Here is a 134,714-nt window from a genome sequence, read left to right on the forward strand (position 1 = left end):
AACAATGGGCCTATACGTAAGGTTGCTAAGCCATATGTCACTCATTCAAGGACCCACTTTACATACTCTGGAATGGAACAGGAGATAATCGACCAAGCCTTTGGCTGTTAAGTGTCTTACCTGCAATAAACATGGGACCAGAAATTTTCATGTCCTATAGCTGTTCTTAAGGGTCCATCGACTTGCCTTTTCCCCATTGCTTTAAGTCTTCCTGTCTTGCCCACTCTGGGCTCTGACCCATCAACGAGGTCTTTCTATCTACCCAGAGTCCATGTATTTCCTTGCTTCCCCACAAGGACTCTCTCCTGCTTGCTGCTCACCCATTGGATGATGTCCTGTCACTATTGTCCTCTGGTTCCATCTCAAGCATGGTCACCCTTCGAGTCAACTAATCTCTAACCCAGGATGTGTTGCTTTTGTTCACCCCCCCCCCCCCGCAAAGAATTATGTACTCTCCATTCCCATCCATATTCCTCAGCATGGGGCTATGAAGTGAGATACTTGGGAAGCAGCAGTAGGTGACATGAGAATCAGGGTCATCTGCCTCTTGCTCTACAGTGCCTTCTGGTCCTGCTCTAACTTAACCCATGTACCCCACTCCGTCATGCACTGCATGTCTCCTGCAGTCAGTTAATCTGAGGATTTGGCGAGTCTGGCCACCAATGGCATGGTTTTACTTGAGGGTTCCAGTGGTCTACACTATAGCTTACCCACTGGGCTTGTATAAACCACCTCCCTACATCCTTGTCCATCCAAATCTCTGGGGTACAGAACTGAAGAAGCTTGCACTGTGGACAGACTGCACAGCCCACAGCTCTGTGCTCCACATGAAATTGGTAGCCTTGCATGTCACTCAGTAAGTAGACTAGCACAGTTCCACCAAGCACAGGAGACAGTTAAATTCCAAAAAGAACAGCATAGCTTTTTACCTTCCTTTCGTGGCAGGTGTGAGGCTTGGCCGTTTGTCAGCAGAGGGAGGTCTCAACCTGTGAGTAATGACTTCTAAAAAAACTCTTTCACGGGGTCACCTAAGACCATCAGAAATATCAGATATTTGCATTATAATTCATAACATTAGCAAAATTACAGTTATGAAGTAGTAATGAAAATAATTTTATGATTGGGGTTACCACAACAGAAAGAACTATTGAGGTGTCATCTTAGCACTGGGAAGATTGAGTGTCACTGAACTACACCATCAAATCCCTAAACTCTCCATCAGTGTGGCAGATGCCTGGGTCCTTGTCTTTGTCTTCCACTGCCCAGCACAAATGTGACTTCTGCAGGATCTATAACAGTTTCTGTAGTCCCTCTTCAGGGGGAATAATGTTGCAACACTGATGGAGAGGAGTAATGTGTCATCTAGTGAGGTCTCAGAATGATCAAAGTCCTCACTTATTTATTGTGACAGAGTGCATGTGGTTGAATGAGAATGGTCACCATGGGCTTCTATGTTTGAACACTAAGTCTTCAGTTACTGGAACTGTTTCAGAATAATTAGGAAATGTGGCCTTGTTGAAGGAACAGTATCAGTGGTGGTGGGCTTTGAGGCTTTAAAAGCCAACAGCAGGTTCAGTGTCTCTCTCTCTGCTTGTTGCCTGTCAATCAGAATGGAAAGCTCTGAGCTACTTCTCTAGCACCATGCCTGCCTGCATGCTAGAACACTCCTGTCATGATGATCACGGAATAATTCTCTAAAACTGTAAGCAAGTCCTCAGCTAAATGATTTCTTTTATAAGAGTTACTTCAGTCACGGTGTCTTCTCATAGCATCAAAACAGTGATTAAGACAGTGCAGGAGAGGTAATACATCCCCAGGATAAGACACAATGTCTGTGGGGAACACACGACTCTATGCATTTATCGAAAATCCATAGAAACAGGTGACTTGAAGAGTGAATTTTAAAAGATAAGCCACGGTTGGGCACAATGGTGCAAGCCAACAATCCCTGATACTCAGGAGGCTGAGGCAGAAGGATCATTTGAGCTCAGGAATTACCTTAAGCCAACATAATGAGAACCCCCTTATCAGAAGCTTAATTAATTAAAATCAGAAACAGTACTTGAGGACCCAAAATAAAATAGCAAATGTACCTGGTTTTCTTATAAATAATAGCAGAATGACACTAAAGAGAATGGGGACAAAAATCAATGAAAGTCACTTTGTAAAGTTGTTTTGCAACTAAAGACACATGCCATGCTGTATTCCAGGCAGTAAGTGTATTTCTCAGTGGGTTCACAATTCTGGATCTATTTTATGCATCTACTATGTCACAAATATGCAATTATAACTTAGAAAAAGAGAGCCAGTGTCTCATTACAAATAAGAAAAGAAATGGGTGGAGCCATCTCTAGACTGCTCTATTCACATTGGAGACAGTGTACATTTTAATAGATAAAGAAATGTAGATGATGATAAATGGAAAAACATATACCTGGATCATATTGATAGATGGTCCAAAGAGAGACAGACAGACAGACAGACAGATAGATAGATATTTAGCAATAGGTATTACGGATATATTTTAGATATAGATATCTAAATAGTAATAGATATATTTTAGAAAATTGATAGATGATACATAGATGATAGTTAATTGACTTATAGATGTAAGTAGATGCTAGTGCATATATTGATGATGGATACATAGACAATAGATGATACATAGATTGGCAGATGGGAGAAAGAGAGAGATTAAAAACACACTCACGTATGTTTTAACTCTGCATTTTCTAACTTTGCCTGCTATGGAACTGAAAGCAGAGTACAGCATCCCATTGACAATGGGCACATATAGCACCTAGGTTCTAAATGCCATTCTACAAATCAGTGAGACAGACCGCCTCCCCGACTTGGGGGAATTGATGGATGCCAGGAATGGGTCAAGGGCCGAACTAGATAGATGAGCATGGAGTATTTTGTTATAGCAGAAGACAAAAGTGTGTTAAAAAAAAAAAAAGGATACGGGTTTATGCAAATGTCTGGGGGCCAGCGTGGGGGAGTTTCAAGGGCCAAAAGTGAAACAATGTAAGTATATACTAAAGACTGGTAACTACTGTTCCCGTTGTGTGGGCTACCTGTTCACTTGCTGTTGTTTCCTTCAGTGTACAAAAGTTCTCCGTTTCATGAGATTCTATTTGTTGGCTACTGGTCTTATTTTCCATGCTATGGGAGTCTTCAGAAAGTCCTTACCTGTGCCTGAAGTTAAAGTGTACTCCCTACTTTTTCCTAATTTCCATGAGTCGGCATGAGCTGGTACCATAGTTGGGATGATAAAACATTAGAAATGTATACATCCGCACACAGACATACACTGTCCTCTCATAGGATGGGTGAGCTCAGTGGGAACTTTCACATAATTTAGCTCCCGTGACACTGAGTTACTTCCAAGTCAGTGGACAAGGAGAGACAAGAGTGTTGAGGAAATGTTCTATATTCTCAATAAGAGAGCCTGATGCACCACAGGCAAGCCTAGCTCTAAAAATAGCTACCTAGAAAATGAGTCACAATTTTCGATAGTGTAGGGGAAATGGGCAAACATTTCTTGCAAGAAAAGGAGTCTAAAGACGCTTTTTCTACATGTTCAGCTTTCTCGGGCTCATTGCTTAGGACAGGCAGGATGCAGCCATGCAGGAGCATACTGACAGGCTGGGACCCGTGACTGTAGAAGCACATGAATAGGTAAATTTGGTACTGAAGAGTAATCCTTTAGTTTTCTGCAGGGAAAGGTGGAGTGAATATGGGTGATGCCTCCAGCTTGGTGCCTCTTGTCCTTGTCCATCTTCACAAGGGCTGTGCAGGCCAGGCTTACTCATAGTAGCCAAGGGCCTTGGCAGAACACCCTGTGATCCTACCAGAACATGAGCGTGGGAGGCTGGTGAGGAGCCGTTAACAGGCATTTCCCCAGTCAGAAAGCAGTTTCTCACCACCTCCCAGCTTCTGGAGATGTCTCCAGCTCTCTGCCCTATTCCATCCCCATCCCCCACTGCTGGGGTTAGTGGCAGCTTCCTCTAAAGCTGCTTTCTCACTTCAAGAAATAAGTCCTCTGAGATATTGTGACTCTTCATATTGCATTGGTCTCTCTTGCTCTGAGATCCTCTGGGGAGACAAGAGCTGGGAGAGGAGGTATCTCCACACTCTTACTTCGGTTGTCTGTGTGAGTATTAGGGGATTAGACAAGAAGCCCAAACCTTGCCTAGATCAGGCTGAACTTGCCAGTGGGGACATTTTTACAAGATTCAGAATTTAGTGTTCTAGCTTGCACAGCTGGGATGGCTTTACTAGCTGGCATTGTCCATCCACTGGGCTTGGTTTTAGTGGTGACCTACATCCAATGAGGTCAAAATGTCAGAACTTCTGTAGCACCTTGGAGAACAGAAACCAAATGCTTTAAAGGATGCAAATGGAGAAGTGAGTCTTTTCCTCTGCAACCAGCTCCTCAGACATGGCTAAGTGGCACTTAGTAAGGATCTATCATCAAATTCCTTTGAAACTTCTGCAACGACCTCCTCTGGCACTGCAGTCTGGAGAAGAGATCTATCACCAGCACAGTCTCTCTGATCTTGTCCAATAAGAATGAAGGACTCCCAGATGACTGGGAGCAGATATCAGCATAAACCATCAAGATAAAGGAAAGAATCGGCATGGGAGTTCATACCTGTAATACCAGCATTAAGGATGTTGAGAATTGTGAGTTTGAGGCCAGCCTAGGCTCCACAGAAAATTCCAAGCCAGTCCCGCCTGTCAGTATTCAGTCTCTGCTAAGTTCCAGCAGCAGGTCAAAATTTCTCAAAAGGAAAGTGGTTACCCCTGGGGCATAGCGGGCTTTGTTCCAGTATCCTGAGGCCAGGACATTTCACCTGTAGCAGCCACAGGCTCCAAGCAGCCACTGTCACTGCAGCACAGTTAGCTTTGCTGGAATCCATAGCCCAAGCAAGCAGCTCACAGTACAGCCTGTGTCAGTCAGAGAGCCTTCTTCTGTCCTGGATTTCATTCAGATGTCAGCTCTCCGGGTCACTTGGTAAATGACAGTAACACCCAAGTAAGGAATGTGTTGCTTCCAAAGTCCAAAGAGGCCAACCAGGTACCATTTCTCTCTTTAATTTAGCCATTGAAAGGTCCATATGCAATAGTTCGTCTTCACCTTAGATGTTTTGGCATATCTGAAGTGACTGGGACATTTGAATCTCCCCCACAGAATGCTCCTAAATTGTGGTCATATTCATTTCCCAGTCTTGACACACAAATCTTGCCAATAAATATAGAATGATTGGGGCTTCTCCCTCAGCAGTTTCAATCAGCACAATGCCGTTGACCCAGTGGATAGAGGTGATATCTTGTGGAAGGAGAGGTCAAGGTTACCTAAGACTGAATAATGACCCAGAGCTGGGGGTTAACGTGCCTCTGAGCTAAGACTGTGAAAGCACACGACTGGCCTTGCCAGTTGAAACAAACAGTTGAGTTCTTGGAACACCAAACACTAAATGAAGCCTGATTCAGCTTAATGATGAGATGGCTCAGCAGGTAAAGGAGCTTGCTGCCAAACCTGATGACCCGAGTTCGATACTCAGGACCCACATGATGGAAGGAGGGAATTGACTCCTGCAAGCTGTCCTCTGACTTACACGGGCATGTGATACACATGAGCCCCCTTCCACAATAAAAATGTATATAATTAATTATTATGATTGAAATTTTCAGAGTCAAAACTAAAGAATAGTAAAATAGCCTCTGGGTGCCAGGAGAGGAGAGAAAAAACGAGCCGGTAAGGCATGAGGTTCATAGCATAATGTAGTTCTGCTTTATAGTGTTCATTTTCACAGCATTGTGCATTTGTAAAAGTCCAGGTAAATTCAGTATTTATCTACAGCATATATATTGATATGTGTGCCAGCATCCATATGTTTCTCTGCTCTGTAGGAGGAGAGGGCCATCCCCAGTATCAACAAGTGTGCCTGGCATTCAAGTCTTAGCAGATGGTTTCACGCTGTGATTGAAGGAACTGGAGGTCAGACAGCAATGGCTGACTCCAGTGGTATGGGAAAGAAATATCCAAGAAAAACCTGGGGCATTTTATAGTGCCAGCAATAACAAAACTCAAACATAGGTAAAACTCTACATTTTCAAGGCCATGTAAAAATAAAAAAGCATGGGACCAAGTTCAAGAGCTCCTAGTAGCTAGGACTAGAACAATTCAAGTGACAAAATGAATGAATGGTATTAGGTCATAATCCAAAGCATAAAAAACAAGCCACAATTCAAACTCATATGAAGTGGATTAATCAAAAGGTGGGGGGAAGAAAGGCATATTTCCATGCCAAAAAAAAAAATCTAAGTAATGAAATGTGGATGTTTCAGCCCAGAGGAGGTTAGACATGCCTCTTGCTTAGTGTGGGCTGCACAGGAGATAGAGAAAGTCTTGACAGTGGGTGGGGAGGTTTGATCTATGGCTCAGACAGATGACCAGACTCAACAGCTCCTGCGGACTGCTTGATGGCTTGATGGCTCATGCATCTCATTCCTTGCTGGGGAAATGCTGTGACTTCCAGTTCTCATGGATGGCAGGTTCACCAGAACAAAACTATCCAATCCCAGTAGTGTGGAATCTAAAATAGCAGATTAGCGCACCCCAAAGCTTTATGGCTTCCCAGACAGCAACCTCCTCCATTCCTCAGATCAGTCAATGCCAAGTCATCTGTGCACTGCAAGGGAGAGGTCTGTGCTTTCCCTGCTGCCCGCAATGCAGAGGCTTGCCTCAATAAAGGGCCAGACAGAAAACAGAGGGGACCCACAACGTGGCAACCTGTGAGAGTTTGAGGCAGGTGGCATAGGACGCCAATATCACACGCACACACGCATGCATGCACACCAGCTCTCTGGGTCACTGGGACACTCACATGTCAAGGTCAAGGAGAAGGCACAGAGAGCAAAGTGTCAGACAACAAAGCAGAAGACCGTGTCTACAGTGAAGACGCCACTTTCTCTGTTCTTAGAAAAGAGGAAACACCTAAGGTGCCCCGTGGCGTCCCTCTGTCTGTGTCTGTCTGTCTGTCTCTGTCTCTCTCTCTGTGTCTCTCTGTATCTATCTCTTCCCTCCTGCTCCTTTTAAACCAAGGATCAGGCACTCGCGTATCTTACATGCAAAGGTGACCCCGGAATGCCATGTCAACCAAAGCAAAGAGAGTTGTACTGACACATTGTCATTGTCATATGCTGTTTAAACTTCCTGAGAAGTGCCTCTGAAAGGAGGGCCCACCCCCCCTCACCACCAGCAGAAATGTTGATCTCCCGTCACACAGGAATCCTTGTAAGGTGATGGCCTACCCTGCCCCCCCACCCACCCCAGCTCTGGCTCTGTGACAGGTCAGGCAAAAACAATAAACAGCTATTGGTACTAACAAAATGTTAAGTCCTTGGGGTAGATGAGAAATGCACGTGGGAGGTGAGGGAGAGTGGGCAGAGAGACAAACAGCTCTTCTAAGCAAAGGACTTGAGATAAGGCCACCCACACAAACCCATCCATGCTCCTCTCTCTCTCTCTCTCTCTCTCTCTCTCTCTCTCTCTCTCTCTCTCTCTCTCTCTCTCTCTCTCCTTCCTTCTACCTCTGTAAAATGGGTCTCCAAGATCATCACTTTCATGGACTGAGAATCTTACAATTGATCCAAGAAAACACTATGTCCCAGCAAGGTGACTGCTCCCCTGATCCTGACATCCTGCCTGGCTGGGCCCCATCTCCAGCTTGCCCCCAGCGACCCCTCCTGTCCATCCATCCATTTCCAGCTATTCACTGCTATGCAACCATTTGGCTGTGATCTGCATCAAGGCCATGCTAGCTCAGACCTGGCCCACAGGATCTCTTTCTCTCTCTAATCTCTTCTCTTACTCATTCCAAAAGTCTGTTCAAGCCCACACCCTTGGGTATGCGCCTTATTTCCTGTCCCCAATCCTGCCAACCGAACCCTGGGTGGAGGAGTGACTATTTCAGAGTTGACTTCCAAGTAGGTGCTCAAAACTGCGGCTGGACTGCTTCACTTGTGAAGTGTTTCCTTCAAGGAAAAAGTGACCCTGGCAGTAACGGGAAGTCACACATGATTCTATCAGGGTGGGGCTGTACGTGACTGGAAGCTTTTAAAAAGAAAAAATGAAGGAGGCCACAAATACAAGCAAGAGCTGTCCCCATTCAGAATGGCTATTTTCAAGTTCTGCACAGAGCCAGATGTGAATCTCAGCATTGTCAACAAAAGGAAATGTCCGTCTTAGGGACTGCGGATACAATTCTGAACTGAGTATATGTGTGGTTTACAAGGGTCTGAAGAAGGTAAACAGTTTAATACACCCAGAAAGCAAGACTGTTGGGCAATGAAACATAATCCACCTGGGAAAGGTGGAGTCCTGTCTGCAGGCAGCTGGCCTGCTCCATGGAGCTAGCTAGGCTCTGCACGCCCCATCCATCTTTGCTGAACCTTGTCACTCAACCCAGAACAAGTCTCCTCTGTGCCCCCCCCATGTCCCCAGGACTCGGTCTCTCATCGGTCTCTCCCATTACCATGTGAGCTCCATGGGGGCCTAGCCCAGAGCCTGATAGTATATGAGTGAATTAAGTACACAAAATGTAAAAGAAAAATGAACTCTTTCTACAGCATCCATTTCTCCAGGCGTTCTTAGTAGACGCCACAAATTCTTCCTTCTGTGTTATGCCTCTTACACTTTTGAATTCTGAAATTCTCCCCAGGGAAGAAGCCAGTGTTGTGAAGGACAGAGAGTAAAGAACACATTCTGGGGTCACCCATCAGAGGTCAGATTCTCAGCTTGACCACTGCTTTCTAGACATGTACTCTTGGCTGAGTGGCCAGCTTCCCTATTTGTGTATTAGGCACAGGTTTACAAAGGTCATGAGTCCCAAACTGTGTCTTGCTTGTGTTTCTGCTGGTCAGAGACACAGCACAGCTTTCCAGAGCTTCCGGCTGCCATCTGGAAAGCTGGTCAGTGCAGTTTTGGGAACCAACGCCTCAGTCTGTGGCATCTGATGTCATTGCCAGGTACAGTGTCAGGAGTGGGCAGCATTGGAGAACCCCAGCCTAGGTCTGCCGAGGGTGTGGCTATCTGATGATTGGCTGAGAGAAAGCCCTCCCATATGGGGGAATACAGAAGTCTTTAATGACCGGTTTTCTTTTGTGGGTGTATGTGTGTGTGGTATGCCTGTGTGCATGTGCCTGTGAGCTCACATGTGCACATCTGTGTAGAGGCCAGAGGTTGAAATCTACAGTCTTCATTCAGAGAAGCAGCGTCTCTCAGTTACGCTCGGAACTCACAATGGAGCCAGTTGAGCTAACCAGCTCATCCTGGATTTCCCTTCTCTGCCTTCAGAATGCTTAGATTGCAGGTTGGCCTTCTAAATCTTCCAGGCATTTATGTGCATTCCACAGATCTGAACTCTGGTCATCAGGATTGTGTGTCAAATACTTTACCCGCAGGGCCATTTCCCCAGACTCCACTATTTTTTTTTTTTTTTTCCTGAAGAAAGGGCCTCTCATTCAGGATGGCCCTCAACTTACGGTGTAGCTGGATGATTTGAACTTTGGATCCCTCACCTCCACTCCCCAAGGGTTGGGGTCACAGGCTTGCACGTCCATGCAGTTTATCCAGTGCTGGGGATTGAACCCAGAGATTTGGGCATGCCAAGAAAGTACTCGGTCAACCCATAGTCTTGTAGTGTCATAGGAGAGGACGCATACTGCATCATAGGTGGTGACACCATGGTTGACATGCTAAGAGAATACTCTGTCAACTGGGCCATGCCCATAGTCTTGTAGTGTGAAGGCAGAGGATGCATACTGTATCATAGGTGGTGATGACTTGGTGACACCATGCCTGACGAACTTGCCGCATGTTCAGCACCCACAATGCCAGTTCCAGGCGTTTTTACCCACTTTCATCATGGGCTCTACGATGCATGCAAGTTTGCACTTAAATAGGGAACAAACTAACTGGGTCTAGTACCACAAACTAATAATAGCACTCAGGAGGTAGAGGCAAAAGGAAGAGAAATTCAAGGCCAGACTTGGCTACACAGCAAGTTTGAGACAAGCTTGGGCTTTGAGAGACCTTGTCTTAGTAATAAATGATAATAAGAGTAATTTAAAGGTATCCATATTAGTAATAGTGAGCAAAGCAAAACTTAAGCAGAAGAGTTATAGATAATAATAACTGGTGTCCTCCAAATTATCTTCTGGGTATGACGGGACCATCATACTCATCACCTGTGGTTGTCTCCACAAGAGCAAGCAGTCACTGTTCTAAAATGGAGAAGAGGGGATTAAGGGCCATGCCCATGACTGGGGAATTACTGGGACTTGATAGCTGCTGAGGAAGGGAGGGAGTGAGGGAAGGAGGGAGTGAGGGAGGGAAGGACTGATGGAGGGAGGGATGGAGGGATGGAGGGACGGAGGGAGGATCAGTTTTCTTTAAGCATTAAGGATGTGGTCCTTGGTAGTGTGACCATGCTTCAATGGGAGTCCCCACACCCAGAAGTACATGGACACTATAAGTTGGACTAAGTAAGCTATTGAAAAAAATAGGGAATGAAGTTAGGGATGTGAGGTGTGGTGTATACGTGGAAGGAGTTAAGGGGAGGAGCAGGAGTGTTTGATCAAAGAGTTTTGTATACATGTATGAAATTCCCAAAGAACTAATACAAATACTCTATGAAAACCCATATGGGAATAGAAAGTGCTAGAACTCTCCAGGGTGTTCCTTACAGGAAGCTTATGCCTCAGACGTGTCCCCTGGGCATTTGGAGATGGACCAGTCCTGGGCTGCAGCTCTGGATGCTCTCCTGAAACAGCAGTGGAGGCCATTGGGGCGTACACTTTCTGCAGCAACCATTAAACTGTGTCTCCAAGTTAGCCAACAAGGTCAAGTGTTCTGCCTCTTAGAGCGGAACCTACAAGAAACAATTTATCTGTTATATTTAGTCTGTTTTTCCAATGAACCTCTTGCCTTTGCTTTTTGTTTGTTTCCAAGGTATCCGCCGTTACAGTCATGACTTTTTATAAACCCACCAAGCCAGGCCTGACGTGGCCACCGATGAATAATGTATACATGTTGTGTGTTTGCAAGGGAGTTGCTAGGTCATTTTTCACAGAAAGTTCCCTAGGAATCACTGAGGCCAGGAAAGAGCTGTGGATTCAAAGGCTCAAAGAACAGATGGGGCACATCCAAAACCTTCTCCCAAAGAGACTTCAAGCCAACTGCATATTTGGATCCGTTCTGTATGGAAAGTGACTCATATATTCAATTATCCCAAAGTCCTAAAAACAGTCAGAGCCGCAACCCCAACCCTCAACAACCTCACACAGGAGGACAGTGGTGGCCTCTGGTTCTTACAGGACGGTGGTGAGTCACTCTGGTACCTGTCTGTGTGATCCATTTTTCTCAACTATGCAAGACTGGCTTTTCTGTCTACATCCAAGTCTATTTATCGCACCAGGAGCACTTGAATATGCTCCTGAATATGAGAATAAAGACCTTCAATTTGGTCTGAATCTAAAAATATCAACTATTCAGGTGCATGACAAGTCTTCATTAGCTCTAACAGCAAGTTAGGTGAGTGTCAAAACTTTTCCAGCTTTATGAAACCCCTGACTCCTCCTTGTAATGGTGGCTTTTCAGGAAAGTGTACACAGAGCTGGGGGATGGTTCAGCAGGAGGAGGACTTACAGAACAGGCATGAGGGCATGAGTTCAGATCCTTGGTACCCACATCGTAAAGCCAGGCGGGGTAGTACATGTATGTTACCCCACTGCTGGGGAATGGAGACAGGTAGACCCCTGGAGACTTTCTGGTCAACCATTCTAGCCAAAATTACAAGATTACAGTGAGAAACCCTGCCTCAAAACCTAAAGTGAAGAAGCAATTAAAAAAATACATACTGACACCAATCTCTAGTTTCAATACCAACAACATGTATATTCTCTCTCTTTCTCTCTCTCGTGTGTGTCTCCCTCCCTTCCTCTTTCCCTCCCTGCCTTCCTCCATCCCTCCCTCTCCTTCCCCCTCTATCTCCCTCCCTCCCTCCCATCCTCCCTCCCTCTCTTTCTCCTTCCCTCCCTCTCTCCCTCCCTCCCCCCCTCTCTCTCTCTCACACACAAGCTCATACAGTGACATCGTGGTGGGGAATGTTCCACCATCGTCCCATGCTGAGTTTTAGTCCAAGAGCCAGTTCTAAGTCTTTAGTCTTTGAAAAGTCTTTAAAATTGAATGTGTCACTCACTGAACTTGGTCTTTGCTTTGTGCCTTGTGCCCCCAGAATAGAGGGCTAGTAAAGGGTGGTATTGCATCCCATTTTCTTGCTGCTATGTCCCTGAATGTGGTATCATTCCATCTACAGCAGATGTTCAATACACAGCAGTTAGATTGATAACTGCATTCAGGATTTGCTACATCCCACAAAATGGGTTTGGAGCAACCAGTCTTGTAGTTTCTGTCTCCTTTAATCCTAAAGACGGTATAAACCCATCCCCTTTACAAACCCCAGCATCCCAAGGCTCTGACATGGAGCCAGCAGCCAAATGAGAAGACTGTGGTGGACCAGGTCATCCTTGCTGGATTAGGTAGAGTTCACGAGAGGAACGTGTGTGTGTGTGTGTGTGTGTGTGTGTGTGTGTGTGTGTGTGTGTGTGTGTTGAAACAGAGAGATATAAAAGAGAATGTACTTGACTGGCTTTTTAATGCAATAAAAACTATGTAATCCTGAAATAACCATCTGAACTGTGGAGAACTAACACACACACACACACACACACACACACACACACACACACACACACATCTCCAAGTGCCACTGGATTTTCTTATGTCTTTATAAATCTAGCTAAGTAAATATTATCTGGATTGCCTTTTTGTTGAAGAGATCTTTGTTTATTCTTGGGAAACAGATATTGAGTTTCTTTCTGGGACTGAACTGGCCTTGCCGCCTTCAACACTTAGACAAGGAAAAACTCCAAAGGATGAAAGGCCAAAAGACCCTCCCAGAAACCAAAATCAGGCAGCTGTGCCTAACCTGGCTGCCCTGGAGCAGGAATATCCTGGGCTGGTTCTGACATTTGGGTGGAGCTGGCCGATAGCAGCTCTGAAGTGATTTCCCAGCTCTACATCCTGGCCAGCTGCAGGGGATTCTCTTAACTATCATTCCATTAAGCAATTAGAAGGCCATTTTCTTTGAAGTCTTGATAGATCTTTTTTTTTCTTTTCAGATTACAGTTTGAGGTCAGAGAAGAACCAGGAGGAGTCTACAGGCGTGCACGCATCCTATCTGGAAGCCTTCCACTCCTCCCAGACCCATCTTGGGCCATCCTGAACCCAGCTGGTTTACAGCTTGGTCAAGCTCAGGCTGGGAACATTGCCTTTTCCCAATGGGCAGTTATTTCATGCATGGAGTTTATCACTGGTAGGGAAGAGAAAGCATCCTGACTGCCTTAGGATCAAAGTCAATGAAGCTATTTCTCAAGTAAGAACAGAACGAAAGATGTATGGGAACCAAGTGCATAAAGCAGTCAGGAAAAAGTCTATCCGGGTGCATGAATACAAGCAGTGATTCTTATCAACTTCTAAGATGTGTTTTTCCCATAAGATTATAGTCTTGTATCCGTTAAAATATTACCAGGAGGCAGAAGCCACACAGTCATTTAAACAGGGTCAGCGGGGTGTAAAAATTTCTCAGAAACACAAAGGGGCTGGGTGGTGAGAAGTAAAAGCTAGCAAAGTTGGGAGCAGCATGTGTAAGGAACAGCCACTCTTCCTGGGGCTGAGACAATGCTTAGGGAGAGCCCACTCCCCCTCACACCCTCCACAAGGGTTTAGAATATTCTGGCCTGCTGGAGAAGACACCGATTCGTCTCACTATGTGGCACAGAATGGCTATGTGACAGTATCCATGGAGCTCACTGAATTATCAGCCTCTAAACCTTGTTGAACTCTGTTCTTTGGGACTCCAGGCAATGCTGTTCATGAGGAGGCATCTTGACAAAAGGACTGTCACAAAGTCATCCACCTGAAGACACCGTGGGGCATGTGTGGTCGCCACGTGTCACCTGCGCCTGCCATTGGCACAGCTTTTCCTTCTGCAGAAACACCAGTGGAGAAAACACCAGTGCTGTAGAAGGTTGTGTGCCCAGGAAGCGCCAAGCTACGGGAGCTTGGCGGAATGCCCTGCAGCAAAGAAGGGAACACCTCTTCAATCACAACATTCTAGAGACTTCTACTGTCAAACATTGTGTTCATAGGCAGGGGAAAATAGTGAAAGAACTCTTTTTTCCCCCTGATCAGGCAGTGAAGGGTAAATCTGGAGCTGAAAAACAAGCCAGTAACTGACCTAATATGTCCCTTTGACTACTAAGTCACCATGTGCATCCTTTTATGCATATCCAAACTTCCCTAACACCAAAGGATGCAGTGACTTGGCTTCTATGAAGAAGTTGTCACCTTCTCCCCAAAATGGCAAGACAATTAATTAGTCCCAACAGTAGTCATGTTGATCATTGCTATATTAGCTCTCCTCGTATATTTTAGCATAATCTCGTTGGGTTTTTTTTTTTTTCTTAAATCACAAAGTTCCCTTCCAATAACTTGTGCATAAAATAACAAATACAAAAATTCTGTACATTATCGTATGTAAATAGAATATAGGCAAAACATCTACTACCTTGTTCTTGTAGCACTGTGAGAAGCTGTGCTACCGCCATCTATGGATTACTTCCTTCTACACTGTTCATATTTCCTTCTCTTGGGAGGACAGCTGCTGTTCTGGGTCTTTACATGGTTGAGGATCTTTAGTCTTCACTCACGAAGAGTTTAAGTCCTTGCCCGTCTTCTTTTTCTTTGTTTTCTGCCTTTTCATTGTCTTCACTACTCTGCCCTATTTACTTTGTCACTAGTTGGTTTTTACTAATGAAGGTACTAAGAGGCTCTGGGGTCTGCATTGCTCTGGGCATGCTCCTCCTTGTCCCCATTATGTAGTACCAAGGAGGTCTCCTTGATGATCAGGATCAATGGCTCCACACAGCAGACTGACTCCTTTAATGGTCTGCCCTGAGGCTGGCATCAGGCCACACATGGCCACCTGTGGGTATTGTCGAGCTCAGTAGACATAATTATACCCTAGATGAAAGCACTCTTGCCAAGAGGTCCAAACTCTCCAAGCCTGCAAACCTCTAAGCTGCAGAGAGGCAGCCTGAGCCTTGGAGGCATGTGCTCTGGCCATATTTGTCTCTGATTGGATTAACATGGGCATCCTACAAGACAGCCTTCTAAGAAATAGTTTGTAAAGCAATCTTAGGAATGTGATGAGAACAAAAGACACAGCAGAAACAAAAGAATAAATCAATTATGAAAATTTTAAACCACAAATATAGGAGCAGAACATTTATTCAATATTTTTCATTTGAAATTCTCATAAATTTCATCCCTTAAAACAGTAGTATTTGACTGCTTTTTTCCTTCTTTACAGAAGGAAAACTGAAGAATCCTGTTGTAGAATATTAGGAAAAGATGTGTTACATTTTCTTATGCTGCAGAATATTACTTCAACTATGTAAAGCCGTGTTATATTTGTTTATGTTGTATTTGTTTAATTGTGTAAAGCTGTGCTGCATCTGTTTCTCCTTGCCTGCCTAAGGCACCTGATTGGTCTAATAAAGAGCTGAATGTCCAATAGCAAGGCAGAGAAAGGATAGGAGGGGCTGCCAGGCAGAGAGGCTGAACAGAAGGAGAAATCTAAGCTTCAGAAGAGAAAAGGAGCAGGAGAAGAGAGGGGAGAATGAGGGGCTCACCTGGGTCCAGAAGCCAGAAACCTGCCAGGCAGACGTGAGAAGCAGTGAATGTCAGACACGCAGACGTAAGGAAGGTAGTAAGCCCTGAGACAAAAGGTAGATAAAGAGAAACAGGTTAACTTAATAGAGCTAGCCAGAAACGGGCCTAAGCTAAGACTGAACGTTCTAAACTAATAATAAGTCTCTGTGTCATGATTTGGGAGCAGATTGGTGGTCCCCCAGGAGCCACATGGCAGACATGGCCTTAGCATTATGTTTACTATTTTGTCACCAAAGTCCCACCTGACAGGTAGCTGTTAAATTACACATACTGTAAACTAAAAGACTCTAGGCTATATTAGTGTTTCTGTATGATAAATTATAAAAAAGGAATAAAATAAGAAATGAGGCCAACTTTAATCTATACTTAACAACTCCAGACTGGTGGAATTTTTTATGACCTAGTTGGGTATTCCTGACAATTTTGTTTCAGACATTCCTTGAGTAGGAGTAGTATTTGATCATTTTTCTCAGTTTTTCTGAGACAGTTCTCCCATAGCCCAGGTTGACCTCAAACTCACGGTATAACTAAGCAAGATTTTAAACTCCTGATCTACCTTCCCCCAAGTTCTGGAATTACACGTGTGTGCACCACACCCATCAAGAGCGATTTTCATTTGATCACATTAGCAGGGATTTTGAAATGTTATCCTATGGATTTAAACAGCTGTTTTGGTACTTTATTAGAGTTAGAGGCTTTCCAACAGCACGTACAGTAGTGACCTTACACACCCAACTGCGTGGTCCCTGTGCAGAGAGCCTGGGGACTCAGAGCAGGACTATGTCAGATTCACTGACCTTTTCATGCCTGTGTTCCCTTTTTAGCGCCGCTGTGACTAGCCAAAGCCCTCTGTGCTAGCAGCAGCACTGTGGCTTGGTTTGAGCCTCTTGGAGTGGGTTAGGGGTGCCCAACTGAGGCCCTGTGTGTTCATTCGGACTCATCTATATTCACCATTATGATTTTTTTTTCTCCGCTTTGAAAAGCTAGGTGATGTCTCAAACACCTGGGATGTCCTGCACTGCAGACTGCTCTGCGTCTTTCCCGGTCGATAAGGATCTGCGCTGCCACTGAGTAGCCAATCCCCTAACGCTGCCCTCCTTATACTTGAAGCAAACCAAACACACTGCCAATGCATGTGTGCAGAACTCGCAGTTTCTAGGGTACCGGAGAGACATTCTGATAAATTTGACCTCTTATCTGGATGGCTACTTTCACTTTTACTGTGTAGGCTTTTTTATTTTTATTTTTTAATTTAATTTTATTTTTTGAGTTACCAGTTGCTGAATGAACTTAACTGAAAAGCTGTGTTTGTGTGGTTTGAATGTGGAACGTACGTCCTCCACTGGTTTAAATACTTGAATACTTGCTCCCCAGCCCTCGGCCATGGTGGACAAGGTTGGGGACCCCTAAGGAGGTGGAGCCTCAGTGGAGGGTGTGGACCACAGGGCATGGGCTTGGAGGTTGTATAGCTCAGCTCCACGTACACTTCCTCTCTGCTTCTTGAGTGTTGATGCCGTGTGACTAGCGAGCTCCTGCCCTTGCCGCCACGCCTTGCTTGAATGCTGCCATGTCTTGCCTCTATGACGGACTGTGTCCCTCTGGAACCATGAGCCAAAATGAACCTTCTCCCTTAAGATGCTGTCGGGTATTTTGTTTTGTTTTGTTTTTTAGCGCAGCAACCGAAAGTGACTAAGGCAGATCCATTGCAATCACCTGGTTGTTTTACAATGTGTTAAATTTTTCGCTAGGCTTCTCGTTGCTCATAAATGTTACTATTGTTCTAGTTGGAGGTTTTCTGTGTACAAACAATTTGGAAAGAAGTAAACATGGGAAATCATTTCACTTTCACACACCAATTGGTTTGGTTTTTATACATCCACTCGGTTTTTCTTCTTGCAAACCATAGTGTTCTTTCTTTTAAAAGTTTTGTGTCTTTACAGGGCATTGAGGAGAACTTGAGAAAAGTTCAGTTCCTCTCTTGACTACAATAAAATCAGTATGAATGATACCAGAGGTCAGCGGGGTGGGTCCCTGTGCTGGGTTGCAGGAAATGGTCATGAGGACTGGAGGAATAAGAACTCACAATGTGGCTGAGCTTGAGTGTGGCTGGGGAGTTGGAGAACTTTGTCCGTTTAAAGAAACTCACAAGGGTGATGGGTGCACACAGCTCAGTGGCAAAGCACTTGCCTACCACTCCACAGACAACAAAACACAAAGAGAAAGTGCAGAACCAGATTCTAATTAAGTTCTCAATAAAGCAAAGGCTCCTGTCCTCCCATCACAGAACACATAGAGCTGTGTGTGGCTATTGTGGCCAACACACCCTGACCTTGAGGACTGTGCCTAGCAGAATGATTCTAGAACTTCACCAGCACTGAGTAGGGATGGGGAGGGGAGTGTCCCAGCAGACCAGGTGAGTCACCCAATGTCTTTCAATAGCACTCTGAGCAGGCTCTCACTCCAGGTCATGCAGCTTCTGGTTTTGGCCACTGATTCAACACTGACTCATGGAGGGATGAACCATCAGCCCCCACAGCCTCTATCCACTGCTGAGATCACCCATCCCACCTATGTGGACTCTCAGAGCCAACATCCTGGGTCTTTTGAGCCTAAGGGAACCAAGATACCTTCACACCCTTCCACTGGCTGTTGTAGATCAGCAGATGCATCCAGTAAAAGGCTAGGGCAGCTTGTTAGAGGTGAGGTGGATGTCCAATCCACTCCAGAGCTGGTCCTGGTTCCCTACTGTCCCCTCAGCAAATTTCCTATGTACAGCATCTCCTTGGATCCCCAAGTACATCTTCCATAGCTTAAGCCAACACCAGTTCTATGTCTCTGAAATGTATTTGTTCCCACGTAAACAAAAAGGAGAGGAATAAGAAGCTCAAAAAAACAGAGGGGTAAAGCAGGCTACCAGGGATGCCTAACAAGCTCTAACTTCATGCTAGACCTACAAATTATGGCTTTATTTCTTTAATTTCAGATGTGTTAAACTATAGTGCATTACAATAAAAAGATAAGTTACTATGGAGGAGTTGGCTGACTACCATTTCTGAGGGTTGAAAATCTAAGCAACTGCATTAGTTTCATTTCCTGTTGCTGTGGTAAAATGCCAAATAAAAGCCTCTTTTAAAAAAGAGGGTTTATTTCACCTCACAGTTCCAGGTGACTTGAGCTCGTAACAGGAGCTTGAAGGGGTTAGTCACACCACATCCGTAATCAGGAAGAGAGCAATGAGTGCACACTGAATTTTTTCAGCTTGCTTTCAGCTTTCTCTGCTCCTATATATTCCAGGATCCCCTGCCCAGGGAATAATGCGGCCCACAGTAGGCAGCTCTTTGCACCTCAATGTAATCAAAATGATCCCCCCCACATATGCTCGCAGGCCAAACTAGACAACCCCTCATTGAAACTGCCCCCCTAGGTGATTCTGGACTGTCAAGTTGACAATTAAAACTGGCCACCACCGTAACCCAGACAAAAATCCCCATAAAAATCATCTGCAGTTTGTCAGGCAGGCAGAGCTGGGAATGAGTATCCTCATGGTGCAAGCAGCCAAAGGAGCCAGCACTTTTGATTGCACTTGAAGAAAGGAGGTAAAGTGATGGGTGACAAGGATGTGCTTTGAGATGTGTGGCTTGCTGAATTCTAGTTTACTTCACTACAATTCAGCATGAAAAGACCAGCAGGGCAGCAGAACCTGATGGCACACTCTGAGACCCAGTCACTTGACATCAGTCACCAGCAAAGTGAGAAAGTAACTAGAGATGTCAGCAAAGCCCGCCTCTGGCCTTCTTTAGCACTGCGCGGTTCACAGACATGCAGGTAGAAAAATCTATGCACATTATATAAAAAATAAATGCATCTCAAAAAATATCTTAAAGCCAGCATGCTCAGATTTTCATAGAAATCAAAAGAGAAAAAGAGACTTGAGAAGTGGGAAATTCTGTGGTCAGTGATTGGCAGCAATTTCTTTTCTATAATTACTTTTTTTGTTTGTTTGTTTGGATAAAGATCAAAATACAGTGAACCCATCTTTCCTTCGTGAACCTAAGTCAGAAAAGCAGCAAGATGATTAAGGGCATAGCGTGGATAAATAAGAATCTGGAAAAAACGAATAGGCTGATGGATGTTTATTCAGGGAGAAATCACTCACACGAGAAACAGATGACTGTCAGAAGTTTCCTGTCCCAAGGATGCCTCTGGATGCCCTCTGTCTCTGACCAGGAAGCAAGAGAGAGTGCTGGGACCCAGGACCCCAGACCTAGTTCCTTTAGGTCATGCCTGCACCTGTCCCAATGCAACAGGTGTGGGCGGGGTGGATATCTCACAACAAGGGTATGCAAAAGAGAGGGATGGAGTGAATAAAGACATAACAAGTGTTGTGCTTAACTTATCATACCAATTGGAATTTAAAGTAATTAGGATCATCATTACAAAATGCCTGGTTAAAAAAGAAAACCAATGAATCCTTCTTGTTGAAAAAGTTACAGAGAGAAAGATAATGCATATGCTAGGAAAGGCAATTCGGTTTAATCTCTGAAAAGAGGGATTTGTCCCATGTATTCCAGCCTAGTCAAAGGGCTCCTAGAAAATTATTCTAAAAGACTGTCAATCACATGGATGAAGCTGTTCATCAACATATAATAGAGTGAAAACTTGAGAGAAATGAATATGATCGTAAATAAGTGAACTAGACTCCTACGAGTTGTCCTTGACCTCCACAAGAGAGTCTCCGCACAGCCTACATCTCCCCACACATGGAATAAATAAGTCTAATAAAAGTTAATAAATAAATAACCCACCAAGGAGACAGTCCAGCTGCTGTGATACAAACCATGCGACATGACAGCATCTCTAGGCTGGAGAAAATCTTTCCATCTAACTTTGGGTAAAGATGAAATACACTTCCATGTCCATCTACATACGGATATAAAGAAAACTCTGATCTATGATAGGTAAAGAGCTGTATCCAAACTCATAAAAAGATAGGACTAAGCACAGGTCATGTGACAAAGAGCACACAAATTTTTTAGTGTTATGATATAATGTATTAAGCCATTTTATGCTACTATAATATATCTGAGGCCCTTAAACTTGATATTTAAGAAAGAGATTTATTTAGCTCATAGTTATGAAGGTTCGGGATACAGTTCCTGGTTGAAAGTGACTCTAGTGATTGCTTCAGGACAGACGGCATCATAGTGATGGGCTTGTGTGGATTCGTAAACAAGAGTGCAACAGGCAGGAAGCAGGGCTTCTCTTACAACAACTAGAGCAATAGAGAACGGGACAGGACCCCACAAAAACCACATTAAGCCCTTCTGACAGCAGCTTCCCCATGATCTAAAGTCCAGGGGCCACCACCTGCCAACACTGACACCCTGGGGTCTTCTAGGAGATAAACTCTCAGGGACAAGTTTCATCAAAACCATTCCAGATGGGGTGGAAAGAGCGCTCAGTGGTTAACAGCACCTTCTGCTATCATAGGAGACCTGGGTTCAGGTCCCAGCATCCACACTGGGTGGCTCACAGGGATTCCGGGTCCAGATGATCCTTAGGCACTGCACTCACGTAGCAAGCAGGCACACACACACACACACACACACACACACACACACGCACACACACACACACACACACACACACACACAGAGACATACACATAAACACACACAAAGAGAGAGAGAGAGAGAAATGTTTAAGTTAATATTAATTAAAAATTTAAAAAGCCAAGCTGGGCGTTGGTGGCACACGCCTTTAATTCCAGCATTTGGGAAGCAGAGGCAGGCGGCGGATCTCTGAGTTCGAGACCAGCCTGGTCTATAGAGCTAGTTCCAGGACAGGCTCCAAAGCAATCTTGAAAAAATAAATAAATATCAAACAAACAAATAAATAAGCCATGGCATACTATAACATTTCATTTTACCAAGAGATCATAAACTAAAAATAATAGAAATATTCAATCATAAGAAAGAGAGCAGAAAAATTACTATGGTTTTACTTAAGAAAAGAATGAGAAGTTAAAAGAAAGACATTGAGGTCTCCAGCCAGCCATGGATTGTGGAAACTGAACCAACATCATCACTCTGTTGTTTTGTCTTCTCCCAGTGTCTCTTAAGTCACATTTATTTGCTTTGTGGTAAGCATACTGTTAAAGACAGTTTTGTCTCTTTTCCTCTGAAACATGTAAGAAATAGTTCAGAAAAGATGCGAGGACTGTTTTGCAATCATATGAAAACAAAATTTCACTGTCAAAAGCTTAGGGCTCCTTCTCATCAAATCCTGGTTCCCACCTTCGCTGATACTCCATGCTTGTATTCCCTCTGTGATCAGATGGCTCGCAACTTGCTTTGAGCTTACCTGGGTACACGGATGGTAAGACTTTGTGTAATTTACCTGTATATATAAAATCAACCCCGGCCGGTGAGATAGCCGGTGTAAACCTGATGACCTGAGGTGCTGGAACCCATGATGAAAGCAGAGAACGTTCCTTTGTAGAGAGCTTGACTCTCTGAAGTAATCCTCAGGCCTCCACATATGGGCAAGGTTGTACACGTCCTTATGTACTTGCGCTCTTGTACGTGTGCACACGCATGTGCGCGCATGCGCGCACACACACACACATAAATAAATAAATAAATAATTTTTAAATTTAAATTTTTAAAAAGAAACAAACCTTTACTTTAAAAAAAAATAACTGACAGAATTATTGAAAAGTCATTTTATTCTGGAACAAGTAATATAAAGCAGTTGTGTTTCTGTCCCAAGTGACCTCATGTGGTTTCCATGGTGACAGGTCTATTTCTGTGGAAACAGCTTTTGCATGGATCGCTGGCAGCCTGGGTTCAATACCACTTCTATACTTGGTGCCCTGTTTGAATTGTCAGGAATGAATGATGGGGAGTTTGGATCAACTACCAAGTGCGGTTTGCCAAAGAAAATAGCTCAGAAGCCATCGTGTTGGGTAAGGCATTTGACTTCTGGAAGTTTCCAGACCTCATCTCTAATATATCAAGAACAACTCTAGAAATAGTTTCACTTCTGGCAAAATGGGTCCACTTTGGCCCCGTCATCCGTTAAAATGTGTAGGGGCTTGTGTAGCCTCTTCACAGAGCTCGGCTGACCCCAAGGGAATGGCACAGTGACTTCAGCCCCTCGGCCATCTCCTTTCCCCCAGGTGTCTTCAATGGAGACTGTTTCCTCCCACATTTGCCTTCCTTCTCGCCCTCTCTGTTGTCCTGGACACCCTGTGGCCTCCCCTACAGCCTCTTCTTTGTTGTTATAGGGTGCAGTCTTGATAGCCTCTTCCTTTGCTGTCCTGAAGAAACAAAGACTCAACTCTGGGATCTTCCACACTGCGTGAGTTCAAAACCCAGCTTAGCTTCTTTCTGGCCATGGGATTCAGGGGAAATCATGTCTTTCTCTGTAACTGGAGTCATGGGGGGTCCAGCTCCACTGGGAGCACAACTGCAGAGCACAGAGTCTGCCCACACTTGATCTGTTGTTAGATAACAGGAAGGGGCAGCCCCGTGCTGAACGCTTGCGTGCAAACAACCACTGTGCATCCTTAACCTTACCAAGACCCTGCCAACATCTGTCCCGTGACTGACAGCATCATACACCAGCTTGCTCCAGAACCACTCTCTTCTCTCTGATCATCTCCATCACTCATCCTAACAGTGAAGGTGACTTCATAAGCACAGACCACCCCAGCAACCCTCTGAAGTCTACATAAAGGAAATGGCCATCAATTAGGCGGAAGTGGCACCTGGGTTCAGGTGCTCCGAGCTGTAAAATTATTCACTTGGCTCAGGAACAATCACAACTATGTAAAAAACGATCCAATTAGTGCATATGCAAATGAAGCCACCAGGGAAATGCTGCCTGGTGTGGGCTTGAAAGGATTAAATAAATGCCAGGATTTCTGCCTGTGAATATAGGCAGGCAGGCTCCTAAGGTCTTATGATTTTCCATTGCTCGACCATTAGCAGAAGGCTGGCTGCAAAACTCCAGGCAGAAGTTTGAAAGTTTTTTCCATACTGGGCCACTCCCTGCCAAGTGGGGAAAGGAATGAACGGTCAGCCTCTGTTCCCGTGCCTGCTGGCAGAGTCCCTGGAGGTTGCGGCATCCTGTCTGGGATGACCAGGGACAGCTGCTCACCCTCTACTCTCAGAAGAAGCATGGCTCTGTCTTCTCCTTGCTTCTGGAAAGAGGCAGGCTCTTGCCTACAAGCCTGTTCTGAGGCTAGGGCCCCAGGCCTGCCCCTGTCCCAGGAGCAGGCTCCAACTACCCTGACTTCCCAACTGGTCCTCCCCCCTAGCCTCTCTTCATCTCAGGATGCACCTGAGAAGTAGCTACTGCTGCAAGATACTTATAGATTATTCTGTTCAACAGAGGGGTTTGCGGGGGGGGGCTAGGGGGGCAGGTGTGCTCCAAAGAAATTAAAACATTGTTTCCAGGTGCGAACCAGCATTTCCCACCCAGCCAGCTGCCTGACACCTCTAATACTAGAACGCAAGTGTGACTGCCATCTGCAGCTGTCAGGGATGTCTTGCTAGCTGCTGGGACAGGGTGTGTGTGGGGGGGGTCCACACATGGTCCCCGCTTGTCCCCCTGCTCTCTAGCTGTACTATATTATCTGGCTAGCAGAACATCCACTTATCCCTGGGTAGACTGTAAGGGAGCCTTGAAGCTTGCCTTCAGCAGACAGCAAGTGGCAGAAAGGACAGGGGTCGCTCCCTCTGTCCAGGCCCCTGGATGGAGAATAACTACTATATAATAGCCCATGCTTGAGCAAAGCAGTTGGGCAGATCTGGGGGAAATGGGGCATCTTTGTCATTAAAACGCCTCTTAGCAGCTTGCATCAGCAACAGTGGGGGTAAGTGCTGGATTCATCACCTGATTCATCCATTCCAGACCTGCCAGCCTGCTATGCTGGCCAGGCTATCAATACCATGGAGATTCAGGACACATCACTTGCTCCAGCCCCGCCCCCATCTCCTTACAAACCTCAGCATGGGGGTTAGGGGGGATGGAGGGGTGTACCTGTTGTGACATGTCTCCTGATATCCAAGCAGTCTCTCTGATTTCCAGTAGCCTTTGTGCACTCTGTGTGAAGGCCACACAACTTTCACCTTATCTCAGAACTTCATGGCAAGTAAGACCAGCTGGGGGATGAGACTCCAAGCTTGAAGTTCTCATTTTTCAAACTGCTAACTCTGACAACTTCAGGGCAAACCAGACAGCTAGTAGGCACAGAGGAAGTCTTCCTCCAGGCGGTGGTCCGTGGGCCTAAAGTTAGAGGATGGTAACAGGAGGAGAGGGCATCTGCAGAGGGGCAGTTTGAAGAACCCCAATGGTGAGGGGCCAGGGCAGGTCAGCAGACATGAGAGGAGCAACAGGGACAAACACTGTGTGGAGACATCCTCTGGGAACTGGCAGCTGACAGAGAAGCATCCTGGGATGGCTCTGTTGTCTGGGAGCAAGTAGAAAGCAATCACCATGCTGTGACCAGTGACAGCCAGGCCTGGCCATGTGCACCTCAGACATGTGGCCTGGATGACCCCAGGTCACTTGTTATCTGTTACTCTATGTTCCATCTATTAAAAGAAAAATGGAAAGAGAGAAATCTCAAGGATGGACAGTGACCTTGGAGAAACCCTCATCTGGCTGGCAGTTGCTAAGCCCACCCCCCATCTCTTCCCACCACTTCGGTTCGGTTCTACGTTCTTTTCCAACCCTTTTGGGGCTTTGAAGAACACTGGTTACAAAGGCAGTCTGCTAAATACTAGTGAAGAGAGGAAAATAAAGTTCTGGAGGGTGGTGGTGAAATCAGCAGCACTGGGTATGTCTTTCTTAGGATGTTCACAGTGGCCAGATCCCATTCATTGCTCCTCCATTTTCTGTCCATCTCCATCTATCCAACTATCCATCATTCTCCATCATCTCTCTGGGTCTCCTGATCATCACCTATCACACTTTGCACTTCCATAGAGGATTCTGAGTTGTACTCAGCAAGTAGAATCCCACACTTGGGGACCTATAACTTAAAGCTCTTAATAGCTGCCATCAGAGTTGTGACCTAGGCCATTAAAACCTCAGTTCACCCATGAAGGTGAACACTGTCCCTTCTAGAGGAAGCTTTGTACTCAAACTTAACAGGAAACTCTATTTACTTAGAAGACAGAGCTACACACAAGCTGCCATTCCCAAATTATAGAGCAGAGTTCAAATAGTTAGCTCTGGTCTCGGGAACTTACATTTGAACACGAGAATGTTCAAAAAGATCCATTAGGCAAGACAGATATTTAAGTATTCACCATTGGAGACAGTTTTTACTTCCCAACTCCTATGTGAGTGCACAATGTAAGGCACTCTTGCTCCGTACTTTAGCCATTGTCATTGCTGATAAATCTAGAACATCCTTTCTGTAGGCTGATAATGAGTGGAATATTTTTAATATGAAGTGTCCTATCAACAGAGCTTCTTAATTGTGTATGCAATCTCAAGTGGTCAGCCCTGAAACCATGTGCATGCAGGCAATACTAAATGGATTCTGGAGTATTACTATATGTGTGCAAGTGTATGTGTATGTGTGTGTGTGTGTGTAACAATAACAAGAAAAGAAAAAGGGCCATCAGTTTGAAAGAGAGTAAGAGGGGTATGAGGGACTGCAGTGGAGGAACATGGGAGGGGTTGATGGAGGAAACAAAAGGAAATAAAGGATATAATACTATTTTAATTAAAATTAAAAATAGGGGAGAAACAGGGATCACTTTTCTCCAGGTGGGCTACCTAAATCATAAGCCTCGCCTTGGTGTACCTTCTCTTCGTCTCATCCTGACAGCTCTTACTTGCTTTTTGGGGTAACATTCTGACTTACAAATGAAGAGCACTAACCAGGTCCCATGTACTGCTCCTGCAGATAGGACAGTGCAAGCCCCTGAGCTAAGACTTCGAAGTAGGCGTTCAGGACACTTCATGTTCAGGGACAGCAGCTGGAGAAACCAGAGGAGAACAGAGTCCAGGCAGCTGAGAGAGGTGAGGTCCTCAGAGAGATTGGAGGTGTGAAAAGCCACAAATCACCTCCGGTAGACGGGGACAACATCACAGCCGTGTTTGTGTTTGGTGGCATGTTGGGTAGTTAGGGTCTTGGCCAGCAGCACTGCCGTGGAGTTAGCATCTAAAGGTTCTAGGAGCAGCTTGGCTGTGACACTGAGCTGAGCAGTAAAGAAAACTGTGAGTTAGAAGCATTGGCAGATATTGCCTGTGTATCCTTGTTTGCTTTAGATCAGAAAACACGAGGGCATTCGGTACTGATGGATGAAGTGGAAGAAAGATGCTGAAGGAGCAGAGAAAGAGATGCTTGGAAGTACATTCCTTACAAAAGAGAGAGCCAGAGACAGAGGCTCTGAGTGTGCGGTTGGGGGATGCTTTAAAGTTGCTGGCAATGGTAACCAAGACCACACGAAAGGTAAGATCAGGAGTTCAGGGATCTCCAGGTAGTGTGGGTTGACAAGACAGTTGGGGGGGGTGCTGAGTCGTAAGCAGCACCATGGGATGGTGGATCATCAGGTATGACAGATTTGGCTTCTGCTTGAGGGCAGCCATCTCGCACTCCCCTGTTCTGAAGAGGAATATTATAGTTTCTGTCCCCATACACTACAGCTCCGACGGCCACCTGGCTGGACCCCCTCTGTCACATGCATTGACGTGGCAGGATCCTAGCAAAGCAGCTTTACAGAAGTTAGAACTGAGAAAGGTTTGAGCTGTCCACCCTAACCCAACCCTTGCAGAAGGAAAGTAGGAGCGGGAGCCAGAACTAACTAGATGGAATTTTTAAAGGATGGCTGTAAATCTCTGCGCTGCAGTTTAACGGGACCACGGAGTTCTGAGCTTATTTGGCATGAAGAGAACCCTGACAAATGGTACTGTGCGTGTGGGAGCCGACACCCGTCAGACAGGACAGTGAGGGACCATCCTCCCCCAGGTCTTGCTCACTCCCTAGTGACTCATCCTTAAGAGAAATGTCTTCAGCTGCTCCCAGGACACACCATGGGAACTAGCCATCGTCTGCATCTGCAAGGACTTCTGTGTTCACTCACACCAAGGGTTCAGAGTGAAAACCCAGTCCCACAAGGCCAGCTGGCCCACAGTGGCTAGGAGAGGTCACTCTGACATAACCCTGACTTGGAGGAATGCCCTCTGGACTTATCACTCCCTGTGCACTTGAACTGAGATTTTTCTCCAGCTCAGCAACATCTTTTATCTCCATTCCTTTGAATCCCACAGCAGATGGAACAGGACTGAGCACACAACAAACACCCAAACGCTGTGTCCCTAAAGCCAGGTGTGGGGGCACATCTGCAATCCAAGAGCTCTGGAGGTGGAAACATGAGGAGCAGAAATTCAAGATTATCTTTGGCTATATAACCTACATAGTGAGCCAGCCTGGGCCACAGGAGACCCTGGCTGAAAGGGGTGTAGGGGCGTGGTATTCATTCACTGTAGAATAGACTTAATAAATAATATTATTGCCTTGTCAAATTCCCTAGATTTTCAAGAGGATGTGACATGTTGCAGCTGGCTTTGTGGATACAGAATTCTCAGAAGGTCTATATGGGTCCTAACCATGTCTGTATACTAACTCGGTGGATGAATTAGTGAATAAAATGGGGGGGGGGGATTCACTCATTTGTGTGTGTGTGTGTGTGTGTGTGTGTGTGTGTGTGTGTGTGTAATAAAGGCCAGCAAGGGGGGAGGGGCTGGTGTGGTTCATTGGTCAGAAGACATCCACCTTGGTCTTTCTTTTTTTCTTTTAACTGTTGTTTGAGAATTTCATAAATACATATAATGTGTTTTGGTCACAAGACCTGCACAAGATCAGTGGAGCCAAAACTCCCAGAATGGATGGGAAGGGGCTCATGGAGTCTCAACCCTATTTGCTATTGGTGACTGATGGCTACTGGGGGAGGGAGAATCAGCTTTCTTCTGGGATGTGACTCCCAATAGGCTTCCCATGCTCCAGTGGATGGTCTTACAGCCATGCACAAACTGCAGACAGTAAGCAAACTATGGGTTATTAAAAGACCACCTTGTTTTTGGAGACTTGTAACAAGTCTTTTTCTGTCCCACCAGACAGCTCCCAAATAATGACATGAAGACTTCTTATTAATTATGAAAGCTTAGCCTATAGCTTAGGCGTGTTCCTAAGGAGCTCTTATAAATTACTACATTTATATTAATCTACTTTCTATCACATGGCATTACCTCTCTTCCATATTGCACCTCCTATTTCCTCTCCATGATTCCTGGCACCTCCTGTGCAACTAGATTATTCCCCTTCTTCCTTTCCCCAAGAAATCTGTCTATACCTCCTGCCTAGCAACTGGCCATTCAGCTTGTATTAAACCAATCAGATTGGGCCTTGGAAAAGACTCATCTTCATGATGTACAAATATTCTGCAACACAGACTCATCTCTTACTGGGACTCAGGACTCAGTAGCCAGATAGCCCGGGGGATCCTCTTATCTCTGTCTTCCCAGGGCTGGGAAGACTATAATGACTTGTCACCAGGCATGCTTATGGTGTTCTGAGGATCACAGTCAGGTCTCCAACTTGTACCTCAGAACTTTATGGATGGAGCCATCCCTCCAACCCCAGGGGCTCCAGTTATGCCTGTATTAAATGATGTGTTGGCCCCTTGTCTAAGGGGGGATAACACCTAAGATCTAAGAGCTGGAGTATATGGTTGGAGTAGACCTATTACTGCATCTGTGTTCCTAATCAGTTTCAATTTAGAAACAAGCTATATGGAGACAGTAGCCCCTCCATCCTGTTCTTACCTGCCTCTGTGGTGACCCACATAGAACTTTATATTAATGGTGAGCATGAAAGGTGTTTGCTGTGTAAGAAAGTCCCCAATATTAATCACTTTTAAAAAAGTTTTCTTCACAAATAGAATCACTTCATATGCTGGATAGTTTTATGTCAACTTAACACAAACTAAAATCATTTGAGAAGAGGGAACCTCAACTAAAAAACAAAACAAAAACAACAACAACAACAAAAATGCCTCCTAAAATTGGGCTGTGGACAAGCCAGTAGAGCATTTAATTGGTAATTGATGACCGAAGGGCCAAGCCCACAATGGGTGGGCCTGTCCCTGAGCTGGTAATCCTGGGTTCTATAAGAAAGCAAGCTGAACAAGCCACGAAGAGCAGTAAGCAGCACCCGTCCATAGCCTCTGCATCAGCCCCTGCCTACAGGTTCCTGCCCTGTTTCAGTTCCCATCCTGACTTCCTTTGGTAATGAACAGTGATGTGGAAATGTAAGCCAAATAACACCCCCCCCACACACACACACACTTGCTTTTGGTCATGTTGTTTCATCATAGCAATAGTGACCCTAAGACACTTACTGTAAATTATCCCAAAATTATCATTGGCTGAAAGAGCTTGGAGTTTTGCCATATCCACACAAGAATAATTGTTTTAGATGGAAAAAAAATCAGAATATTCAGAGAAGGACCATTGTTGTCTTTACTTAAAATCCAAACAGAAAGTGAATTAGAGATAGTTTGGAGGCAGGAGATCCCAAGACACTGCACATGGTAACTCAGGTTGGATTTGGGTGTCCAAGGATCTTAGTTTGTTCAATTTTCTTTCCCTAATAAGGTTTCCGTGTTCAATGCAGCATCTTTTTACTTCCCAGAGGAACTGACTCACTGGAAACTTGAGCAATGGGGGACCAAAGAGGCTTTGGCACACTCCTGAGAAAGCAAATGGGCAAGAGCTGGTAACCCATGACCACAGCCTAAGAAACACAACCACTTCTAGATGGTAGGATTTCTCAAAGGCAGGCTGTGATCCCAAGAAATTCATTCCAGAGTTTTCTGACTTCAATTTGAAAGTCACTCATGTAAGACAAAGGAGCCCACACAAGGGGAAACAGATTACAGGATTTAAAAATCTGACCACAGCTTAAATGCCACAGGACTTGCTAGCTCTGCAGTTTCCATTTAGTCTGGGGGGGGGGCTATGGTGACCTTCCAAAATGCAAATGTCATTATGGTGTCCCCACTTCAAATATGTAAGTGGAGGCAGTGAGCTTCAGCAGAGTTCACGCTCCCCTAAAATACACTCTTAAGCTCTTAAGGATGTGCCCTGCACCTTGTTTTTTTAGCCTCAACTCCTGCCCTTCCCCCCAGCACCCTATTTTCCCATTATTCTCTTGGGTCTGTAGTTTTACATGCAGATCTGCACACATTCCCTGCTTAAAACATGCTTCATGCAAATAATTTCCTCGTTCCCTTAAATCCCATTTCTTCCCTCCACCCCCAAGCCTGCACTCTAAGGATGTCTTGTCCTAGCAAGACACAGGCTCCTTGCTCTTCCTCTCAGCTACTTGGCAATTTCTTACCTCCCTTTCAGGCCCCACCCATTCTAACCTTCCACCCAAAGTCCCAGCAGATTGCAGAAGCCTGCTGTCTCTGTGCTGACCCTCTGCTGTGCAATGACATCTGTCGTGACTTCACACCCTAGCTCTGGGTCCAGTGTTCTAAAATGTCTCCAGACTCACGCAATCCTGCCATCTTCAGCTCCATGAGGAGTTCTAAGTGGCAGCTCAGACTCAATCTACTTAACTCACAGCCAGTCCCCACCTCACTCCCAGAGAAGCCCTCCCTGCTTAAGCCCTGCAGCAGCATGTTCGTGAAAGCAATAGTTAGTTACGCAGGCTCTTGTTCCAGACCACACTCTGAGAATGTCTATGGTTGCCTTATCCCACATGCCATCACCTCCGTTAGTGCTAATTCCCTCTCTTCCATACACACAGCTATCTCTGCTATGCTATGTCGCTTCTATCTTGGAAGAGATGAAGGTGTAGCAGCCATCCTTGTCACTTTATCAATCCATTCTGCCCGTTACATCTATTATCTTTAAAAATGAGTATTACCCATGTCACCCTCCCTAATGAGTACTTCATTGGGTCTGCCTCACAAGATAGCAAGCACAATCCTTAATAAAATTGTCCCGTGTCCTGTCACTCTCAAATAGCTTGAAGTAACCTCAGCTACAAGCATCGTGGATGACATTTGTCAAAATAAAAACATAACCCTCACTTTAAAAAGGGTAAGTGTTTTTAGAGTGGATGACCTTGTGTCCAGAAAATGGTCTGCAGAATAATGGAAGAAGATGCATGGCATCCTATTCTGGTCTGTGCATCTGTGCTTGTGAACATGTATACATGCATACTTGAGTATATGCATCACACACGGATACACGCACATACGGACATGTGCATGCAGGCAAGTACCACAAAGACAGTCACTCAGCCACAGCCATAATAGAATGACTTGTCTGGAATCTTACCTCTTAATACAGCAAAGAATACTGGGGAAATATATCAAGGATCTTCAAGGCTACAGGGAAGAAAAACCAACCCCAGCACAACTAGAGATGCTTCAGAGGCTGAGAAAATTGTTTTTTCTTCAATTTGGTTTATCTTTACAAGCATCTCAAAAAGCAATATTATAAAGGCTATTACAATAATTTAGCATGTGACCATACCCTGATAACAATCATATTTCAATAGTCTTTCCCATGAAAATAAAAACATCTGGATGTTATGATACATTCAGATGTATCTAGATGTTCTTTCTATTCAGACAAGAACGATCTTAATATGAGTGAATACTGAAAGAATTATGGTTACATCTACCAGTCTGTATCCACACTAGGGGAAATTTTGATACTGTTTTTTTTTTTTAAAAAAAACTTGTAAGAATTAGCATGTGTTACTTTATGTGAAAAATATTTAGAAATTATATGTACATTTTGTCACTTGTGTAATATACAGTTCTTACAATTGGAAAGTAACCTAACACAAATTTAATGGCACCTACTAAGGAGACAAGATGACCAAAAGAATTATTGAAAGAAATTGTAGGCAAGATTATATCAAAACAATGAAGACATTAGGTGACAGATCCAAGAAACTCAGAGCTAACCTCAAAATAGAGTAAACACTGAAGAGGAAAAAAAAGTTATCTCTCAGCACTTAGTATTTGAACTGTTTAAAAACCATGTCACTGAGGGAAGTTTTGAAGGCACCCAACACATTACCCACAGGAAGAGAGAGCTAATAAAAGCTGAATTGCAGAGACAGGCAGAATCCCAGGCCCTTCCAGCTAGCTACCATCCTCCCTGTTGGATAGAGCTCTGCCTCACATTGATCTATAGACAAGGAATGTGACTGCTCTGCTCAGCCTTCTCTGAAACACCACGCAGGTCCTCTGATGTGGAAACAATGAGCACATGTGATAAGAGATCACAAAGCATGCTGAGACACTTCTGAAGAACATGTATGTGTATATTGACCAAGATTTTGTTCCAAGCGAAGTCAAGATACATTGTGTTGTCTGCTGGGCTTAAAGAAACAAGTGATAAAAGCAAGAGCAGAGTAATCTTCTGGAATGACAACATCTGTAACACTAAGGCAGGTCTGATAAGAGCCATTTCAGAGACTGGGAAATAACTTCTAGAACCATGTGATGTGACATCTTTGCACTGAAAGTTTTCTTGCAGGCTGGGGTAGGAGTAGGGGAGAGGAAGATAAGTACGATATTTTATGACAAATGTATAATATACAAAATGTGGTATTTTTAATTTCATTTTTTGTTCTACATAGTTATACCTGAACACTTTGCTTTGGGATTTTCTTCCTTTGAGGAGTGATAAATTTGAAGACTAAGAACAGGATCACAGACTGTGGTTCCACCTTTTCATGGCTGCTGACCCTGAAAACACTACCTTCCTTTTGAGTATTTCCCCTGGCTAAACAGCAATTCACAGGACATGCTGGACCCAGTGCCTGCCACATCACACACACACACCACACAGACACACACCACACACACACACACCACACAGACATACACCACACACACACAAACACACCCACACACACACCATACAAACACACACATACACATACCACACACACCACACACACACACACACAAACACACACCACACACCACACATCACACACCACACACACACACATACATACACACACACAGAGTGACTTTAGTAGTCATTGGCTTAATTAGTGTTTGGGTTTATTATTTTCACCCTTAGCATGTTATTAACCTCATGGTTATACAAACCTCAGCTGTGGTTATCTGATGACTGCCTCTCCTTGTGTGACTTGTTCTATGGAAATCTTCAAAGTGCAAGGAACATCACTCTCTGCTGACTTTTCCCGATCCATGGGTCATGCTCCTGCAAGGTCTGGCAGATAGGTCCCAGCTCTGAGCTGGAGAGAGCACCCCCACCCCAGCCCCACCCAGACCAGGACACCATATAGCTTCCTGCAGTAGAGCAAGGCTCCTTCCATGCCCCACTTCTTAGGTGGCTCACAATGGCTCATCACTTAGTGAGGTGACAAGCTTAGTAACTCAGGAAGAACCATACTGCTCTCTAGTGTATTTCAAATACTTGTTTATTCACAGATGCCATCGTCCTGCTGACCTGCAATGGACGTGTGACACTTCACATATAATAGTGTCATAGTGTAGATCAAGAATTTGCAGACTTCCTGCAAATGGTCAGACATGGCCTAATCTCATGTGAGACTTTGAGTGACATGTAATCATGTACTTTACTAAGCAAGTTGCGGACAAAGATTAATCTCTGAGCCACCATTTGCCAACCCTGGTGCCAGATTTCCATTCCCTTCCTGTTGGTTTATGAGTGAGGACAAATTCCATTCCCTTCCTGTTGGTTTATGAGTGATTCTTGAATGATTTCAGCTTTGTTAGAACTGCATTAAAGCTTAATCTTGTGTTCAGATTTTAGACATAGATCTGATTGAAAGAGAAGAGACATTTTATTATGATGTATTTGAAATGTATCATTTGTGTATGTACTTGCTTATACAGACACATACATACCACATATACACAGACATACATACATACATACATACAGCACACACACACGGACTCAAAACACATATTGAACACATGTACAGGCACAATACTCACACTCACAAACACAATCACTCAGATGTGCTCACTTACACTCACAGACATTCACACATATTTGTACACTCATATTCACTCATGCACAGTTAAACACATACATACACACACACATACAAACTTATATACATACACACTTATGCTCACTCATCCCCACACATTTTTACTCATACACACACACATACACACATACACACACATACACACATACACACACACACACACACACACACACACACACACACACACTTAATCCAAGTCAATGAAAAATGGCTGAACCTTCCCAGCTGGTTTCCATAGGAACCTGCTAGAGAAATGCACATCCCACACAAGGACCGGGTCCGGCTGAGACCTTCATGATTAGGGGAATTTGATTCCCATCAGCTTTTTCTCTCTCCTGTCCTGCCCCTCCTTGCTCTCTCTGTGGATCTCCTGAGCTCACAGGCTCTTCCCCCTGCTCCTATTCTCCTCACCAGAGGGCCTCTGGGATGAAGGTCAGACATCTGCTTTCCATCTTCCCCCACTGTTTAGCTGAAGCCAGGCGGCCCAGATTTCCCACTCATAAATCATTGCTCATCTGGGCCTCGCTCGGTCACTAGAGGCTGTTTACTCAGCGAATGGCCTTTTATAGAAGAGTGAAGTCCTCCCTCCCCCTCTTCACCCAGTACTGCCATTTTCTAGACCCATCATTTTCTTAACTAACTTGAGAAAAATGAAGAAGAGAATTAATTTTGGTCTGGCCTTTACTTGGACTATTCAATGTTAAAGTTATTATCACACTATAATAAAGTGCTAAGGTAACTCAGGAAGTTTGGTATGCTAGTAGGAGCTAGGATACTTCATATTTTAAATACATTTTTCAGAAGTAGAGGCAGTGAATAGCAGGAGCAGCTGTGTGCTAGCTAATGCTAGAGGTGTCTGCTCCCTTCATTCTCATGACAACCCTAACATCTGGGTGCTGCTAGCCTTATTTTATAGATATGGAAAATGAGGCACAAGGCTAAGAAACTTATCTGTACAGCAAGGCTCTGATACGCTCCCAATATCAGAGCCCGCGTTTTCCAGCTCTGATTTAGCTGCCTCTTTGTATCTGCCACTGTAACACTGTCCCATTCCCCAGACAGTGAGACCAAAGCACAGAGCTGTATGGATGCTGTGATGGTCGCTTCCCAACCCGTCTAAACCCTTCCTCCTTTTTCCAGAGTATCTGCCCTGCTGTGTGATTTACAGCTGATACCATGATGCTTTCTACTTCCTCTTATGTGGAGTGAGACCTCGGAAAAAGCTCCAAGGATGGTGGGAAAAATCAGTTCAAACCCAAATCATGCTTCTCTACCACCAGCTCTTACCACCTGCTCCAGATGTGAAGAGCAGGACTTCCCCACCCAAGCAGACATCAGCTAGGCGGGGAACAATACAACTTACAGACTGTCCTCCTGGAGGAGGCCCTTCAGGGTTCGGTCCCCATGGTCCCCACGGCTGTCTCCACCTCCAGATGCCGCTCCTATGACCCGGTTTGTTACCTGTGCTCCTGACCCACCAGCTACACAGCAGTTCCTCCTCTTCAGACTCAATAAAACCACTAACATGGCTCTCAGAGGGTTCAGGGAGTCGCGTTACTAAATTGTCACAGAGTGAGGTGAAGGGGAAGGGCAGAAGAGACATTCTCATGTGTGGCCCATCTTGAGGAGGGAGTTGTGAGTCAGGTAATGGGGATGGGAGTCTCACAACACTGCCTCTATTCTTCTCGGTTGCACAGGTGCATGCAGAGAAGATAGGTTTGTCTTAACAGCCTCACCTTGTGGGAGAAATAATATGACTGTCAAATATATTCTTACTAAACACTGACCTGTGGCTCAGATGTTTTTTCCTATAGTCATAACATCAGTGGTTTGAGAGGAACTCAACTAAAAATGAAAATGAAGTCTTGCTCTAGCTCTCAAACCATATTATTGCTGTCACCTGTCACAGCACATTACTGGTAATTAATTAACATGGGAACAGCCCAAGGATGGCTTTCATGTTTATTTGGAGCTAAATATTGTGTGTTGAGAGTTGAGAAGAAAATACAGATGAATAAATTGACTCTGGTGGCAGACACAAAGATGGAAATAAAGTTCCTGTGGGTTACCATCTGTTGTGGAAAGGTAGACTGTGGGGCTCATTGACTTAAGCATTTGCTGAGTCAGAGCTCATGCAAATGCCAGTGGGCGTGGCAGCCTGTCTGTGAGTCCAGCCTCAGAAAGGAAAATGGAGACAGGAGCAGACAGAGGAAGCTAGCTAGTGAGAAGAGCTATATCAGCAAGCTCTGGGTTTGATTAAGAGATGCTGTCCTGATGAATGATATGGAAGATAACAAGAACGATCCCCAGTGTCAACCTTGAATTTCCATGTGCACACATAGCCATGTGCACATGCACCCACACACAACTGTGCCCACACACATGCAAACATCCCTACACACGCATGCACACATAAAAAATGGGGCACGGGAGAATCTTGGGGACATAAGGGGCCATTGGTCTTCCCACATCATTTTCCAAAGCCATGGGGCAGGAGGGGTGGAAGTCTTCAGAAACCAACAACTCCAACATCCCAAGAGCTCACTCACTATAACATTACACTACAACAAAAATGTAAGCTTTCTTCACTTCCTCTTCAGAATAGTAGGCCTCTGCTCTGCAGGCTGGCTTTGCACCCAGTGCGTGTAGCAGGCTTTCTGGACCACCAGCCCCAAAATCATCACTTGGAGATGTATTAATCATCAATGCTCAGCCTTAGCTTAGGCTTGTTTCCAGCAAGCTTCTTTAAAACTTAAATTAAACATTGCTATTAACCTATATGCAGCCCCGAGGCTCATCTACCTCATCTACATACTGTCCTGCTTCCTCTATTCATGACTGGCTGGCCCCCACTGGCTCTGCCTCTTTCCATACCACCCCAACTAAGAAACCCCACCTACCCTCCTCCCTGCTACTTCCTGCCCACTAGTTGTTAACCCCGCCTCTCTGAGCCCAAGTTAATTTTAATTAACATAAATGCAACACATCGGTACACAGTTAAACAAGTGCAGCACAAACAAATGTAACACATCTTTGCCTCCTTAAACAAATACTCCACAACAAGTATGTTTGGTAGCAAGACCACCAAGAACCATTCACCACCCAGAGACTAAAGGAGAGCATGGTTTTTCTTCTCCACAGGAAAGATCCATGTACCTGACCCAGAACTCATTGTCTGTACCACCGCCTGTAAAAAGGATGTTCGGGTACTTAGCAAATCACTCTGACTATCCCAATATCACGTCTGACTCTCCGCCTCTGGTCTCTGTCCTCCACGTTCCACTTTAAAGTGAAGTGTGTGGTGTATGTGTGTGTCCACTTATGTGCAGAGATGCATGTGACCACCCGTGAACCTATGGAAGTTAGAAGTCAACTTTGGGTGTTGCCCTCGATTGTCCTCTACCTTAAAGTAGAGTCTCTCACTGACTGGAGCTGACCAACTGGCTAAAATGGCTGGCCAGAGAACCCCCAGGGTCCTCTGATCCCTACCTCCATAGGCATGTGCCGCCATGGCCAGATTTTCCACTTGAGTTCTGGGAATCGAACTCATGTCATCATGCTTGCTCAGAAAGCATTTGACCAGCTAAGCAGTCTCTATACCATGCTCCTCTACTTTTAAGGACCTTCGTTGTTACACCATGTCCACTAAGTAATTCAAGATAAAGTCAACTGCAGTTTCAATCTCAAGTCCCTGTGCTATGTAACATGGCATATTTACAGATCCCAGGGCCTGTGACAGGAACACCTTTACAGAGGCATCCTTCTGTCTAAGAGCCAAGATCACAAGGCTAGCAGGTAGCAGAGTATAATCAAATACGAGTCTACCTCCCGGAGGCACCTACCACTCCGTTCTCCCATCTCTGTCTGGTCACCCAGCATGCTGCTCTTTTGCCCTGTGACTTCTGGGGTACTTTCCAGCACCCCTGCAGACCTCTGTGCTCTTCAAAGCTCAGCATGGCTTTCATCTCTGCCTTGGAGGGTTTCCTGAGCAAACTTGGCTGATGAGCATGAAAGCCACGTGATGGAAACTGCATCTGGAGTCTCCCCTGCCTCGTGGTGACAGTGTGGACCAGAGTGCATCTGGTATGGAGACACAGCCAAACTCTGGGCAGCCCAGCCGGTTCCCTACAGCATGCCATGTGCTTTCAAGTCTTATGGCTAAGAGAACAAGAAGGATCTTGCTTCCACTGGAAAACTTTACACATAGAGGAAAGGAGCCATGGGCTTCTCTGAATCTCCTCTTTGTCACATGGCTCTGATTCCTTCTCCATACTCTCAGAACACGTTCTGGAAGACTCCCTACACCTGGGCACACTGTCCCCACCCCCCCCACACACACTGATTCCATAAGGCCACACAGAGTGGCAGTCACATAGGCATGTTCTAATCAGCCTTCCTCCTGGGAACCGCATCACTCCTGTATGAGATCAAACTAGCCTTCTTCCTGGTTCATTGTCGACTAAGTTCAGTCTGCCTGAGTTAACACTGCAGCATCCTATACTGGGAGGTAGATCAGTTGTCTTCTTGTTGCTGTTCTTGTTGTTGTTGAGACAGGATGTTTTAGTTGAGTTTCTATTGCTGTGATGAAACACCATGACCAAAGCAAGCAGGGGAGAAAATGGTTCACTGGGCCTACACTTCAATATCACAGTTCATCACTGAAGGAAGTCAGGGCAGGAACTCAAACAGGGCAGGAACTTGGAAGCAGGAGCTATGCAGAGGCCATAAAAGGGTGCTGCTTCCTGGCTTTCTCTCCATGGTTTGCTCAGCCTTTCTTCCTTCCTTCCTTCCTTCCTTCCTTCCTTCCTTCCTTCCTTCCTTTCTTTCTTTTTCAATTTATTTATTTATTTTTCTTATTTTACATATCGATCCCAATTCCTCTCTTCCTCCCTCCCTCTCTCCCTCCCTCCTATGCCCCCAACCACCCTCCTATCCCATCCCCCCTACTCCACAGGGAGGGTGAGGCCTTCCAGGAGGGAGCATCAAAATCTGTCAAGCCATTTGGAGTAGGGACTAGGTCCTCCCTCCTGCCTCTAGGTTAAGGGAGTAACCCTCCATGGGGAATGTGCTCCCAAAGTCCTTTTGTGCACCAGGGATACATCCTCGTTCCACAGTCAGAGGTCCCTTAGACTGCCCAGGCCTTCTAACTGAGACCCATGTTCATGGGGTCTGAGTCGATCTAATGCTGATTTTCCAGCTATCAGTCTGGGGGGCTCATTAGCTCCTCCTTGTTCAGGTCAGCTTCTCTGTGGGATTCTGTAGCCTGGTCTTGTCCTCCCTCTCTGCATTTGGATTCCAGTTTGGCTCAGTGTTTAGCTGTGGGTGTCTGATAAAAGAGGGAGTCATTATAGGTTTGAAAAGAAAACCGACTCTAGAGAAATGTCCAGAGACCTACAAGACTGACCCCAACTAACAATCTGAGCAACAGTGGAGAGGCTACCTTAAATGCCCTTCCCTGATAATGAGATGGATGACTACCTTATCCACCATCATAGAGCCCTCATCTAGTAGCTGATGGAGACAGAAGCAGTCAGCCTGCTTTCTTATAGCACCTAAGACCACTAGCCCAGGGGTGGCACAACCCTCAGTCGGCCGGGGCCTCCCACATCAATCATTAAGAAAATGTCCCATAGGCCTATAGGCCAATCTCATGGAGACATTTTCTCAACTGAGGTTCCTCCTCTCAGCTGGCCCTATCTTGTGTCAACTTGACATCAAACTAGACAGCATAAAGGTCTCATTATGTAGCCCTAGCTAACCTGTGTAGACCAGGCTGGCCTCAAACTCACAGAGATCACCTGCTGTAAGTGCTGGGACCAGAGGTGGCCACCACCACAGGAAGCCCAACTTTTAAAAGTCTGCTCCTTCTATCCAGACCCCTTCACTTTCCTCTCAGCTTCAGGACACCCTTGACCATGAAAATACTCACTTCCATGTTTCTGTCCACAGCACTGGCCAGAACACTGAGCAGGCTAGAGCAGGATCAGAGCTCTGAAGACACCATCAGAATTCTGGCTTGGTGAGTCTGGGATTCCTCTGCTCACCACTAACCAGTGAGCAGTACGCCTCACTGTACCACCTCCACACACCGCTCTGCACTGGGCTGCATTCCATCCTCGGGAGCTGTCAGACGCCCTGATGGAGAACAGATGGGGCAGAGAGCAACCACATTCCCAGGGCCACACCTGCTGGAGTTGGGAGTGAGTTGAGCAGGCAGTGGATTCTCCCTAGATCTTCCACGTAGCATAGTGGAGAGAGAGATGACTGCAAACTAATCCTGAACTCAAAATGACAGCTCCCTTAGTGCTGCACATAAAGAATTAGAAGAGCAGGGTCCCACCATGTATTCATGATCATGTTTGCTTTTGTACGCTCTCAGGTGCACAGGAGCTCACTTGGTTTCCTGTCAGCAGCACAAGCTCCATCTGTCCTATGTGCCTCTGGCTCAGGGTGGGCAACAATGGAGCTGAGCTAAAGAGTCTGCGTGCTGGGAGCCTCCCTCCAGTGCTGTGTGTGAGGTAAACACAGCGCCATCCCGGCACACCTTCCATGATGCCAGCTCCTCCAGCTCAGATATACCACGTATCTGGCTGCAAACGCTTCAGACGATGCCAATCAAAATAACTTCCTTAGGTCCCGGGCGCAGTGGAGGGAGGCAGTGTGGGTGGAAATGACCAAAATGTATTGTATACAGGCATGGGAATTTCAGAGAATAAATAAAATATTTTTAAGCACACCTATCATATAGGGTCAGTTTTGATGTTCCAATGCAAATGGTTGCCGACAGTATGCAGCTGATCTTGAGACAGCCCCAAACTTGAAGTTCTATACTTCACAGCTCAAATTATTTTCAGGAAAGTTTTTCCCTTATGGCTATAGCATTTTGAGGGTTTTCTTTTTCTTTTTTTTTTTTTTTTTCAAAGAAAAAACTGTTTTCTCAGCCTTCCTCTTGACCACACAGAATGGCTGTTGGAGGTGTTTGAAATCAAGCGATGTGTGAATTCCTCTCTCTGGGTCTGTCTCTCTTTGTCTGTCTGTCTCTGCCCCAGCCCCGACATGTTCACCCCCGACAAAGGCAGCCGGAGTCTCTCAGAACTTGGCTCCTCCTCCTGTGGAGTGCCCTCCTCACTGCCTTACCCCACAGCCTCCTTCATCACTGCATATCTTCCCTTTGTGCCCTTTCATGGGCCTCCTGGGAAGTAAAAGGAAATAATGTACATGATACATTTCCAATCCAATGCCAAACCTAGACAGCAGGGTTTCCGTGACAAACGCAGCCACAGATACTTTCCTGGAGATGAGTCATGACTAATTTACCCAAGATGAGTTTGAGATAGCTGCATGATGCTTTGGATGTCACTTTTAGTGTTTGTTACGGTGCCACAACTCTCTCGGTCATGAAGCATATCCGGGGTCTTACGAACCACAGTTAAAATCTTGCTTAGTATGCCATTGCCTGGGAATAATGAATGGAAGTTGTCCAGAAATAAATTCTCAAAATGAACAAAAGCTCATTTAAAAGTAGGGCCCAGCAGAATGGTCTTGGCCAATCAGACTTAATAAACTGAGTTTAATTTCCAGGACCTACAAAGTAGAATGAAAGAATTGATGCCTACAAATTGTGCTGACTTCCAGACACACTCTCTGGGGCCACTGTTTCCACTGGAGTCACAAGGAGCAATCAAGCAGCCGCTATCTCTCTAGCTGTCTTGTGGACAGTTGAGGCTAGGTCTTTCTCAACTCTACTAGAGATTCGTCTTCACTGCAACCCAAACAATCCTGTGTTCACTTGCCTATACCACTGTCACTAAGTGCTGTTTAAGAGCAAGGACCAGTAGTTCTCACCTCTCCATGATGGCTTTGCAGTTCTTGACTTGCCGGGGACAGTTCCGTGAGATGCTAGCCACCATCATATCTGTTAGCACACTGCACGGTGGACACTGCTTATACACATCTCCTCCCTCACTAGACAAGGGAGACAAGGACCGATGGGCTTCTTGTCCATGTAGCTCTTCATGATGACAACTTGTGGTGCCTGGCCATCTTGCTGATTGCTTCACCTATGTGATGGGTCTTAGAGAGGCGTGTACTTTATAATAACTAGATATGGAGATCAAAAGAGGCCACATCCCCATGGCCAGCTTGAGAAGGGTGACCTGGTCTGTAGTTTTACTTCTAGAATCTTCTTTGTGCTTTTAGTTTATGAACAGCTCTTCAGCGTTTAACTCATCAGCCCTCACTCTTCCCTGGCTCTGAGTCTAGGGGCATACCCAGAATGCCCACTTGCAGTTCCTTGCCTAGCCCACTGGACCTTCAAGCAACTTGGAAATCCTCAGATTCAGTTTATAATACCCCTAGGCCTTGTCACCTGTGCAATCTTTACATAGTGGTCACATTCAGTGACCCATGCCCAGAACAAAATTGTGAAATTTCATACCTTCAAATACAACAGACCACCCTCAGGAGCCCATCCTTGGCAGATAATTCCAGCTCAACACTCCTAAAGCCAGAGTTTGCAAACCAGTGTCCTGAGATTGATATCTGCCTAGACAACATTTAATTGGCTGTAATGTATTAAACATCCTTAAACTTGACTGTCCTCGAAGTTATAGACCCTGCCTGACTCAAACAACAGAAGTCCCTGGTACCTGACCCTTCCTCTGGTGTTCCTCTCTGTGACACGTTTGGCTGTTTGTGGCATTGAAGCCTGTGGCCCCACTTAATCCAAACACCCTTAGTGAGGCTCATGAGGACCCCAAGGGGCTGAGGCAGAGTGGTCAAGGTAACCAGAGGGGTTGCCCTGACTGCTGAGTCCATCTCCATTTCATTCTCCTTACATTGGCATGATCTGCCAGAAAGGTTGATGTTTCCTGACTCTGGAGTTTAAGGAGGAAAGAGCTTGAGAGATTCAGGGATGGGAACTCAGAGTCCATGTCAGTGCCATTCCTCTGAACACCAGCAATTGGCTTGGGTTGGATGTGAGTAATAGGTCCTGCCAAACAAGGGAATTAGCACCATCCCAGTGAGACATCCCTATATTCAGTGGATGAAAACCAGCTGCTGTTACAGTCAACCCTGCTATTTTTAGCATCCTTATTGCCACGCTGGCAGAAGCTCCTGCTCAATGGCAGGCAAAGGGTTCCACACGTGCAGGCTGAAATGCCAAGAAAGAAACACCCCCAGAGGGTGGGCTCAGAGCCTGCTTCCTTACAAGGCATGAGACAGTCTGTGGACTGACTGTGAGATAGGAATATGGACCCCAGATGGGGACATGTTTCCATTCTCAAGAGTTCCTTGGGACAATGAACTCCCCCCTCCCCACCCTGCCAGATCCTCCCATGGATATGCTTCTAAAGGAAAACAGGAGTTTGCTTTGAACCCTCAATAGGAACAACAATTAGAAGCCATAGTTACGATGTGCTCTGGCCAAAGACAGGGACCCTAGATAAATTTCCTCCAGGCATTTGCTTTTGGAATCTAAGCTGTGTAGGCAGTTGGTCACAGTTTACAGCTGAGCAGATTCAGCCCTCGGAGCCAGATTTCCCCAGGGCAGCCCCGCAGAAAGAAAACATTTTGAATGCATTCTGAAGGAAGGGTAGAACAGACTAATAGAGCTAGAATATAATTAAACTCTGTCTTCACTGGGGACCCTAACACAAAGCACGAGGAAGTGCTGTTTCCAGAAATGGCCAATGTTTGTCTGGCAACTGTGTCCTTACCCTAAGTATTTATCCCTTGAAACGCGAGATTCAACAAACTATTGGGCAGAGATGAGGCAGGCACCCTGCTGCCAAAGCCCTTCTTCAGCTTTAAAGACATACAAAAATATTTTCTCGAGACAGGATCTCACTGGGTAGCCCTGGCTGTGCTAGAACCCACTATGTAGACCTTGCTGGCCCACTCCTGTCTTCTGCTCCATTAAGGGTTAAATCTGTCTAAAGAATAGTGAAGACCATCAGAAAGTGAACAGAAAACAAGTTGTGTCTGGAGGGTCCTCTGGTAGCCAGCTCCAGGGGTTCATCAATGTCTCAGATCAGCCGAGACAGTTGGCTGATTGTCATATAAGGACTTGGTCCCTGCGGAGAGAAACGGGGGACTCCAAAAGTCCTCAAGTCCCATACCTACCTTTGACAAAAAATGTGAAGTTTTGTTTCTGATGTTTTGATTTCTTTGGAGACTACCAACATCATCAGCTGGGAAGACTAAAGCTTGGCCCACTGGATAGACTAACACAGACAGAATAGTAGTTTGTTAAAGACACGAATTGTTGCATCACAACTGTTCATACAAGAACAGCACCAGTATGGTCATGGACACCTTCAGCTTAATTCTCTTTTCAGAGCCCTGCTGGTTCCCAGAGTTGTTCCTGGATTTAGGCTCTCTTGATCCAAGAAAACCAGAAATTATGAGTTTTTTTAAAGACTTACTTATTTCTTCATATGTGTGTTGATGTTTGCCTGCATGTATGTATGGAAACCATGTGTATACCTCTTACCCACTGAGGTCAGAAGAGGTTGTATCCTCTGGAATTGGAGTTTCAGATGGTTGTGAGCCATCATGTGCTGGGAGATGAACCCAAGTCCTCTGCAAGAGTAGTGGGTGCTCTTAACCCCTGAGCTAACCCCAACCCCCACCCCTGTGGGTAGGAAAGACCATGGAACCCAATTCAGGGTATCAGAATGCTACATCCTGGCTCCCAACTTCCCATGGCTTTAGAACCTTTTCGTTCCTTCCCGTGGTTGGAAAATATGTGAAAACTGTTGCAAAGCTTTCAACAGCAATAGGAATGCTTGAAAAACGAGGTTCAGCTCCAAAACTGGATGGGAAATAAGAACTTAGGCATCTAGAGCCAGTGCCAGAGTTCATGTCACAGACAGGTTCTGGGCTCCATTGTTACATCTGGTATAAACACAGGTCCTTGACAGTGAACTTCACTGATCCCAAGGGACAGAGTGCCAGGCATACAGCAGGCTTTCATGCCTGCTCAGATTATCTTCACCAACATCTTCTACAGGATGGACAATGTGGTCTCTCATCATCTTGACTCTGTCTCTGGGTTCATGTCTAATGTGACTGGTCGATCCCATTTGTGCCTCTTATCCTCAGCCCACCACGAGTTCCCTTGTGTCTGTGCTGGATGTTTCCAATTGTGCTGTGTGGTTGACATCCCCTGCCTCTCCAGTCATGCACCTTCCTCGACAGTGTTGTGCGGGTCCTCCACCAGATGGAAGAGTTGGCATACCCAGCTTAACCCTCAGCCAAAGAACTGAGAGCAAACAGGTAAGCACTCAGATTCCTGCTCCTCACCATACTGTCCCCAGCTACCCCAGCGGTTCCATGTGACCAAGTCCCAGCGGTTCACAATGCACCTGTGTTGATTTTCTCACACTGTAGTCTTGCTTCTCCCTGGTCTGTTTTTTGCACCCCTATAGTTTTGGGTTTTATGTTTGTTTTGTATCTACAAATAACTATGTGTAGTCAAAACGGGAAGAGGGTCTGTTTCAGGTACCCTATTCTATACATGGCCTCTCTACTCACTGGACTAGATAAAGCAGATGCCAGAAACACGTGCTCTAACTTTAGCCTCCAAAAGCAGAAATACTTCTTCTCAGGTATATCAGCTATCAGCTCCACCAGGTTCTTTTTGTTGTTGTGCTTTTTCTGTTTCCAAGATCTCCAAGAAATTTTTTTTTTTTTTTTTTTGCAAATACTGGAAATCCATCATTCTTTTGAAATCAAACATGTGTGTCTAGTTCCCTCTGCAGATGCTCAAGTATTTTCCATCAGATGACTGCAATGCCACATGAAGGTTTTCCCAGACACTTCTGACTCAAGGCGAGAGTACAGTGTCTATTTTCCAGGCTGAATATCGCTTAACAGGTGAACTCATTGTGCAGCCCTCCCTTTGCTGTCCATCGCTCACTACCAAATGCCACAACTGGATTGTACAAGACCTCCCCGCTGGTGTTTTGCTCCATAGCAACTGAGTGCCCGCATTTAGGTCACAGAATTAATAATATATGAACTGAATCTACGTAGGGCCACAGGAGCTCAAGACAGTCCGACCCTTGCATAAGATTCCAAGCAAATAGCAAAGATGTCCTGGGAATGCAATGGACCTTAGAGTAGCTACCAGCCCCCAGCAGCAGGGAAGGATGGGGTCCACAGGCAGCATGAACTCAAACCTATAACAAAACAGAGAAGGAGCAGACCTAGCACCATGGCCTGCAAGTGTTATCCTCACACTTATCGCCTGCCTTGCATCATGCTCCACCAGCCCTGTATCAGGACCCACCAGCCCTTCACCATGCCCCAACAGTCCTATACCATGTCAGACATGGCAGCTCTCATGTTCCCAGAAGTTACACCCAGCTATGTGGAATCCTGGCACCCTGACTTCCAGGGAGCTGCGGGGCCAGCTGGAAAGCTCACCAGGTAAATCTGACATGAAACTATGAACTAGTCCTTCCAAAGAAATCACTATGAGGAATAAATTCCAAATGAGTCTCAAAGAATACAGATATTACCTTGCCGCATAAAAGGCTGGCACCCTCCCATATGAAGTATGACTCCTTTTTAATTGTGTATAAAATCGTAGAATGAAAAATAGAACACACCTGAAAGTCCTGCACAGGTGTTGAAGGCAAAGTTGAGGCAGGCAGGAGAGGGCAGCCTGCAGGGCCGCAAGAGGTCCTCAGCCCAGGTCCTCACTAGCCCACAGCCAGACATATTCCAGGGCCTTCTGAAGGAAGCCAGAGCAGCTCAGATAACAAATGGGAATGGAGAAGGTCCGAAGGACGGGGGAGGGGAGTGGTGCTCTGTTGGAGAGAACGGGAGTCAAAGCAGAGCTGGCAACAGGGAGTGAACTTGGCTTTTGGAGAAGATACCAGATTCTCTGGCCTCAGCATGACAGCTGAGTCCTCTGAAGAGCAGCAGTTGGGACCAATATTCACTGGGACTTTGGGAGAGCTGCTGGGTTTTAATGCCTTGTGTGTTATATCATGGGTGAACTAGGCCAGCCTGACATTCTAACTAATCATCCCTACAGCTAAACTAAAGGCTTCCCCTGAGGGCATCACCTGAGATGGTATGTGTGAAGCATCCATGGCCGTGCCAGACTCCAGTGCTACCAACGAGGGCAACTTGTGTGTACTGTGCTTCTAGGACAACCCATGGTTTCAGTGACTGAACACAGTGGGCATCCATTTCTTAAACACACACACACACACACACACACACACACACACACACACACACACACACACACACACACACGGTACTCTTTGTTGCCAAGCCAGGCCAAAGAGACTGAGGACACAAGTGTCATGATCATGTCAGGGATCAGGAGAACACAAAGCTCATGTGGTCTACTGAAGAACAGTTCTGGAGAGTGGAGCATGGCAAGAAGTCAAGGCTCAGGAGGGGCCATTCAGCTCAAATCACATTGTCCCCGGCCTTAGCCAGCAAAAACAACCTCACAGATGTCATGGGTCTATTTGCTGTGTGTGATGTTAATGTCACTCTGCTTCTGTTGGGTCAAAATGAACCCAGAAGCCACCACCATAGTGCTTCAACTGTCACTACAGTTTTCCCTGAATTTCTTCAGTGACTTCATGGCTGTCCAGATTGTGCCTGGCAATCCTGGCATCTTGTCTACCCATACATCACAGCCTGGGCATTCTTCAGTGTTCATCTGCTTCTCAAGCTTCTGGAAATATCCCATTTTATGACCCAACCCAAACCAGCCTTCTTCTACCACCCCAGGGAACGCTGATGCCCCCATCCCTAGTTGTCCAGACCACCCATGGACCTATCCAATCCTATGTATCTTCAGACTTGAGTTTCCTGTTGTGAAGAATTCTTATCCTACATTTCCTTCTTGTATGCCTCCCTTACCTCCTTCAGTATTTAATCAAAGTCACCTCAGTGAGGCCTACAGTGATTCCTATAGAGATCTGATGACACAATGATGACATCACAGTCTATGCCACCCATCCGCTTTCTACTCATAGTCCCCACAGTTACTCATCATCACTCTCACAGTAGCCTGTGGTATACATTTCAAGGGATGGATCCAGGGATCATGGGTCCACTCATTTATCCTCCAATTCCAGAATAACACATAGGCTGTGCTCTGTGCCTGTTGAATAGATTGTACCATCTATTGATTATCTTTATTGGGCCAAACAACTATATGGGTTTGGGAGTTCCATTTGAAGTTCAAAGTCTGGGGTGGAGGAGTCTCCTACTCTACTTCAGTATGCACTAGATGCAATGCAAATTTGGTATAGGTTCCCAGAAAAGGTCAGATGCTGGTCAAGGAGGCCACTTCCAATACCCAAGGAGTGTTATGCGACACAGGGATTCTCCTTCCAGAAGCCTGCATCCCTGGGTACAGACAGAAGGTCTACGATGGTAGTCAGGGTTTCCCTCCCATGAAAACACTGGGTCCTAACTACATATGAACAGGAAATGAGCAAGGAAAAAGAAGCCTGTTATAGTTGCTATCCTCAGCATTTTCTATGTGCCAGCACTTTACAGAGGTATCTATTTTCTATGGCCCATGAGAACTGTATTTCTGGTGCCTACCATGCAGTTAATGTTTCAGATACATGTGGATGGAATGGATGGGTGGGTGGATGAGCTGATAGATAAATGGATGAATGAATGTGTGGGTAGGTGGATGGATAGATGAATGGATGGATGATAGAATGGATGATGTGATGGCTAGCTTTAATCTTAATTGTCAACTTGACAATTTGTCTCATGAGGACAAACCAGGACTTCTGCAAAGAGATATGTGCTTCCCTCATCTGTGGAGAAAGGAGAGGCATTCAGCTAATCCTTTCTAAAACCCAAGGTCTCCTCCAGTAAAACCAGAGACCAGGCCTGAGCCCAAAATCCTTGGCCTTAAGGAATCTTGACACCTAATACTATAGACACAACAGAACCAAGGACACAAAACCCATGACACATTCAATATACTTTATTAAAAAGTTTCTTTGTATAAATTTCCTAAAATTTTAAACATTAAATCCCATCTCCAAACTCCAAGACAACAACAATTAAAAAAAACCCACATTAGAGGAATTAAAAAAAAATATTCTCTATTACGACTTTCTTGAATTCTTTAATCAAGGCATTTGTCCCAACAGTGCACACAGATGAAAGGGGTCTGATTTCTTCTAATTAAATCATTTTTTTTCAGAAAATTTTGGAGAAGAAAATTGCTTATCATCTAATCCAGGAAATTGGGGCCATGAAAAGGTTAGACTAGTTTCTCCATCTAAGCCATGCAACTACAGGGGAATGAACCAAGCAGAAATGAACAGAGTGGCTGTGACATTGAGGATATCTATGTTCCAGACATCGCACTTGCCTGGCACAGGCATGGAATGAAACTCCAGAGGGAATTTGAATTTATAGGAATGTTCACATAAACACCAGCAGTGGCTAGCTATTACATAATGGTCCAAGTATACGGTAGAACTGCCTGGAGACGGAGAGCGGGGTCCACAGACACGTTTAGCACCATATCGACAGGTCACGTGCAGAGGCTTTCCTCCCGAGGTTGAGTGTCAATCAAAGCATGAAAAGGCACCGTGCTGGGGCATCTACCCAGAGCTTCTATAAAAAATGAGTTGGAAATGGCCGCCTCCTTCTTCTCCCAGAGGTACATGTTGCCGGAAGGCCATGCTTAGGTTCCGGTCAGGCTGATAAATCTGGGTGTGGAGAGCATTGAGAGTGGAGGGAGGGAGAGAAGATTGAGACAAGAGATGGAGAAAGAAGAAAAAGAGGTCACTAGACATAAAAGACATTGTATTTACTATGGCATGACCTCACAGCTTCCAGTATCTAACCCTTCCTCACTGGTTCCTGAAACCTTTGTGTGGCTTCAGGGTTGGGTAGTCTGAAATCGGAGCCCACTATGAGAGAGCCCCAGACTTACCTCCACTTTGTGCACTGGTCCTCGCCCTGCTCTGACCCCAGGCCCTGTGCCATCACTTATTGAATTGCCCACTATGACACTAGATAGCCCAGGTGTCAACATTTTTATTTGTGGGGAGAAAAACTAGTTTAAAACGAATACATGAATGTTCATCATTAGTTTTCTGTTATTGATCATTATCCTATTCCAACAATCATGCATAAAGAAACAAGGATGTGGTAATGTTTCTGATATACTTGGCTCTGTGTTTCCTAACTGCTAAAGATACACATACACTTTCAGGAAACAAGTCAGTCATTCCAGTAACTAATTTCGTGTGTGTATGTGTGTGTGCTGTGTGTGCGTTTGCATGTGTGTGTGTGTGCCCATGCGTGTGCGTGCAAACTAAAAATTGTATCTCTTTTTAGTGTTCCCCTGGCACATCTTATCTGAGTATACAATTTAACTTTATGCAGGTTTTCCATAATCGTAATTCAAGTATTTCCGGGTGGTAAGGTTATTAACCCAGATCTCTTCTCTTACAAGAGAAAATAAAACACAAGGGATGGCCACTTACCGGGGCTGCACATCTTTTCACATTCTTCCTGTGTCTTGAATCTGTTTTCATTGCCTCCACAACCTCCATACCAGAATCTCTTGCAACCTTTGTCATTCAGGTCATAGTACCACAGTAACTTAAATTCAGCACAGGTCCCGCTATCTTTGGGCAGCTTACAAATATCTATAATGTCGAGAAGAGAAAGGAGCATCAATGGGACTGTGCCAACAACTCAGCCTCCAGAGTCCGTAGCGGAGCCCATGGGCTGATCTCAATGCTGCAGTAGAGAAGGGCTTCTTGGTGGGAAGGTTTTGACCCACCCAAGTCTCAGTTTCCTTGCTCTTGTACTGACTGGCATAAGAGTCACTCTCAGGTTTGCAAGGAATAAATATAATCACACCAAGACTCCCAAATATGAGCCATTATTGAATAGCAACAATAAAATGACTAACTCCCCTCCCCCCCCCCCCGCCCATTTCACTCTTGCTTTCCAGTTCTTTCTATCTTCAGTGTCCGGAGAAGAAACTGAATTTCCAGACTATAGGCATTTCTACTCCTTGGTAAGATGGTATTAAATTTTATTAGAATGCACTTCGAAAGTAAGGCTGTACATTTCACAAAGAAAGTAGATTGAAAATTTAGATAGAATATAAGTGGGCATCCATTTTTTAAATATTTTATTATTTGTGCATGTGTGTGCGTGTGTGTGTGTGTGTGTGTGTGTGTGTGTGTGTGTGTGTGTATTACATCAGATCCCCTGAAAATGGAATTATAGGTAGCTGTGAGCAGCCATACATGGGTGCTGGGAATTGAACTCTGGACTTCCGGCAAGAGCAGCAACCACTTTTCACCACTGGACGGTCTCTGGGCCCTCAACAAGTGTTCTTTAGGATAGGTGTGCGTATGCACACACAGGTGTAGCCAAGTATCATTGCAGCCTCTCACATAAAATTAACTCCAAGAAGAAACCCCTCACCACAGCAGAAACGCCCCAAGGCAAGACTGTGTGGGAGCAGGATTTTTCCCCCTCCAGTTAAGGAAGTTCATGTTTGAATGTATACTTTTGCTGTAGCCCAGATGCAAAGGAAGTCCAGGTCCCCTGGATGCCTACAGAGGTAAGTTTACAGTCTGAGAACAGTGAGGCTTCTGTTTACAGAACTTTCCGGCAAACTCTGGAGTTTGCTGGAAATGATGTGTGTTTGTGAAGTGCTCTATCTAAAAGTCTGGAAGGCTAAGCCTTCTTTCAACAAAAGTCCTGGAGCAGATAATGTGAGTGTCTGTGTGAGTGGCTACAGCTCTCCCACCCAGTGCCACCTCATTTAACCCTGTACAAGCCAGAGTGTGATGCTGCAGTCAGTGTTTCCCTGAGCAAAAGCAAGGGGGCTCAGTCAGGAGTAGTCAAAATACAACTGATACAACTGGAAATGTGTTCCTTGGCAGCTCTGTGCTTTTAAGAATTCAAATTTGATCACCTTGGGTACCAGCAGTGTTAATGTGTTGATACAAGATTCTGCCAAACCTGCAAGGCAGGAATAAATTTCTGTAATCAGAACCCCATGTCCATGAGTGAGGCTTAATGTTCCAATTAGGTTTTCAGTGCGACTGTGACTACATTTTGGACCCTCCCTTTCAGTGTTTGTAAGTCAAACACTGCAACCAGTTAAGTCACCTTCTCACAAGAGACCAACAGCCTTGAGGACAGCCAATAAAAGTAAGCATTTGTACCTGTTTAACTCAAGTTGCAGAGTTTAGCTCTTTAAATTGTATTGACATAAATTTCCCCCATTACATCATCTTGTTCCCAATCAGTAATAGATAGAAGACATAGATGGATGGATGGATGGATGAATAGATAGATAATCTATTCATAGTGGCATTTGGCTAACCGAATGATGAATCATCATTTTATGTTTTAAATTTACTGTCTATCATACAACACAAAACACTACTCCTACCAAAAACACACAGCATATACCAACTATAAGTCATGTTTTGATATCAGAAGTGATATTTTGAGAAAAAATGTGTATTTTAGAATCTACAACAATAAAACATTGTCAAGCATGGGATAACCATTCATTGGGAGCTGTATAATCGACCCAGTCATATCTCCTCTAATAAAATACCATCAGTCCTAGAGACTGGTCACTTTCTAGGATAGGTGACAATGGATAACAAACACATGATAAGCTCTTTTGGCCAGCTCTGGCATTGACAGTTTTCTTCTACAAATATGCTTAAGCTATTGATTTGCGTTTCCTTTAGTAATATTGAAAAAAAAAAATCAATGCTCTTAGTTAGACTTGCTTTGTTCAGAAATTTTCACTTTAAGATGAATAGAAAGTATTCACCCAAAGGCTTCACCAGCCAAAACTGGGATGAGACAAAAATAGTTACTTACAAAGTTCTAAACCCCAAACTAATACCCAGTGCTCAGCCCTGCAGTAACAAGCCTGTGGCTGTCAGCACTGCACGCTCAACCTCTCCACGCCGTGTGTTCTATTCTAATCTCTTTTATTAGCTTTTGCCTCTCTGGCTGTGAAAAATGCAAGGTTTCTAGCAAATTTCTTGTCTCATCGGGAGAAGATGGCTTGGAGGAACTCCTAGATAGCAAGATTTGGGCATGATTTCGATTCATGTGTATCTCAGAAGGCTGAGCCTAGATAAACAGTGTTTAGTTCTTGTAAACAACTTAAGCTTTAAACACGAATCTGGGTCAGGCTGTTCTGTGTTTCAGTGTGCATATTGGGTCTTCTTTGGCTGGTCTTTTTTTTTTTTTCTTCCTAAATTTGATTATTAGTGTGGGGGGAGGGGGTTCTGGCTGTGGGGCAGGGGGGCAGGGGACAAAGTTGGGTTGTCAGGCTTGCATTACAAGTGCTGTACCCATTGAGTCATTTCACTGCCCCAGCCACAGATGTGGCTTCTTTTTGAGGTCAGTCTTCTTGTTGGGGAACCCTTACCAGAGCACCCTAAGAACATACCAGAATAGCTATGAGGCAGGTGGTAGAGAAAAGGCTGTCTGCAGTCTTTGTATGAGCTGCAGAAACTGTTAATGAGCAGAGTATGGAAGCTCACATTCCCTCTTTCTCTTCCTCTTCCTCCTTCTCCTCCCCCAATCAACTCTCCTTGCACCTACCTACTTCAGTTTTCCAGTTAGAGTTTACTTCATAGCATTAAATCCCCTCGGGGCGCTTTACACAGTCTCTGCAGTTGCAGTTTCAGTGTCAAAGCCTGCGTGGATTCCTGCCCGGTTTCCATAAATTTCCATTGAGAAAATTCCCTAGTGTTCTGCCAGTCTTTTCACTGAGGAGACTGGGGACACTGAACACTAAGCTAAACGACCACGGTGACTTCAGTCTAGCACAGTACAAAGGCAGCTACAAAAGCTTCTTATGGACAGTGACTCACAGGAGGAAAGCACAAAGGAAGAGGCATCCTGTTGCTCCTGACTGGCCGGAAAGTATCAAACCATCTCCACACTAAGCTGAAGCTTGCTCTTTGAGCCCTATGAAACAGCGCTATACCTAAGTTCTCATGGGATTTTGAGTTCTTAGTGCTGGCATCTTTGGCCAAGTCAAATAGGTTGAGTAGACACTCCCTCAAAGCTAATGAGCCGAGCCTCCATTCTGCTAATTGGGAGTGGTAGTTTGAGCGAGAATGTCTCCCATTGGCTCCTGAGTTTGGACATTTGGTCCCTGTGCTGGCTAGTTTATGACCATTTGGTGCAAACTAAAGTCATCTGAGAGGAGGGATCCTGGGTTAAGATAATGTCTCCATAAGATCAGGTTGTAAGCAAGCCTGTAGGGCATTTTCTTAATTAGTGATCGATGGGGAAGGGCCCAGTCCATTGTGGGTGGTACCATCCCTGGGCTGGTGATACTAGGTTCTATGAGAAAATAGGCTGAGCAAGCCATGAGGAGCAAGTCAGTAAGTAGTTGCTCTTCATGGTCTCTGCATCAGCTCCTGCCCCCAGGTTCCTGCCCTTTTTGAGTTCCTGTCCTGACTTCCTTTAATGATGAACAGTATCTAAAGTGTAAGCCAAATAAGCCCATCCCTCCCTAAGTTGTTTTTCGCTCATGGTGTTTCATCACAGCAACAGTAACCCTACCTAAGACAGTCCCCAGTTGGTAGAACAGTTTGGAAAAGATAAGGAGGTGTGGCCTTATTGGAGGAAGTGTGCCACAGGTAGGAGTTGAGGCTTTAAAAGCCTCTCACCATCCCCAGTGAGTTCTCAGTTTCCTGCTTGTGGATCAAGAGATGAGCTCTCCACACTCCAGCTGCTGCATCCTGCTGCCTCTGCTCCATCATCATGAATAACAGACCCTCTCCCTCTGGAACTGTAAGCCCCAAATAAACTCTTTCTTCCATAAGTTGCCCTGGTCACAGTGTCTACCACAGCAACAGAAAAGTAACTAATACAGGTGGTTATGGGTTCTCAGACTCATATTCCAAGGACATAAGCCATGCCTGTCACTAACAGATACACTCTGTGCTCAGGTACCCAAGAGAGTGGTCTACAAGAGCGAGCCAGATTGTGGTATTTCAGGAACTGGGAACGCATCCAAATCCTTATGTTCTGTGGGGTCTAATCTGGTTATCTTGTGTTTCCTAAGCAGTTTCTTATAGCTAATCCAATGAGTGAATGAAACCCTATTCTTTGCAACACCACAGACCACAAGTCTCAACCTAAGACAGAGAGGAAGTGACTAATGGAGGCATGCATGCTACCCACTGGCCCAGAAGCAGCTCCATCCGGCTTAGTCTAATAGCATGGTGACAAGCATAGTTTCCTCCACATTTGAAACAGACAATAAAAGCAGAATGATATGGAACTCAGCATCTGAGAGCCCTTTTGGAACTTACCCCCATGGAAGTCATGTGCATGAGTGTCAGGCAGGTGACTTCAGTTTCAAAGGATTTTCAATTCCTGAGAAAATACTTCCTGAGATCCATAGTGGGCCTACTCTTGCCATGACTCACCTGTTTTAGTGAGGAACAATGGCTCTGTGTTCACCATGAGATTAATGGTTGAACTAGATGCTGGTCGTGCTGCCTGAAGAGGTGGAGACTGAGTTTTCTCTGTAAGGAAAAGGAAAAAAAAAATGTAGGCATCTAGTAGTTGACTCAGAAACTAAAAGGGCTGGGGAATGCTAAGTTGCAGATGGACGCTTGCCTTTCTGGACTAATTTCTTAGGTAACAGGGTGCTGTTGAAACATAGGAGAAGTCTGCACTCACTACAGATGCTGCAATATACATATTACATGCATCTGTTAGCGAGCAGATGGAGGAAGTCCCTGACCCAGAAGAATGGTGCCCCGGAGTTAGATGGGACTTCAGACTCCCTAACCTGGGGCTACTGGTAGAATTCCTTTCTCTAAGAATGATTCCACCATATGAGCCATGCTGTACTACGGAGAGCTGCTACACACACACACACACACACACACACACACACACACACACACACACACCCTTGAGCAGAGGGGTCAAGAACAGAGGTATGAGAACCCAGAAAGACTCAGAAACAGAAGAGATATGATAATGAGTGGTTCAGAAGGGCTAGAAATGAAGGACACACGGTGGTGTGTGCATGGATGTGTGTGCCTGCAGTCCCAGCCACTGGGGAAGTCAAGTGGGGGGAATCATCTGAACCCAAGAGTTCCAGGATAGCCTAAGCAACATAGAGACCCAGCTCTGATGATGATGATGATGATAAAAGGAAATGACTGAAAAGGAATGTGAGGGAAGGCCTGAGCAAAGTGTATGAGCCAGTCGAGTACAGGTGGATAGGGCCAGGGAGGGAGAGACTGGTAGCCCACCCATCTCTCGTCAGCCCCTCGAGTCAGACACCTCATGGCTATGCACATGAAGAGCTTGTATTCACTGAACTTGGAAACAGAGACAGGAAGTGACAACAGAGACCCCCCCATCTCCACTGCCAAGATTCAAGCCCTGATTCCCCAGGTGCCACCCTGATGGGATGGGCTAAGGCTGAGCAAATCTGGTTTCCCCCAGAAAGTATCCCAGGAGCCGAGGATGAGGGCACATTGCACAGGGAGCTCTTCCCTGCAGTTTCTGTGTTTTAGATTTGCAGGGTGCAACCTAAGTACCGAGGATGGACAGGTGTTGCTCCTTAATTGGGTCAGTGCTTCAGAATAGACTCAGTGCATTATCGTTTTACATCCTGCGTGCTGTGTCATATAGAAATCAAGGATCAAGTGCTCTCAAATGAGTGGTGCACTTACTTGTATTGAAACTTCCTTGGTAGATGGTTCTGACTTGGGACTGCAGGTAGGAGACCACCACCACGTGGTACATCTGTCCAGGCAGCAGGCCACTGATGACACGGTCAGTGACCGTGAGGTTTTGTCTTAGAACCAAGGACTGGTCATGGGCTGAGGTTACAGTGAGGTCGTAAAAATAGGAACTAGCGGGCTCAGGCCCCTCCCAGTGGAGTCTGGCACTGTTCTCTGTGACTTCAGAGACCTGCACTTCTCGGGACACTCTCGCTGAAAGGGCAGAGCAGAGTGCAGAGTTAACAAGTTAAACTCATTCACGACGTGGGACACCTCACACAGATACAGGGGAGCTTCAGAAGAGGTCTGGAAGATGTCAGCAGACAGCTGTCCCAAACTAATGTCCCATCATCAGTGATACCCATTAGCCTGAATGGCACTTGTTAGGATGATACTTTGAAGCCAGGCAGTGGTGGCGCACACCTTTAATCCCAGCACTCGGGAGGCAGAGGCTGGCAGATCTCTATGAGGCCAGCCTGGTCTACAGAGCTAGTTCCAGGACAAGCTCCAAGGCTACACAGAGAAACCCTGTCTCAAACAAACAAACAAACAAAGGTTGATACTTAAAAATGTAAGTTTCAGCATGCTACCAGAAATGAATGTAGTACAAAACCAGCCCTGGGATTTCTAATGTGGAAAGTCATGACATTTTAGGCTATGACAAGAATTGATTGCCAAGCGGTCTCTGCTCTTCCTCTGCTCACAAAATGAAGATAGTTTCCACTTTTCCACGAGCACATATATTCTATACTCATCTACCTTTATAGAGGGTGAAATGCTGTAGAGTCTTCCTACATCATCTTTGGAAGAAAGACAACAGTGATACTCCCTGGGACTCGTTGACTCGCCCATCCATCATTAATAAAGTCAGCCTCTGAGGACAATGAGTGTCTGAGGTGTGACCTCTCACTTTACTAAACTCCCGACACTGCCACAGAACTTAGTGTGGGGCCCGTCTGTGGCCACATCCCTTTTGGAAGGAGCAGAGTGATTATCACAGCTCCAGATTAGATATTTTCAAGTCATATTAGAAGGGGAGCAAGTTTGGTTCCAGAATGAAAGAGGAGAAGAAAGAAGGAAGAGAGAGAGGGAGGGAATGAGGAAGAGAGAGAGTGAAGAGAGAAACAAGAAAGAAAGAAAGAAAGGAAGGAAGGAAGGAAGGAAGAAGAGAAAAGAAAGAAGAAAGCAAAAAGAAGGAAGAAAAGAGAAAGGAAGGAAGGAAGGGAGAGAGGGAGGAAGGAAGGAAGGAAGGAAGGGAGGGAGGGAGGGAGGGAGGAAGGAAGGGAGAGAGGGAGAAAGGAAGGGAGGGAGGGAGGAAGGAAGGGAGGGAGAAAAGAAGGAAGGGAGGGAGGAAGGGAGGAAGGGAGGAAGGAAGGGAGGAAGGAAGGAAGGAAGGGAGGAAGGAGGAAGGAAGGAAGGAAGGAAGGAAGGAAGGAAGGAAGGAAGGAAGGCGCTCTGCTGTCTTTTCCTTCCTCTCCCACTCTGAGTGCAGAGAGCCCAACTCAGAGCCCACACTCCACATATGACCAAGGATAACTGGATGTGGCCCAACACAAAATCATAAACTTAAAGTATTGCAAAATGTTTCTTGTGTAACTCGATTACATAGTTCTCACACTTGAACTTTATAGGTGACAGCGTCACAGGGCAATGTCAAAAAGTTGGACAGATTCCTGACCAATTACCCATGGGTGGTGAGGCCACGGGACCCAGAAAAGAAGCTACTACTGCTATGCTCCTAGTCCAGGGTGATGCCTAACTGCATTCTATATGCTCATCTTTACACCCACAGGCAAGTGGAACGCTCACCCTCTTCAGAGATGCTGCTTTTCGCAACGGAGACCACTGCAGGAAATTGCTCACAATGCAGAGAACAATTATAGTGGGTACCCAGCACTAACTGATATGTCTACAACACAAACGCTACACCTAAGGTTCAGGAACAATATGGAAGACAGCGAAGATATACTGTGAGAGCCAGGGAAACGGGACAGCTAACAGGGAAACTACACCCTGGGAAGCAAGACTGTCAGTGAAGGAAGGGACGACTTCCTCAGGACCCCAGCAGCCTTGAGAGGTTGTAAGAGAAAAAACTGCTTCACAATACAGAGAAAAGCAAAAGCGATGTGTGGACAATCCTGTGAAAGGGCTAGTATCTTCTAAATTCTACCATCAGCTATGACAACCTCGGACCAGCAGCCACCCCGTAAGCAGGCTTCCCTGGCCATGTCCATGGAGCGGTAAATTCATATACAGAAGATTGTTCTCTAATCAGGTTTTCTTACCCATGGGCTTCGTAGTGGCTGGCTTGGTGGCAGCTGGTTTGGCCTGTGGCCTGGGGGTCTCTGGCTTAGTAGCAATTGTCCTTGAAGCAGCAGCGAGGGGTCTCCCTGCTGCAGACTTGGCTGTTGCTGGCTTTGCCGCTGCCGCAGGTCTAACTGTGGCTGTGTTCGTGGCCACAGGTTTGGCTGCCACATGCTTGCTGCCAGAAACTGTCTTCACAGGGGCTGGTTTAGCAAGGACAGGCTGAGCTGGGGCTGGCTGAGCCTGGGCTGGCAGAGTATGCATTGGCTGAGCAGGGGCTGGCTTAGCAGGGGTTGCTGCTTGAGCAGGGGCTGGTTTAGCAGGAGCTGCTGGTTTAGCAGGGGCTGATTTTGCAGGAGCTGCTGGTTTAGCAGGGGCTTGTTTAACAGGGGCTGCTGGCTGAGCAAGGACTGGTTTAGCAGGGGCTAGCTGAGCAGGGGCTAGTTGAACAGTCGCTGGCCTAGCTGGGGCTGGCTTAGCAGGTGGCAGATTTACAACTGCTGTTGGTTTGGTTGTTGTCACTGGCTTCATTGTGGTCACAACTTTGGGCGTAAGACTTGAATTAACATTATATGGAGTGTTTCTGTTAAAAACAAATCAAGCATTACCTGAACTCATACTTTTGCATGGTATATGAAATAGAGAGTCATAACCCTATGATCTACAGGGAAGTTGTGATTTTATCAACATGCGGGTACTGGTTTCTGTACATCTCATATAATATTGCGTATACTACATTTTTTTACATTTAGAATCTACCACTAAGAAAATATTGAATAGCATATTAAAATTGGATTATTCAAAATGATTACATCAATTATAGCATGATATCCTATTTTCAGATAAGAAAAGGTAGAAAGTGAAAGAGAGGAGAATCGATGTTTAACAATGTTTTAATTTTAACAATTAACTGAGTCATGTATGTCAAAAGCATTACTATTTGTTTGTACTATAAATTATCTACTCGTTAATCAGGTAGCTCACACAATCCTAGAACACTGAAAAGATGAGACAGGGGAATTGCTATGAGTTCGAGATCAGCCTGGGATACAAAGTAAGTTCCAGGCCAGCATGGAGCGCACAGTAAGATCATGTCAAAGAGAAAAGGAGAGGGAGAGTGGGGGAAGAAGAGGAAAAGGAATGGGTAATACAATCCTCAGCTCAGTTCACACTAGCCACACTTAAATCTAGGCTAGCCTTTGGGCATATTTTACCCCATAAAATATGGTTTTAAAAAAGTAACAATGTGCTAGGTCTGACTTAGGTCTTAAGAGACCTTATACTTAATCCTTTTTTCTCATGAAAACCCTCCTGGTCAGTTTGTGAACGAGCCCAGGCTAGGCCACTGAAAGATGAGGAGTCATGTGGAGCAGAGATGAATCTTCCCACTGAAGACCAGGCTAGACTAGGCTGTCCACAGCTGAGAAGCACAGCTTTATTCATTAACCAGTATGAGAAACATATATACAGAATGACATCTCCCATCAGCCAGTAGGAAAAACCACTCAGCTGAACCCAGTCAGAAACTCCTAACTCACAGGACTGTAAATTACTCTTGTTTTAAATCTCTAAGTTCTGGGTACTTTGTTACACAGTGGAAGCTCAAGAACTCACATTACTTTAGGGAAATAATATTTCTATATTTCAGTAACTCCATCCACAAAGCTTTGGGTTGGCTGGAGACCTCTACTCTATAGCTACTCTTGTGTCATGATATTTGGTATGACAATTATAATTACTCACACATGTTTGTGCCCAAACTTCACACCATTCTTCACTGGTTGGTCCCCTTGGAACCAATCACACTGTTTCCTGATATCTGGAGGCAGGTAAAATGCATTTTCACCTAGAGGGGAGAAAAAAATCACAATTCATGTGGATCATATGGAAATGAAAGTTGGTGTGTTAATGAGTTAGTTACATAAATACTTGGGTGGCTCAGTAAAGATAATGGGTCCACAATGTGAGAAAGTAGACCAGAATAAATGAAACTTTAAATAGAAAGTATAACAGGTCCCATTTATTAATATGAAACTATAATCTGGTTATGTTTGTGTTCTCTAAATGTTTAGTTGGATACACTCTTACTTTTTCCCTGGGTGAAGCTGAGGTTTGCCTATGTTTCCTATTTTTCCCTGAATGTTTTGTGGGATAGGCCTGCATAATGTGAAGAGGGTGTTGTTCATGGACTTCAGGTTTCTCTTCAATGATGAATATTGAGCATGGGCATGCTTTCTTGTATTTTATAGACCACACTCTTTTGTTTGATATGTGGCCTGTGTTGATTCACTATGAACCATGCCAGGCCCTGGCAAATACAATGAACTGTTTGTCCCTATATAGGATGAAGTCTTCAGACATCACAGATCTAGAAACAAATGACCCCTAAGCCACATAACTGATGCCTTAAGTTCCTTGTCCAAAGGTGGGAACTTTTGCAAATTAGTTTTTTGGGTTTTTGGTTTGGTTTGGTTTGATTTGATTTGGTTTGGTTTTGGTTTTTTGTTTTGTTTTGTTTTGAGTGAGAAGTTTATTTAGAAAGGTGAGTGAGGGGGGAGGTAAAGAGACATAGAGACACCGGGAATAGAAAAGAAGAGAGAGAGAAGAGAGAGAGGAGAACACACATGAGAGAGAGAGAGAGAGAGAGAGAGAGAGAGAGAAGCGCTTGCTTAAAAGGGGCAAGCCTGTACATGTGTACAGAGTCCTTACACAGCCAGAAATTAGATAAATGCAGAGCAGCAACTGAGATAATGAAGAGGAAATGAGAGGGAGGATGTGTCCCACCCAGAGGCAAGCACGGGCTAAATTCCCTTCTAGAAGCTTCCCTCAATCCCCCCAACAGGATAGACTTCCTATGACACACCAACGTACTAGGTCATGCAGAGTCAATATGTGTTTGGTCCATTTGGAAACTAACTGAATTCTTTGGAACACCATCAATGCCTCACGGATAGAAAGTAAGTCAAACAGGCAGAATAAGTGAGCAAAGGAAACGAGATGATGCCGATAATATGCCTTGTTGACTCTAGCTCCTAACTCAGGGTAGTCACACACCTATGCACAAGCACACACACACATATATATAAAATGTATGCGTATATGTGTGTGTATATATATATTTATATGTGTGTTGAATTAATATATATTCATATATCATATATTTGTGTGTATATATGTATATACATACATATATATACATATATATATATTTGTTGAATGAATGAACAACCTCACATCAGCACATAGATGTGTATATATTTTTTCTGTGACTGTTCTTCCAGCCTTGTGACCAGAGTATGGGCCAGAATATACTATGTGTGGCATAGGACTTACTGCTGACAAAGGACGGGAGCAGCCTCCCAAAGCGCATCAGAGGCTCCTCGTTGAGCTCAGTCGATTTGTCCACAAGTTTGAAGAAGACATCATTGGGCTCACTGGCAAAGCTGTACACCTCCTTGACGTTTACCTTCCTGCCAATGCCCAGAACCACGAAGAAGTAACCCTTGCACTTGGCCTGCAGGATGGCTCTCTGGGCCTCCTCCAGCTGCTGCCTCTGCATATCACCAGTCAGCATCAGCACCACAATTTTGAGGTCCCGTGGGTTTGGTGCACTTTCAAAGACATTCTCTATGGTGTATTCAATGGCATTGCCCAGGGCCATGGTTCCTTGCAGCTGGGTCATCCTCCTGCTAAGGAAGTCCAGCAGCTTTTCCTTGGCACCATAGTCTGTCAGTGAGAATTCCACCTTCACAGGGGGCATACTAGTATTGTCCAAAGACTCATAGGTTGCCTGCTGCACGACAGCCACTCTGGCAAAGTGCTGAGAGGCTTTGGGGTCTGGACTCAGGTCCAGCTGCCTGACCACATAGCTTATGTACTTTTTCATCTCATTGAACTGGAACAGAGTGGTAGCCTCTGAGCTGTCCAAGATGAAAGCCAGGTCTATGTCCACGTCGCTGCCTGCTGCCCTCCGGTCCCTGAAGGAAGGCCTCCAGCTGCCAAATCCACAGGATGGGTCAATATTGCAAATGTCTACAAAAAAAAGCACAGTCGCATATTACCTTGTGGTCCCTGAAGCATGCCCACCTTCTGGGAGTCCAGGTTACTACTATCACCACAAGAGACAGAAAGTTTGCTGGGAAGGATGGTGTACATCTATAATCCTGGCACTTGGGAGACTGAGGCAGGAGAATCACCAGGTTAAGGCAGCCTGGGATACACACTGAGACTATGCCTCACTGCCCTAATTGTGGCCAGGTCTCAGTTTCAGTCCCCTCATTTCATTAGATGAAAGTTGTCAGTGACCTAAAGTCTCCATCACACTCCTTGTGTCACTTGTGATTCCTTTTAAAGAAATATGTTCTAAAAATACTTTTGAGCCAAACATGTAGGTTCTAGATTCCAAGATGAGAATATCTTTACATGCCCTTTACATTAGTAAATACAGAGCCTTGAGTCTTAATTGAACTAAAAGCTCAACATCGTCACTCTTCATGCAAATGTCCCTCTCTGGTCATAACTTTGGTTGCTGTGGCTGGACAGATCCCCAGACCCAGATGAACAGCTTACCCAAGCAAACATGGCAGGTGAGCACATTCTTCAGGAAGTCTGTGAGGTCGCCTCTTGCAGGCAGAACCAGGGCATGTCCCACTGCTGTGTTATTGATCTAGTTTAGACAAGAGGAAATGTCAGGATGGACACGAGCATAGGGAGCCACTATGCAAACAGGGAGTGGCTACAGGATGAAAGCATTGAGATAACTTCCCCTTTGCACAGCACCTTATCATCTGGACTCTGGATACGTAGATGATTTATTAAGTAAAGGATCTGGTACATCCCTGATAAACAGCGGGGGCTCAAATAGTGTGGTGGTGGTTTCAGCAGTGGCAGAAGCTAGCAAACACTGATTCATCCCATTCCTGTTCCCTCCAATTTAGACAGTGACAAGCCAAAGGAGAAAATCACTCCTAGGAGATGAAAAGGTCCTGCCCATCACACTGATGGGCAGGTAGCATCCATGTAAAGAGTCATGGATGTGAATGAGTGAGGGAATTCCTGTCTGACCTATGGAAACTGTAGGAATCTCACATGCTTGTGGGTCACACAGCTCACACTAAGTAAGATGAACAACAACAACAACAAAAAAAGTTCCCTCATAAGAACTCATGGCCCAAGTTTAATATTGCACTCCAAGCCCGACCCCAAGCCAGCCTACTTTGGCAGAATAAACAGAGGGGTGGTGGCACTGATGGAACCAAAGCTTGCTGACACAGAAAGTGATGATCCCAACTGGACAGACACAAGAGCCCCTATCACCCAGACTCACTTCACAAGAGACAAACTCAAGGCAGGTGGCAAGGACACCTGATTCTGGTCAGGGACTCTCATCCTTTGTATCTATTGTCCTTGTGTCTTAACTAGTATCACTACGAGTGGTTCTGAATAAACACTACTGGTCAGAACAATTAAACACCCAAGTGACACTAGTGTGTGTCTTCTCCATAGGCTGTCCTACAGGCTCAGCTAAGGAAAAACTAACACAGTGGTGGGGATCTTGAGGCCACTCACTGAGAGGCTGCAGACCCCCATGACCAGCTCTGGGATAGTCTCCTCCAGAACAGAGTGGAGCAAGCTATATCCAATCCATGGGCCTCAGTTTCTGGTGGACCAACAGCTCCTCTGCACTTGAGCCTTCACTAACTCCAAAATTTTCTTACCCAATGAGGGGAGGGAAAGTACAAAGCTTAGATTGTGTTATAGGAAGCAAACGCCCACCACAGGATCATATGAAACTCAAATTGAGCCACATGGTAAAGAGCCAAAACTGTCCCCCTCTACTGAGTGGCAGAATTCACCCACACCAACAACCTCTACTTGCTGAGTAAGGATGCCTTGCTACCTAGCCAGAACTATCAACATGTATGATGGGACCAGAGAGAGTAAGTTTCAGTCCTCTGGATATTAGTCCAGTGCTGAGGCCATAGGCTGCTCTGTTGGCCCAGCCCCATTAGGACCTTCTAGAAGACATAGAACACAAATCCTTCATGGAAAACACAGCATTCCAGAGAGCCTTCTCAGGAATAAGAGGGAGGGGTACCAAAGCGTGGAGCACAGACCTGCAAGGCATTGATGAGCTGTCGGTCCTCCTGGCTTGTGAGGAACAGGGGTGTGATCCCTGCATCTGAAAGCTTGAGCACAGCCTCCCGGAGTTGGGGGGATGCTCTTGTGGGTCTATTGCTGAAGAAAATGGCCACTTTTCTCATCAGAAATCCACTCCTGACACGTTTAAATGTATTCCTGGCCACAAATGACATGGCAGTCTCCAGACTCTGTTGCTTAGATGTCAAGGCCACTTGGAGATTCTGAATACTGTCTAATAGGGCAGACTTCTTCTTGGAGTCAGCAAACCGAATCTCTGTGGTCACCTCATTGTTATAGGTGACCACAGCCACTCGGGCACCCCTTGGACAGTTGCTCTCAGCAATGGTCAGATCTCCCACAATTCTCAGGAGCACGTCTCGCATCCGGCTGAAGGTGTCCTGAGTGACCCCCTCAGAGGTGTCCAGGGCAAAGGCAAGTTCTGTTGGGAATACAGGGCACTCCAGGGGCCCTGTGGAAAATGGGGGTTTCAGAGACACGCTTTACTCACACCGGGAAGCCTTCTCTCCTTGGAAGAATGTGAAATGACCGATACTCACCATAGCAACAAGCTATAAAAGAAACAAAGACAAGAAACGATGAAAGCCAGGTCTGTTGGGTGAGAATGGGGAGTGTGAAAACACGATGTGCCATAGGTAACAGAAGAGCGAATACTTACGGCACTTGTCTTTGATGTTTTGGATGAGGGCGCATTGCTTTGAAGGGAAATGAGAGTGTTAGAGAGGGCGGTTGACAGGTAAGACAACAGTTCACTCTGAACACTTGCTACTTACATCGACAGAGTCGCCTCGGTTGCCCTTGTGACCCTGTAAAACCAAGCAAGGACAGGCTGAGAGGGGACACAGAAGTGCCCAGTGTGGAATTAGAGGGCAAGGGGACATGAGAGGAGAGCATGAGCATGATCGAATCATGCTATGTACACATATGGAAATGGCAGAGTGAAACCCTGTATAATGACTCTGGGTTACAAATTATAATAAAGAGAAAAATAAAAACAAAAGGTCACTCTTTAGCCCTCTGAACATGATGGGAAGCGATAGACACTGCATAACCTGAAATAACCGTGAGCCACCCCGTTAAGTGGGCCCGCCAGTCCTCAGTCTTACACCCATAAGCTCAACCTTTCTCCCTTGGCTTCAAGCAACCCCATCCCTCAGAGTTCCCCCCCTAGGAGTGCTTATCCAGCTGCTGGTTATCTTGTCTGTTCTTCCCTGAACCTCATGCATCTCACTAGAAGGACAAACCAAATACAGAAACAGTGGTATCTGTCACAAAGTGTCCTCCTGGGCCCCGGGGAAAGCATGGCTATGAGTCAGTGGCCCCCTTGCCAATTTTATACCCAACAGGAATGTTCCCCAAACCCAGATTTGGTCTAATTGAGCAACTTGTGCAGCTTCCACAAAATATAAGCAAATGTAATGTAACTTGTTCTCTCAGAACAAACCTAGAGTGAGAAATTATAAAGGCCATTATTATAATATTTCCTGGATCACAGAATGGCATATAAAACAAATTTATAGCTCAGCGGTAGAGTGCTTGCCTGGTATGAATGGAGCCTAGGGTTTAATTCCCAGTACCACAAAAGAACGGTACTATTTTCTTGTTTATGGTTCTAGGGACAACTCCAGGGTCTTGCTCATTCATGACAGGCATGGGCTCTGTTACTCAGATACATTCCCAGGCCCCATAACACATTTTCCAAAGTATATTTTTCAAAACTCAAATGTACTTTTCTCCAGCATGCTACCAGAAGGGAAGAAGTTTAGCTAGCCAATTGTCACACAAATGCAGAGGACTTTTTTGAGGCAAGAAGGCTGGAAGTCCTCAGAGATCAGACACACCCTTCCTTCCACCTAGTGATTTATTAAGAATTGGATGGATACTTACAGATGGCCCTGGGTAGCCAGGGTCTCCCTTCTGTCCGACTACCCCTGGAGGTCCTGAATTTCCCTAGAGGAGGGAGAAGATGGAATGTTCTTAGCTCCTGTAGATGGGATGGTGGTAGGAGGAACCCATTCCATCCTTCCCCCACGAGAAGTCTCTCACTTCAACAGGACTCAACTGTCTCCAAACCAGGGGTAAGGGACAAATGGCCCCAAAGAGCTGCTCTGATCCCCTGCCCTGTACACTCTGGCAAGCTTAGTTAAGACTGATGATTGTCCCAACATCACTAAAATCCTCTGAGTGTCCAAGAGAATTAGCAACTGCCAATCAGTTAGATAACTGCCCATGAATGCCACTAGCCCATTGTTCCAAAATGATCTAGATTGACTGTCTTCACCGCTCAAATTAACTGTTAATTGCCATTAACTGTATTTCAGGCTAAAATTCAACTGTTGGTTGCTTGTATCCATATCTGGACCATGAATTGAGAGTCTATCCCATATGAGAAAAGTAGGGGAATGATCATTGAAGACAGAAATCCAGAAGCAGTGGTGATTAAGTAAGAGGTGTCTCAGAAACCGGGGGAATGAGGAACCCATAGCCCAGCAATGGCAAGCCCTGCTCCCTCACGTCTGAACAGACATGGCCAGATGGGACTCTGAAGCCTGACACCATCCAGCCTGGGACATAAGCCTCCCTGGCACCATGCTGGGGGTAATCTGTGGGCTAGTGCCTTTTGAGACACGCTGTCAGCGCCTCTCCGGGTGGGGTGTTGCTGAAGGAGGGAGGACAGTGCAGAACACAGCTATGATGGACCGTGAGGACATTGGTTTGAAACTTGGAATTCCCTTCTACTGCCGGGGCTGTCACTGATCAGGCTGAGAAAGAACACAGTTGTCTTTTCATGGCTCAGCAACCCATCCCATTGCCACGAGCCTGCTGATTCTCACCCACAGCAAACTTACCCTTCGTCCTCTGATGCCTTTAGGTCCTGGTGGTCCATCTGCCCCTGGCTCACCAGGAGTACCCTGGGAAGAGAGCCAAGAAGTGGCACATCAAGGCCTGCAACCGAAGGTCCTGCTGAGGGTTCCTGGGGCAGGGCTCCAACAGGGCGTCTGGACCACACTTTTCAAGCAGCTCACAGGCTCTCTTCCACAAATGGCTCCAGTCTACTGGTGCCATTCACAGAGAGCCTCAGTTTATCCCATCGCTGGGGTCACTGCCACACGGGTTATGGCATTTACAGGTCCCCAATTCTTCCACTGCCCACATAACCTCAAGCACCCTGGATAACGAGCACTGCCACCTCCATCCATACAAGAGGGAACATTTTAGAGAGCTCAGACACTTTCCAGTGTGGCCCTGACTGCAGCTGAGATATTCTGACATCAGCTCATGGGGAATTCCAGGCTTATCCAAATGCTCCAGTTATGCTCCATCGCCCAGGGCACTCACCTTTGGTCCGGGATACCCAGGGAATCCTCTCTCTCCCTGTAAAAGACAATGAATGCCTCAGTATCGGCTCCCAACTTATAAAATCCCATATAAAATCGATTTTGATACAAGATGTGAGGAGCCATCCTTGGTGACTCTCAATGACAGGGGTTTCTCCAGGAGCTCAGCAGATACATACTTTTTTGCCTCTCCGTCCTTCACTGCCAACCCCGTCTCTCCCATCATCTCCCTAAGGGGAACAGAGAGAATGTTACTGCAAGCTATTGCATCAGGCACCTCCCAACCACCGTCACACACCGTCCCCACCCTCAACAGAGGATGAGTGCATGAATGTTTCCAGACCAAGGACCAAAGGACAAGAGAAGGAAGCCTTCCATCTCTGCGCCCTCCTCCACAGGTGTGAGCAAGGTCATGTCCATAGACGTGCTCAGATTTATGTGACCATTTATCTGTGAGACTCCTTCAAGTCAAAAATGCTGACCTTGACATCTTAGACCTCCTGAGTCTTCTGTTCTTAGGTCTTACTCTCCAGTCCCCAAGCCCCCTCGTGTGCTAGCCTGACATCCATTCCAGATAGCCCTTCTCCAAACACCTGAGCTCTTTGTCTCCAGGCCTGTGACCACCGTCATGTGAGGCACTCACTGTGAAGGCTGTTAATTATTTCACAAGAGAAAGGTGTTGGAAAGACATATCGATACTTTAAAGCTTGGGACTATAATCATTTGGTGGCTGGGCCCTTCACAGTCTTCAAAAACAATGACTCATTCTGCAAAAACTCCCAACGGCATATAGACTTCCATTTCATTCATAAAACTGCCAACGAAACAAAACTCACTTTGCAATGAGCAGCTTTCACAATTTTCAACCATATTACCACTAACTCAAGCGGGAAGCCACAAGCCTCTCTGGCACCCAGCTTGCCGCACCTGTCACTACAATCAGTGAGCCCTCCAAGGCACTGGGTGGCCTTACCGTCTCCCCACGGGATCCGCGGTTCCCAATGCCTCCCTTCGGCCCCGGCTCTCCTGGCTCACCCTACAAGGGGAAGAAAGGGTGACGCACTGAGTGGAGGCTGGTTCACGGGGACCCAAGCCCCACAACTGCTGTGCGTTTCCATGAGATCCATTTTTAACTGTAACAAGCCAGGCATAGCAAGACATGTGCCACATGCTGTCTCATGCATGAAGCGACAAAGGCTGACGTCATGATAGTGTAGAGGCCCGTGACCAGTAGGGATGGAATGGGGGACAGGGCATAAGTGAATAGGTGCCAGCATGCAGTTAGGCAGGAGTGGAATGTTCTAGTGGGCACTTGGGATGACTGTAGTTTATAATAACTTATTACATTCCAAGGAACCCAAGACAAAGAAATGACGGTTTCTCTGACCTTATCATCATGTGTATGCATAAAATTACACATTGTGCAATATAAATATGTACTGTTACACTCATGATTTTACAATGCTAAGTGCAGGGGCTGGTGAAAAGGCTCAGGAAGTAAAATGCTTTTGCTACCAAGCCTGACAACCTGAGTTCAAACCCTGAATTCCATGTGGTAGAACAAGAAAACCAAATCCCACCAAACTGTCCAATGAATTCCACATAACCACTGTGGTATGTACACTATCATACATATGCTAGACAGATTGATGGATGTATACATATATATGATTTTAAAAATCTTTTTAAATTTTCAATAAAAAACAAAATCCAACTATATATAAGTTTTTTTTGCACAATCTCACCATATAGACTAGGCTGACCTGAAACTTAAAGTAATTCTCCTGCCTACATTCCCACCAAGTGCTGAGACTATAGGCATAAGCCACCACAAGTGGCTATATATATACATTTTCTTCCTCATTTTGTGTGTGTGTTGGGGGGGTGGCGTTTTGAGATCTCTACATAGTCCTGGCTGTCCTTGAAATCACTATTTGGACCAAGCTGGTCTCAAATTCACACAGATTTCACCTGCCTCTGCCTCCTGCGTGCTGGGATTAAAAAGTGTGCACGACCAACCGCTAATGTAACATTCAGTGGGGAAAATCAGGGTGTGGTATTTGTGTGTGTGACCACTGATGCACAAGGGTCCAGCTGAAGGGGAAAAGGCAGAGCAGGGGACAGGCAGCAGGGAGGTGGCCGCATCCGGTTCAGCCCAGGCCTCTGTCCTCAGCCAAGCGATACTGTTCTCCAGACAAACCTTCCTCCCCAGCGGACCAGTTCTGCCACGTTCTCCAGGAGCCCCCGCAATGCCTCCACTCCCCTGTAAGGCAAGGATAGGGATTCACATGAAGCATCAACTGTCCAGACCAAGGGTGGCTATCCCCCTTCAGAGGTCACGGGTGACCTGTCTCACCCACAAATCCCAAGCACTTGGGGACATTCAGCATTGCCCACATAAGCCCACGGAATCACAGAGTGGCCCCTTCAAGCTCCATACAGCCAGTCATTCCTGCATCCATTCCACCAGCCACACACACTCCGGCTGTCACACTCAGATGCTTACCCGAGGTCCAGGAATTCCTTGTTCCCCAATCAGGCCTGGGGGACCAATGGGACCAGGAGGGCCCTGGGGAATAAAAGGCCAAGTCACAGGTGAGTGCTGTTGAACCGAGCCTATGAAATCCTAGGAATTCTCCGTAACCAAAGAGTGGTAACAACATAGATGCTAAGCAACCAATGAATGGAAAAATGTTTCTTCATCCATATGGTGGAATATTACTCAGCCATTAAAAGGAATAAAATTCTGGCATGTGCTAGAACACATCTGGAGTTCAGAAAAACTATAGTAAGTGAAAGAAGCCAAACATACAAATCCACCTATCAAGTCCCGAGTAGGCAGATCCATGATGATGGGAGACCAGCGCTGGCCAGAGGTTGAGGGCATCAGTGGGGGGGGGGTCACAGGGGTGGGAGGCAATAAAGGTGGGGCAAAGGGGTGGAGAGAGGTAAGGGTAGAAGGTGACAGGAGTTATGGTGACAGGCATATGGCTCTATAAGAGTGAGGGGGAGGTGGGTAGGTGGACAGGAGGGGGAGGGTGACAGGTGAGGGTTGATAGGGTAAGGGACAACAAAGGAAGACAGCAATAGGGAGGGACGACTGTACTGCCTCCTTTGGGAGGCATTTGATTTAAAACGAAATGTTTTAAAAGTGTTACACAATATGGTGAGTGCTCTACGTGCTGTGGAATTGTTAGTCAAGGTCAAATCTGTGTTAAGTGAGCATCACCTCAATTAAAACCAAAGGGATAAGGGCCTCTGGGGAAATACAAGGCGTGGGTCATGCCAGGGTACTAACCTGTGATCCCCTGGTACCCTGCTCTCCCTCGAAGCCCGGCTGGCCAGGATTGCCCTTGTTGCCCTTGGAGACAAGACAAGCAGGTAAATAACCCAGCTCTCTGTTCTGGGCTGGGGAAAGGGTACAGATGGCTAGTGACAGTAGCAGCAAGAACCTGCTTGGGGGGGGGGCAGCAGCTGTCTCTCTGAGCCTACACAGTTGTCCCTGACTTGGTCCACAGGACAGCTTTGAGAAATATGGGTATTTTAGACTGATTCATCTCTGGCACAGGCACGAAGACCAGACACAGGTGTGCCTGGACGAGGGCTGCAAAGTTCCACCTGTCAGCCATTTCCCTTCCTTCCACCCACTCTGGAGGTCACACGAAACACCTTCTATTGCAGAAGAGGCTGGGTTTGAGACAAGAGACATGCCAATCAGTTCAGTGACTCACCTTAGCTCCCGCAGGTCCCCTTCGGCCAAAGCCACCCTGCCGGAGGAACCATACGAATTTGAGGAGGCAATGGGGGATGTTGAGTCCTAACGCGTGTATCCGCCTGCCACTGTGGAGCAAACTGCACGCCAGCAACTAGGAGGCTGGCAAGCTCACACTCAGACCTTCCATCCTCCCCATCTCCAACAGGTTCTACTTCTATGCCGTGCCTGCTCATTACTCCAGTGGAAATTTGGTAATGACTGCTGGCCTGCCAAGGAAAATAATGGCTTCTGGCTGCAGCACCCCAGCCAGTTCCCAGAGAAGAATGGGAAGCAGGAATTTAAGCCTGCCCATGGCACTAACTTAGCGGGGCTGGGATGCTTCCCTGTGGTGGAGGAATCCTGGGTTCTCAACCCTCCTGGCCAAATACAACAAGAGCAACCCCAGTGCACACATGTGAACCTGAAAGTTGGGCTCATGTCTTGGCAGCTTCTCCCTGGGTGTTCCAGAGGTGAGCCTTGGTTAAAAAAAAACTGCGGGCTCACTGCAGAGGGGTTTCCCACCTCGAGACTGACCCAGTGGAGGGGTGGGGGTGGGGGAGGGAATCTTGGCAAGGCCGGGGACTTGGTCAATCTAGGAGCCATATTGTCTACCCCACCCATCCCAGAGGTATCAGCCCCAGAACCCACAGAAGCCACTCTGTAGTCATTACCGTGCTATCCTCCTCCTTTGGGTCAGTGTGAATATGGGAACCACCCCTGTCCCACACAGAATAGCAGGCAAGCCCTGTTCCTCCCTAAGGAACACGCTATCCCCTCAGACAGACTCCGTGTCTCACTGCTCACTGCCAGCCTGCAGAGGCCAGAGGAGGGAGCCGAGGGATGCTCTGGCCCGTGGGACACATCTTGGTCTGTGTTTGCCATAGCAGGGTCCTCAGGGAAGGGCCAAAAGGCCTCTCCATCGCAAATCTACCATGTTCCATCTCCTGCCACTCAGTAAACCCCTGCGTTGCAACTGAGAGGCCCTGAACTCCAGTAGGAGTTGAATATGACCGTACCCCACCCTGCTGGACTTTCAGTCATGTCCTAAAATCGTTTTGAGAACTGGGTTACAAAAGCTGATTGCCACAGCTCTTGTCTCCGTGTGGCTCAACCGCATCAATCCACCACCATACCCAGACTTACACTTTTACTTGCAAGCTCAAGTTCCCGAGCCTGTATGGTAAGCATTTGGCGGACTGAGCTGGCTCTCCAATCAAAAATGTTCAAATTTTTTAAGGTAACAATTTCATTTTTATTTTAGAAACTTTGAAGCCATTTTAGTGCAAGGGAGTCACCCCCCCCCAGGAAAGCCCCCATGCCTCAGGAACTCCCTGTGACTGCCAGCTGCTGGGCCCAGCTATGCTGGAGACCCTGTCCTGTGCTGCCCAGCCCAGGCCCACCACCCCCATTAACTTCCTAAGCTCCCTAAGGACCGTGACCTCCTGTCCACTTCTTCCTCAGGTGGAATTCCTCTTCTATCTGTTACCAGGACCCTGCTCTCTGCTCACCTGGACCCAGGGAGTTTTCAAGTGGCTTTCCTAATAGTTACGGGCTTCAATTGGCTTCCACATGTCTTCAGTGACTGAGTGTGCAATAAGCTATTCAGTGACACACATTCCACAAATGTATGGAAAATAGAGTGTGCTAAACACTACACATTGCACCTAGTTTCCTTATGTGAGTGGCACAGAACAAGCAACTATGCAAGCAACAAGTGGTCTGCTTCTTCTGCCTCCTTCCCGTTGTGACCTCATCGGCCAGAATTAGCATTTCTGTTTGGATGTTTTAGCTACTTAGTGGGTAAGAGTTGTCCAAATACTTGAAAACGGCAAAGACCTTACGTTTTGTTAGTATTTAGTGTTTTCTATGAAAGACTAGAGGAGGGAGAAAGGACTGAGGGAAGGAGGGTGACAGAGGAAACTAATGAAAACTTTCTGTAAGTAACAAATTTGGCGGAAAGATCCATGTCTTGCCTCCTACCTTCCCCCACAGGAACACAAGCATGAAGGCCCTTGCTGCCCATGTTCTGTGAAAGCCCTGTGCTATACTCCGGGGCCTCTCTGACACCTCCAGAACTGTGAGCCCAGCAAGCAACCCAGGGGCACAGCAACATTAAATCAAAAGCCAAGAGCTACTCTTTGCAAATTGATGCAAACTGTCAGGTTTTCAGTACTGAGTCTGTACGGTATAAAATACAGATGGCTTTAGGAATGGCTCTGCCCCCCTCTTCCCTTGGTAAAGAGCCACACCATTAACGGGGCACCAGGCACCGTGCACCAGTCTCTTGTCACTGAGCAAGCAGCCTTGGCACTGCACAGCATCCCAAGATACTCACATCCTTCCCGGGGTCTCCTGGCCTTCCTGGGATGCCATCTCTGCCTGGAAGACCCTGGTGTGAGAGGGGGAAAAAACAACCTGAGATTCTCACCTGCAGAGGACGCTGTGCCCCAGAGTATGTTGCTGGAGACACGGGAGGGGGTCTGTTCCAGGGGAGGGGTCTGTCTACAGAAGGACCGAACCCCAGGCTTAGTTCAGTATCACTCCTTCAAGACTTTGACTTCACCAGCGCTTTGTGCAAACGGCTGCAGGGCACAACCACTGCCCGGAAGGAACTCTGGTGCCCAGTTCTACAGAGGCTTCCTTCCCAGGCACACAGGCGCCAGACTTAAGAGATAATGCTGCTGGTCCCTCAGATTCTACAGTTCATGGGGGCTGCAGCTGGTGAGGTGTGAAGGACAGGAGGGTCAGTTTGCTGCCCTGAGCACAGAGGGTCTCTGGGCATAGATCACTGTACCATGGGGCCGATGTCACCAGTCTCTCCTTTGGGTCCTCTCTGCTGGCTGTCCCGTCCTGAGTCACCCTAAAAACAACAGGGGTTGGGGAATGAGTTCTCTGTGGGGAAAGCTGCAGCCACTGGAATTCTTAGTAGCAGCATGAAGGGAAGGTTCTCAAAGACCTTCAAGCGACATCCTGCCCGGCTAACACCCAGAGCTTAACCATGGCCCTGATTGGGTGGCACAAGTCCTTCCCTGAGGAGAACATCCGGCCTCACTTCCCATCCTCTACCACAGAAATAGGCAACCTGTAGAAGAGGTCACCTCAGCAGTGGTCCTTTGCTTAAGGGGTTCCCACGTCATGAACTACAGAGAGCTGCATAGGTCCATTTTCTAAGGCAAGTGCAAAGTGTCCAGAGGACATCTTAGGAAGACTCTTGAACAGACGCCTACCAAGTGATTTGTAAATGCCTGTTGTGCCGGAGGCAAATCATCTCCAATGACCACCAAAATTGAAAGGAAAGGATAATTTTCGTATTTGGTCAGCACATGTTAAAGCAATTTCAAATTGTTAAGTCACCCCTTTCTCCTCCCATAAGGCTCCTCCCCTGAAGTCCACAGTAGAGAATCCTCTTACCGGGTCACCTCGAATCCCAACATCTCCTCTCTCTCCTTTGTCTCCTTTGGGCCCTTTGTCACCCTAAATCAACACATAATGGAAGTTAAAGACTGCATGTTTCTGGTAGAGCTTTTGGAATTTTAGTGAGTGTTTGAGATTTATAACATGATGCTATGAGACGTATACAAACCTGGGATGGTTGCTATGGTGATGAAAATGATTGTATTTATTAGGAGGCCAAAGCTTTATCCATTAGGCTACTGGGGCTCTAAACAATTGTATTTATTGTCCTACTCGATGGTTTTGTGTCTGTGGTGAAAGCAGCTGATGTGTCCTACTCTGACCAGAGTCTCTAATACAGCAGTGTTTATTAATTACAACCTTCATGCTGTATATTAGGCCTCTAGATCACTCACCAAAACTACAGTCCCCATTTTGTAAACCTCATTATAGCACCTGTTGCCATTTCCCACTTAGCATGAAGCTGGAAACAAAGTCACTTTTCTCAAAGATGTATTTTCTAAGTATGTGTATGTGTCTATCTGTGTTTGTGCACCTGAGTGCAGGGTCTGCAGAGGCCAGAAGGGGGCATCACATCCCCCGGAGTGGAAGTGGAGATATAAAACATCCAACCTGAGTGCTAGGACCTGAACTGGGGTCCTCTGCAAGAGTAATATGTGTTTATAACCACTGAGCCATCTCTTCAGCTCCAAATCACACCAAAATATTTCTGATGGGTTTAGGTAATTGACAAATGTTTCCCCGGGAGCCTCTCAGCACCAGGCATTAGAAGAGACTCAGTCTCCACCCTGTGGAACGTGTCTTCCAACAAGGACATAGCATATGGGGTGTCACAACTGAGAGGGGACATCACTCATACATCTACACACACACCCATGGAAAGAACATTAACTGCCCTGGAACAGCGAGACAAGCAAGACCTACCCTTCTGCCAGGACTCCCCTTTTCTCCAGATGACCCAGGCAACCCCTTGTCTCCCTGTAAAGACAATGAGAGTGGGTCATGAGATGTGACGGCTCCTACCGACTCAGCTGCCGGTAACTGGGACCTCAGGAAAAGACTCAGTGGGGACTTGGGAAGTAAAATGGCTTACCTCTTCACCATCCAGACCGTCCAAGCCAATCTCTCCCAGTTCACCCTGAGAAGAAAGAGGCAGACAGCAAGTGGAATGAGTTATCCCAGCAAGGGAAAATAAGAAGTACTGGGGAGTTCTCATTAGAGCCAACAAACTTTACTACCTTCTCTCCTGGGAATCCTCGAGAACCCTGGAAGGAACGGAACAAAGGGAAAATGAGTGATACAGGGCCAGACCCTCAGGAAAGAAGCCAAAGGGTTCCCCACCACCTGCGTCCAAAAGCCCCTGGCTCTGAGAGGTCTATATGAAACGTGCATGCTGGCTTCCTCCCTCACCACCAAGTGGGGTGTTATAAAGTGAATTTGCCAGAGGTAAACACTTGGGTGATCTTCGTCCTTGGAAAGGAGAGGTAAATCTGAAGACAGAAGGCCAGCTTCATAACTTGCAGTACGCTAGCCTTCCCTTCCATTCCTGCTCTCCATGCCAGCAAGCCACTGGCCCTGGAATCCTATGCAGTTCCTTGCTACATCTCTTTCCCAGGCTCCTCCCAGCAAGCCTGCCACACCTCACGACTGGCTCCTGGATGCTAAATGTTTCCACAGGAAGCTACTTCTCCACTCAGGCTCCCTTCCAGCCATAGCCTCTGCTCTGGACTCCTGACCCACACAATGCAGAGCTGCCTTCAGTAAGAGACCCTGAGAATGGAGAAACCCCAGCCCACAACCCTCCCTCCCCAAGGCACACAGAGAGGTCCTCCGCACGCGCACTCTCCTGACTCTCCTTCACCCCAAATCCATACTGTACCTTGACTCCTCTCTGGCCTGGGCATCCCTGGAAACCTTGTGTTCCGTTCACACCAGGTGGACCTCGCTCGCCCTGAGAAGAAAACAAAGGCATTTTGCAAGTTGGAGTCTCTTGTCTCTTGGTCCTTCTAACTCTGTCTGGAGAGAATGGCATCCAGCGTGGAGAGGACTTCACTGTAACCAGGCTACATGGGCCAACATCCTCAGTCCCCAGCTCCTGGCTGAGCAAGCACTCACAACTTTATGGGGGAAATAGGCTCTGGGATGGTAGCATCACCAGATTGCTGCTTGCCTGATTGGTTGAATATCGGTGACCCTGACATATGGGTGCTGGGCCCCATAGAGTTCTTTCCCCCCTGACCATTCCTCTGGATTGTCATAGTTTCTAGCTGTGCCATGGCATCAGGGACTCCCTTATGTAGTCCGTACACATGGAGGCCTCCTTCTCCTCCAATCATATCCCAGAGATGGTCCTAATTCTAGGGTCCCAAAGCTTCTCAGACTTGCCAAAGTCTTTCTCCATAATAGCTCAGACTGCCCATCATCCCCCTGCCTCTGCCTCTCAAAAGCTGGGATTAGGAATGCTTACCACCAGTTTCTGTGGTGGCCCTCTGAACCAGCCTGTCTCCACCTACTCTCCACACTCATACTCAAAGAACCTCACTGCTCATAGCACAGAAATGCAAGGAAAATGGTTCAGGAAGTTAGGAAATCATTTTTTCCCCTAATGAGAAAGACCCTGGCCACCAGACAGGTTACAACCTCCACTGTTCGGTCCCAACTTGGGAAGGATGGGAGCCAGTAAAAACTTGAGGGAAAGGGTAGCTTTTACTCACGGGTCCACCTTCGTCACCAGGGTAGCCTCGGTATCCATCTTCCCCAGAGATACCCTGAAACAAAGCACATGGGCCCCCATGTCACCTATGTTCTGTCTAAAGTGTCTCAGCAGTCCCTTCCCTGGACGGGGCTGTTCTGACACTCAACATGGCAGTAGGGTAGTAGGCGATGCCCAGAGCTGAGCGTGCTGCGTGCTCGCTATTCGGTGTTGAGTCTTTCCATCAGGATAGATCATTCTTTTTATTCACCAAGAGAGGGGGTGACAGTCCATCAAGGCAAACGCTAAGGGCCCCACTGACCCACATCGTGGGGTTGCCAGTGGGTATACACAGGTTTTTACATTGGTTTATGAAATGACAAATGCAGAAGTCGAAGAACAGATTCTCCCACCCAATGGAAAGCGGAACGTGGCAGGTGTGTGGGCCTTCTCCATCTCCATCAGGACACACCCTTGGGATACCAGTCAGAGAGCAATACCCTGGGAGCCCAGAACTGGCAGCCTGGGAGGGACCCTTTGCCCTCTGTCATGTCCCTACATGATACTGGAGAAGTCATACAGCCAAGTAGCGTCAGTGCCTGGAGTCTAGCATCTGGTGTAAAGCGTACAGCTGCCATACCTTTGGCCCGATGCTGCCGATGGGCCCTCTGTCTCCCCTCTCTCCTGAGCACTTGCATGGAACCCCACAGCAAGCTTTCTCGGCAATGTTGTCCTGCCAAGAAAAAATAGATAAGTACAAAGAAGAAAAAACAGAAAACCACCAATGTGCTGCTAATAGTCCCAATGCGCGGCACACGGGATGAAGCTACCTAACTTCCTAACACTGGCTACTGCTCATGGCATAGGGTAGGAGAAAAAAAAAAGAAAGAAAGAAAGAAATCAACTGTGATCGTTCTTATCCATGGTGTCCTAGACTAGGCCCAGTATCCAAACATTTCCAATACAGCTGCTCAAGTTTTGTGTTTTCAGTATAACCTTTGTATGTCTAAACCTCAAACATAAAATGCAACAAATTCGTTGAAGCTGGCTGAGGTTGAAGAAGATTCAAAATTAGAAATCCATGGCCTGCCTTCCCCTGAGCCATGGTCAGACTCTTGAAAATCAGTGCTTGCCTGGAGGAGTCCCTAGAGCAGCCATGTGGGACCCTGGGCCACAACCACCACAGTGTGGAGTGTGGGTCATCAGTGTCTCTAACACCACCAGCCCAGCCCTCTGCATCCCTTTTCATGCAGCCCATGACCTTGCACATCCCAATGTGTTTATATTTCCATCCACTGAACTAGTGCTAATCACACACGCTCTTGCAATGAACTCCCCACAGCCTCTGTTTGCTGCCCTGTTGTAGGATGAACCTGCTTCTACTCAAACAAACAAACAAAAAACTATTTTTTGTGACAGAAAGAAGTGGAGAGGAAGAGGGGGCAGAGTTGGTCCCTCCCACTCTTATAACATTAGTCATTAGCTGAGAATCAGTGACCCCACCCTCTACCCCCACCCCCACTTCCCATCCCAGGAGGCAACTGCTCTCACTGAGAGAGGAGCCCAGAAGGGGAGGCAAAGAGAGGCCTTTCCCACCCAGAAGTGGTCTCCATCTCTCTTTCCCTGTGTATCCTTGATGCCATCATGCAGTTAAGGCAGATGCAGTATCCAGGACTCATACGGCAATAAAACAGGTCTCAAGCGCATCAAAGGACACTGGCACATACCCTTCCCCCAGTCACCAGGCTATCAAGACATCTGGCTTTGCTGTCTTAAGATGCCAAAAATCTAAATTAGTCTACGTGTAAAACTCTTTAAAAGAAACAAAGACTCACAAGCTGCTCTGCTAGTTCATAATCCAAGTCAAGCAAGTTGAGCCTCAGAGGCCTGTCGTACATGAAGCCCCGCCCAAACTCCAGCTGCTGCGTCAGCCGCTCCAGGTTGGCCACACGTTCAAGGCCCACCAGGATCAGGGCCCGGACACCTGCGAGGAAAGAACCATTTAGTACATCTGGCCTAGGCGTTAGGGAGCCAATTGTCATTTTTTCCTGACTCTGGATTTGCTCTGTTGTACAATTTGGGGGGTTTGTTGTTGTTGTTCAATTTACATGTGTTTATTTTGGGATGGTGAATACAAGGGCCACATGCTCATGTGACAGTCGTTGGACCACTTTAATCCCTTGTGGGCCACATATCAGATATCCTGCATATCAGATGTTTATATTACAGTCTGTAACAGTAGCAAAACTGCATTTATAAGGCAGCCATTAAAATAATTTTTAGTTGGAGGTCACCACATCTGTGTTAAAGGTTCACAGTGTTAGGAAGGTTTTGAACCACTGCTCTAGAGCTTCTGGCTTTGGCAGCTGCTTGATCATCAGCATCAGGACATTGCAATGCTCATCTGCCCAGGCAAGGCTGCTCATCCAGCCACTGGCAAATCTGCTTGATAAGAACTTATATGATTTATTTTACATTAGTTATGTGTATATTAATTTAATGAGTGGTTAATATTGCTGTGAGAACTGCAAACTGATCATTTGATGACTTTCTAGTCAGCTTGTCCTATCCTTAGTATATGTGATGGCCTTCAACGAACTAATAATTGAGCTCTTTTGTAATAGTCTCATTAAATCTGTATATTCTCCCTGGTAAATGTTTCTCTGAGGTGGGGCTAGTACCTGCCAGTAAAGCTGTCCCTCACTCAAAAGTAAGTTCAGTTCCCTTATGTTATAGCCTAATCAGAGAATGAAGATGCCAGGACAAGAGCCTCTGGCAGCCAGGTTTCCCTCAGTAAAGTGGTAGGTCTGCCTTGAACAGTGGGGAGGGGCTCATTTTTAACATGCAGGAAGCCTAGAACCCACCTTCTTGCCGGAGTTCCTCCGATGCTCTGTGTAAATCAGCCAGGTCCCCATCTGCTCCATCCGTGAAGTGAATGACTACCTGTAAGCAACAGAAGAGTCAAGGTTCCCCCTGTGGCCAGGGAGTCTCACAGACACTCAGCAGGGAACTGAGGGGTCATGGAGAGTTCAAATTCCTCATCTACAGCTGAGGAGACTGTAGGCCAGGGTCAAGGGCACTGTGTTGTCCATGTGTAACATAAAGGAATGCACATCCATTCTGATTTGTCTTTTAAAACTATCACAATGACAATAAAAGTTTATCTCATACTTATGAAGTTCCTAAGAAAATTGGTGTTGTGTGTGTGTGTGTGTGTGTGTGTGTGTGTGTGTGTTGGAATGAACTGTGTTGAGATTCTGATTTCTAGTACCTCAGATTTTGACTGCACTTGCTAGTCAGACCTTAAAGAAACAACTAAGCTGGATAAGACTGCTGTATGACCTTAATCTAATCTGACTGGTGACCTCCTAGGAGGAGATGATTGAGCCACAAACAGCCAGAGGGATGAGCATGTGAGGACCCAAGAACAAATCAAACTGAGAGGGTTCAGAGCAGGGCAGAGCCCTGCCCAGGTCTTAACTTGGGCCTTCCAGCCTCCAACACTGTGAGAAAGAAATTCTTGTGGTTTAAGGCACCATGCCTGTGGTATTTTGTTTGGCAGCCTTAGCAAACAAATACAACATGAGTGCACATAATATGTGTATCTGTGTGTGTCTGTCTATGGTGTGTGTGTTGTGTGTATATGTGGTTGTATATGTGCAATGTGGTATGAATATGTGCAGGGGAGTGAGTGTGGTGTGTTATGTGTATGAGTGTAGTGTGTGTATGTGCTTAATTGTGTTATGTGTATCTGCAATGTGCATTTGGTGAGTGTGTTATGTGTAGGATTTTGTGTGTGTGTGTGTGTGTGTGTGTGTGTGTGTGCATCTGCAATGTGGTGAGTATGTGTGCTATGTGTATGTGTGATGTGGGGATCTGTATGTGGTGTGGTGTATGTCTCTGTGTGTGTGTATACAAAGAGAGAATACAAATAGACAGTATATCTTATTTAATAGGACTACAATTAAAGATGGATCTATTACAAATCCAACTCTTTGCAGCTGAATTACTAATCTCTAAAACATTGTGAGCTTAATGGGATCTAACAAGAGGAAGAAGACATGGGAGACTATGGCCAGTCTATAAGAGAGTAACTTACCTCACATGTGCTAACAACCCTGTCTCACCGTGCATCATGATACACACCAATCACTCAGGATGGGTTCCCAGAAGCATGAGGAGCTCACAGTGCTGCACACGGAGCTTCCAGCCTTAGGCTGCTCACCTTCACGCTGTCGGGCGAGGACTGCCTGAACTTGTTCTGGTACAGCTTCAGTGTGTCAGCTGTGAGGATGTATGGATGCTGGCTGCGCATGTTGCGAAACTTCTCAAACAGCTCTGGCTGATACTCAGAAAAGTCAAAGGCCTCCACTGGCCCAGAGGGTGTGTTGGCCACCACCGACACCTGCACAGTGGGCAGCTGGTTGCCACTGCAGCTGATCCTTTGCATCTGGCTGATTCGATTCAAGATGGTGTCCACCTTGGACTCGAGTCCCTTCTGACTCACAAATACATTCTGATCTCGAGACCCATCAAACCCCAGGATGACTTCCAGATTACAGGCTGGCAAGGAGAGATGCAGGTAGAGAGCAAAATGAGATATTCCACCTATGAGCACAGAGAGGCAACTAGTTCTGACTCCCTCTCACTCTCAGGAAACAAATTGTGGCCACTTGAATATATGTTTGCTCTCTGGGGGAAGTGTCAGTTATTTGGGCACAATAATGTACATTTGGTATTTAAGTATATCTCAAGTTTGTGTTTTAAATTAAAAATACTATAGAACGCAAATGCCCTAACCCAGGCAACTGATCCGATAAACATATAACTGCAAATCAGAGGCACATCTATAACCCCAGCACTAGTCCACCTGGGAGTTTTGTGAGTTCTAGGTCAGTCTAGACTCCAAAGCAAGCTATGTCCAAAAAAAAAAAATGTGTTTTTAAAGGTTAATTGAGTCTAAACTATCTAGGGAATTATATAGTGGGGGGAAAAGTGAAATTGATAAGACTTTGACTCTTATCCTGGGAGAACCTTCTAGAACAGTGTGTAGGTGAGCACAGGGTCATAAATAAATGTCTAAAGCAGCCATGAGCCTGAGGAACCCACAGGACAGTACTAGGGACACTCAGTGTCAGCGGGAAGGGTGAAGTTGTACATGTGCTTATTACCTTTGGAAACATCCGTCACACCAGGACAGAGGGTTTCGTGCATCGCGTCATGCAAAGTCTCCAGAACTGTCTCACTGAGTTCTGATAGTTCCTGCACGCTGCCCACCCGGAAGGCTGTAGCACTGTTGGAGGCTATCTTCCCCACCTCCTCAGAGTCGATGTTTCTCACACCGACAGCAAACACCTTGACACCTTTCTGGGTAAGGGCCAGGCTCACATCCTGAGCATCCTCCACTGACTTTCCTCCTGTGATCACGAAGGCGATCTGAGGGACTCGCTCCTCCAGGCGGCTGCCAGCATCGGGCACAAAGTGATTCTGCCGCAGGTGCTCCATGCCCACCTTGGTGTTGGCATGCCTCCCTCCCTTGTAGACCACTTTGTTGATGGCGTCAATGATCTGCCTTTTGGTGGAATAGTCCTTCAGGAAGAATTCATCAGTGGGGTCTGAGTTGTACTGGACCAGCCCCACTCTGATGGAGTCACCCTCTTCGTAAACAGTGTCCACAATTTCAGATACAAAATGGAGCACTTTCTGGAAACTTTCCCTCCTAAAGTTGATGGAACCATCCAGTAGGAACACGATGTCTGCCTTTTTCTTCTCTATAAGTGAGTACAAGAAAGATGAGGGGAACTCTGGTCTCTAAACTCAGACTATGAACACACAATACAAGTCAAAACAACCAACATGTCTACTACTTAATTTGTCAGGATAACCTTCACTCTATCCCAAGCCCCAGTGGCTCCCTGCAGACAGTACTCTAAAAACTGAAAGATGAATGACAAATCACCTAAATAAAAGGGAAAGGAGGCATACGAACTCAGCAAACTAGACCCGGTCTTCTCACCACATGGACTTAGGCTGAGAGTTTAATAGGGACCTGAAATCCCAGGTATTTCCAGGAGTGCCACTGATCCTTATGTCCTCTGGCAGGAATGAGGAGAGATGATTTAGGGGCAGAGCAAGGAAGGGCAAAGGAAACCTGCTCCAGCATAGGCAGGAGACCCTACAGACTTCAGAAGGACCACAGCGTAAGGGGGTCACTTCCAGGTTCTAGTCAACTAATCAGACTAGACCAAAACGAGATAGTGGAGAAAGTGTGAGGACCACAGGATGTGCCCACCCAGCTCAGAAAGAGACAGTTGAAGAATAAGCAGGGACTGTGGCTCCCATAGAAAACTACCCCTGCTTGAGTGCACTGGGTGTCTGAAAGACCATCACCCATCAGAGGAACAAAGCAAGGAGTCTGCAGGGGTTGGTTGGATTAGAGTCTCACGGGTGAGGACTTAGAACACAGAGGCTGCTGGAAGTGGTGGCTATACCAGTCCAAAGAAGGAAGTGTGCCTAGACCACAGTAGGTAACCCACCATGAAGGCTGACCCCAGTAGCCCTACAGTTAATCTCAGGAAATGATGACCATTTGCTTTGGGGGACATGTTTCCCTGTACAATTTCAAATGAACTATTTCCCCGGATATTTTATGTCTAACATATCCGTAGATACAACCCTGAGAAAAATCATTGCAAAGAAAGCTAGTTAGCATTTCATTTAAAACAGCTGACAACACATTCTGCAACCAAGCATCAAATAGCTCATACCTGGCAGTGAAGGAGGAAATATTTCTACACCAGGAGGCCGAGGAGTGGCCCCCGATGGTCCAAATGAAAGCATGACCCTCTCTTCTATGTTGGGCAGCTCTCTGAATTCCCGAACCGTGAAGATCATTTTGGGGTCACTGGTGATGGTTTGCAAGTCTGCTCGATCGATGTTTCGGTCTCCTATCCCTAAGCTCATGATCCCTGAGGAGCTTATGATTTGGGCATGCCTAGCCACATCATCCTGGGACTTCCCACCCAGGAATAAGACCAGGTGTTGAGGCACCCCATCTTCTATCCGGCTCCCAGCGGACTTCACAAAGAGGTTCCTTGCCACAAACTCCAGGGCTTTGCCAGTGTTCAGCGGAGACCCTCCTTTGAACCTCAGACGCCGTATGGCATCAAGCACAAGGGACTGTGACTTGTGCGTCTTCAGGTAGAACTCAGGGAAGACATCATTGCTAAACTGCACTACCCCAACCCTCACTTTACTGGGGCCGATGTTGAGTCTTCGAACAATCCTGCTCACAAAGTCTCGGATATGAGCGATGCCATCAGCCTTGACAGCTTCTGAGCTGTCAATCAGGAAAACGATGTCGGCAGCATCACTTTCAGTCACTGCAGATGGAAGGAAAAGCAGAGTTTAGTTCCTGTGCAGCCCTGCTCTGACTTTCCCACTGCCTCAGCTTCTGGAACTGGTGCTTGTCATACCCCACGTAATCCAACACTAAAGTTACATTCCAACACGTGCACTGGGCTTTTGAGACTTAGTCATTAGAAGCTGGGTTTTCCAGGTTCATGGTGCTTGCCAGCGTATCTGATGATCTGAGTTCAAGATCACCAGGAGGAGAGCAACCACTCTCAAAAATTGTCCTCTGACCTACACACACACACACACACACACACACACACACACACACACAAACACACACACACTTTTTAACAACAAAAAAAAGGCAGGTAATAACTACTTTTTCAAATTCTCAAATCATCCAAAACTTTCTCTAAGTCAACTTTATTTTGGTTTTGTCCGTGTGGCTTGGGTTACTACTAATTAAAAACCTATGGGGAGTGTTGAGAAATTAATCCTATGTTACCATGGCAACAGAATCATGAGCAGGAACCACCAAGGAGACTGTGATCACTGAGGCCAACATCTTTGTCAAATGAAAAGAGAGAGACACCTAAGGTCAACTGTTCTCACTTACCCACAATGTACACCATTAAGATGAATCCCTGTGGCTTCCCAGCATTCATTGCTGCACTGCCTTCATTCATGGGAGAAGGGTTACCACAATGTAAGGCTGCATGCATTCCAAGAGCCATGTTAACTGTCCTCCGATATAGGCTTTCTTGCATTCCTTGAATCTTGTTGAATTGTTATTTGAATGAATCTACAGCATTCAATAATTTTTTTTCTTTTTACTATTATTTTCTCTTTTCTTCAGAACTTGGTTTTTAACTAGAGAAACACTCTATATTGTAAAGTTTTACTTTGTGCTGAGGTTTTTTTTTTTTAATTTAATGAAATTACCTGAAGACTCTTGGGTTATAAGAAACAAAAGTAGTTTTGTGTCCCATGTCCATGTTAGCTCATTACAAATAAATTCAAAATCTGAATCAATTCTAGTCCCAAGTATTTTGAATTAAAGATATTCAACTTGTATAAAATTAATCAAAATATCTTGAGAAAGATGAGCCACATTCTCGTGTTGAAATTCCAGATGCCTCTCAGACATCTTTTAACTAAACTCATATGTTGCCTCTCAGTGAATTTTGGTCTGGTTTTTGTCTCAGTTCCTGGCTTTTACAGTGTAATGTTATAAAGTGAAGTGTTGAGCTGATTATGAAATGAGACCATTCACTGAGAAAGCGGAAAACTAGTGAACTGGCCTGGACCGCAGTCTTGGGGTCCCCTGCTAAGCACAACCCTCCAGGACCTCAGCATCAGGCAGAGTCTGACCGTGATGAAGGTGAAAACACCCAACCATCTCAAACACAAAGAGGTAAGTATTGTCTAAACCCCAAGGACAGCCCACAGCCCCTATTTTGGCAAGTAGAAGTGACAGCTACACATTCCCCCAAGACCTTTGTCCTTCCAGACAAGTCTGATGACAGCGGTCACCTGCAGAATTACCTCAAACTTCTGTGCAGCCCCAGATCCAGGCCAAAGTATCCCTTGTCTTAAGCCTTTCACAAAATTCTCTACAACAAGCTCAGATCCTGAATGCCCTTCAGCACCACACTCCCTGTGCCACGCTGAGCATCAGGGCCACCTTGTTAATAGTATGTCCTGGCTTTCTCAGGATGGTTGGAAAGACTTCCTGAAAGAAAAGGAGGACCTCTCCATTGCCAATTCCCCTGTGTGCTTTTTGTCAAGGTGACAGAAACCAGAATCACTCTGGGAAGAGGGAACCTCAAGTGAGGAATTCCCTCTGCGGGCAAGTCTGTGGGAGCACTCCCTCCATTGATAATTAATGCGTGAGCAGTTCCACCCCTAGGCAATTTTTCCTGGGTGGTCCATGAAAGCAAGATGAGAAAGCCATGCAGGAGCAATCAGTAAGCAGCACTCCTCCATGATTCCTGCCTCTGCCTCTGCTTGACTTCCTGCCCCGACTTCTCTCAATGATCAACTGTGATGAGGATACATTAGCCAAATAAGCCCTTTTCCTCTCCAAGTTGCTTTTTGGTCATGGCGTTTATCACAGCACTAGAAAGCAAGGCCTTTGGGCCTGGTATATTTTATATCAAAACTAGTACAGAGGATACAGCACACTTTCTTTTTCCATTCCTCTGTCACTGGACACATAGGTTGGTTCCTTAACTCCCTATAACACAGTGCTGAAGTACACACTGTGGTGGGTTGCTCTAGAGTCCTTCAAATAAGCACCCAGACGTGGGATGTCTGGGTTGTGTACAGAATTCTCTTCAGTTCTCGAGGAACCTCCACAGAGTCTTCCACAGTAACTAAACTGTTTACGCTCCCACCAGCCATGCACAAGGGAGCCCTTTGGTCTACAGCCCCATCAGCATGTGTTGTGATTCATTGTCTGTTTGTTTGTTTCAACAGCCATTCTGTCTGGAATAAAATAGAATCTCAAAAAAATGTGGTTTCCATACACAATGGAAATGTCTTCAGCCATAAAGAACAAAGTTACATTGTTTTCAGGAAAGTGGATACAACTAGAGATTTTAAAAAAATGAATTAAGCTAGTCTCTGAAAAATTATTATTATATTTTCTCTCATTTGTTGTTTCTAGGTTTTCTAAAGATACATAGTCATACAGGTCTATATGCCATGAAACTAGTAGACATTAAATTGTCTAGGAAAGCTTTTCTCAACCTATGGGTGCCAACCACTTTGACGGTCAAAGAACTCTTTCAAAGGGTCAACTAAGGCCATCAGAAAACACAGATATTTACATAACAATTCATAACAGTAGCAAAATTGCAGTTAGGAAGCAGCCACAGAGATGATTTTATGGTTGGGGGTTACCACAACATGAAGAACTATGTTAAAGAACTGTGCTAAAGTGTTGCAGGGTTGGGAAAGTTGAGAACCACTGCTCTGGGAAACAAAGTAAGTAAGGGAGGGTAAAGGATGGGGGAAATGCCTACAATATATCCTAGTATGGAAACTTTATAAAAAAATTTACCTGGGAGAGCAGCCCTGCCTCCTCGGGTCTTACCTGGAGGGGGATAATGTGTGCTGGCCAGGATTTGCTGGATCTGCTGGGAGGTCAGAGTGGTGATGGGTGTCAGCAGTTTCTGCTCCAGTCTGGGAAGCTCCCTGAAGGTGCTCACTGAGAACACATACTCGGGGCTCAGGGAGATCTTCACCAGCTCTTCCTGGTTTGTGTGCCTGGCTATGGTGATTGGGGCCACCCCGAACTGCTTGAGTTCCGCTGCTGAGTCGCCCACCTCGTCATCAGACTTCCCGGATGAAAGGAGGACCAGGAACTGTGGGACACCCTCTTCTATCCGGCTCCCCAGCGGCCTCTGGAAGATGTTCTTCAGCACGTACTCCAGAGCGTTTCCAATGTAGATCTGCCTCCCGCCCTTGGGCCTCAGCCGGCGCACAGCGTTCTGCACTTCGTCCTTGCTGAAGTGGGCATTCAGAGGAAACTCCATCTTGGGGTCCTCACTGAACTGGATGACTGCTACCCGGGTGGTGTCGAAGCCTATGTCCAGGTACTCAACCAGCCTCTCAATCAGGGTGCGGATGTGCTGGAACTCTGGGCTGGCGTTTTGGGATCCATCAATGAGAAAGACTACATCCTTCTTGCTGCCTGTACCTGCAAAGCAGACAGGTCCATTGGCTTCAACTTTAAGGGCACTAGACTTCAAGTACTCTCGAGAACTACTTCCTAGTCTGTCATCAAATCAGTGGGCAAGAGATCCTAGTACCAGGCGCTATAGTGGAAACACCAGTCCAAAGAGCCAGCCCTGTGTGTTTTCACATCCAAATGTCCGGTGAAAGAGAACCAGCGAGGGACTTGGAAGACTGAGCCAGAAGCAAGCGGAAACCAAAGAGCTGTACCTACACCAGGGTGGGGATGGTGATTTAGGAAGGAGGCACCAACTGTGACAAGAACTGTCCACATGCCCCATATCTAGGAAGGAGAGGACAGGAGGGACCCTGCGCAGTAAGTCTTACAAGGGCAAAGGAGCGGCTGGGGGTGTCACGGGGCACTGAGAGAGCAGACCTGAGTGACACACATTTATCACGAGAACAATCGTCTGCTACAATGGCGATGGAGCAGGGACGCTGGAGCAGGGTGAGTGGGATGTGAAGGGGGTACACTGAGCATGTGCAAAGAGAAGGGCAGAAGAAACAGAGATGGGCCATGGGGGGGGGCAGGGGGCGATCACTCGGAAGTGTGGAAACATCACTGGGAAGGACCAAGCAGAGCTTCTGAACGCTCTTTCCAATTCTTTGTAATTTCCCTCGGAAATAGGACTCAGGGTCTGAAGCTGAGTGGGGCACGGGGAGAGAAGAGCAGAGGAAGCAAGGTGGGAAGAAAGGGAGAGTTAGAAAGTGGGAGGGTGAACGAAACAGGAACTAAAGTGTATGGACACACATGTCTGGATTCACAGGAGAGAGACTGAGCGCGCGTGCACACACGTGCGCACACATAGACATGCATCCTCAGGCATAGGTACACCCTAACAGATACTCCTGTGGTCCAACAGAGTTTGGAACTGGCTGCATTTCCCTACTATGTCAGAGAGAGAGGGGGGAGGGAGAGAGAGAGAGAGAGAGAGAGAGAGAGAGAGAGAGAGAGAGAGACTGCTTTTATCCACCCCATGACCGCCCTGCCCGAGTGCCCAGGAAGTGCGGGCCCTGGGACTTCATGGACAGCATGTTGGCCTCTTTCCTTCTTAGCTGCCAACGGCTCAGATCTTGTCCAGGGTCATTGCACAGAGGACAGGAAGGCCTCTCCACAGCTGGGACACCTCTCAGCCCCAAGCAAACTTCACACATTGGTGCCATACATACAAATACTCCAGAGACCCCACCCTCTCAAGAGAGCAGGCTCCTCCTGATGGCAGAAGGCTACAGCTTCCAGGTGCCACTTAGGCTAGACACTCAGCAAAGGTCCCTCTCAGGCTCCTCTGTAGCACCTGGATCCACTTCAAATGCATGCTCTTTGGTGCTTTAATTTGGCCACAACCATGAATCTTAGCTTCACTATTTGATGCCAAGAAAGAAAGAAAGAAGAGAGGGAGGGAGAGAGGGAGGGAGGGAGGGAGGGAGGGAGGGAGGGAGGGAGGGAGGGACAAGCAGGCTCCTGGTTTTTCACGCAGCTCTACACTCTATTTGGCAGGGGGAACAAGACTGAAGATGCTTCGTAATATACAGTTCAAGCAAGTAGCCAAGGTGATTATGAGGAAGAGAAATTCAAAGAACACAAGCCCAGCCCCCTCACCTGCGCTCGGCGAGGGCAGAAACACTGGTTTCAAACTGCTCAGCTCCTCACGACTGAGCCGGATCACCCTCTCAGAGACCACCTGTTGGACCGTCCCAAGCTCCCGGAAGGTGGGGATGGCCACAGCAAAGTCCGGGATGAAGGAGATGGTCTGCATTTCAGAGATGTCAGCATTCCCAATGCCAATGCCAATGGGCACTGCCCCGCCCTGCTTCAGGACCATCGAGGGGCCTCTCACATCATCCCCGGACCTCTCGGCCGTGAGCACAATCAACAGCTGGGGGACACCTTCTTCTATCCTGCTCCCTTTGGAACTTGTCAGAATGTTCCTCAACACGAAGTCCAGCGCCGCCCCTGTGTTAGGGATAGGGCCACCCAGCAGTGTCAACCTGCGGATGGCATTGATGACACCCTGTTGGTCCATGTGGGAATTCAGTTGGAACTCGGGTCTGGTGCGGTCACTGTACTGTACCAGGGCCACACGCACCCGGTCAGGACCCACGTCCAGGCTCTCCACTACTCTTTGCACAAACTCCTTTAGCAGGGGGAAGCCACTCCGGACACCCTCGGAGCCGTCAATCAGAAACACCACATCCTTTTCTCCTGAAATTGGAGGAAAACACCTAGTGACTCACACAGGACTGGGCACTGTAGACCACCATGTTGGGTGGCATAACCACCCCCCCCAGGAAAGACCAACCCCAAATCCTTCTGTCTGTGAAGAAGACTTTGTGATTAAGTGACAAGTTAGAGATGAAGAGTGTGTACTCCCCAAACAGCCACAGACAGCATCATTGCAGGAAGGGGAAGGGGACTAGGGTGGGTATCATTCTGCACATCTAGAGGATGGAGAAGAGGCCATGAGCCAGAGAATTCGAATGACTTCTGGGATCTGGAGAAAGGAGAGAAATGGGCTCTCTCCCTCCAGCTAGAAGGCAGCCTGCCTTGGCAACACCTTGACTTTAGCTCAGGGAGAAGGGATTCTGATGCCTGACCTAAAAAAAGAAAAATTAAAATTAAATTGTCAGGAAGGAATTCCTTCTGTTGCAAGCCATGATGTGTGCGGCAAAACTCTGAGGCAACAGTAGAAGAGGAATGTGTCAGTAGAGAGGGCTCTATGTTTTAACTTTCTTAACTATAAACAGAATTGCAAGGCCAGGTGCGGTGCCCTTTATGGCAGGGCTGAAGAGACAGAGGCAGGAGGATCTCTGTGAATTTGAGGCTAACCAGATCTGCATAGCAGGCTCCAGGCCAGCTAGTGTTATGTGTGAGACCCTGTCTCAATCAATCAATAACTGCTAATTTAGAAAGATAAACTCAAGGAAGTAGCTGGGAACAGGAAATAACTGAGTCAGCAGAGCCAAGCATTTTGCAATTGTGATGACTTCAAGTGTTCGCTGGAAAGCACAAGAGTGTGTGTGTAGACATGCATGCTCCAGTGGTGTAATCCCTTAGCACACGGGTGTGTGTATGTGTGTGTTCATTCTATCAGCAGGGCAGGCTGCCTTCTAGCAGGAGGACCTAGGAGATAACCCATTTCTCCCATAATATCATATATATATATATATATATATATATATATATATATATATATATATGGAGTGGTTTCAGTTAGAAATTGTATTTTAATGCTGCCTTCATGGTGGAACTGAACTGAATTCATCTGCCTTCTCTAATGTCTTTAGTTTTTGATGAATGTAATTAAAAGACTTACAACAGTGATATTCACTTAAAGTGTGTCACTTGACACTTGATGTCAAGATGAAGGCTATTTTAGTATAACACAACCATGGTATATGGCTTTGTTATCAAATAGGAATTGTTTGAAGACGTAAAATCTAACCCTCCTCAATGCATCTTATTATGAAATATTCTAGTGCCTTTAAAAAACGTTCACCCATATCCTTCCAAGACACCGTTAGAAAATGAGACAGAGAATACTTCTATTCTTTTGTTCCCCCGGAAATGGCCTGTAATTTCCGTGTTCTCTGTAAGCCCTGGGAGGACTTCATCTTCATCTGAGAACCTGGATCCAACAGTGTCTGCTAACGTTCTGAAGCTAGAGACGGGGCTGCAGGGGCGGGAGCACACACATGCGCAATACCTGATACAGGCCCTGCGCTCTGTGCCGCTTTCAGAAGGCTCACAATCTGTGGCTGGAGGTCCCCAATCTTAGGAAGCGACTCTGCCACCAGGATGAATGCAGGGGATGGCACAATCAGCTCCAGCTCATCAGGATTGGCGTTCTTGGCTTGAAAGATGAACGGTATCACTCCTCTCTGCTTCAGGGAGTTTGCTGGCCCCGCCACCGCATCTGTGGACCGACCTGCAACTAGCAACACCAGGAACTGCTGCACGTTATCCTCGATGCGGCTGCCGGCCGACCTCACAAAGATGTTTCTCAGTGCGTAGTCCAGGGCATAGCCCAGGTTGAGGGCTTTGCCAGTCTTTAGCTTCATCCTTTTCACGAGATTCAGGATTTCAGCCTTACTCTGGTGCTCATTGAAACGTGACTCCAGCTTGACGTCATCACTGAACTGAGCTATTGCTACTCGGATCCCATCTGGCTTCACATCAAGTTCCTCAATGATTTTGTAGAGAAAGTCTCGGGTAAGAGGGAACTGGCCCACGACATTGGATGAGCCATCAAAGAGGAAAAGAATGTCCCGCTTGCCCTCTACAAGGAAAGCAGATGGACACAGTAAGCAAAGAGACCCTGACACCAAGTTGATTCTGCCTACCCCCACCAAATGACGTGGGAGTTCATCAGATTCATCTGACATCACCGTACCAGCAAGGGAGGAGGACAAAGACGCTGCTGTGGCCTCTGCTGTTCCAGAGCAGCACAAATTTGCAAAGGAACAGACAGCACTGAGCTGGCCATTCTACAAGCTCACGACCCACTCTTGACAAAGCAAGCTGCTGGAAAACCTGCCTGTCCTGTTCTTGCAACAGGTTAGACCTTTGAGAACAGCCAGTGTTTTCATGCTGTCACAAACAGAACTATCAAAACTGTGTTCCATTCTATATTTCTGCTGAAAACTAACCTCCACCTCCTGTGACACAGAGCCCTTACAGATTAACTGCCCATAGACACCTGGATTGGCAGGGATCTGCTCAAACTCATGTTTTCAGTAACCTTAATGTCAAGAATTAAGACCCAAAATACTGTTAATGCTTTGGGGCAGGGGTCACATCACTACTAACATTTCCAATCTACCAAAACTGAGCCACAGAAAAACATGAGTGACATCCAAAAGAGGACTGTGCCACACCAGGTAAATATCATCTCAAACTGCTCTGAGAACGCCTTCAGTGAGGCAGTCATAGGCTCAGGCTTGCTACCCATCTGGGTGATAAGGGCAGAAAACTGGTAGGGTTCCTGTATCTGTTACTGAGGGCCATATTAATCTCCCAAGTTACAGTAACATGGACCCGCTGTTGCATGAAAATGCACAGATAGCTTTTTACACATGGCAGAGTCTGAATGTAGAATGTCACATTAAGAAAAGACTCTGATTTTAAAGGATGCCACGGACTAATCATGTAATGGAGTCAATCAACCAGTCAATCTCTATCTATCTCTGTCTCCTTCCCTCCCTCCTTTTTCCCCTTCCCTTCCTCCTCCTCTTTCTTCCCCCTTTCTCATGGATTTTCACTCTAGAACAGTAGTTGTCAATTTGTGGGTCACAACCCACTTGATGGGTCACCTAAGACCATCCTGAATATCAGATACTTACATTATGATTCCTAACAGTAGCAAAATTACAATTATGAAGTAACAATGAAATAACTTTGTGGTTGTGGGGTCACCACAACATTAGGAACTGTATTAAAGGGTCACAGCATTAGGAAGATTGAGAACCACTGATCTAGAATGTTCGCCAAATAACTCTGAGACAACATGAACAGGACATGGCTGAATGTTCTGCACTCAGAGTCTAAGTTTGCTAGAGCAGTGTCTCCAACCAGTCCAACCAAAGCGAACCCACCACCCTTCCACAAGTCACAGGCTCTGGGGTTTCGTTGGCCACTGCTACCAGGAAGGCATCTGAAGAGGGAGGGGGGCCCACACTGGCGGGAGGTTTACCTGTTTGGGTTAGTGGAACTTCCTGCACACCTCCACTAACATATGTGGTTAGGGGCTGAATCAGCTGTTGAGGCAAGGCTGGCAGGGAGCTGAAATCATCCATGAGATACACCAGGCTTGGGTTAAAAGCAATGTGCTCTAGCTCAGCCTTATCCGCCCGGCTGGCCCCCACACAGAAGGTCAGCACACCCTGGTGCGCTAGAGCATTGGCAGCTTGCAAATAGGTATCCTCAGAAGGCCCTGCCAGGAGCAGGAGCAGCAGCTGAGGCACGTGTTCCTGGGTCCTGCTGCCACCTGCCTCTGTGAAGTGATTGGCATGGACATAGCTCAAGGCAGAGCCTGTGTTCAGGCCCGAACCCCCCTTGAGCTGCAAGCGCCTCAGGTGAGCAAGCGTCTCTGACTTGGTCTGGTAAGTGTCTAGAGAGAACTCTGTGACGGGAGTGTCACTAAATTGCACTAAGCCGACACGGATATTGTCACTTCCAACATCGAGGCTGTTAACTAGGTTGGTTACAAAGTCACGCACATAAGGAAAATTGTTTTTTCCAACGTTGTCGGATCCATCCAAAAGGAAGATGATATCCCGTTTGTTTACGTGAACTGCAGTGAAGCACAGAGAACACGGTGAGACACAGCCCTGAGTGGGTTCCCCATGTGTGCCCTTCCCTCGAGGGCACGCATGGCACAAACAGAACACAGAGGAAGTCAATGTGGCAGAGCATGTCATCTGGTAAAATATGGCAGGCAGCTGCATATTTTTCTCGTGGTGGCTGGAGCTTGTGAGACACACTGATTGATAGCCGAGTGTACAAAACCGAGATTGCTCATGGACAGACAAGGAGTTAGAATGTATACGACCAACTAAATCACCAAACTCCTGAAGCAGTGTTCCCTCCCTGAACTGAACTCCACAAGGGTGCTGTCCTCTCTGTGACACTCATCACCAGACACCTGGGCACAGGATGGTTGCCCGTGCTGGCTGAGCCCTCTGGGAATCATCCGACTGCAGAAAGAGGACTCTTTCCGCCCAAAGCTCAACACCCGTCCACGTGGCCCTAGGAACATACCCTCTTTAAGTCTACCTGTCAATCAATGTATGTGGCCCTCTCACTGAGATCCTCACTCTCGGTTGCTCTCCTGTCTTATTTAGGATCACATCAATACTAGACAATAGGGTACCCAGGGCAGGTCCTCCAAGGAGGTGTGGCAGGATTAACTATGTCAATTACAGTGTCAACTTGACAGAGTCTAAAAATCCCCTAGGAGGCAAACCTCTGCATGTCATCAGGGAGTTTTTCTAGGGCCATTGAGAAGGAAAGATCCATCCAAAATAGAGATGGTGTTCCCCCCCCTCCCCATGGGCTGGGGTGCTAGGCAGAATACAAAGGAGAAAGTTGGGCTCAGCAGCAGCATCCATCTCTCTCTGCTTCTTGACTGAATATGACCAACTACCTCAAACTCTGCTGCCATGCCTCCCCCACGATGGTGGACAGCACCCTCACACTGTGAGCTGGAATCAACTCTTCTTCCTTCAATACCTTGTTTTTGTCAGAGATCAGATATCAGAGAAGTTAGGTGCCAGTAAAATGCAAAAGATCATATGCCATGTTAGTCCAAAATTATTTGCATGAAGAAAAGTTTATCTGTGAGTCCATATGTAGGTATTCAACCAAGGCTTAGAAATATTTGGGGGGGGGGAAATGTACTGAATATGATTCTGCCCCTAGTCAGCACTTCTGATACTTCCGATTGGCCATAATGCTAGAATCACATTTGTTGCTGTATATATAGGTATGTAGGAGGATGTACACAAATTACATTTGAGCATTTCACCATCTTCACTAAAGGATTTGAGCATCTATGGATTTCTGTATCCATGGGTAGAGGGAATTGAGCCATCCCCTATGTATACTGAAGGGCACATTTAGAACTTTCTACTCTCCACCCATGCCTCATTGTAATTCAGGCTAACTGGATCCTGTGTTCATTTATCAATTTTAACTTTTAGAGAGAGAGAGAGAGAGAGAGAGAGAGAACTCTCAAGATGGTCTGAGGAGCAAGCAGGCACTCATGCAGTAGGTTCATGCATTGTGTAGTTCTCCAGTGTGAGGTCTGTGAGGAGGGCAAGCTGGATTGCAGGATATTCATCTTCTCTTCATTGAGGATGGAGATTTGTGTTTCCTCAGTTCACAGGCTGAGAGCTTTACAGTATCTTTAGGAATAGCTCTGCACTGTCAATCATATAAAGTGAGGGACCTGAGGGACCATGGGCTTGGCCTTCACATCCATCTATCAGTACCCTTTCCCGTTGAAGGGAATTCTCACACAGAGAGAAAAGAGGGGCTAAAAGCTGAGGGTACTACGTCTGTGAGTAGAGATGCTGTCATCTCGGGAAGGGAAGGGAGGAGGATCACTAGTGAAAACAGAAGGGATGTCAATCATAGGACTTCTGTGGCCAGAAGCACAGGTGGGTGGCCAGTTTCACAGTTTCAAGTCATATACATTTACAGAGTGACATTTCAACTCTACAATTTCAACCCTGCAGGAAAATTAACCCTTCACAGTGCTCTGTCAATTAAACATTAATACAACCCTGGACATGTCTCCAAGGTTCTGCCTGCCAGCCCCTTCCTGCATGTATAGAGCACAGTTGCCATACCTTCTGTGGTTCCAGTGAGGGTCCTGAGGGGCGCCAGCAGATTGGGTAGCATGCTTAGCAAAGGAGCAGGGCGGAACTCAGCGGGGGTGAAGACCAGGGAGGAGTCAAAAGCGATCTCTTTCAGCTCGTCCTCATCAGCGGCCCTGCTGCCCACGGCAAAGGCCATGATGCCGCCCTGCTTCAGCTCCTGGGCCGGCTGGCTGACCTCATCCAGGGACTTACCACCCGTGATCAGCACCAGGAGCTTAGGAACCCCCTCAGCTGCCCTATGGCCGGCTGAGCTAGTGAATAGGTTGTTTCGAACAAAGTCCAGAGCCGACCCTGTGTACAGGGCCGAGCCTTCCAGGGCCTTCATCTTCTTTACAGCAGCTATGGCATCCCTTTTGGTGGAGTGGGTATTTAAATAGAACTCGGGCTTGACAGTATCTGCATACTGAGCCACTGACACCTGAACCAAGTCTTGTCCAATTTCCAGCCTCTGGATGACTTTGGTAATGAAGTCTCTGATGGCATTGATGTTGGACTGCCCCAGGCTGGAGGAACCATCCACCAGGAAGACTATGTCCCTCTTGTTGACTTCCATGACTGTAGATAGCAACAATAAAAGGTGAACAAAATGGCCTCAGTGATCAGATTCAACAGTGACATTGTAAAGCTCCCTATGAGCATGCAGTTCTCCCTTGCTCTGGTCAGAGTCTCAGGGGGGAATTGTCACATGAGTGATGGGCTCCCTTCCAATCCTGCGTACTTGCAGAAAAAAAAAAAAAGTTATTTTTAGTTTCACACACCACCACTAAAGAGGTAATTGGCTCTTTACTGCCACAAACGTGGTTTGACAGTTTAGATGAGTAAGCCCGGGTCTGCTCAGAAAACTCTTTGTTTCACTAACCTGATTTCAAACCCACACACTGCCAAATGCAAAATCTGAAAGAGAATGGGCATTCCTGCCCTACATACAGGCTTTCTTCCTTGGCTCTATATTATGCGGCTTCCTTTGGCAGGCAAAAACAAGTATTTAATGGCTTTTCATAAACCTTGGGGAAAGAAACAAGTGTCCATCCCACCAAGGTTAGCCATAGGTTGCTACTTCACACCCCAGGGTAGGAATGGTAGTCAGTGACATACCATGACTTGGGTGACTTGGACAAAGAACAAAAATGAGCACCTTGGCCAGAACTCCACTGGCAGTGACTGTCACTTTGTCCAGGCACTGTCCCAGAATGTGTACAACCTACCCAAGGGATGGGACAGGTCTCTATCAGACTTGGTACCAGTTCCTGATGTATCAGGCTACTCCTAGACTGTAAAGATGCTGGCTGAGCTCAGCTAGAGTAGGAATGTTTACAAAAGGCCCCTGGTATCCCTTAAACCAGACAGCTGGTATGACAAGCTAATTTTATAATACCCAGCAGAAGAAAGAAGGTTGGAAATAAAGGCAAGGAATAAGCAAGAGCTTCCTGAGAACTGAGACACCTGTCATGATGTATTCTAAAGCACAGCTCATTCCTAGTCACAGAGGCTGGGGATATGGTATTGGGGTCACTGGTGCTGCCATGAGGAATAGCTTTAGTATGACTGTGCCTGCTTTAACACTCTTTGCACCAAAAGGAGACAAACTGTGTCCTGCCAGGAGTGAGGTGTTTATGCATGAGCACTTTCAGTCCAGGTACCCAGTTATCTATCTGCTGGTATAACTGTGGCTAGAACATCACCTGCCCTTCCTCCCTAAGCCACAAACATCCATTCAGGGATCCTTCTCCTCCTTCAGTTTAGAACATGCAGTTCCTTGGGGTTGCAACTCTGACTGTAATGTAAAAATGTCTTTGCAGATAAACTTAGTGCACATGTGTGTAGTGAACTTCTCATACCTTTATGTCCCTGGAAACAATGTGCACACTAGTAAATATATAATGCTCCATATCTGCATCATACATGTTTACCATGCATCTCTCACACGGCAAACTGGTAGACACATATCCATTGGAGGGCCCCCTGAGAAGTGTCATGCCCCTTCACAAGCACACCTCCAGGTTGCGGCAACTCATACCTGCCACCTCCCAAGTTTTATCACCTCGCTATACACTTTATCCGTGGTCCATGGAAAAGACAGATGTCCATATGTGGGGGACATGGCAACTGTAGAGCATGGACTTGGATTTGTAGATTCTACAGTATGCCTCAGGGCTCCCAGATTCCATGACACAAGTCCTCTTTGATTACTGAAGAGGTCACTTGGTTTGTGTTTAGAGTTCTAGAAGCTGCTAACCTGGGTTCTCCTGGAATGCCACGTATGCAAATATAATAATCACTGGGGAAAAAATGTTCCAAGCCACTCAAAGACCGATCAGGTTCCTGTTTGCCACATGCTTCTGACACTAGCTGACCAACCTCTGCAGGTCGTGTCCTCTCTCTGGGCTACTATTTCTGTGACATGGGATGGAGGGGCTGCTTTATGGGCCACCTCACACCCAGTTCTTAAACCGCATGATTCTCGAGCTTCCTGTTTGGGATCCATCTCAAGGATGTACCAAGGCCTCCTTCGCTGATCTGACAGGGCCAGGCTTTCTCTTCCCCAGAGCTCTGATGAGCCATCATCTCTTAGAACGTGACCTTGAAGGTCCTGCTACATGCATGATCCTCTTCGGCACTCACTCCTGGGACTGACAAGAGGACAAGCCCGGGATCCCTTCTCTCACCCCCAAAAGCTTGGGAGTTGGGAAAGGACATCCTCAGTCTCCCAATTAACATCTCCAACCGAATCCTCTCAAGAGCCACCGTTCCCATCCATTTACTCCTGTCCCCAGTCATCAGTTTATCTGGAGGACTTGGGAGCCCTGTTATCGGAAGCCCCCGGTGCTCACAAGGACTGTGTCCTCCCATCCACCCCACCCTGCTCCTAGAGTCACAGCTTCTGAGTGTCTGTAGACGCTATAGAGCACACACACCCCACACCTGCCACCTGCCTCTTTTCTTTCAGACAAGTGACACTCCCACTTCTTCACCCCCCACCAAGTTCTCAAATCTGACCTTCAACCCTTCCCCTCCCCCTCCGCCAGCCAACCCCTCACCCTGTGCTACCCTCATGGGCTCTCTGATTCACTAGCCGTCACTTCCTGTGCCCCCCAAGTCCCCATCAGACCCTCCTGGCAAAGCCTCTCATGGTTCTCTTCTCCCTGGTGTCACCCAAGCAACTGGGCGTCCCTGGGGAAATAGCACAAACAGGAAGTCTGTGTTCCACATACGGGCGACAGCACCAGCACGCCACAACGGAATTCTCCCAGGAAACTGGCTTCCATCCTCCAAAAGGACCACCCCACGGCACTGCTCAGTCCCCCTCCGCTGCCAGAGGAGGGTCTGATCTCCCACTTACAACTGTTGGCTCCCCCTTCCCCAAGCCACTTGCTTCTCTGGCCAGTCATGGTACTAACTCTGTTTCTAAAACACAGAGCAGCAGTCTTGCGGTTCTGCTCGAAGCCCATGCAGACTCAGAGAAGCTCAGTGGACCGTAAATGTCCCCTTCCTTGTTTCCGTAATCATGGGAGCCACAGCAAGGCATAGCTGCAGCTCAGGTCGCAGCCAGGCAGGTCTCAGACATGGCTTCCCTTTTCTGCAGTGATTCCTCTGCATCCAGCTCCAGCCCAGTCCACTGAGCTCCCCTCCTGCGCCCTATCCTCATCAAAATAAGAGGAGCAGGAAAGCAAAAAGGGGCACAACAAGCTGCAGCCTGATTGGCCTCTGAACCCAGGGACACCAAGAGCCTTCCCGAGAAAGAGGTTCTTATATATGGTTAGCTCTGGTGCCAAAGTCAGGCGAAGATGTTGTGGCCCTGGGCTTTCTGTCACAACTGTGTCATTATCAGAGCTCTGTCTGAAATTTATCTGAAGGAAGCTGTCCTAATTCTGGCCGGGCTTTACACTGAGCAAGTGTGATGAGTTTTCCTCCGCCTTTACCCTGCTGTTAGACTGGCCAGTTAACAAAGCGCAGAGGTCAGCACTGTACATGAGCCATTGAGGAAGCTTTTCATTGAGACTTTAAAGTGTTCTGCCGTTAATTTCATACCGTGGCATGTTCACCAAAACATTTATTTTTGGAAACACCGTTATCCCTCTTGCTAAGAAAAATCAGCCAGGAATCCCAGGGATACAATGGGTACAGCTACTTATGACAACAGTTATTTCAAGGGTCCAGGCTCTTCCCTTATATAGCTAGCAAACATAGCTAGACAAACTAGTATTTCCACTCAGAAAAGTTAGAATCACAGACTACAGATGACAGCCAGAGTCTCCCATGAGCCTTGTTCACGTGCTCAACTTCACTGGGTCTGCACACTGTTGAAAACCAATGAGGAATAGGGTCTTGTGTTCAAGGACTGGTCTGAGAGCATCCCCGTGTAAAGAAAAGGCTGGGAAGTGGACGGAGTGTTTGGGGATAATGAAGCCTTAGGTAGTGTGTCTCTACTTACTGGAGGGTTTCCATCTGGCCTGTCTAGGCTAATAACACCAACACCATCTGAAAGTGATGGCCTCTCTGTCAACCTTTCTGGTATCCCCACACCTCCTGTGTTTACGTGTGCATCTCTCATATGATACTGAATGGCTTGCATTCTTTAAATGACTGCAGTCGGCTGTGCTGCCCTAGGCCTTCCACTCGAGCATAAATGATAAACCTGCCGCTCAAAACAATTCCAAACTTGGAAGTGCAGGACCAGAATGGTCTATGAATCCAGTGGGTGCTCACCTGAGCCTTACCTTCAGAAATGCCCCTCTTGTGTTCACCACACTGACATAGGAGTAGACACCACTCCCCGTTGCTGCTTTTTGGAAGACACTATTGGTGAGTGTACCTCTAACAAGCAGACAAAACCTTTATCCTGGAGTAGCTTTCTCAGAACTGTGATGAATCAATCCCTCAAGCCCTTTTCAAGATGATTGGATAATAAACAGATAACACATGGATACCTAGTGGTTTAAATCTGTTACATTAGCCTAAAGAGCACATTTTGCGTACAACCCGTGTTCTAGGGAAGCATCCCATTCATTCATCCATCTTTCTGAACAATGCAATGACCATTCACAGCCCATACAGAATTCAGCACGTCACAGAATGACTGACAGGCTGTGGGTACTTACGGGTTCTCCCAAGGTGAATCACTCCAGTGCCCACCTTCCTTTTATGACAATTACCTTACAACACACCCCCATTCCTGTAAAGATGGCAAAAAAAAGGCATACATACCTTGTGTGACAATAGTTGGCAGTTGCAAGACAATGTGCCTTTGGGCCACACCAACAAGGTACGGCAGTAATTGCTCCTGGAGGTCCCCAAAGCTACGGAATTCCGGGACAGTAAACACCAAGCTGTCATCAGTAGCTATGTGTTGAAGCTCTGCCCTGGAGGCGGCCTGGGCTCCAAGGCCAAATGAGAACACACTAGCCTGCTTCAGAGCTACCACCCCATCCCGAATCTCATCGCTAGAAGGCCCGGCGCTTATGAGGACCAGCACCTGGGGGACCCCTTCCTCTGCCCGGCTGCCACCTGTCCGGGTGAAGTGATTCTCGACCACAAAGTCAAGGGCCAGGCCTATATTGGCCGACTCCCCCCCAGCAAAGGTGAGCCTTTTCACAGCATCCAGAACCATCGCCTTGGAGGGGTAGGTGTCCAAAGAGAAAATGGTTCTGGGCTCATCACTATACTGGACCACCCCCACTCGGATCTGCTGATTTCCAACTGAGAGTCTCTCAAGAACATTTACAAGGAAGTCTCGAATGACAGCAAAATTGGCACTTCCGGTGTTGTCTGAGCCATCAATAAGGAAAACAATGTCGGCTGAGTCTTGTGCTTTAAAAGAAAGAAATGCAAAAAAAAAAAAAAAAAGTGAAAGCATTAGAACAAGTGACCACATGCATCATATGACGTGTTTCCTTGGAAACCAATAAGAAACACGAAACACAGACAAACAAAACACAACGTCGGTGAAGGAGTGTGGAGTCGGGTTTAGTTCTGCATTCTGAGTGGATAAGAGGCAACCACTTAGGAATCGTGATTAAAATAGGGCATTCATAACAAATTTTCATCCGTGATACCATCACGGTTAAACTTCAAAACATCATGCTCCAAGGGAAAAATCAATATTCTTGACTTTTCTTCTAAATTTGGAGGTAAGTATACTTGCAACTGATTAGAAGGTATGATATTGCAGGAGAGATGATTAGGTTGTTACAAATCCAAAGGTTATTTCTAATTTGTGCTCATTTCTCATCAAAATAAAAATTTCAATGCAAATGCACAGCTTAGGAAACAAAAGCCCAGGTCCATGGCCCAGTGGCTGATAGCTCCAGAAGTCTATTTAATGCCTTACATAACTATTGTTCATTTTATTTCTTGAAAATCAAAATGGACGACTCTGGGCACATCTGGGACCCAAAATTCAGACAGTTAAAAAATCCCTTGATGTGTGATGGATCCTATGTTCATCTCTCAAGTACGTGGCTATGTGAAATCCAAACGTGGGGCTGGGGTTAGAAATTTTTTTTTTTTTTTCTTTTTGCATTGCCTCTATATTCAGTCAAGTAATGAAGAACAATGTTAAGCAGAGTGACATGAAACCAGTCATGACATAATTATCCAGCCTCATTTTATGACATCCTAATGGATTACCTAGCAGGACCAAGATTGGCTAAGCCAAAATGAGTTGTCATTGCTGAAGGACATAAAAATGACTGCCAAAGACCTCTTTCTCCCAGTGATGGGAACTTGAGTCTTCTATTCCATTACTGAAAATGGGGATTTCACAGAGACTGGGGTAAAGGGGAGTAATGAGTGAGTCTACAAACCAGGGTAGGGAAATCCAACAGTTTAACCCCAGCACTTAAATCAAACTATTCCCCAGCAAATGCGTTCATGCTTAAGGCGTACTGGGGCCAAGAAGAGCCTCCGTGTGAGCATGAATATTCATACTCCGGGGCCCGGAACAGGGTTATTATACTGTAATACAAGAAAAGACCATTCATTTGGATTTGTGAGGGCCAGTGAGTGTTTTAGATTTAAATTTAGTTTTTCCTTCTGCCAAAATATCTGCTTATGTTCTCACCGGGGAAAGACCCACAAAGCTCATTTTGCAAAACCAACGAGTTTTTCTCTCAGGCAGTGTTCTCATGAGAGCTGAAGCAGGGAGTGCCTGGCTTCAGTGAGCTCTTCCTCCCCCCAGCACTTGAAAGTCCTTGACCACACATTCATTCAAGCTTTAATCCTGAGAGAGGTTTAATCTAGGGAGGTGTAGGAATTTGGAATGTTGCTACCACTGTCCTTTCAGCAAGATACAAGAGGGCAATCACTTTCCTCCTGATAAGATACAAGAGGACAATGGCTCTGTCATAGTCACTGAGACCTTATGTGTTAGCAACTGTCATACAGTATCAGTATAAGACTAGAAGACCCTCGGTTTGAACTTGAAAGATTCTACCAATCTTTGGCCAAAGCACAAGGTTCCTGAAGGATCTTGGGAGGATGCAGAGCCAGGGAACGTGAGTTACAGACCATAAAAATGGCTCTCATTATTGCATGGAGGACCCCATAAAAGGCCTCCATGTTTCCAGGTCTAAGCCAGGGACCTCAAGGGACACAGAAGAACCTGTCTCTAAGTCATTCTATCTAGACATTATAGAATAGTTAATTATAATCAAGGTGGACAATAAAAAAGTCATAGTAGGACACAATTCTGTCTTCCTTGTTTCTACCTCCTCTATTCCATACTCTGGTAGAAATTTCTAAGGGTGTAACTACCACAAAAGAACTCTCTGGGTAGGAAAGCAGGCTGAACATCATCAGTGATAGGTCATAAAATGGTGGATAATTTGTCATCACTGAGTCAAAAACCATGATCCTCTTACACACACAATAATGAAACACACAGAGCATGCTTTGTTAGCCGCGAGAGCCGAAGCCTCACAGAGACCCAGGAGCCCTGGGTTCTTGTGTGCAGCAAGGCGCACCAACGGCCAACACCAAGTCCACGAGAATCAGACTGGAGGCTGTGTGGCTCCCTGTTTCGTGTCTCGTGGGTCGCACCCTCTGTGGCACCTTCTACAGAAAGATGGCCAAGGAAGAGCCCTAAGCCTTAGTAGCCTGAGTGTCCAGGAAACATCCTGCTCCTATTTCCTGTACAAAACACAAATTTTGAAGAAAATATATGCTGAACTCCTCAGAATTGGCTTCAGCTTCTATTTTAGACACAAGGTCTCATATCTCAATTGCAGCCACTTTCAAAGGGTAACACAGAAACATCTTAAAACACAACCAAGACTGATGAGAAGAGCAGGGTCCATTCAGAATGGTGACCCCCAATGCTTTCCATGTGTAGGCTGTAGCTTTAGAATCAAGAACAGTTCACCGGGAAATGGTCCCTGCGGCAAACTTAGTCAGACCACGAATGTGCCTTTTCCTAAACTTTATTCAGGGCTCTTTATTGGGAGCCTGGCTATTCATTTGATCTTATATTAGTCTCGCTATGGAACACACAGTGAAACATGGTGTGAAGGAATTGCAAAGTGCAGTTAATCAAAAAAGAGGACACACTCATTCTCCACTCTGGTGCTGCCAGTGGCTAAGACATAGAAGTCAGAGATGTTCTCTTGGCATAAAAACAAAGGTTTTTCGCTGTACAGAATATGCAGACTGTTTGCTCTTGCAGTGGTCATTTAGGGTTTTATCCATACATAATGGCTGCAACATCTGTTTCTGTACATTAGTCTGCCAAGGTGTCAGCTTTGGAAATGTGCCTTTCTCTACTAATCACATCTTTAAATGAGTGTGTTATAGCACTCATATTCTGAAAGGGGTGCGTTAGAGAATCTTGATGGACTCAGACAGCTGCCCTATGTTCCCTCTTGTCCATTCCCACACAGGAATGTGATGGGAGGGGATCTCTAGAACACACCTCCATGTCCTACAACTGGCAGGATGACACAATGCTGCAGGGGAGTTTCCCTCACTGGGAGCAGGGAACCCCAGTAGTATGGATAAAAGGGCCAAGTTGTCTCCTCCCTGTCTTTTGGTAGACCTTGGTGACCACAATCCTACCGAGGCTGAGATCGTAGGGGACCATGGGAGAGCCATGGGATGAGCAGCCTTCTGAAACTCCTTAGGATGTATCAGCCCAGCACCACTTACATCCCCAAGCCTCACCAATCCGCATCAATGTGTGTCTTTCTGCTGACACCTACCTCCTCCCCCTTCCCCTGCCACTGTCTAAATCCCTGTGATGAAAGCCTGTCTGGCATTATTTCCTTATTGTGACTCATTGTTCTGATTATAATCCCAAGGGCTCTGCCTTCTGTTCTGTCTGCCTCCCCTGGGTTGCTCACACATTCCTTATTTACTTGAATCATGCTTCACATTCTCTACTGCCTCTTCATCCCTTAGCATCTCTCCTCAGCATCTTCATTCGTTGGAGACTGACTTCACCAGCTGCCTTACCTCCAGCCTCCTGCCTCGGCCATCCTCTTTGTGGAGGACAGAAGCTGCCCATGAGCCTGGTTTCCTCTCCCAAGCCCTCTGGGCTGTGTGTGTCTCCTGGGTCACTCTTTCCCTAGTCAAGAACCAACCACCAGCCATGTGCTCAACCTCTCTCCGTGGCTTCAGTTACCTGCAGCCACAGCCGTCCAAGGAGACTTTGACATCTGTGTGGATGGCCCTGATGGGCACCAACCTCTTGGCTCTTCATGTCAGGAGGTCCTCTCTTTGGTGACCCTGTGCATAGGCTACCCTTCCAGCCTCATGGGCAACCCCTCCAATCCCCAACCCCAAAGCCCTCTCGCTACACCCTGTGCTGTCTCCCTGGCACACACTCAGCTCCTCCCCTCGCCCTGGCACTCATACTTTCATTCTTAGAATCCTCCCCATTGATTCTACCACTTCCTTGGCTTCCCCGCCTTGCCAGGACTCCTCCGTGGGAGGGTACTGCAGGTGGCGGGGTTCTAGTAGCTTCTAGTCTGTGTTTCCTTCCTCTCCGTGCATTTCCCTCTTTCAAAACTCTCAATTTGGGAGTTCTTTTGATTCTGAAAGTTCCTGAGGACTTTGAAGGAAGCTAGAGGGACACACTGGTGGTGGTGGTGTCCCATGGCTGGCAAGCTCTGGTTTTCAGTGAGCACAGCTGCAAAGTCAGCTGTCATTCCCCAAGCACTGTGGGGGAGCCGTCATCACATCTCTGCCTCCCGTATTCCAGACAGCTCCAACCCCCGCCCTTCGTCTCCCATCAGCATTCTAGAAATGAGCCGTGCCACTCCACCTGAGCTGCTCGGCTTCTCTCCTACCCAGGGAATCCGAGATGCAGACCCTTTCTCTCTGGAGACATGAGTCTCTCCCAGCATGCCTCCCTACACTCCACCACTCTCCCTTCCTCCCCTCTTGACCTGTGTCCTGCAGGGTGCCCTGACCCTCACCGTGTCTGACATGGAAGCTACTCCGGGCCCCTGGCCCAGATTGCTGCTGGGCAGGACAATTTACATTCTTGTCACATTTTCCTTCCCTCTCAGTCTTTTGGGCACTTATCAATGGAAGGGGAAACCAACAGGCTTGATTGATTTAAGAACTCTCCAGTTATTTGGTCTGTCCATCTGTGTAATGTTAGCATACAGTGTGACAACCCCCTGCTGTCACACACTCCTGGGGTGACCATGAGCAGGGCATTAAAATCTAAAGGGTCCCGTGGTTATGGTCACAGGGCAGGAAGGTCACAAGGGTGCAGACCCTGGGCAGGGATGCCACGGCTCTGCGCAGGCTCCTTCCCCAGCTTGTCACACACCCTCTAGGACTCCGTTTCTTCAAAACAAACTTGGGCTACATCACAGCTGAGACACTCCTTGTTACATCTTAGTCAGTGGCACTGAGCAGAACCGAAGAGTGGTCCGCTGTTTGCCAGACACAAACAGGGCTCACTCTCCTCCCTCGGACCAGTACTGCCTGGTGCTCCTTGGTGGATGCTGGCCCCTCCAAGGGAGGCTTTCTCCCTAAGGCAGGTAAAGTAACACTAGGATAATGTCAGAACATGACTTTTAATGTCAGCTCTTTCAGAAACCTTCTCCTGGGAACAGGTGGAGGCTGTGTCAGGAGACTGGAGGATAGTCAAGCCTTTGTTTTTAAACTTGAGAACATCTCTTCCCTAAGCCTGCAGCGGTCTCTTAGGCACTATGTTGCTTTAGGCCAGTATTTGCTAAGCTCACAGGCACAGAACAGCAGGGCAGGGAGCAGTCTGGCAGTGCAGACGTTACCTGTGATGTCTTTAAGGCCTTCCATGTCCCCAGCCCTTTCTGAATTCATGGAGGAGTGTATACAGGACACTAAGTTCCCTACTATGTCATGAAGTGAGGTAACGTTCTCTAGGTTGAAAACATGCATACTGAGCGGTTCGCTGGCTATTTCTCTTAAGGCTTTTTCATCTGCATCCTCAACTCCAACTGCAAACACGTTAACGTCCGCAGACTTAAGTTCCGCTGAGGGCAGAGCGAAGCTGTCCTCTGATTGCCCATCAGTTAACACTACGATAACCTGAGGGACTCCAGCAGCGGCCCGGCTTCCAGAAGCCTCGGTGAGGTGGCTGTGAATTATGTATTCTAATCCTTTTCCAGTTTGATTGCTTCCCCCAATGTAAGACATGTTCAGAATATGAGAAAGGACTTCTTGCTTAGTGTGGTACGTATTAAACAGGAACTCGGTATGTGGGTTTCCGTTGAGCCGGACCAGAGCAAAATGGAAATCATTGTCTCCCACAGCTAAAGACTCTACAACATCAGACAGAAACTCTTGAATGAGCAGGAAACGGTCCTTCCCAGCACTCCAAGAGGAATCCACTAGAAACACTATGTCAGCAGCAGCACCGTTTTTGACATCTTTAAAAGAAGACATTGGTTCAGGTTTTCCCACTGACACAAACAATGACCTCCTACCGATGCACCTCCTAGATAAGCTAAGCAGATCCTCTGCTACTGCCAAGTAGAACACCTGGGTTGCAATGAAGGCAGACAGAAGAACTTACCTGCAGAGCCGCAAGAAAGAGGACACAGCTGCTGCTGCTATACCCAGCAATACTCCAAGTCCCATAGTGAGTAGCCCCGAGTCAGGGGCCAGCAGAATATTCCAGAACAGGAGAAACATCTCTGGTTGCCTTTGAGCTGAGACATGACCATTTGCGACAATTTGACTGCCCCCACCCCATGTCTTCACCAGTCCAAAGCGATCTTATGTCGTTGGCAAACAACAGTCATTGGCAACCTGCTCTTCTGTGTGGGGTAGAAAGTGACCCCCATTGGGATATTAGGAGCCCACTGGTGCTTTATGAGAACTCATCCCTACTCCCCAGGACTTCCAAAAACTTGCAAGAATTGTAATGTGATTAAGTAGCTCTGTATGTAGAGAACATTGTGGCTATTTAGAGGGAGAAGTCTTGGATCTTTGAACATGACCAGTTACTACATTTCCTGAGCAGAGCAGCCTGCCTATACTCTAAGCAGTAACACACTTGGTCAAGGCTGATGATTTTCTCTGCATTTATAAGAACCCTGGGACCAAGCCATTGGTGGCCCTGGGAAGAACCTTCCAAAGTTGAGGCCAGGCTGCCTCTGAGATTGTACTTACCTCGGGTTTCCCTAGGAGTCTCTAAGCCTTGCTGCTCTCCCACTGAGGAAGGCTGCCTTCCCTTCCATCTAAGGAACCCAGCCTTGTAGACAACCCTGTTAAAGGCCCAGTACCCCTGGGCGAAGACAAGGAGACACCCCCTGAAGGGCTCCTGGTTTCAACACAGGAAGCTTATCTTGCCGCCCTAAAATTTTGAAAGCAAATTCTTTATAGGGCATTGGGGTCTGTAGTTTAAAGTTGTTTAGGGAAACACCTTCTTTAAAGAAACTATGGTCCCATATATCTCCATCATTCTGTATCTAGAGTTAGAAACAGGGAAGAATGGCTTTTGTTTTGTTTCTTGTTTTAAGAAAATAATTTTTATCACAATAATTGTCTTCTCCCTGTAAAACGGTACTGGGGAGAAGTTCCCCAGATGGTGAGCCGTGGGATGGAGATGCTGCCAAGACCCAATGTGAAGATAATTCTGCTCCCAAGCAACTCAGGATTTGAAAGTCGAGTTTTAAAGCCGCCTTGCCCTGACATGGTGTCTGAAAGGCCTGAAAAGTCTGTCCATAACCTGTGGCAAGCGCTATTCTAACTCTGATGACTCTCCACACTCCCAGGCCTTATGTCAAGCTCTGGGTGGCTAAAATCTAGAATCAAGCAACCAAAACTAGTATTTTGTTTTTTCTTTTTAGTAAATAAACCTTACCTGCTTGCTGTTGGGCATGAGTCATGACAATGCCTGAGAGGAGAAGGCTAAAGACGGCCACTAGGGGCAAATGCCGGTGTTTCCTCATTTTGAACTTCTAAGCACCAACTGTGAGTCTAAAGGAGGACAGAATGAAAAAGAATGATCGGTGTTTAGCTCTCATACTGCAACATTTTCCAAACTCCGATGCTCTCTATGCCATGTTAGGCCTCTGAACAGATCCATGTATAATTCACTCTTTGAACCAGGAGCAAATGGATAGATGATAAGAAGCAGGGAGTCAGACAGACAGCGAGACACAGACACATCATAATGACATCCAGTTGGCAAAAGCTCTATAGACAGCAGTGGTACCTTGAGGTTTATTACCTGGTAACGTTACATTTCCCTTATGATGCACTCGGATGTCTCCAACAAGGACAGTTCTCGGAAGGGATCCCCATCCTTAAGTGACACATGACTGCAACACACACACACACACACACACACACACACACACACACAATAAGCTGGCCTTGTGGTACAGGCCTGTAGACTCGGCTACTGTAGACTAACGTAGAAAGATTAGAAATTTACAAACACAAGAACACTCTGAAAAAGTTCAAGGCCAACTTGAGCAATTCACTGAGATCCTTTGTCAAAATGAAAAGAGAGCCAGTCCCCAGTTCTAGAAAAGCTGAATGTCAAGAAGGAGAGAATGGCAAAAAAGAAAAAAAAAGAGGTAGATAGACAGAACTCTTCCCAAGGGCCTTTTTTATTTATTTAGTGTGTGTGTGTGTGTGTGTGTGTGTGTGTGTGTGTGTGTGTGTGTGTGTGTGTGCACCTGAGTATGAATATGTGTACCTTGTCCATCCAGGAGCCCCTGGGCATCAGAAGAGTGCCAGACCCCCTGGAACTGGACTTACAGAGGTTGTGAGCCACCACCTGAGTGCTAGGAATGGACCCTGAGTCCTCTGCAAGGGCACTCCGTGCTCTTAGACACAGCGCCATCTCTCCAGCCCCAGGACCTCAGACTCTTGCCGATAACCGATAACAGGGCACAGAACTTCCCGTGGTAGGGCTTCCCACTCCATACCTGGACACTTTTTAAGCTTGCGGACAATTTTATTAGAGTTTCAGAGTAAAGCAATAGAGCAAGCAGGCTGTACACCTCAGCTGATGCCAGAAGAAGGGAAATGAAGACACGGAAAGGGAAAATCCAGTGTTTGCAATGGTGATGGACCAGCAGCCACCAGAATGGAGCGTGGCCTTTGACTAGTATCCAAAAAGGGGACCAAGGCAAGGTAAAGGACAGCTGGTACTTTCTGAGTCCGAACTGAGAAAAGTGAAAGGTCAAAGTCACGGTGCTCTCTCTACCACGGTGCTCTCTCTGCTGCAAGCAGAGGATTCTGGGAAGGTAACAACGCACTATCTCATCATAACCCCCTTCATCATTGGCTGGCCATTCCCAAACACTGTTTGAAAGTTATAGTTCTGTTTTCTTAATGGGCCTTCAGAGTGCTCTCCCCACAAACTGGAACACTGTATTTTTACTCCAATTGCTAAGTAATGAGCTAAATGGGCATCCTCTTCTGGAAAGTAGTGTCAACTAACCCTGTAAGCAAGACTCTCTTGCTCTAATGACTACATCCGTCAGCCACAGTCAGGAACTACATGACTAAGCCTTTTTCCAAGGCAGCAGCTTGAAGAGCATGTGCTCCTAAGGGAATTGACTGTTGAAAGAAGCTCAGGGGTGGAGAGCTCTCTTGCACAGAGAGTGACAGGTGACAGGTGACAGGGATGCAGAGGCATGCTTACCTTCTCGACAGGAATAGGCTCTGCCCAGCCAAAGGCAGTGATGCCTGTTTACAAATCTGCCTTTTCCTCCCTTGTTAGCCAGCACTTCCCTGCGATGTGCCAACCTCCAATCTCATCATCATGGAACAAACCCAAAAAGATTCAGCTTGCATGGTGATGAAGCCAGAGCTGAGGGCAAACTGCTCATTACCTGGTTTCCCATCATGCACGAACCAGTGGCTGCAAACATGACTTCCAGGCAAACAAGTTCACGTTCAGAATGTTCAATAGCCTATGCCATCAGGCCTGCCAACAACTTCTCTTCTCCCTCAGATTTCACATCAGCCTCCTCATCCTCCTGTCTCCATTAACAAATCAGTTTGGGGTTCGAGTCTTCCTCAAGACTCCTACACAGAGCTGCCTGGGTGTTTCTGTCTAGACTGAGGGCGCCTTACCTCTCCTCTCTTCCTTATGACCTGAAGCACTGATTCTTGTACATCTCCCAATGTACAATTGGGAAGGCTAGAAGGCCCAAGTGAGCAAGGGTACTTCAAAGAGACCCAGGAGAGGGACCAGACCCAAATACATCATTAATGTTAGTTTAGATTCTCACTTATTTGTCTTTTATACTGAGTTTGAGAACATGCTGTTTGACGCTCGGAATCATCTAGAATAGTCTGTTATTTAAAGGGGAAAGTCTATCTGGTTTAAGAAACAGAAGACATTTAAACTAGGGCCATTGAGCTTAGTTCTACTGTTAAAGCCTTCCTTTTTAATTATCCAGAAAAGGGAGATGATGAGGGATGTGCTTCTGTATCCTGCATATATGTATTGCTTTTATTGGTTGATAAATAAAGCTGATTTGGCCAATGACCAGGCAGAATATAGCCAGCCAGGAAATCCAAAGATGTGGAGAAAAAGAAGACAGAATTAGAGAGAGACCATGTAGCAAGGTATAAGGTAAAAAGCCACGAGCCTCATAGTAAAATACATTTTTAAAAAAATAGAAATGAGTTAAATTATTGGAGAGAGCTAGTCAGCAATATGCCTAAGCCATTGGCCAAACAATTACAATTAATATTAAGCCTCAGAATGATTGATTAATAAGCAGCTGTGCGGACCAATGGATGAGAGAGAAACTGGTCCAGGGAGACTGGGCGGGAGAGAAGACATCCAGCTACACTATTAGGGTTTTAAATGTCAAAAGAGGGTCTTCCAGTGAACTAAAACTCTAGCTGCAGCCATCTTACTTCAGTGTGGACAATAATTCAGGGCCTCCCCTCCCATCTCCTCTCTCTCTCTCTCTGGTTTTCAAGTGCATGACAGATTTTCAAATGTGGGGTTTTTAAATCTTATTATATTAAAGGTCCAAATACTTGGAAATTGCTTCTACATCCCCTGTCTTTGGAATGGTTTGAGTCTGCCTGTGGGGGACAAGGAGAAATAAGAACAAAGTGGGTGTGTGATGTGGTTTGCACAACAGTCTTCACCATCCTGTGATTAGGACAAGACTATGAGACCTGCAAGGCGTAAGGGCAGAGGCGTACCAGAAGATGGATAACCTGGAATAATCAATTGTTTCCAGAAATATACAGCCTGCCAAGCATGTGGGGGGGGGGGGGCGCGCGCATGTCTCTGTGTGTCTGTGTGTGTGTGTGTGTGTGGGTGTGTGTGGGTGGGTGGGTGCACACATGTCTCTGTGTGTCTGTGTCTGTGTATGTGTGCACGCACACGCGCATGTCTATGTGTGTGTGTGTGTGTGTGTGTGTGTGTGTGTGTGTGTATTCAACAAAAACCTGTGCTGATGTAGCTACTGTGGAATTTGAGTCAGCTGCCAACTCTTCCTGAAAGTAGAGCTCAAGAGTGGGTGGCTGCAGTGGGAAATCCCATCAAAGTTTTAAAGAATTAATCCAAGTTCTGTCCAAACTTTCTTCAAAACACTGATGAGAAGGCAACACTTCCAGACTCATTTCATACACTCATCCTTATCTTGAAACAAGACTATGAAAAGATACCACCAGAAAAGAAAATCATATACAATATTCCTGACATATACTGATGTAAACATGATCAACCAAATTCTAGAAAGTCAAACTCGAAGTCAACTTAAAATGAAGACACATCATTGCCAGGTAGGATGTGTTCCTGGAATACAAGGATGGTGTGAAACATAGGTGGGTAGGTAGATAGACAGACAGATAGTGGATGATGGGAGAAATCTTATAATCATTTCAGTTAATACAGAGAATTCATTTGACAAACTTTAACACATTGTCATGATATGGATATGTAAACTTGAAAGAAACCACTACCTAATAAAAGTGATATCCATCATACTCAATAGAAAAATATTAAAAATAAAAAACCACCCACTTGGGAGCCCAGCTCAGTGATAGTATGCTTGCCTAGCATATAGATGAAACTGGATGCCATCCTCATACAACAAAAAGGCCTGATTAAAACAGAGAGTTTTTCTGAATAGTCAGCCACTGGACTTTCTCTCTCACTTCTTTTTAAGAGAAAATTAAAAGTCCTGTTCAGAGCAAATAGGCAAGAAAAGGAAGCTAAATGCACTCAAATTGGAAAGGAAAAAGTAAAGCCATTTCTATATGCAGATAGCATTCATACTGTGCTATAAAAGCTGGGTGTCCTCAAGCAAAGGACTAAAGCTGGACCCTGACCTCACGCCACACACAAAAATTAACTCAAAATGAATGAAAGACCTAACTGTAGAGCTGGGGAGATGATTCAGGCAGTAGAAGCTCATGCCAAGCCTGACAATCCAGATTTGATCCCTAGAACCACACAGTGGAAGGAAAGAATTGCCCTTTTGAGTTGTCTTCTCACCGACACACACACACACACACACACACACACAAGGATGGATATATGATAGATAGATAGATAGATAGATAGATAGATAGATAGATAGATAGAGAAGACAATTGCTACCAACCCTGACCCATAGGGTCATAGCCGGGTGTTAGTGGCACACGCCATTAATCCCAGCACTCAGAAGGCAGAGGCAGGTGGATCTCTGTGTGTTTGAGGCCAGCTTGTTCTACAGAGCGAGTTCCAGGACAGCCAGGGCTACACACAGAGAAACCCTGTCTTGAAAAACCAAAATAAAAAGGACCAATTCTTGCAAGTTGTCCTTTGACCCCCATGCCCATGCTGTGGCACCCAAAATAATATAAATAAATGTAACAAAATGTCAAAAAATATGTAAGAGAAAAAACCATAAAGTCGGTGGGACATCCTAAGAGGAGTAAAGAATATGATCTAAATACTTTGTAGGAAATTCTCAAACAATAAATAAAACATTAAAATAAATGTAATAGTCTTTTAAAAACTCAGCTGTACAACCTGAGACACTAAAATCTCCCAGACACTACATTTGTGTGGGTGTCTTGTGTAAGACACCAGAAGCCAGTCAGGCAGAGAGACTTGCAAATGGGACTACATCAAACGTAAAGACTCTGTCCATGGGCCAGGGCTACAGCTCAGCTTGCACAGTGCCGGGCCACAGTCCCCAAAGCCCTGGGTTTGATCCATACACCCCATGTACCAGGTGTGGTTACACTCCTGTAGCAACAGCACACAGGTGATGGAGGGAAAAGCATCAAACGTTCAACGTCATCCTCAGCCAAACAGCAAGAGAGGGTGCAGGGGAAGATAACTTCTTCCTAACAAATAAAACCAAAATCAGTGTATTGAAAGCACAACTTACAGAATTAAAAAAAAAAATATTGACAATCCTTTCTCTGATTAAGGGTTAGCATCCACAGATCATAGGAAGATACACAACAATGAAAACTCGCCTGTTTGAATGAGTCAAGGGCATGAAAGGGGCTTCCCCAAAGGAGATACACAAAAGACTAATAATCATGCGAAAATATGTTCAGTGTTACTAAAATTAGGGGAATCTAACCCAGATCCACAATGAACTATCACACCCATCGCAGTGGCTGCTACCCACACACAGAGGCAGGACTGGCTAAGACACAGAAACTACGGCCCCTGTGCGCGGTAAGTAGGGATGAGAAACAGTACCGCTAATAAGGAAAACACTGTGCAGGGTCCTTTAAACATAGAATGGCCATATGACCCAGCAATCTACACATAGGTACACAAATACAAAAATCTAAAGCAAAGTAAAATATTTGTATAGCCACACCCACTGCAGCCTTATTAAAATATCCAAGTGATTTTAATAGACAGATAACAAAATGTGAGTATTTCCATGCCATAGAATACTATTAGGCCTTAAAGATACAACTGTCATATGTTACAATGTGATGAACCTTGAGTGATGGGAGATGTCATTCTGTAAATATGTTTCTCATACTGGTTAATAAATAAAGCACTGTTGGCAATAGGAAAGCAAGATAGGTGGGACTAGGAGACAAGGAGGAAAAAGGAAGTAGTAAGGAGGAATCAAGATGGAGAGTCTGGAGAGAGCAGGACACCAGCCGGCTCTCCAATAAGACCATGTGGAATACATAGATTAACAGAAATGGGTTAACAATTAAGACAGAACTAGCCAACAGAATTATATCAAATACATAGTCTCTGTGCGTTATTTGGGGCGGGTATGGCAGCAGGACAAGACCAGCGGCAGGAGGAAAAACCTACTCCTCACACTTGAGGGTATTATACTAAGAGCCACTAACATGTAAAAATAAGAAAGAGAAGAAGGAGAAGGAGGAGGAGGAGGAGAAGAAGAAGAAGAATGAATGAATGAATGAATGAATGAATGAATGAATGAATGAATCCCTCACATGAGGTAGCTAGTGTAGCCAGACTCTTAGAAACACTGAGGATTACCTGTGACTCAAAACCTGCCCTGTGGCTCAGACTCTGAGAACTTCAGGAACTGAACTTAGCTGCCACAAAACCAACTGTCATTCAACTTCCTCTTGCCAACATGTCAGCTGTGGGAAAGGCACATGGTGCCATAATGGTACCCGGGAAGCTGACCACACAGTTTTTTCTGCAATGAAGTCAGACTGTGGCAACACTACAAATGTCCACTACCACTCTCTTGGCCATTGCCTGTCAGACACAGGAACACAAGACTCTGAAAAGCAATCTGCGGGGCTCAGTGCTGTGGCTCCACAGTGTGCCTGTGGCTTGAGGAAGTCTCAGTGCTGGTGGTGGGGCTCAGAGAACAACCCTAGCCAGTGGAGAACCCACTGCTGACTGGCTGGCCTCCATCTCACCATGTCACCTCCCCAGCTCCACCCCTTCAGCCTACAGAACCCTGTCAATCTTATGTTCCACCCTAGGAACCTTCTACACTTTTTTACTCTTATGGCCCATCTTAGGGTTTTCTTCATTAACAGTCTAAAGCAAGCACAATGCTCTCTCTCTCTCTCCTCTCTCTCTCTCTCTCTCTCTCTCTCTCTCTCTCTGTGTGTGTGTGTGTGTGTGTGTGTGTGTGTGTGTGTGTATGTGTATGTGTGATAAATTAACTGAGCTAATGGTTTGCACTCGAGGACAACACAAAAGGACATTGTAGGTATGCTATTCTTCACTTTACTGAAGTTGGTAATCGCACCTTTGATGGCGAATCTGCATCCTTCATACAGCTGTTCTTCCAGAGTCACTAGTGGTTTGGTAACTAGTCTAGAGCAGAATTTTTACATTAGGTTACCATATCTGAAAGCCTACAGCTCTCTCACATCTGGGCACACACCGGAGTCTCTGAGAGTGCTGTGCCCCAGGCACAGAGTCCATTCTTTTGTGACTCTAAATTCAGCTAAGCCCCCACCTCCCATCAAAGTTTTAAGCACCACAGCTACAATCAAATAATGTGCTACATGCAGATATTCTAGCAATCCATTTCAATTATTTTAAATATTTAATTAATATGGGAAATGTATGGCTTTAAGTAGGTGTGTGTGTGTGTGTGTGTGTGTGTGTGTGTGTGTGTGTGTGTGTAGGTGCATGTACACATGCCTGCATGAGGAGGTCAGATGTCAATGTTGTAGGTTTCCCTCAACTGTTTTCTACCTCATAGCTTGAGACAAGGTCTCTGAATGGACTTTGAGTTTACTGGTTGGGCTAGACTTACTGGCTAGCAAGCCTCCAGGAAGCTCACCTCTGTCTCCCAGAGCCAAAATGGCAGGTTGCACAGCCACATGGGCCTTATGTGTGAGTCTTGGATAAAACTCCGCCTTCAAGCTTGCATATCCGGGACTTTACTGAGCAATTGCCCCTTCTTCAAGTAGCACTCTGTGGGAGAATTAGCATACAAGAATATGCTAACACCTGGCTATGAGGCTATGGGATCCCTGTGGGGAAAGGTGGGGCCTGAGGTGAGGGCTGTCTGACCTCTGTTGAGTCTAAGTTAAGGACAGGAAGTGCTGTGATGTCTCTGCAAACCACATGGACAGAGAGCTCCGTGTGGGTGAGTCATGTGGAGTAGTTTTACTAAAGGTTTGTTTAACCATCCCTGCCCCTCACACAGGGGACCCCTTTGAATATACTAACTCTGCCATGTGTTAGTCACAGAATGAGTCACCCTAGAGCAACCCCTAAGAGAGTTCCTCGCATTCAGTGCTCCCTAAGATCTGAGTGGTGATGCCACGGTTCGGTAAAGACTTGGAAGCCGCCAGCTAATTGAGTTTCTCTAAGGTAATGGCATGCACGTTATGTGAATGACCTGAGCCAAGATTTCCCACGCATTCATCTTGAAAGAGGAGCTTCCTAGGTACCAATGGCTCCCAGAGTGACAAAATAAACGCAACATGAATAGGGTTTTTTGTTTGTTTGTTTTTTCAGAATCCATCCAGGTGTTGTGGGAGCAGTAAGGATGGGGGAAGCTCCTTCACCTCTGAGAAACAGAGCAGGAACTGATGACCTGGGTTGATGTTTCACTGAGGTTCTCCTGGGGACCAGCTAAGCTGCTGGATCCCCATGTGTGAGACTGAAAAGAAATTGTGTCCGTGGTTTGCTGCCAGGAAATCAAAACTCTGGGATGTAATGAACCACGGGTTGAATTAATGGTGAAAATTAATACTCAAGAGTGAGGTCAGAACCCCTATATCATATGTCTGCCTCCTCGGGATGACGGAGCGCTTGCAGGGAAAGCAGCCAGCATCTCCGTTTCGCTGATCTAAAGATGTCAACACCATCTCCCTAGATGATGACCTGGATGGCCCACCTTAATGAAAGGGGCCAGAGATAGCCATGCCCCCTTGCCCCCATGACTCTCCTCATCACTCTCTGGAAGGAGAGAGAAGTGAGCTGAAGAGATTAGCCACTGGGCTTCTATCTCAGAGGCAGGATTTCCCGCCTCCTTCCAGTCATCCAGTGGCTGTTCTCTACCCCCACCGTGTTAAAGCTGAGAAAGTAAAGCCAGGTGAGGAAAGCCACATAGCTAAAGCAAGTTAGGAGCAGCACCCAGACTGAAGTCCACAGCACCAAGGAAGGAACGAAGCGAGGCAGGCTTTGGCGGCAACCTCCAGGAAACTCCTTGGTGGGGGAAGAATGAGCATCCTTGGTGTTGGTGAATGTCTAGCTCTGTTCTTCCTAATATGAAAACATCAAAGTCAGACTTGGCTGCCTGGGACCGGCCAGCTGGGTGGGGTGGGCTGTCCTTTGTCAGAGACTCTGTGCCCTCTAGGCAACAGACTCAAAAGCCCAAGCGCATTATTAACTGTCCTCAGCTTTCTGGTTAGCATGTCTACGTCCTGTATTTTGCTGTCTCTTTTTCACAAAGTTGAGGTGTCTTTTCCCCACGTAGTTGCTCCCCACTTGAAGTTTCTGGAGAACTCCTTTTGTTGTCGGATCGCTCTACTCAAACTTCAACTTGAAGTCATAATTGTACTGCACAGTCTTTCCCAGGCCATTTTGCAATTCTGAGAAATTAGTTTTCATTAGGCCTCCTCAAAGGTTTTCATTTTTTCATGTCTGGAAATCTTTTTTTAAGAATGACACACACACACACACACACACACACACACACACACACATATGCACACAAGGAAATAATTTCAAAACAAAGACTTAAATGCATCCAGAGCTTCCATTTGGGAGTCTTGCATTTGATTTGTCTCCAGCGCTGCTTTATAAAGCCAGGCTGCTCTCCTAGAGTTCTGAGAACACATTCAAATGCACATGTGCGAACACACACATACACACACACACACACACACACACACACACACACACACTAGCTCTTTTCCTTGTCTGGAAGCAGCACATAGGAGTTAGAGGCAAGAATTTCAGGAGTTCAAGGCCAGCTAGCTACATAGTGAGTTGGGGTCATTCCTGGCTTCACGAGTCCCTGTCTCCAAAAGAGGGGACAGGAGCAGACTCTGGATTAATCATTCAGATATTCAGAAATGGGCTTCAAAAATCTATTCTTAGAATCCAAGAAAATAACCATAAAGCCGAAAGTTCTTAATCCGCCATGCTAGAGGCCACCATGAAACACAAAGGCATTCTAAGATCTGAACTGTGTGGTAGCCAGATGAGATGCTATGCCCAGCTAATTATAACCATTAGGCAGAGGCTGCATGGGCTTTGACAGTCAGGGAGAGAGCCTGCTACAAAATGCTTCACAAGAAATTCTGCCAGCAGCCACTCCTTTCCAACCCACAACACAGGCCACAGTTGGATCTTGCTGGCAGCACCTCCCACATTTATCCCGTTCCTCCCTTTGCTGGTGAAGGACCTGGGTTCCACAAAGCCTCACTCAAAACCACATGTGTCACACGGATTTACAAAAGCAAGTGGCCACAGCATTCTCACGGACTAAGCAACGGTAAGCTTTTGCTTGCTTTCAAGTGTGAGAGGAAAAACTTGCTTTTGGGTAGACACAGCTTGTAACTGTCTGCCTCCTTGTTGCCTCTATCAGTAACCTCCCCCACGGCAAATGGTGCGAACTGGCATGGATTGCTGGACCACTGTGTCCCATGTGCATCCTCTGGGTCTGACTAGCCTAGGTCTCCAACATCCCACATCCCCTGCAATGCCATAGATGGGTTTAAGCTGAGCTGATTCTAGATGCCAGTGCTGGCTGCTGACTCAACTAGAGAAGATTCCAGAAATGCAAAGCTAGTTTTCTGGAATAGTTTCCCCTGAGAACTGAGTCATCTCCAGCTGCTGGTCAATTTTGAAATTAAACTGACCCGTGAGTTCTTCCTTCCAGCTGCCGATTCCCAAAGTGCTGGGGCTGTGGAAGAGAACAGTGCACACTGGGGGATTCTACAGAGATGGCTCCCAATAAGGCTTTCCCCAGCCACTCCCACCTCACAAACTCCTCTCAGTATTTCATGGTTGCTAAATTGAAGGCAATAGGGTGGGACAGTGCACAGCTATGTACAGCCAGACCCTGCAGAGTGAGTACCGTACCTCTGAATGGTGGCTTGGCAAGCCAACTTGTATTTATCTTGTTTCTCTCCTTTTTCAAATGTTCAGGGTTTTGTTGTTTGTTTGTTTTATCTTGTTTTGTTTTTGAGACAGTTTCACATGTATTTCCAGCCTGGCCTAGAACTCAGTTTATAACCACGGCTAGCCTTGAATTCCTCCTGCCTCCATCTTCCAAATGCAGAGACTATAGACAGACATCATCATTTCTAGATTATGTGATGCTGGGAACCAAACACTCTCCCCACTGAGCCATCCCAGACTCTCCAAAATATAAATGTAAGCAATGGTGCCCCCCTGCCATATCAGCCCCAAGGAAACCTGGAAAATACAAAAAAAAAAAAATATCTTTCTTTTTCTGGTACTTCTTAAGGCTTGTCCTTAAGGCTTATGCCTGGGCCTTGGGTACATGTTTGGTGGACTCCATCAGGCAGGTATAGAGCACTGGGCAGGGCTGGCATTATTACTGCTCCTAACACTGTGGCCATACACCATTATCCCATGTCTCCAAAGGGAATGAAGAAAGCATTCACCAGGACAATGTTCTTCCTAAGATCTCAATAGCCAAACTCAAGTCATGGATTTGCCAACCAGAAGGACAGAGTCTTGGTCTTTTTCATTTCTGTCCTCTCCTCTGATCTTGAAGTTTATCTCCCTGAAGCACATCAAACCTGACTGACAAGTCTGAGAACATGGTATGGGCAACTAACAGAAGGTAGCGGTTCTCTGAGGTGGAATTTAGTGTCTCGGGTTCTTCCAGATAAATAATGACAGTGGAGAGTCAGCAATATATTTTAATTGAAAAGTATTTAAAATGAGATGCGTGTGTGAGTTTCTTTCACATATGTTTGGGGAGAACAGCAAAGGGCAGGTTGTGCATACTTTAAGAGCTACTGAATCAGTGGATTTTAAGATTACACAGAAAGTGTGTGAGTGTGCTTTAGTCCCATGCTCTCCATGGAAGCTCTTGCAATTTAGGTTCAGGAAGAGTGTTTGCTTTAAAATTTACCAGTGGCTCAGTGCCTCTGAAATGGAATTACTTATGAGTGGGGGATATGTTGTTTGGAAGCATACATTTCATTTCAGTATGCTCACACACAAGCGAGGAATAAAGAGAGAATTTTAAACATGCGCTCTTCAGAGACTATACTGAAGCAGCTGCCACCCACAGCTGAGGTGTGAATTGGCTGACTCCCTGAAAGCTCTGAAAGCTCTGGAACCCCACCCTGGAAGCACTGGGTGGGAACGTCCATTTTCCTGACACTCAAGGATACACCGCCCTCTAGTGAAAAGAAATGAGAATGCACCCCCAGAAGTAAGCAGTTAACGGGTTCACTCAGACTTTCCTTCCCAAAACAGGCCTGTGAGACTAGGGATACAATTTTGAAAGCTAACTTAATTAATTCCTAAAGAGTGTCTCTTTAAAACATCAGGACTTGGCGGGTTCTCCCCGGGAACAAGACACTCATCGCCAAGATCTAGATGGCAATGGTTTTTATTGAGAGTTATCTCTTGGGGTTTTGAAGCCCCAGTGAGCACAAAGGAGCTTTTTCTAGAAGTGGGAGGACAGAGAGGAACGTCCTCATCCACTTTAACATCGTGTTTTAGAAGCTAAGACAAGCCTGGAGAGGCAGCTCAGCAGTTAAGAGCACTTGCTGCTGCTGGGTTCGGTCCCCAGCTTCCATAATAAGCTGCTCAAAACAGCCAAAACCCCAGCTCCAGAGGGATCCAACGCCTCTGGCCACTGCAGAAACCTGCACCCAAATCCATACCCACACACTGGCACACTTGTGCACATGATTAGAAATAATTAAAAAATAAATCTTAAAATATGAAGCATTTTGTGGTTTTGGTTTTCTAAGCTAAGCTACTCACAGGACTTTAAAATGTCAGGTCACACCTCAAGTCATTGACATTTATGTAGCAGTCGTGTGTCTTTACTGCCTGCCTGCCACAGCCAGGACACCATGTGCAGTCCCTGCCTGTAGGTCAGCGTAAAAAAGCGTCCTTGGAACACAGTGTCTCATTTAGCCCTGGACATCACTGTTATCCTTCCCAAAGGACACCCAGTCGGCAGCTTCCTCCATAAAGAAGTGACAGGAATTTCACTTTCTTTTCTAACGTAGTTAGCAAGCCTTCTAGAACATCTCCTGCAGCAGAACTGGCAGCTCACTAATGAATTTTAAATACTAAATGTGGAATTTCGCGTGAAAACCAGGTCATGACATAGACGGCTGCTTTGTTTTAGCCACGTTTCCTCCAAGTCACCAAATGTCTGGAAAGGGCAAGGAAGCCAGTGAACCCTGGCTGGTAAACACCTCTGCCCACTTTCAAAGAGGGAGGTGGTCAGAGGGGACTGTGTCCTTAGTTAAGCTTTGGTGTCTGCAGGTTCCACTCCAAAAGTCAGAGATCACAGGCGCAGGAGCTAATTGGATAGGGGAATATCCCACTTCGTGGTCAGTGATAGTCACAAAAATACACTTACAATGCCACCGTAGGATAAAGCCAAGTGCAGAGACAGACAACCCTGCCTCAGAGCCAGGCTTATCTTGTCTCAGACACACCATTAAGGTCCCCGGCTTGAGGGTTTCCACCAGCACGGGGTGTGGTACACACCTCCAATGTAAGAAACACTCTTAAGCCAAGGACACCTCAGCCACCCCCTAGGAGGGTACTGTGGCCACACCCTCTAATTCCCAGACTGGAAAAATCCGCTCTGTGCCACCCACCCTGTCCATCTTCCCCACCCAGTGCCTGCTGAATGAATGGCTTTTCACCACTATGAGTGAAGGAAAGAGAAGAATTCCCTTTGTAGTGATGTGATGCCTTTGCCTGATCAAAGACACCCAGACACGGGGCCACTATTCCCAATGTTAAATTTCTCGAGAGGAAATTCTACACCCCCATTCCCTCAACCCTCAGCAGAAGCCCACACCAGAACGGAGCAAGCCATCGCTGCAAGCCCTCCATGCCTGGATGTAAGACAGCCCCACACTACAATACCAATCACAGTGCCATGCCCTCCTCCCTGAGGTGGGCCTCGCTTCTTTCCCGGTGAGTCGTGTATCTTTATAAAGATGAAACCAGCTGTTCTATGCCTGTGAATAGAATGTAATTGGGGACAGCCTCCTGAGAGGACAAATCTGTCAGCCTATCCCACATGTAGGTACAAATCCAGGTAGGATTCCCTACTGCTGGAGGGAGATCCCTTCGTCCCCATGGCTCCAGCAATGGGAAAGGATGCTGCTGGAAGCCCAGCCTCTCACGTGGACCCTGGCAAGTAGCTTGGCATCAAAGAGCCTCACCTTCCTCATCTAGAAAGCTGAGGAATGGCTGCACTGGAAGCTTACAGCCCAAAATCATCCAGAAAAGAAGGCAAAAGTATCAGTGATGGCAGCTACACGACCAGCTGGTTCTACATTATTTTGTTAAGAGCAATGTAATTTTTTATTTTAAGGCTTTTCCAAATTTCAGTTTCTCTCAGTATTCAGAACTGTGTCCCCTGAGAAGTTGGGAACTATCTTCAGATGCCATGAGTCCCCTTGAAGCTTTCACACCCCAGGGCTTTCATCTGGAACCATCTATGGGGAGGGAGAGAAATGGCCACCTCTGGGGCATGAGGTAACCCTTCGTGCACATACATAACAGGATTTTTTTTTTTAGGTCTAGACAAGCCCCTAAGTTTTCCTGGCCTTTTGTGAAATTCATACTCCTTTAGCCACTGCCCAGTACTCCAATGAGCCCACCCCGATGACCCCACCCTTGCATTGATCCTATAGTAACTTGAAATAGGTCTCCAAACAGGCTGGCAACTACCCATGAACACTTTCTATCCTCAGTGAAAGAGAACTAGAGCCCCACCCAATATCCTCATGGCCAGGGAATAGCCCTTGGGCCTCCCAACTTGGCACAGGCCTCCCACTTGGATAACCCAGGCCAGGCCAGGCCAGCCCTGAGCCTTGCCTTATCCACTGGGAAAGTTGCCCTCACATCACATTCCTCCTCCTTTAGATCTGAAATTCCCTAAAGCAACCCCAAAGGACAGCTTCTGCAATGGTGACTTCAGATTCCTGAAAAGATACAGCCCTGATGGCCATGGCTGAGTAGCTCCGGACCAGCCCTGAGCCCAGGCACAAGTATCTCTCCAAACTCAGAGGACAGTAGTTGGTCCGACCAGCCTCCCCACAGCAGAACCACTTATGAGTATATGTGTGCCCATGACCCTTGGAGAAGCCAGAGGAATCCCAGGGAGACCCCAGGGGTCCACTCCACAGGTGCCCTATGCTCCCATCCCATCGGATACTTCTGCAAACAAAGCAGATTCCAGCTGGCCTGGGGTCGAAGAGATGACTTCCCACAAACCTTTGGGCAGAGAGCAGACCAGTCAGGGGTGCACAGGGTGCAAGCAGGAACACACCGGATGCTCCCAGCAGACCTAGACACAACTGGGCACCCCGTGACCCTCGGCAGGTTAAAGAAGCCCAGTGACCACAAAGGGAAGAAACAGAGGCGTGCTCTTCCAGAAACCTAAAACATGCACAGAAAACTGGCTGACAGGGTGACCATAAGAGCCACTAACTTTCTCCTCTGGTTGAAGTATTTTTCCTTCATGCCACAGGGGTAAAATTAAAAAAAAAAAAATCACACTTACCCTGAGCAAACCTGAAGATGCACGTCTCTGGGCTTCTGGACTCAATCACGCTTCACCAGGATGCATATTTTTGTCTCGCACTGAATCGCCTCTTCTTCCTGAGACCTTTCCCCACGTAGGAAAGGAGGATCCAGAGGGCGCAGCTCCTCTTGATATCCTTGCCGGCAGCTGGAGCCTGGAGAACTGAGCGGCCTTTGGTGAAAGACTGAATTCCAAACTGGACAGGGTCCAGGGGTACCGTCAGGGCTTCCTCCTGCTCCTCCTCTCCCTCCCTCTCCCCCTCCCTCCTCCCCTGCCTTCTCCTCCTCCTTCTCCTTCCTTCCTCCAGACCCCTCTTCTCCCCTCCCTGTAGTAGGACGGACCCAAACTGTAAATGAAAACCAGACCCTGGGCTCTGTTGCTTCTGGCCTGCTCTGCAAGCTGATGTCACCTCTGAGTGCCGTCTTTGCCCTGCAAGCTTTTAGCTGGACTCCTGCAAACTCTAACTCGAGGAGGAAGAGAAGAAAGAAAGAGATGGACCATGAGTTAGAAGGAATTATCATTTTCAGCCACCCGTTGCTAAAGTGAAAATACCGTGTGGTAAAGATGGGGACCTAAGGGGCTGGGGAGGCAGCTTAGATCAGTGGTCCTCAGCCTTCCTCATGCTGAGACCCTTTAATGCGGCTCCTCATGCTGTAGTGACCCCCCAACCATACAAATTATTTCATTGCTATTTTATAGTAACTTTGCTACTGTTGGGAATCGTAATGTAAATATCTGATATGCAGAATATGCGACCCCCACAGGTTGAGAACCACCGGAGCTGGTAAACTGCCTGATGCCTGAGTATAAGGACCAGGTTTCTGCCCCTAAAGCATACATTAAGAAGGGGAAAAAGCCAGTGTGGTGGTCCATGCTTATCCTCCCATCACTGGGGAGACAGACAGACAGCAAATCTGGCCGAATCAGCTGGTTCCAAGTCAGAGAGACCCTGACTCAAATAATAATAATAAACAAAAAGAAGCTAGAGGGGCTGGAGACATGGCTCACTGGCTAAGAGCACTGGCTGCTCTTGCAGAGGACCCAGGTTCAGTTCCCAGCACCCACACGGCATCCAGTTCCAGGGGATCTGATACCTTGCCCTTTTGACTCCCTGGGCATCAAGCACACATGTGGTACATATACATAGATGCAGGCAAAACACTCATACACATAAAGGAAAGATAACTAAATTTATACTCACTTCAATAGTTTTTTTTTTTTAATAATAATAATAGATTGACCACTTCTATCCATCACCTTTTGGGTCTGGCCTCTGGCAGGAAAAAGAATGCGTTTTGGAATTTTTCTGTGGGTATCCATGGTTTCCCACCACCATCTGAAATGAAAACAGGAAATGCAACCCTCCTCCCCCTCCACCCTTACCACACCCTCCCATTTCTTCCTGAAGTTTCTGAGACCTCTGTTAATAATCTCTCTTTTCAAATATCAAGCCCAGCAATTAGCTGGTCTCCTTGGCTTGCCGCTAACCAGAGCTCTGATGCCAGCACAAGGGGCAAGAGAGGGCGAGCTCTATACATAATGATTCTGATTGTGAGGCTTGGCTTCCTTCTCCAGCTCACACTAGGATGGGGGTGGTGGGACAGGGTGGTTCTCTGGCCCACTCTTCGGAAAGCTCTCCAGTCAGAACATGAGTTTCTACAGAGTGCTGAGCCCTTCCAGTAACTTCAAAGCACATCTCAACTCATCTCACTCTCTTCCAAATCCCTCACCTGAAGCCCTTTCAAATAATGCACACAGAAGGAGGAGCACCCATGCGCACTTAAATGCCAGGGAAGAACACGGGTTCCTGCTGTGCCGCTCGCTCTCTGCCTTATCCCCTAGAGAAGGATCTTTCACTGAACCTGGCACCCAGCCACCAAGCCCCAGCAAAACTGTCACTCCCCACTGTGCTGGGCTGAGGCTACGGGGGCCTAGCTTCTTAAGTGGGTCCTAGGTATTCAAACTCAGTCCCTCATGCTTGCTTACATAGCAAGTGCTCTCAGCCACTTCGCTGGGTCTCCAGACCCCAGGATAGTTGGGGTGAGGTGAAATTACGCTCCTGTTTCACAGGTAAGTAAAGCCATATTCCAAGAGGATAAGTGACATTGTTATGATCCCCACTAGGTTAGTAGCAGAGCCTAGGTCAGAGGCCCAACTTTGGATAGCCCTACACTTCTCACCACTCCGCCATCCATGTGAAAAGTTAGAAATCACAAAACGCTAGGAGATATCTGAAGAGTTTATTTTACTAGAAGATCCCATCAAAGCCATGTGCAGAAAAAAGGAAATCATTAACTCCTTCCGTGTACTACCTCCTACCAGAAGAGGGGACAAGGGAGGCAACCCCAGAAAGTATACGCAACCTGAACGCCACAGATTCCTGACACTCTGAAAAGGGCCCTGCTAAACACCAAGGTGCTTGCTGCCTTTCTCTTGGTTGGAGTGCAAGTCTGTACTGGGGAGAACTCTCTGCCCATGGCTGGTGCAAATAGACAACTTATAACAATAACATATACCCCCAAGAAGCTCATTCCACTGAAATTAACTCAACCAGCACTTTGCTCAGGATCACATGTGCGGTTCTCTCTGTCAAGTCCAAATGCAACTGTTCTTTTCCAAAATAGCTACTCACTCTCTATCAGAAATTAGTCTCATTTAAATGGCAAGGATGCTGAGCCAGATATAACCAGGGTTAAAGTAGTAAGTGCCTCTGATCAGCAAAGAGTTAAACTCTTTATCACGTAATAGCTATCATGATCTAGACTGTCTCCCACTCCACATGTAACTACAGAAGCATCTGGATCCTGGTGATAGTCCATGGTAAACCTCCCTTTTTACCAATTAAGAGACCCCAGTCTATGTTTATTTCACCCAACAATCAGTGTTGAGGATTCTACTTTGCCACTTAGTCCCAGGAGGAGACCTCAGTTGCTCTTCCTGAGCCAGATAGAAAAAGAGTTAGCAAGTTCACCTCCCAGGCTCCCTTGTGCTCTGGAGGCGGATGAGGGTTAGGTTCACCTCTGATGCACTACTGATCGCCATACTGTGTAGAGAAAGTAGCCAGGGGCACTAGAGACTTTACCTGGTCTAACCGCTTCTGAGTGCCAGTGACCAGAGCCCTGGTCTAACCGCTCCTCCTGAGTGCAGGTAGAACCTGAGTCTTGATCAGTTTCACTGCACAAGGGCCATGGCTCCCTCACCGAAGTGACCGCACACAGCGGTGGTGTGGGAGAGTCATTTCCACCATCATTTCCAGTTCCCCAGGACTGTCTCTCCTGACTCCTCTGGTCTGAATGTCTGTCTGCGTCCTTTCAAAATGCATCTGGTGAACTTAAATTCCCCGAGCAATTTTGTGTATACCATGAGCTTATTAAGTCAGCTTTAAAATAGTAACAACAGCAAAATTGCACCCACCCGAGAGGCTGAGACCTAGTAGTTACTTGGAGCTTGAGTCTGGGTGACTCCGCAGTTAAAGTAATCCCTCAATGCCTGTCTCTCATTGCTTGTCTAACAACTAGTGTTTACTCAGTCGGTGCAGCTGGGTACCTCAGAAGTCCCAGTCTGGTGTGGGAAGCCAGCAAGTTCCCCAGAGAGCCAGCTGCTGGTCCCTCATTCACAGGGAAACCTTGGCAATTGATTCCCTGCTATCAGTGAAGGACTTGGGGCAACAACAGGGTGTATTAACTCTGCAACAGATGGAGGAGAAGCAAGCACAAGGCAAGGTGGTCTTCCTGCTACCATCCCCATTATCTGAACTGCTTCCAGTAGGTGCCCCTGACAATCAGGGTGGGGCTCCCCACATTAATAACAAAACCAAGACGCGTCTTCATGTGTGGCTCCCTAATCCGGTGACTCTTGTTCATGTCAAGGTGACATTATAACCAACCTTAGTAAAGGTGTTAGGCCGTGGGAGTGGGGCCCTCATTTAAAACACTGTCTGCGGGGCAAGAAGCAGGCCTTGCCGAACATCAAGGCTGTTGGTGCTTTGCTCTTGAGGTTCTGTGCAAATGGAGACCTACTGCTGCAAGCTGAGCACCCCCCCCCATGACTATGACTAGCCTTGACAAAGTCAGCGGCTATCCCATGTCACACAGCAAGCTAACTTAGGAGTCTCCAGGAGCTCCCAACAGTCCAGACCAACAGTCTTCAAAGGAGCTGGATATGAACCCAACAGTCACCACAACTGACTCCTGAAACCTACCACAGGTGTCGTTGGAAGACCATAAGCCCAGAAAGACATTAACGTTAGTCAGCATCTAGATGCCAACCTAATGAACCCAAGTAGAGAACCCAGCCAAGCCACACCTCAACTCCTGATCAGGGTACCAATGCATGTACTGTGTGACAATTTGTTACACAGCCATAGATGACTAATGTAGGCCTGAGCTCAGCTCTCTTGGGATGGCCCACATCCAGGACCAGTTTATGTGGGCACAACACTCCAGGCCATTGCCTCAGGCCAGACAACCTCCAATCATGACTCACACTCCAGACTCTCATAGGATCCCACACCCCATACCCCACATCCTGGACCCCATGGGACCCACCCAGCCCACATACTAGACTTCCATGGGTTACTCTCAGGAACACCCTGACTCTCTAGGACCTCCTCAGTCCACGCTCTTCAGGCCTGTTATGATCTCTCCTCGGCCCACACACTAGCCACCTCCACCCCCACCTTCATCCCCGATTCCCTCACAAAATTCCCTCAAGAATACAGTGGCCTCACTGGTATCACCTCAGCTACACCCAGGCTTCTTGTCCTGCCCTTGGCCCCCTTCACCCACCCTCATGAGGTGGGCACTCTCCCTCAACAATCTCTTGTACAGAGCAGCCTGCTTCAAGGGCATTTGAACATAGATACACCACCTTGAAGAAGCAAAAATTCCATCCTCTGCGTGCTAAGAGACCGCAGGAGTGGGGCTCGGCATACCGGTCCCTTCTTGGCTTCTGGGAGATGGCAGAAGCTGTAATGACTGAGTGAACATCCAAAATTATATTCCAGCTCCCAGAAGCCACTGGGGGTACTGCTTTTCACCCCCTCTGACCTGGTTTACAACTGTGTGGTATGTTCCTAAACCACAATCTTGTTTCCAGTTTCCTGAGGTGGAGAAGAGGCTAGTTCCTGGGAAGTATGCTCAAGGCCTCTCCTCTGAGCTTTCCGACAAACTCCAACATGAACCAAGTGATGCTCGCCATGCCCACTTCAGTCTCCTTCCTGCCAGGAACCTGACGGGGAAGGTGAGTGACACCCAACCCCAAGGCTCTTCTGGCCCTTCTAATCTCTGCTCCTACTCCCCGAGCACTCTGTACCGCCCTGTTTGAGGGCACACTTGTAGGGTGTCCAGGGCTCTGTTTTGACACACACACAATTCTGTTCTAGCAGTGTTGAGTAGAGCAATCAAATGGCCTCTCCCTTTGACCAGTGAAACCCGGAAGGTGTGGAGGAAGCCATGCTGGCAGCAGTCAACAGTCCTTGCTCGCTCTGTACCTCAGCCAACTCCCTGCCTCCGTCTCCTTTAGTGAGAAGTTCGGGAGAACACTGTCCTCTCCCTGCTGACGCTCCCAGGGTTACCTCCACCAGGATGGAGGTTCAGGATGGATGTGGTCAATCAGCCTCAGATTTCCTCCTGGTACACAGCGGGCCTCCAGCCCTCAGTGGTGTGGTTCAGCCTGTCTGCTGCCCTCTGGAGGAAGCCAAGCAGACAGCAGAGTAGACAAGGGACAGAATGAACAGCCTTCCTGAGTCCACACATCAGTGACAGGCCTGCCCCAGAGTTTGGACTCATCCCTTTTCATCTCATCTGCCTTTATTTATAGCAGCCAAAAAAAAGTATTCATTTCTACAACAACTCAAGTCAGGCTCCTGACACAACCAAATATGTCCTGCATGGTGCACTCATAAAACTACTTCAAAGAGGACAAGTTACAGAATGTATCCTGGGCCAGCAGATCAGTGAAGCCAATACAACAATTCCCTCTGTAATTCTGTAACTCTTTCTACAAGTGTTCCATAAACCATTCTTCTAAGCAAAACAGCCAAGGGTGGAGTTTTTGTCACTGACAAAAGGTAAACCAAATGTCAGATGTCCCCCCACAACATCAACCTAAGACACGTATGTTAGTATGTTTATCAGATTTCGTTTCTGAAACCTCAGAAAGCTACCTCGTGAAGGAAATGCTTGGAATCAGTTCCAGAAGTGACAGCCCGTGGCCAGCCGCCTGCATTGTCGCTATACTAAGGCTGCAGGGTGCCGTGGGCAGAGCTGCTCATAATGGCCAGAAAGCAGAGTATAAGCGATAGGAAAGACCATTGAGGGAGCATATGCCTGTGTGGCATGCCCCTAGGGACTCACTTCTCCCAACTGTGTTCCTACCTTCCAGAGTCCTGTCATCTCCAATAGTCTAATAAAATATAAACCCATCACTGGGTTAATCCACAGACAAAGGTAAGAGTGTCCTCATGATGCTACTCACTTCCAGAGACACCCCCCCATACCTCCCTCACTGGGGACAAAGCCTTCAACATATGAGCCCATTGGAAGAATATGGTATATTCCATTCATACCATGGTGCTACGATCAGTCTTTGACCTGAAGATTGTGGGAAAACCTCTCTGACAAAACTTTTTTTTTTTTCAAAGAAAAACAATACCGAGGCTTCTACTTTTATCTCAAATCAGTAACCTTGGGAGGGA

At 46.5% G+C, this 134,714-nt stretch overlaps 1 protein-coding gene across 1 annotated transcript; it reads right to left on the reverse strand.

Annotated features, from left to right (window-relative positions):
- Positions 1-49,947: 49,947 nt before the first annotated feature.
- Col6a3 (collagen type VI alpha 3 chain) lies at positions 49,948-112,300 on the reverse strand. The gene is made up of 43 exons (XM_051190775.1): positions 112,192-112,300; positions 110,135-110,752; positions 104,103-104,705; positions 98,868-99,452; positions 96,209-96,808; positions 94,223-94,795; positions 92,119-92,721; positions 89,878-90,483; positions 86,192-86,806; positions 84,596-85,195; positions 83,650-83,987; positions 82,289-82,367; positions 81,260-81,408; positions 80,065-80,157; positions 79,447-79,500; positions 78,612-78,683; positions 77,971-77,997; positions 77,826-77,870; positions 77,657-77,710; positions 76,730-76,792; positions 76,113-76,178; positions 75,654-75,707; positions 73,296-73,331; positions 72,863-72,925; positions 72,071-72,133; positions 71,765-71,827; positions 70,538-70,600; positions 69,744-69,794; positions 69,566-69,601; positions 69,076-69,138; positions 68,114-68,176; positions 67,000-67,032; positions 66,885-66,921; positions 66,766-66,777; positions 66,184-66,677; positions 64,637-64,733; positions 63,401-64,099; positions 61,811-61,913; positions 60,049-60,650; positions 57,713-57,976; positions 56,447-56,545; positions 51,485-51,649; positions 49,948-50,701 (listed from the first exon to the last, which is right to left on the reverse strand). Exons 1-43 carry the CDS (start codon positions 112,277-112,279, stop codon positions 50,688-50,690), a joined length of 9,705 nt encoding a protein of 3,234 aa, XP_051046732.1. The 5' UTR covers positions 112,280-112,300; the 3' UTR covers positions 49,948-50,687.
- Positions 112,301-134,714: the final 22,414 nt, after the last annotated feature.

The sequence above is a fragment of the Phodopus roborovskii genome, unplaced genomic scaffold (assembly GCF_943737965.1).
Source record: "Phodopus roborovskii unplaced genomic scaffold, PHOROB, whole genome shotgun sequence".
Classification (NCBI taxonomy): Eukaryota; Metazoa; Chordata; class Mammalia; order Rodentia; family Cricetidae; genus Phodopus; species Phodopus roborovskii.

Excerpts from the sequence above, each read along its gene's own strand:
- Col6a3 (XM_051190775.1), bottom strand. The coding sequence starts at position 112,279 with ATGAGGAAACACCGGCATTTGCCCCTAGTGGCCGTCTTTAGCCTTCTC. Across the intron at positions 110,753-112,191 it reads TCATGCCCAACAGCAAGCAG|ATGTCAAAAACGGTGCTGCT; the intron begins GTAAGGTTTATT and ends CTTCTTTTAAAG. Across the intron at positions 56,546-57,712 it reads CCAAGGAAGTTTCAATACAA|AGAAAACTCAGTCTCCACCT; the intron begins GTAAGTGCACCA and ends TTTTCCTTACAG.